The 137,804-nt window shown below is 44.1% G+C and overlaps 3 protein-coding genes across 3 annotated transcripts; 1 reads left to right on the forward strand and 2 right to left on the reverse strand.

Annotated features, from left to right (window-relative positions):
- Positions 1-3,642: 3,642 nt before the first annotated feature.
- LOC107374519 (trace amine-associated receptor 13c-like) lies at positions 3,643-5,540 on the forward strand. Its single transcript, XM_015942672.3, has 2 exons — positions 3,643-4,440; positions 4,651-5,540. The coding sequence occupies exons 1-2, from the start codon at positions 4,262-4,264 to the stop codon at positions 5,447-5,449; spliced, it is 978 nt and encodes a 325-aa protein (XP_015798158.1). The 5' UTR covers positions 3,643-4,261; the 3' UTR covers positions 5,450-5,540.
- Positions 5,541-22,978: 17,438 nt separating this feature from the next.
- Positions 22,979-120,185, reverse strand: frzb (frizzled related protein). The gene is made up of 8 exons (XM_054746550.2): positions 119,877-120,185; positions 73,774-74,022; positions 62,003-62,038; positions 60,280-60,333; positions 55,931-55,996; positions 40,681-40,885; positions 40,436-40,499; positions 22,979-23,323 (listed from the first exon to the last, which is right to left on the reverse strand). The coding sequence occupies exons 1-8, from the start codon at positions 120,067-120,069 to the stop codon at positions 23,270-23,272; spliced, it is 921 nt and encodes a 306-aa protein (XP_054602525.1). The 5' UTR covers positions 120,070-120,185; the 3' UTR covers positions 22,979-23,269.
- Positions 83,493-85,093, reverse strand: LOC129164904 (chloride channel protein 1). Its single transcript, XM_070544110.1, has one exon. The coding sequence runs from the start codon at positions 84,881-84,883 to the stop codon at positions 83,708-83,710; it is 1,176 nt and encodes a 391-aa protein (XP_070400211.1). The 5' UTR covers positions 84,884-85,093; the 3' UTR covers positions 83,493-83,707.
- Positions 120,186-137,804: the final 17,619 nt, after the last annotated feature.

Consider the following 137,804-nt stretch of genomic DNA (forward strand, 5'->3'; position numbering starts at 1 on the left):
ATTAAGTAATCTACGTGAGTTTGTGGATGACTGTCTACCTTTAATGAAACCAGTTTGGTCAGGGTGTATTATGAAGGGGGTTACCTTCTCTAATCTTTTGGCCAGGGCTTTACAAATTATTTTGATCAACATTAATAAGAGAAATTGGGCGATAGCTGGTTGGAAATGCTGGGTCTTTGCCTGGTTTTAACAAGAGACTAATATTGGCTGAATTCATGTTCGGCTGTAATCTGCCGCTCTCTTCGATTTCTCTCACCATTCTGAAAAATGTTGGAGCCAGAATGATCCAGAATTCTTTGTAGAATTCTACTGGGAACCCGTCTGGACCTGGAGCTTTCCTATTAGTCATGGATTTAAGGGCTTCCTGGAGCTCCGCTGATGTTAGTGGCGAGTCCAGGACTGTAACTTGGCTGTCTGATAATTTAGGAAGTGTTATCCTGTCAAGGAACTCATTGATCTCATGATCTGATGGGTTTATCTGTGGTGAGTACAACGTTTGGTAAAAGTCTCTGAAGGTGTTGTTTATTCTTTCAGGGTCATAAACTATATTCCCAGTTGAGTCTTTAACAGCAGATATGGTAGTTTTCTCTTTATTTATTTTTAATTGGCTAGCTAAGAATTTACCTGATTTATTACTATGTTCGAAGTTTTCTATTCGTAGTCTTTGTGCTAAAAATTGTGTCTTTTTGTCAATGATTCCATGAAGTTCTAATTTAGCTTTACGTAATTTGCTCATTGACTCTTCTTCTGTGGATGCCTCTAAAGACTTGATGATTTCCTCTAACTCCTGAATACGTTTGTTTTCTGTTTTTTTCCTATGTGATGAGAAAGAGATTATTTTACCTCTCATCACTGCCTTTCCTTCCTCCCAAAGAATAGGTGCTGATGTTCCAGGCAGGTCATTATGTTCTAAATATAAAGCCCACTCCTTTTTAAAAAAATCAATAAAAGCTTCGTCTTTAAGCAGTGATGTATTAAACCTCCAGTTTTTGCTTGGTGGGATTGTCTTTTTATTTACCAGAGTTAAAGAAACTGGAGCATGGTCGCTGACAACTATGGGGTGTATCTCAGTGTCTGAAATTTCAGCCAACAATGAGCTGCTGACTAGAAAACAATCCAAACGTGAGTGAGAGTGATGGACGTGCGAAAAAAAGATCCATTTCCAGGGATCTGAAGTGGGAGACAAACATCTACTCCATCGTCAAAAAGGCTCAGCAGATGATGTATTTCTTACGGCAACTAAGGAAGTACGGCCTACCACAAGAGCTGCTGATCATCTTCTACACTGCTGCAGTCGAATCCATACTTTGCTCATCCATCACTGTCTGGTTTGGGTCAGCCACAAAAATGGCAAAATGCAGACTACAGCGTATTATTAAAACAGCAGGAAAAATCATAGGTGCCCAACTGCCCTCTGTCCAGGAACTGTACATCAGCAGGACCAGGAAAAAGGCAGTGAATATTGTCCAAGATGCCACACATCCTGCATCTACTCTCTTCCATCTCCTCCCATCTGGCAGACGCTATAGATCACTGTACACAAAAACTACCAGACACAAGAACGGTTTCTTTCCTTCAGCCATTTCTCTCCTGAATCTGTAGATTATTTTACCATCCTTTTATTATACTTTTTTTAAATACTTATTCAGTATGCTTATGGGTGTGTGTGTGTGTGTGTGTGTGTGTGTGTGTGTGTGTGTGTGTGTGTGCGCGTGTGTGTGTGTGTGTGTGTGTGTATACATATGTATATGTGTGTGTACTTGTATGCATATATGTATACATATTGGTGTGTGTAAATGAACATGTGTGTGGGTATCCATGTTCTTATGTGTTTTTAACGTATTTTTATTCTCATTTATTGTAGTTGTTGTATGTTTTAGAGAGCGAACATCTACCGAAGCCAAAATCCTTGTAAATGTAATTTTACTTGGCCAATAAATCTGAAATCTGAATCTGAAGAGCATCGTTGAACCAAAGATGGCCGCATTCTGGGTTTCCCATCAAAGAGCTCCAGCTGGCCCCAAGTCCAAGAACCGGTGTGTGGAATCCTCTAGGCCCCGGTTACAGGGCTGACAGGCGCCCACCGCCTGCCACAATAGCACTTAAAACAATCTTTCACCAAATGTCCAGACCTATGGCAGTAAAAACATTTCGGTTGGCTCACCCTCCTCGGTGGACTACAATATCCAGGAACCGGGGGAGCTGATCTCACCACAGAAGGAAGCTTAGGTTCTCTGATAGGGAGGTTTCCACCCACGTGGTGGGTTAATGCACTCATCGGCAAGAAGAGCTGCTGAAGACAGAGTCGTAACTTTTTGTTCATTCAGGTAAAGCACAGTGCGCTCCAGCAAACATTTCTTAAATTCCTCAAGGAGGATTAACTCTTCTAATTCAGTAAAAGTGGAGACTTTAGAAGCTGATATCCATGTGTCAAATAAAAGAACCTTCTCTGTAGAGAACTTGACAAATTTTTGTTCATTATGGGATACCACTTTAAACTTTTATCAAATATCTATGTCAAAAACTCTAGGACACTGACAGCAAGCCAAAACCTACGAATGGAGATCACAGTAACTAGATACAGAGTCTAAGGCCCTGTCCACACGTAGCCGGGGATCTGCCAAAACGTCGATATTTTTCTACGTTTTGGCCTGTCGTCCACACGAAAACGGAGTTTTTTCACACGAAAACGGATCTTTTTAATAACTCCGGCCAAAGTGAAGATCTGCGTTTTCTCCGTTTTGGGTGTCTGCGTGTGGACAGACAAAACCGGAGTTTTCAGGTCCGCAACGTCACTTTCCGCGACAAAAAAATGCTGACATCACGTGTGCGACCTGTGTTTACTCTAGCCGACAGCATGGATGCCCTCAGAGCTGCGCTCGCTTTATCAATTGTCCAAGCGCTTTTTGCTTGTTTGTTTTAGCAAGCGGAATTACTGCTCCTTGCGGAAGACCACAGACGAAGGACAAGGTTAAGAATGGGGGAAGTACTGCCGCCTACAGGTCTGGCAACGTATTTATCCGGGTACGCGTGGACAGAGTTTTTTTTTAAACGAGGTGGTGTGCATGCCGTTTTTGGAGGGGCGGATATTCGTTTTAAAAAAAACCTGGCTACGTGTGGACTAGGCCTTAGAGAGTTCACAGTTTTAACACTGAGTCTCTTCTGTAGCTGTGTCTCCCTGAATGATGAAATGATTAAAACGGCTTCAGGAACGGCTGATGAGTAATTGGATGCAGCTGCTCCACAACACTCTCTGCTGGCCTCTGGTGGTGTGCGACTGGGTTCGCTGGACTTCGGGCCTGCAGCAGGAGATCTCCAGGATATCAGTGAACAGAACCTCTGGGTTCACCACACAAGGCCACGTCCACCGCCAGAGGTTCCTGGAGGATGACCCCCCTCCCCCCCCCAAGCCCCACCAGTTGAAGTAGTCGGAAACCCCAAGAAAATCTGTTAAAATTGGGCTAATAATTTGGCACACCTTCACAGACCAATCATAGCACTGATTAGGCCACAAGACCTGGAAGAAATTATTCAAAATCCTCGGCAAAGCAGTCTGAAGGTGGAACAACCAATTTATATGTGGAAAAAAAATGCCAACATAAGTGCCAAATTCTACCCGAGCTCAAGAAGTGGTAGCTGGGGAATAATTTGGAACATAGTATAGATGCTGTTTGTATGCATGATCTGAGATTTTCTTATATGTAGGAATATTTTCACGCACAAGTACAAAATGAAGAATACCACACAATGCATATATAAGTTTCTATGCACAAAATATGTACAGATCTGTGCGTAAGTACTTTGATAAATGAGGCCACTGGTCTTACTGTGCTCTCCAGCACCCCCTCCTGAGTTAACGAAATTGTTAATATAAGAGTAGGAATTTTATAAGTTAATACTTCATCCTACTCCGTTTCATACATTATATGTAAATTTAGTATGTAGTTCAAGGGGAGCATGTGACAAGCAAGTAGGTTGTGTACAGTATATCAATAATCATGCATTCATTTTTTTTTCTTTTATAAAATGTATTTGATAATTATTTAATTTTTTTGAAATGCTGTCTTCAGCACCCAAAATGTTATGGTTATATCTGTTTGTATACAAATAACAGTGTTGATGCTGATTACAGTAGTCAGTTGTGGAAAATGAGTGTTGCAAAATAAAATAACAAGGGGGAGGAGTTACAAGCTACAAAGAACCCATTATAAAACTTAAGAGTGAGCACAAAACAGGCAAGGCAGCACATTTGAATCAGTGCATGAAGATGGAGATGCAGGTTGGAACAGATCTCTACTGTCCACAACCCTCCAACACCTCCTGCATCAAGCCTGGCTCTCACTGGAGTGAAGTTGTACTCCTACAAATAATGCCATCGTCAATCTCTCTGCTCACTGCTGCTCTCAACCTCTTTGTTATCATTTCAGTCTCCCACTTCAGGTAGATTAAAACTCATCTTTAATTTACTTAAAATATTTTTTAGTCAATTTTTAGAACTGGACAGAATGCTAAATTAAAATATACTAAACTGATTTAGTGATCTACTGTGGCTCAGGACTAAAGCCTTTCACTTTACACCAGAGATATTTTTTCAATGTTTTAAAGTGTGTTAGATAGTTAATCAGATTGTGTGTTTTTATATCTTTCCAGGCAGCTCCATACACCAACTAATATCCTCCTCCTCTCTCTGGCTGTGTCAGATTTACTCGTTGGTCTCCTGCTGATGCCTTTTGAAATCATTAGAAACACAACCTGCTGGTTTCTTAGTGATCTGTTTTGTTCTTTTTATTTTAAATTATCCTTTATCATTACATTTGCTTCAGTAGTAGACATAGTGCTAATATCAGTCGATCGATATTTGGCGGTTTGTGATCCTCTGCATTACTCCACCAAAGTCACTGAGAAAACTGTTAAAGTCTGTGTTTGTCTCAGTTGGCTCTACTCTGTTTTCTATGGCAGCCTTATTGTAAAAAATGACTTTACAAAGCCAGGGAGACAGAGTTTGGGTCAATGTATAATGATAGTTGACTATGTTTCAGGAACAATTGATCTAGTTGTAAGCTTTGTTGTTCCAGTTTTGGTAATTATAGTTTTGTATATGAGAGTATTCATTGTGGCTGTGTCTCAAGCTCGTATCATGCAAGCTCACATTACAGCCGTCACACTCCAGTTTTCATTGACTCACACATCAAAAAAATCTGAATTGAAAGCAGCCAAGACTCTTGGTGTACTTGTAATAGTTTTTCTCATTTGTTTCTGCCCATATCATTGTGTGTCTTTTGCAGGAAATGGGTCATTTTCCACCTTTTCTCTTTTTCTACTCTATTTTAACTCCACTCTTAACCCAGTGATCTATGCATTATTTTACCCCTGGTTTAGAAAAGCTGTAAAAGTCATAATTACATTTCAAATACTGCAGCCAGACTCACGTGAGGTCAACATGTTGTAAAGGTTAATTCAGAAATGAGGGAAACATGCTTTTCCTGGACATAGAACAAGATAATAATTTGGTATATTTATGTACAATTAAAATGTGTATTTTTCTTTTGAACGATTTATATGTGTTCTCTTTTAATTTTAAATGTGTGTAAGACTAATCCTCAATAAAAGGGGAGTGATATTCAACGTGTTTTTGTACTTGTAGTTTGTGGAGCTACGCACTGGATACAGAAATAATATAACTACAATTTTATCAAAACTCTCATACTCATTTAACAGGATTGAGTGGTTTAATGTTTAGAACAGGAGAATATTATTAATTCTTTGTCCAAAGGCAAGGCAGCTTTATTTATATAGCACATTTCAAACAAAGAGGCAATTCAATGTGCTTTACAATTAGCATGAAATGGCACGACAATAAACAGGAGAACACAAATTAAACATATACACAGATAAAATTATGATTTAGAGCTAAAGGGAAAGGGCAGAATTAAGGTTGAGCAATTACATCACAGATTACAGTGGAGACGATTCAGCATAAGAAAAAATTCATTCAAAGGCTGATGAGTACATTAGGGTTTTAGGTTTTGATTTAAACAACACTAGAGTTGGGGCAGATCTGAGGTCCTGGGGAAGCTGATTCCATATGTGAGAATCATAGTAACTAAAAGCATTGCCACCATGTTTGGTTCTGACCCGAGGTTCTACCAGCTGACTGTTTCCTAAGGATCTCAGAGCCCTGTTGGGTGTATATGCTGGGATGAGATCTGATATGTATTTTGGACCCATGCCATTGAGTGATTTATAAACTAGTAGGAGCACTTTGAAATATATTCTGTAGGTTACTGGTAACCAGTGTAGAGATCTAAGAACAGGAGTGATGTGCTCCATTCTCTTAGTTCTTGTTAAGACTCTAGCAGCAGCATTCTGAACAAGCTGCAGTGGCTTCACAGCTTTTTTGGGAAGACAAGTGAGGAGACCATTGCAGTAGTCCAAATGGCTAGAAATAAAAGCATGAATGAGTTTCTCTAAGTCTGGTCTGGACACGTGTAACATACCAAATGGGTCAATTTTCACCATCGAATTGACCCATTGATTTGAAGACATAAATCCACTATCTATCCGGCCTCCAAATCCAGAAGGTTAGCATACATGTCAGGACCCGGCCCCCAAGGCCAACCCAGATCCCCACACGGGGCCGGCCACCCCCCACCCCCCGAGCCCCCACCCAGACCTGCTCAGGGGCAATGCAGCTGCCAAGCAGCAACCCATGGCCACCACCAAGACCCCCAAGGGGCCTCACTCACAACCCAGTAGTCCACCCCCCAAGGCAACCCAAGCACCTCCAGAGGGGGGCAGCAGCCCCCCAGTCCCAGACGCCCCCAGTGAACCCACCTCCAGGGAAAGTCTGGATACTCGAAACTCAGACCCTCCACCCCATCACCCACATCATCCCACAGGACAATATCAGGATTATTTAATTTATGAGTTGTGTAGCCTCCAGAAATGGTCAGTATTTTATCTATAGTTTGACCTCTCCAGTATCCAGTCAGATAGAGACATAAGTCTGCAGCTCCCGCCTTTAATCTGCAAGAAAGATACTGTTGTTTGCCCAAGGTCCCTCACAAGCTCCCTCTTATCTAAGACTGCTTTGCATCACAGAACAAGAAGGATGAACTTTCATAATTAGATCATTCAATGAATTGAACTTTTATAAGAATATATTATAAATAATGAAGTGTTAATATAATGAACAATATGGTTAAATGGAATACTTAAATAATCACATAATGAATGAACAATGTGGTTAAATGAAATGTTTTGATTAATCTGTGCTTAGATTAATAAGGATGAAATTAAATATATGACCCTATAGGGATGAGTACCGAATTCAGTACTTTTTAAGGTACCGACCGAATTCCATAGTACCGACCGAGCACCGATCCACGTAATTTCAAACGGTGCCTCGTTTCGGTACCCGTCCTTCATAAAGAGAACTTGCCAAGACAGCTGCGCATGCACAAGAGCGTTATGTCGTCGCTCGCTGCGAGCCAGTTGTAAATAGAGCACCATGGTAGAAAGAATGCACGCTAAAACTTGGGTCCACTTCACTAAATGTGATGGGTAACTGGGTGATGATGAAACCAGCGACAACGATCTAAGTGAGACATCCTGATCTGCTCCGGTAGGTAAATAAAATGTTTAAGATAAGGTTAGCTTGATATGTTAGCTTCCGTTTCACTAATGGTGCGTTCACTTTCTCCTCGGAACTCCGAATATCTGACTAGAAGAACATGAACGCGCTCTAAAGTTTGGCTTCACTTTACTAAATGCGACGGGTGATTGGGTGAAGATGAAACCAGTGACAATGATCTAAGTGTGAGGCATCATCGTTTTAATCTGCTCCAGCAGTTAAATAAACTGTTAAAGATAACGTTAGCTTGATCTGTTAGCTTCCATTGCCACCATTGTTATCAGCTAATGGTGTGTTCGCTTTCTCCTCGGAAAGTCTAACTTCCCAGTAGGAAAAATCAAATGAAAAAAGACGGCCAAAGGAATGAAGATACACAGTAAATTTAGTTCACAGTAAAGATGTTTGCTTCAGTTTAATTATCAGCTTATAAAACTACAAGGACGATGTTAAAATACAAACAGTTGAATGTTATTTATCGTGATATTTATCAAATATTGTTATATATTGAGAAAAATATGTATTTAATTATAAAAGAGAATTAAAATAATAAACACTCAAAAGTATCGAAAATTGGTACCGTTAAGTACCGGTATCGATTCCTAGGTACCAGGAATTAGTACCGAATCGATTCAAATGTCAAAGGTACCCATCCCTATGACCCATATATTTAATCAGCGTACGTGACTGGACAAGACTCACTCACCATATCTCCATGACGCAAGTTAAAGTTCACGGCTGTAGCGTTATGAAGATACTAATATCTGCCCTTAACAGCTGCCCCTTCACACAGTAACAGTGTGCAGGAATCGCCAAGGTCGGGTGCTTCTTTCTCATGCTTACATTCCAGGAAAGAAGACGGAAGAAGGACGAAGAACGTTTTTCATTAATTAATCAAAGAACTTTATTTCTAATAAAGCTAATCAAACAACTGTTAGTCAATAATAATCAGGTGATTGATCTGTGAAATCAATGTAATGATTTATGTGTTTATTGAATAACAGGACTAACTATGCCAGACACTCTGATTCCCATAAGGTAAACATCATGACACATTGTTCGCTCATTCCAATCAGAACCTCCGGTCTGTAGTGGGGCAGAGTTCTGTAGTGTTTGTTTAATCTATCCACTCCGATTGGCTAAGAATTATAAACAACTAAGTTAATAAAACAGAGCAACGCCATTTTAATGGCAGTTCCATCTCAGCTCCAACGGAGTTACATCATAGACTCAACGTAGTTTCAACCAGCTCTCAAATCATCATAGCTAAAGGAGATTACAGACTGGCCAGCTGTATTTTTCTACTTTTAAGCTGAGAACTGTCAAGCTGGAAATTCTGTTGTTTGAACAACAAGACGACGGTTCCTTCAAAATAAAAGCTGAACGCGCTGAGACCTGCCACTACTGCCGGGAGCAATCCGTAGACGGGTTTTGTCGTGCTGCAACACTGTTTCATCAGTCCAGTACCAAGGAGGTCCGAGGACCTGACATTCCTGATCTGACCACGGGAGACTCCACACGGTACGTAGACTCGGCAAGATGGCGTTTCATGTCATGAGCTTCTGAAGCCCTCGTGGTTCCTAGTCAAAACATCTGACACCCAGATCCGCCTGCCTCAGCCTGGAGATTCTGAACACACACACACACACACACACACACACACACACACCAACACTTCAACATTCAAATCCATATGCATCCATCATAGAGAGTTAGTCCTGGATGATTGTTTGAATTTATAATTATAGAAATTAAAGATTCTTAAACAATCCCAACTCTCTCTTTTCTTGTCTCTAAGTCAATACAAAGTGTTTAAATAAAACTCCCTGATGTAAAAACAACCTCTTCTGATTATAATATCTGGACCTAATAAAAAGTGTAAGAATATACAACTATATTCCACTACACGGCACTGCACATAGATATTTTCTTATCCACAAAATCAGCATCTTCGTTTCTGAGGGAGGTGTATTTCTGAGGTTTATTGGCAAATCCCATTTACATGTCAAATTCTGATTGGCCATATAATCAAAATATGGCCATCATTAAAACAGAACTCACTTCCTGAGTGAGTCAGTTGAGCCTCACTCTGACTAGCCATCGGAGGAAACCTCTTCTCCCATTGCATCTTTTGACAAGCTGTCAAAACCTGTTGCACGCTACAGCTGACCGCAAACGGTTCCTTCAGAATAAAGCAGAACCAGCTCCGACTCTTCTTCTACGAACTTCGGTACCTTTGGGGTCCCCGGACTTCCTGACATTCCGGATCTACAACGGGGGTCTCCGAAAGGGTATGTAGACTCAACAGATTGCATTTGATGTGGTTTTATAAACCATCAATTGTAGTTTATAGCAGACCAAATTCACTCCCACTCAGAACTCAGTTTCCTCAGAGACGAAGGTTCTGATAGCATCATATTCACACATCATCACATCTCACATTCCATCCACTTAGATTCATTCATCAGATAAAGTGTTTCCTAGTTGTCATGTTTTTAATTGTTTAGAAAATAAATGTCTTACTTTTTATAAACTTGACTCTGTCTGAATTAATACGAAATGTGTTACGATCCCTGAATAAACAAAGAATTCTAATTCTTCTGGTTAAACATTCAAAGACCAATCAGATTGGATTTCCATATTATATAGAAATTCACTTCTTATTGGTAAAATGTAGTGTAGCATATTGAGCTTAAAAAGCACCCAAAATAAATACGTATGCTATTCCTACAGTTGTAAAAGTTCACTATTTATTCAGAGCGTGGAATCCAGCAGTCTGAGATAAGAGGACAGCCTTTTTGGAGACCTAGTTCAACAATCTTGTCTTCATGGACTGTCAACAAGCACTGCAGAATATTATGGGTGTTAGAAGATAGAAAAGAAAATCCACTAGATAGTCGAATTATTTCTGTAGATGACCTGTCACTGAGTATGTTTACATGCAGCCAATTTCCGGGTTATGATCGGGTTAAGGTTGGTATTCGGGTTTCTGAGTTGATCAGAATAACCCCTTTACAAGCATAAATAGAAAGAGTTACCTCTAACTTGCATAACCCAATGTAAATGCGGACGTTGGGGTAGCGTCAGGATGTGTGGACTACGTCCAGACGCAATATGCGTCATTTCCGGTTCTTCTCGTTCCGGTATCCGTGAAAACAACAAAATTTTTCCCAGTTCGGAAGAGATAGCGACCACGTTTGTTTGCACTTTAGTTTCCTCGTCACTCAAAGTGTGGTGCTGTGCCGCGACTCGCCATGTAGCTCCCAACTTGTTGTTTACTTCCGGAGTTCTGGCGCATACAAGACGTCTCGCTACTCAAAAGACCAAGATTCCTTGCGAACAGAGCATGCACAGAACACACGCTTTGATGGGGATAACCTGGTATGCGTTTACACAACCAAACATTCGGGTTAGAAAAAGGTTACCCCAGGTGTAGTAACCGGGTTTTTAAAAACCCGGTTATGAGCATATCCGGATTTCTGGCGGTGTTAACACGGACCTGCGGAACCGGGTTATTGTGAATATTCGGGTTTTAAAAGGGTTACTGGCTGCATGTATACGCACTCATTATGTAGGTCAATATATAGGTCAAAATTGACTCTTTCTGGGCGTTACATACCCCCCTTTCCAAGGACACCGGGTCCTGGCAGAAACCACGAGTCATTGAACATTCCCAGAGGCCCTGAGGACTCAGCAGAGGATGAAAAGGTTAGTTCCCAGGCACAGAAGCATCAGGGGTGAGGAAAACAAACCCCCACACTGAAGAATAATCAATAGATATCACAATCAGGAAATAGTAATCCCACTTAGTGATATTCACAGGCAGGAACCAAGATGATTGGGAAACAGGCCAGATCCCAGCGACCCACAGCGATCCGATGACATCCAGGAAACCATAGCAGGAAAACCATAGGACGTCCAGAACCTGAAGAACCGGAACTCAGAGCAGCAGGCAGCAGAACCAGGTGAAGCAGAGATGTTTTCCCAGGTGGCGAGGACATCTGGCAAAACTCAGCAGAGTAGCAAAACACACACACTGGGCACTTGACTGTAGACACACATAGATGGTGTCTGATGCAAAAGAACAACAAAAAATAAAAAGACACTAGGACGGTGTACCTGTAAGTGTTATGTGTATGGAGATTATGTGAAGAGAGGTCAGCTGAAAGAATTGGATGCAGTAAAGTACGTGTACTGAAAACATGTCGCAAAAAGAACAAAATAAAATATATGCAATATCTACACTCATACACATCATAATAAGATATTATTAATGTTAACATTCACTTCACATAAGTGTTTTTAAAACGTTCATAAAACATTCTCACAAAGAGTTAACCTCTGAGTAGCTGAAGGAAAGCATGACGTTTTGATAAAGCCCTCAAATGTGTCAAATCCTGATTTGTGTCTTTTTTCTGTGTGAGCACGAAGCAGTACAAGTGATGATGCTGCTGGATATCATAATTGTATCCTTCTCAGCAGCAGGTGCTCTCCATGTCCAAAATGTGCGTAAGCCAGGTCCTTAGTCAACTTAAAGTTGCGTACATTGTTCTATGTATTTTTTATTTTTTATAAATCCAAAAATTTGCATGGAAAGTTGCTCACGCAGTTTTCCGACCCCGTTTGGTGCGTAAGCAAGCTTTATAAATGAGACCCCTGGACTGTGGAGTTAGACGGTTCCAGGTGGTTCCCACACACAAACACCGACTCATGACAGTAAGGGCAAGACTTCAGGAAGGCAGGAGAACTTTTGTGTGTTTTATTGATTTAAAAAAAGCATTTGATTGGGTAAATAGAGAGCTTCTGGAGTATAAGTTATTGTCTGCTGGTATTGATGGAAATTTTTTACAATTCTATGAAGGCGTTATATAAATTACCAATAGCCTGTGTGCAGGTGAATCATTTAAGAACAGGTTGAATTCTTTCCCCGTTTGGGGTTAAACAGGGAGATGTTATTTGCCGACATTATTGTTTTAATTACCAAGGATGAGTTAAACTTGCAAAAAAAGTTGGATATTATGAACATTTGGTGCAACAAATGGAGACTTACTATCAACTGTGAAAAAACACAGATTGTCCATTTTCTAAGTATATTTAGGTGTAGAAGTGATCATGTATTTTGGTGAAATACAATTAATGTATTCTGTTACCTACAGTGGGGCAAAAAATATTTAGTCAGCCACTGATTGTGCAAGTTCTCCCACTTAAAATGATGACAGATGTCAGTAATTTACATCATAGGTACACTTCAACTGTGAGAGACAGAATGTGAAAAAAAATCCATGAATTCACATGGCAGGATTTTTAAAGTTACATTCAATTTAAGGACAATTTTGTGAAGAGGCCTATGTTGAAGGTCATTTAAAAAGAAGACATCGATCTCTCTTCTCAACAGCGAGCAGGGACTTTGCCTCTTGCTTTTGAAGTGGGGAGATATAAAGGGTTATTGGAGGAGCAACGTCTGTGTGTTTTATGCCATCTAGATGTTGATGAGGATGAATTTCGTTTTTTGTTTTACTGTCCGTGACATAATGATTTGAGAAGGTCCATGTTTGAAAAGTGTTGATTAAAATCCAAATTAGTTCTGGTTATCAGAAGGTGATATGTTATGTTGGCTTTTTAACAAAGGAATTTTTGTCCAGGCAAAAGTTGTAGAAAGAAAGTGGGTGTGTAGACAATCTGCACTTTATTCTGTTGGGTGAGTTGTTGTTGTTTTGTCAATATATGGCCATCTATTGTTTTATTGCTTGTTAATAGTGTCTTATAAGCCCGTGGAGCTGGGCACATGTTGTACATGACACTTAAATAAAAAAAATGTATTCATTCCTTCATTCAGTTAAATACCTAAATGTGTTTATGGATGTGCATGATTTGAGTCTCAAACCAATCAAATTAAATTAAATTAAAATCATTTTATTTACCTGTTAGAATCGAACATTAATTTAGAGAAAGGGCCAACACAAACTGACTCTTTCTTTTAATGGAAAAACCTCTGAAGGGGGCCCTGGACTTTTTAGATGGGAAACAAAACCTGTTTTTAAATGTTTATTTGGGGCTGAAAAAAGATCAAGTCCAATGAAAAACATGTGATTATGTTTTTAATCTTTGTAAATAACTGGCTCACCCAAACTTTCCATAAAAAAAGACAGAAAAATGTTCAAAATTTGGATGGTCAGAATTATACAAGACATCCAAAAACTTTGGTTTGGTTTTTAATTTGAGACAGAACAAACACAATGTGTACTCATTTTTGTAGTTTTAAAATTACTATCAAAATTAGGCATGAAAATTTCTCCAAGGATCAGTTTGTTCCAAAGTTAATTTAAACTCTAAATAAGTTCTTAAATGTATGTGTAACGTGTGACCCTATAAAAATCAAAACACTCTGAGAAGTCCAGTGAAAGAAAGATGTGTTGTCTGTTTTGTTGACTATCAGCTGCTCTTAAAATCAATTCCCTTCATTGCTTTAGACCAATTGTTTATTCACACCTCCTCACATCAGTGACACAGGATGGCATAGCCTCTGGAGTGTTGCTGCAAACAAAGGTGGTTAACACATAATTCAGCTGATGATTCAGCCTCTACACAAAAACATCTGATGCAATCATAACAACATTTTGCTTAACTTCATTAACACCTCGGTTTTAGTTTCCATCTATTGGTTAGGTATACTTTTGAATTAAAAGTTGTAGTTACAGCAGTTACGTCTTTACAGAAATTTGTAATTGTATTCTTTAGCCTTTTTAGCTTCCCCAGATTCTCAGTCTCTAAACTCTTTATGCAACTTGCTACTTCACTGATTTTGCTTCAGCTGTATCTAGTGGAAACAGCTCAGTAAAGTGTAAAACATTACCATGACATAACTGAGGCTAGAGTCGCCCAAGTGGCTATATGAAATGTATTTATTCGTTATCTAGTGTTGGTGTCGTGTTCTGTGTCCCTTTGGTCCCTAGCCCCCTCCAGGTGTCGCCTCATGTTGTCTTAGTCTCCCCACTGTAGCTTCTATAGAGCTCCGGGAGTTGACGTCACTTCTTCCGGCATGCAACAGTTCAAATCGAAACGGCGCCATATTGGCATGCAGAAGCCCGCAGCTGGACTATTTGTTATTGTCAGAAAACTCAATCAAACGGGAAATATGGTAGATTCCTGTTGTGCCCCAGGATGCCAGAACAGATGCGGACGACATAAGGAATGAGCCATCTACAGGATTCCCCAAGATCCGGAGTGCCGCAAACGTTGGATGATTGTAATAAAACGCGCTAGTGACCGGGCTAAAATGAAACTGTGGGATCCCGAGAGTAAAGGTTTTTGCTTATGCAGCGACCGCTTCATATCAGGTACGTAAACCAACGTTTCCTCAACTGTGTGTGGTATTTATTTTAAATGCTTTTATTACGATTCTTAGTGGGCTTCCTAAACTTATTTTGGCGTGGCTTTTCTGTCTCATTACTCATAGCAACAAGTAAACATCACATAAAACGTTGTCTCGTGTTTCTGCGTGCTGCCGTTTACGTGTTTTATGATCACAGCAATTAACTGGCTAAGCTGTATTTAATTTTTAAGCAATGGTTGATCAATTGTCAGATCACACATAAAAAGCACTTTGGATTGCTATTATCTGTTAGCCTAGTGAACTAGACCAAATTCTTGCTTTGCAAAGTTTGGTCTAGGCACGCTCCATTGGAACCTCAGCAGCTCCTACCAGGACTCTGGCTAGCCAGTCACAGCTCTCTAGAGGGGTTTCAAACACATAAAGAGCTGTGATTGGTCCATAATGGTGGGCCAATCATAGTGCTCTATCTGCTTAGTGAACAAATCACAGAGCTTTATCCACTTTGTGAGCCAATCAGGGCACTCTATATGCCTGGTGGGTGGGATGATGCAACAGAGTGAAACAAGAGTATGTCACATTCATTGTCCAGTGGAATGCGGAGATCATTTGAAAGACAACGGTAGAACCCGCCCCACAACCGAGAGCCGTCAATGGAGCGTGGCCAGACTAAATAATACATTTATTTAGTCTGGCTTGCCAGGCTAATTATCTGTCTCACCGAGACAGATCTCAGACAGATCCTGAGACGCTCCTGCCTGACAAATTTATTTTATTCACGGAAAAAAATCAGACTAGTGATTTCTCTTGGCGTTCAGTTAATACATTCAAACAGCACAGCACTCTATTTAAACTACTTACGTGTAAATCTGTTATTTGTCCATCCATCCATTTTCATCCGCTTATCCGGAGTCGGTTTGCGGGGGCAGTAGCGTCGAGAGGCCCAGACTTCCCTCTCCCCAGCCACTTGGGCCAGCTCCTCTGGGGAAATCCCAAGGGGTTCCCCGGCCAGGTCCGGTAAGAAGCCCGCTCCGACAGCTTCTGGCGTTTTTAAAAAGTATCCCAGGGGCACGGTAAGGGTCGGAGATGTTTAGTCTATTTAATTTCTGACTATATAAAATGATTTCTTCGGTTTTAAAGTGTGAAGTAAACTCCGACAAAGTAAAATCCAAGCTGATCCCGTTCACGTTCATGTTAACGATCCACGCTTGTTTACCTTTTTTCTTGCCAATATGGCGTCTACTAACTGAGAGTCATGTGGGGTCCGGAGCTCTATAGGTTTATTATTTCAGTTCCTTAGTCCCCTTTAGTGTGTGTGTGTGTGTGTGTTCCCTTCCCCAATTAGGTCTGGTTTCCTCCACTGCTCCGTTCTGCTCCTCCTCTCTATTATTGGTTTCACCTGTGCCCTGTTCCCCACACACCTGCTCGTCTCCTATCACCCCAGCCCTGTGTATATAACCCTGTCGTCTCCATTGTTTGTCGGTCCATTGTCTTTTGTCAGCGTTGTTTTTGCCCCCCTTTAATTACTACAGATCCTGGCTCATGTGTGAGCTTTTGTTTTTGACTTTTTGGAACTTTTGAACTTTGGCTTTGAGTCCTGCAGTTTTTGCTTTTTAGTTCTCACGCCTAATAAAAGGATTCTTTAATTAATCTTCAAACTTTGATTAGCTTCAAATATCTCAGTGAAAACCAAAATATTAAAGAAATAAAAACAAATAAACAATGTTCCCCATGGTGCTACGGTCCATGTTGGTGAGGTCTCTCTATATCACTTGGACCCTGGTGAACATAGGTCTGAAGTGGAGTCCTCTCCTTTCTATGATAACATCTCTTTTGCTCTCTCTCAAAGGACGGTGGATCGGGTGACGTTCGGCGGTCCGACCGTGGTTCGCGTGGGTGTGGTGAACAGGGTGCTGCGTGAGCTGAAGTCGGATCCCGATCTTCAGTTTCGACCAGTGTCTTACTCCTGGTCCTCCGCTGACTCGGTGATGATATTCATTATAGGCATAATGTCACGGTGTAGGAGGTGGAGATGATGGACCATGTGTGGTTGAGCTGAGCAGGAGGAAAAATGCAGGCTTCAGTAAAAGTAAAAATGGTTTAATGGCAGGATGGGATGAACAGGAACACCAGCAAACAGCAACAATGAACTGACAAAGGACAGGGGCCAACAGGTGGTTTAAATACAGAGGGCTAATTAGGGAAACATGGGCAGGTAAACGAGGGACAGGTGAGAACAATAAGGGTAATCATGGCAGGAGAGGAACACAGTCAGGCGGGTAGGGGCAGATCGTGACACATAAACATCTGCTTAATTTGGGCTATGTTCCTTTTCCAAACCTGTCGGTTCTCCGCCGAATTGAAAATTCTGGAGACGTCTATCGGTGATGTACATGGACGCCTGGCCCGGACCTTGGCACCGCGTCGTGTAAGACCGGCTGCCCAGGCGACTGCGCCGGAGCCGGTGAGTTCTCCTCCTCCTCCTCCTCCGACATCAGGGACGTAGAAGGTGGAGGATCCCGGTTATCGGACTCGGTGGTCCCACGATTTCTATCTCAGTTTACACAAATTTGATTGTATGTGAGAGTGCATGGTTGTCTTTCATGTTGTACGTCACGTGCAGACTTAGGGTGTGTTGAGACGGACGTGCTGTGGGCTCCTGGAGTCAGGTAAACGGCCAGGTAACAGTAAGTGTTTTTTTTTAATCTTTACTAATCACAATTCCTTATGGGTACATTGACATGAAAGGGATTTCTAACTACTGATTTACATATCTAATTAACCAAGGCTAATATAGATGGGTTGGCTGTACATGCAAATCAAAAACTGTAACAAGGAAGTTGTTTAGAAAGTTATCATGTTCAAAGCGACTTACCTTTGTCTTAATGACAACATACTCGCAGGGTGGAGGCTTAAAGACGGACAAATCTTGCACCCAGCCGTTCGTGAATTGGATGTGGGCCTCCAGGGATTTATAATTCTTAAACTGCTTCGCTGTGTATGCGCTTACTCCACAGACAAGGTATGCGAAGATATCGGGATAGGACAAAGGTGGAAGATCGTCTGGGTTACCACTCCACTTCGTTATTTCATATGGGTCCACATTACCGAAGCAAGCAATTTTTTCAAAGTACCTTCTCTTGGCGTCTGGACACAATCGGTCGCGATACAGCCCCTTTTCTTTTGCGCTGATTTTGAGCATGATTCTATCACTCCCGATTCCAACACTCCAACACTGTGTGCTTGTTTACCTCTCTGGCCAACTGTCATGGCGCCGCGATCCCACAATATACTGCGGCGTGACGTCAACTCCAAAGCCCTATAAGCAGCCATCCACCACGACTCACTGGGGATCGAGAAGACAGAGCAGACACACACACACATCTACACAAAATATATGTTGAGTAATGTTTCATTAATCTGGGAAAAAACCCTGATAATAATTATGTTTTGTTGCCTGCATCATATATTCAACCCTGGTTCTTTAAAGATCATTCAACTCTGCCTCTTTAGATTTTTAATTATTTTCTGTAATCTTAAATGGTTTTACTCCAACTCCCCCTCCAGCAGATTACTAGCCTAGTGAGCTAGACCAAATTCTTGCTTTGCAAAATTCTTGCTCTGCAAAATTTGGTCAAGGAGCGCTCCATTGGAACCTCTGCAGCCCCTAGCAGCATTCTGGCTGGCCAAACACAGCTCTCTAGAGGGGTTTCAAACACAAAGACAGCTGTGACTGGTTCATAATGGTGGGCCAATCACAGCGCTTTATCCACTTTGTGGGCCAATCAGGGCCCTCTATTTGTCTGGTGGGTGGAATGATGCAACAGAGTGGAACAATATGGCAACAGCTCGTTTGAAATGGCTTTTACACCAGTTTTGGATGAGTTGGACTTGGGTTTTATTAGAACCAGGAGCAGAAATATGTATTTAAGTACTTTAAAAAAAAAAGGATGTATTTTTGCCTTCTTCAACAGCAGACTGCCTCATTTACCAACATCCGTCGCGGTGAGTACGTCATGTGGTTCATTGTCCAGTAGCATGTGGATTCTTTGAAAGTCAACGATAGAACCCGCCCCACGACCGAGAGCCGTAAATGGAGCGTTGACTGTCTTACCAGGCTAGCAGATTACAGTAGTTCTAAATTTTGTATCTTCTGAACACTTCTTCTATGAAAGTGAGAGCTAAATTGTATAGAAGTATTATTCTGTTACTTGTTTATGAACATATTTTTATGTAAAATGAAAAAATAGACTGGACAGCATTGAGTTCAGGTCACGTTTGTCTTGTGTTTAATGTTAAAATCAGATCATCAGTTGATGATGTAGCAGTGAACACAAAATGCAGAGAATGAGTGCTGAAGGGATGCGTTGAAACTTTCCTCTGATTCACAGATGGCTTCAGTGTCTTCTACAGCACAGCCAGGTCCCAATCGAAAGTGAGACTCACACAGACATGTTAGCATCAGTAAGCGTCCCAGCTTAACCCATCAGAGAGAAGCAACTGGCAGTTAGTTCTACAGAAGGGAACAAGCCCCAAGTCTGTAGGAGTCTCAGACCATCCAACAGAAATCACAGAACACTAAAACCTTTACTCACATCCTGCAGGTGAAATACAGCCTAAAATATAAAATGACTTATTTTAAATAGCTGATATTCAGATATTTGCATAGTTGGTGTAACAACTAAAGAGCTGAGTAGACTTTAATGTAAAAAGCAGCTCTGGTGAAGTAAACGCTGTCATAACATCAGCAGCTAGAACACAAGTCAATCATTTTGGCTGTGTCAAAAACTAATGAAATAATAATAATAGAACAGTTTATATCTGTTAGAATACAGCTAACACATCCTGTTGTGCCAACCAAGACTTAGAACTGACACTGTCCCACGTGTCCACAAAATCCTTTTTTAATTACTTTTATACAAAACTGTAGTATGAGGTCCAGTCTTCACTCCAACAACTTCCTGTTATCCTTCACAATATGAACCTCAAACATGTACCCCCAAAATAACAAACCATAGTTATCAAACACTTGCTTCATGGGTAATGTAGATAATGTGCTCTGGTGCTTAAAAAATAGTTTTGAAAAAAGTTTTTTCTTTCTAAACACTTCCTCCTTATTTTAAAGTTCAGAGTGGCTTTAAAGCAGTTTTATCTAACCTTTTAAACTAAATGTGTAAATGAGCTGTCTACATTAGTCTTGGATTTTTTTTATTATGAACATGAACTTTTCATTCTTTTGTCCTTTCAACTTTCTTTTGTGTAATTTCGTTCAAGGTTAAATTTTTTTCTGTCCTTATTTGGAGTGATTAAAGCTTTCGGTGGAACAGCATCAAATCTTTTTGTGTTCTAAAAATTAAGAAATGCACCTTCACAGCAAAGCTGTGACCATAAGTTCCTGGGACCAGATTTCAGATCAGTCTTTCTACTGCTGATGTTGGCGCTTCTCTCTTCTGGAACACTGACAGGACACACCTTGGGTGTTTCTCAATGTCAAGGAACCTTGCCTTGATGTCTTAGCCGCCCCGCCCCGGTTGCCTAGGAGATACGTTATCAGGGGCCACCGAGACGTGTTCCAATCGATTCCAATGTTCATGTTCTACCGAGGCATGTGTTCTCCGTTTGTTAGCCATTTAGCTAGCTGAGCAAGGATACACGGGAGGTGTCTTGTAGCCTAGACTTGGCCAAAAATTACCCACAATACACCACTGTATTTTTAAAAGGATGGCGGATCAGAAGCCGGCAGCTACTTCGGGCACAATTTTCAAGTTTTAAAGTAAGTCAGCGAATTTAAAATGGATTTTTTTTAGATCCAAAGAAGTTATCTATTGTTGGTAAGTTGCTTAATAGTTGCAGCTTCGGTGGCTAGTGGGTAGTTACTCACTAATATATTTAGTTTAATAAATATATACACAATTTAAAAAGTAAAAGGCTTGTTATATATTTATATTGAAACTAATATGTATAAAATATAACATTACCTCCCGTGTCATGTGACGTTACGTGACCGTCACGTGATGCAAGTCTGTTCCATTTAACCGTTTTCTTTGACCAAGGAAGGACAGTGTCCTCGTAAGCAAGGCTCCTGGCCTCGCAAGACATCGCCTCGCAAGGTCAGGCACCTTGACATTGAGAAACACCCTTAGGCTTCTTTCAAAGATAACCACAGAGGGAATAAGTGGAGCCAAGAAGGCTGCCAATGAAAAAATTAGTCAAAATAACATCAAGTAACACATTTTCAATAAGACCTCTTGCCTTATTGGAGAACTTAAGCTGCGCGCACGCGCACACACTCACACACACACACACCCGCAGGCACACACATTACTATTTGTGCAATAGGGGAAAAATGAAAAACAAACTCAGTCTGATACATGAAGAGATTAATTACATTAAGCTACAACAGCCTGTGAAAGTGCAATACACACACACACACACACACACACACACACACACACACTTGTCTCTTTATCTTGTGTGGACTCTTCATTGACTTTCATTCATTTTTGGGACTCTACAACTAACCCTTTGCACCAACATCACCTAATCACATGGGTCTACCACATTGGTGGCAAAAGCATGTAAACAGTGAGCGACACGAGTACAAAAAAAGGGAAAAGTAGAGCCTGAAATTGTTTTCGTTGTTGTTTTTGCGATATTTAGCATTCCTCATACTAGTTCAAGCCCATGTTTTGTTATCAGAAGTGGAGCACCTAGGTGGGGCTCATAGAGAGCAGTATGTTAACTAGCGTACGAACGCTAGCTTAAGTTCTCTGCAGATGTTCGCTAATGTAAACAAGTTACAGACTCTGCCAAAACTCACCTCACTGACTTTATAACATCACGGTATAAACAGCGTTTCACTTTACAACGAAGCTGATTTAAAACAAGCCCAGATCCCTGCTAGTTTTTGTTGCTGGTGGTGTCACTGGCTAAGCTGCTGCACTCACGCCGGGATGAGACAAGATATCTCTTAACGGCAGCACTCGCACTAAATAAATAACGTACCTTTAACACACAATCATATATTTAAGCAATAATATTGTACATACGTATCTCACATTTCACTACAGTGGACGGTACCACGCTTCCTCCATCCATCCATCCATCCATTAGGATTATCAGTATAAACACATCACTTTTATCCCTGTCCCTGTCTTTCTCATGAAACATACGAACGTTAATCTTACCCAGTAAAAACATGTTCGCTGCAAATCCAAAGATACTTTGAGGGCTGCTAGTCTGTTTGATCGCTGCAGTTTATCTCCTTCCTCCGTCTCCATCAAAGTTATTCGGAGGAAGAAAAAAAAGAGTTCACTTTACATCCTTGTCTGTTAGTGCAGCCAATCGCGCAACGAGCTGTTACCATTTTACTGTGAAATCTTTTTGCCATCCACCATGGCCAAGGGGGTGGTCCCACGAGTGGTGTGACGTCACGTGCAAAGGGTCAATAGGGAGCCTAAGTCTCCACCCCTTCCAGTCGGCTCATGGGTCCCCGGAAGAACAAAAAAATGAATGCAAGTCAACGGGGCTAAAAGAGCTATTTTCTAATCTGTTTTGCCTTACGCCCTGGATCACACATATGCTGTACTTCAATTTAAATGAAAAGTAATGATGGGTGTTTCGACCACGCCAGTCACGTACTTTGAGATTTATCAGCTTGTAAAAGTTTGTAATTACCACAACTACAAATTTGATATCGGTATGTACCACATGGCCAGATTTATAGTGTTTATTTCCTCCTGAAGGAAGGATTTGAAGTTCTCTGAACTTACAGCCATTTTCCCTCTTCTTTTCTCCGTGTCTGGTTTGATGACGTCACTTTCGTGAAACATATTTGTAGTCCTGGACTTATTTTCACACAAAACCTGAGCTAGCATTTCCCCCCATTCGAAAATAAGTGCTTTCTTGGTATCAAAATGCATCTTTAAAGTTCACAAACATCATATGTCAAATGGCACATAACAAGTATTATTAGCCCCATTGACTTGCATTCATTTTTTCGTTCTTCCCAGATCCACGGTTTGGAAGTAGATGGGCGTGACTTAGGCTCCTTATGCCTAACCCATATCTTAACCCTGACCATAACCAATGCTGTTCTATTTCTAACCATTATTACTAGTATAGTTGTTTCACACTATACCTCTAAATCCATGTTTAAGGATATTTGGTCATTGTGTGGACCAGCCAAATGTCCACACACACTACAGAATAATTGTTAAAATTTGTCCAATTAGGCATATAAAGACAAGTACACACACACACACACACACACACACGCACACGCACACACACACACACACAGTCGGATCTCAGTTGCGACTCCGGCGGTGTCCCGGGGGGTTCTGCAGGATCTGGTCCCATCTCTAAACAGAAAGACAGAAACTAATGTCAGAAATCTTACAGCACAATATCTCAATCAAAAATGACTTCCTATCTCTGGCTCCTTCAAAGGCAGTTCGAAATCTGGGTGTTGTTATTGATGAACACCTGACCTTTAAAGATCATGTTGCCTCTGTTGCTCGTTCATGCCGATTTGCGCTGTATAACATATGAAAGATCAGACCATACCTAACACAACATGCCACCCAGCTCCTGGTGCAATCTACTGTCATCTCCCACCTCGATTACCAGTGTTGAGAACATATTCGTCAGCCCTACCCCCACTCGGATATTCTGACCACAACCTTGTATTACTGATGTCCAAGTATACACTTGTTGTGCAGAAACAGCCGGTAACATTTAAGGCAATGCACATGTGGACAGAGGAGGCATGTGAAACGTTGAGGGGATACTTCGAATTTACGGACTGGTCTGTTTTTACTGATGACAAAGTGACTTGCTATGTTAATTTCTGTACTGATTTGGTGCTGCCTTGTAAACAAGTAAGCGTTTTTGCTAATAATAAACCATGGGTAACTAGAGAGGTTAAGGCTGCAATCAACAGGAAAAAGCTTGCTTTTTACAGTGCAAATTAAGGCGGCACAAAGGAAGCTTAAAACTCTGATCCAACAAAGTAAACTGCATTATAAAGATAAGGTTGAAAGTTCTGTTGATGATTCTAGTTCTAAGTGTCTTTGGAACAGGGTGAAAACCATGACTGGTTATTAAGGTGGGTTTACACAACACGAGGTGGATGTGAATGAGATGAACCAGTTTTTTTTTGCCAGATTTGATGCGCGTGATTTTACACACAACAGACTTATATCGGCACTTGCCTCAGGCCAGGTAGAGAATGCATGTCCAGAGATTAATGTAACCCAGAAGCTAGAACCTTAATGAGGTATTAACTAACTGGCTTACTAATATGATCCATCCTCAATTTAGATAAAATATAAAATATAAATTAAGGAAATTAACAATACTAATTAATAGATATCTAATTAACTAATAGATAATTTCATAATGAATTATTGGAAGGGTGAATAACTAAAATAACGAGTTTAATATTAAACATCGGTTAAAACAAGAATCTTGAACATCACTAACAGAAACAGAAGAGGAAAGCTGTATACTATTGGTCCAGGTGGGAATCTGAAATTTCATTGGCTGAGAGAAATAAGTCCCGCCTCCGCGAAATAAAACCGTGCGACGCAGCTGAGCGAGAGGAGAGACAAACGGCTGTGCAGCACGCAGATACAGAAAGCAAAGACTGAGCGGTTAGAGAGAGAGAGAGAGAGAGAGAGAGATTAAAAAAACAACGGTCGAGGCCGTGAAGAACCCTGATTTGGGTGCCGCATAGATAGAGGGAGAGGCGGACTTGACTCCTTCTAATAAGAGCTAGGAACTTGGAACCAACGCGGTGAGTAAAGAAAAAAGAAGAGAAAAAGCTAACGATGCAACTTAAAAAAAAAAAAGAAACTTAAATAGCTTATCAAATTAATTCCATTCTTATAGATTTGTGTGGAGACGACAGAGTGAACCAATCCTCTGTAGGAGGGAACCGTTGGAGCGCGTTGGCTGGGTTTTTTTTTTTCCTTGGGTTTGATCCCGACTCCTATGATCACTCACTTGGAACGAGAACTGGATTTCTTCCTGACGAGGGAGATGGCGAGCCTTAACCACTGAACGAACCAGGACATCTCAAGTAACTGAAGAGCAGACTGCTCTCTTCTGTGAACAATCTCAACGGTGTGGTAGGAAAAAATCGCACCACCGGACTCTGACTTTCACCCCAAGCGTGGGGATTTGACTTGACGCCGGCTGACTTGTGACTCATATGATCAAATCTCATACCGAGCATTTTACTATTGTCGATTGTTTTCATCTGTTTTGTGTGTTATCTTTATGTGTTATATTTCCCATTATTATTAAAATTTAGTATATAAACCGTTTCATGCTATACCCGTGACTCCAGTCATTCTTAAACAACCTCCAATTCTCCCCGAACCTAATTATTGGCCCATTTGTTTATGTTTTCTTTTAATTATCTTATTGTATCCTGTAATCCGGTTACATAAAACTTGTTTGCACATTTGAATACACTCTAGTTCGTTGTGCCCCTAAGTGTTGTTTCATGCGTGCTGCTTTAGTAGCCTGTTTGTCTTCTTCAGTGCGCAGTTTGAGGAGAAGTGCTGTAAAATGAGGCGGGTTGTCTTTCTTTTGTTCGAGTTGCAGGTTTGAAATCAGCGAGCTGTCCCAACAGCCTCTGCAAAACTGCTTGAGCAGCTGCTGGTCGGCGTCACTGGAGGAAATTCCATTCCTCTGAATAACTAGGTTTAACAAGGTGTATAACCTCTGAAAGTAATCGGAAGGTTTTTCACCACTGTCCTGGTTTGTGTTTAAGAAGCGAGCAAAGAGCTCGTCGCCGTCTTCGACAGCTGCGTAAGCTGAATCGAGATGTTCAAGGTACGTTTCCGGGTCGGATTTTGGACTAAGAGCTTTAACGATGCTCGCTGCTGGGGCTGACAGACTCTCCACGATTCTTCGTACAATTTGGGACTTGGTGAGTGAAGGATCATTTATGCATAACACTATACTACTACGCCAAGTATCATAGTCAGTTTCAAAAGAAGGGTGTGGAACTCGCCCTGAGAACGGTTTTAGTCTGTATTGTGAAGTAGGCGGAGGGATAACCTCACTGCTTTTAACAATGTGTTCCACAATAACTCGCTGAACCTCAGGTGTGTTTAAAAGATTTGGTGGAATGCAAGGGTTTTGTTTTCCAGTCTCTGTAGGTGGACAATTGTCCTTTGAGTTGTTCATATAGTTAACTTCTGGTGTTAAAGGCAGGGAATATGTAACTTGGTCACTATGGAGCATTGGCTCTGGTTCAGTGACTGGTTCAGATGCATGGGTATCCCTTCCTAAAGATTCCCCAATTTTTGCCAGTTCCTCCATTAGAAGGTCTTTAAATGATTGATTGCTACGCGCAGCTATGTCCCTGAGCTCTGACAGATAGGCATCAGTGGCAGATGTGCTAGTTTCTAGACTGTACGCGCTGGCTAGGTCTTGAATATGGAAGAAAACATCTGGGTTCCTAGTACAAGGTTTGTCATAGGGTAAACATTGTTTCTTTAATTCCTTAACAGTGGCTTCATGTTGAAACTCCACAATAATCTGATCACAGTTTGGTAACTTAATGCGCCTGTTAACTGGTCCGAATCCTTCCATAAACCCAAAGACTTCGTTATCAAGGTCTGTATCAGTTAACCCACTGATTAAAACAGCATTTGAAACTTTGACCTTTTCTGTTTTCACAACTTCCATTTTAAAACACTCAAAAGTACCAATAATGCCAAAATGGCAAACCACTGTGACCTCCAGGCACTCTTATGATGTCAGTCAATGGTTAGCTAAGGTAACAACTCTACAATTCTCCTGAGTGGCTCGCCAAGTTTTATGTAACCGGATTACAGGATACAATAAGATAATTAAAAGAAAACATAAACAAATGGGCCAATAATTAGGTTCGGGGAGAATTGGAGGTTGTTTAAGAATGACTGGAGTCACGGGTATAGCATGAAACGGTTTATATACTAAATTTTAATAATAATGGGAAATATAACACATAAAGATAACACACAAAACAGATGAAAACAATCGACAATAGTAAAATGCTCGGTATGAGATTTGATCATATGAGTCACAAGTCAGCCGGCGTCAAGTCAAATCCCCACGCTTGGGGTGAAAGTCAGAGTCCGGTGGTGCGATTTTTTCCTACCGCACCGTTGAGATTGTTCACAGAAGAGAGCAGTCTGCTCTTCAGTTACTTGAGATGTCCTGGTTCGTTCAGTGGTTAAGGCTCGCCATCTCCCTCGTCAGGAAGAAATCCAGTTCTCGTTCCAAGTGAGTGATCATAGGAGTCGGGATCAAACCCAAGGAAAAAAAAAAACCCAGCCTGTAAACAACAGGACTGTTAGCGAGTTGGCATCGACCCTTCTCGTCACATCACAGCATAAAGTCTTACAGACTTAAACAAATGCTTCACTCTATTGGCATAGCCAATCATGTTTGGGTTCACAGTTCAACTAACATAACATCAATTTGATTGTCTATTAAAATAATTCTCAGTAGCTCTGGAAATATAATTACATATGACAACAATTGTTCAGCTCAATAGGCTCAGTTAGATTCTATTACTCTACACTATTCAACAAGAAATACATTCATGACAACAAGGATACATTTAGTTGTGTTTCTATACAGCATTGTGACACCTTGTATATCTGTAACACAATAAATAAATAAATAAATAAATAAATAAATAAATAAATAAATAAAATGTTCTATAACAAAATTCAACAAAATATAAATTCTGGTCCTTTGGTCCACCTTTGTAAAATAATTCCTCCCTAATCAGTTAGCTTTTATTTATTTTTATTTATCTATTTTTTTTATTATTAAATGTTGGTTAAGGGACGCATTGCTAATTCTATGGCGTTAGCTATAACGCCCCTGAGGACCTTGTACATCTAGGCCGTACCACCATTAACTGGCGGTTTGAGCCGTTAACTCCTGGGAATCCCATATGCCCTACCGCCGTTAACTGGCGGTTTGAGCCGTTAACTCCTATATGCCCTACCACCGTTAACTGGTAGTTTGAGATGTTAACTCCTGGGATCTAACGTCTAGCAGCCCACTGCTGTCACCTCGGTTGCTGTAATTAGCTTTTTGAATTTAATAATTTACTGAATTTAATCTCATTCACTCACCAACGCGCTCCAACGGTTCCCTCCTACAGAGGATTGGTTCACTCTGTCGTCTCCACACAAATCTATAAGAATGGAATTAATTTGATAAGCTATTTAAGTTTCTTTTTTTTTTTTAAGTTGCATCGTTAGCTTTTTCTCTTCTTTTTTCTTTACTCACCGCGTTGGTTCCAAGTTCCTAGCTCTTATTAGAAGGAGTCAAGTCCGCCTCTCCCTCTATCTATGCGGCACCCAAATCAGGGTTCTTCACGGCCTCGACCGTTGTTTTTTTAATCTCTCTCTCTCTCTCTCTCTCTCTCTAACCGCTCAGTCTTTGCTTTCTGTATCTGCGTGCTGCACAGCCGTTTGTCTCTCCTCTCGCTCAGCTGCGTCGCACGGTTTTATTTCGCGGAGGCGGGACTTATTTCTCTCAGCCAATGAAATTTCAGATTCCCACCTGGACCAATAGTATACAGCTTTCCTCTTCTGTTTCTGTTAGTGATGTTCAAGATTCTTGTTTTAACCGATGTTTAATATTAAACTCGTTATTTTAGTTATTCACCCTTCCAATAATTCATTATGAAATTATCTATTAGTTAATTAGATATCTATTAATTAGTATTGTTAATTTCCTTAATTTATATTTTATATTTTATCTAAATTGAGGATGGATCATATTAGTAAGCCAGTTAGTTAATACCTCATTAAGGTTCTAGCTTCTGGGTTACATCAACTTTAGTGTTGAAGATGTCCAGCAGCAGTTCAGTCAGCTAAAGCCTAACAAGGCAGCAGGCCCTGACTGTCTATCCATGCACCCTTAAAGTTTGTGCAGGGCAACTTGCAGCCACTTTCACTACATTTCCATGGTGTCCTTGTCTGCTGCTAAAATACCAGTTGTAATGTCCAAAAGGGTAAATTTTCACCTATATATTGATCAACACAATAACCTTTCATCTACAGCATAAATCCACTTTCTATGTGGCCTTCCAGAACCAGAAGGTTCTGTTCAGCATTTGTTGACATTCTATGAAGACAAAACATTCAAACAAGCATTCTCTCCCAAGGTCCGACACTCTCTGCATGAATGCCAGACGTCAACATTCTTCACTCTGAATAAGTGAAGACTCCATGAATTTTGCAACTCATAAGCTTACAATAATCATATGTGATGAATGAACAAGATGTTTAAATGAAATGTTTGAAGAATCTGTGCTTAAACCAATGAATTAGAAATGAATATTGTTCTTACAATGATCCATTTATATCACAAATAAGCAGGTGTTTGATTTAACAAGTTAATCATTTTCTACACTCATACACATCTTTATACGATACAAATTATGGTTAAGGTTCACTTCACATAACGTTTAAAGATTCTTTATTCACAGAATTAGGAATCTTGTAACTGAGGATGCTGCGATGGACTGGCTCTGTCCATGGTGTACCCCGCCTAATTGCCCGGTGTCTGCTGGAGATAGGCACCAGCCCCCCCCCCCCCCCCCCCCCCCCCCCCTGCGTGGACAAAGCGTGTTCAGAAAATGGGTGGATGGATGGATGGTATCTAAGGAAGGCGTGGCTTTCTGAGGGAAATAAATACTCGGAAACTTGTCAAATTCTGATTTGCCAGAATACGCCAGAAATCATAACATTGTGGTTTCAGCTGAACCCCGATTCGGCCAAATCAGGAAAAGCATTTTTGAATCCATCTTCTCCTTTGACCTCCTGTCAAAGTCTCTCTGCAACGCTGCGGCTGATACCAGACAACCGACTCTTCTAAGAACCAAGCAAACATCAACCTTAGATGCAGATAAGCATTCCAGCTTTCGGCCTTCACCTCGAGGATCTCAGACTGGACGGGTCCTATCGGAGCTATCTACCGGTTCCTGATATCAGAGTTCACTCCACCGGCAGTGACCCACAAGACCCCCGGATCGAATGAGAACCTCCACGCCAAGGGTGCATAGACTTGGCACGACAGATTGTGTCTGAGGTTTGTAAATAAACAATTCTCTAGTTTATAACAAACAACAAATTATTTTACACCCAGATTTCACAATTTCTCCCAGATACAAAGAACGGTTGCCACAACATCTAGCTTCCATCACACCACCTCTCATTATTCATATCTTGTCATGTATAAATGATTTGTTTAGGAAAATAATTAAATTGATTTTATAAACTACATACTGACTCTGTCTGAATTAATACGAAGTGTGTTTATGGTCCCTGAAGAAGTAAAGAACCCTAGAATCTTCTGATTAAACATTCAAAGATCAATCAGGTTGATATTTCATATTTATATGGAATCATCACATCTTATTAGTCATAATTAATATGTAATAATTGCTACACAGTCATGTGGAAAACTTCTTGTCTTGTGTCTATCCCTAAGAAATCAGGTGTTAGCTGTACATTGTCTAAACTTAGATTGCGTTGACATCACACACAATAAAATATTTTGAGAGAGTCGTCCTTAATCATCTAAGAGAACAGCTTGTTTCTTTCAAAGACCCCCTTCAGTTTGCCTATAGAAAGGGTGTGAGCATAGATGATGCCCTTCTGTATCTGCTGGACACCATCTATAAACACCTTGAAAAAGCCAGCAGTTCAGCACGACTTGTGTTTATTGACTTTTCTAGTGTTTTTAATACCATTCGGCCCCATATTTTACGAAAAACGTTATTGGATTTTAAGTTGCACAATTCCACCACTGCCTGGGTTTTAGATAATCTGTTAAGATAATGCTCTGAAGTGGTTTATTACAAACTCTGGTGCACCACAGGGGACAGTTTTATCCCCGCTTTTATTACACTGCACACAGCCGACTATGGGCACAATTTACCATCTTGTCATTTAAAAAAGTTCTCCGATGACACTGCCCTACTAGGCTTGAACTCTTAGGGTGACAACCTGGCTTACAGGGAGGAAGTTAACTCCTTTGTTAGATGGTGTGATATAAATTTTCTACAAGTCAATGTTGGCAAAACACAAGAGCTAATTATTAATTTTAGGAAGAAAAAACAAACATTTTCTCCTATGGTCATCAAAGGCCAACTTATTGAAATTGTGGAGACATATAAATATCTAGGGGTGTACCTTGGCAATAAGTTGAACTGGAAAAGGAACAGCGATGATTTTGTTAAAAAGGCCCAGTCCAGACTGTTTTTTTTTTCTCAGAAAGCTAAGATCCTTTGACATAAGTAGGAGGCTCCTGAATGTGTTTTATCAGGGAATTGTGGCTAGTGTGTTGTTTTATGCTGTGTTGTGTTGGGGCGGGGGCCTCACTGCTGAGGACAAAACCAGAATCAACAAAATGATCAAGAAATCCAGCTCAGTGATTGGGCAAAGCTTGGACTCATTTGATATGATCATGAACAAAAGGATGAAGAGTAAACTTAAGTCTGTTCTGTCCCTGGATGATCACCCTGTCCACCGTGTTTTTAAGTATCTCAGGAGCTCTTTTAGTGGACGAATGTTAATGCCCCGTTGTTCCACTGAACATTTTACAACTTTTATTTCTGCTGCCGTGCATTTTTATGAGCATTTTGTACGATCTTGGATGTTTTTATCATGGTTGTGTCAGGAACCGAGTTCAGAAGACCCGTGAAGACGCCAACACAGTAAAAATATATTTAAAAAGTCTTTATTTAAAGCAGAGGTACCTGGAGGGCAAGGCTGAGGCAGGTTCAGAGGCAGGCTAAGGTCAAAGTGGCAGGCAGAGAGCAAGGCAGGGGTCAGGCAAAAAACAAGGTCCAGAGGCAAAGATCAGGCAGGGTGGATGGCTGGAGAACTACTGTTAAGGCTGTAATAATCTGGCATCTGTTGACTGGATGGCTGGTTCTTTTATAGCAGGGGAAGCAGGTGAATGGGATGAGGCTGATTACAGGAGCAGGTGGAATGAATGGAGCTGATTGAAGCTGACAGAGGTTGCTGGGGAAAACAGGGCTTGGCTGGAGCTTGGTGAGAGGACAAGGTGAAATGAATGAAGGTATAATGAGGAAGTGGAGGAGGGTGAAGGACGGGAGTCAAGACAGAACCCCCCCCCCTCAAGGGCGGATACCAGACGCCCACAGGAAACCAGAGCAGGGCGGGAGGAGGGGGACCAGGAAGGAGGGCCAGAGCAGGGCGGGAGGAGGGGGGACCAGGAAGGAGGGCCAGAAGAGTCAGGGGGACTGGCAACGGGGAACCAGGAGCCGGGACTGTTGGAGCCTGGGGGGCCGGCGACGGGGAACCAGGAGCCGGGACTGTGAGAGCCTGGGGGGCCGGCGACGGGGAACCAGGAGCCGGGACTGTGAGAGCCTGGGGGGCCGGCGACGGGGAACCAGGAGCCGGGACTGTGAGAGCCTGGGGGGCCGGCGACGGGGAACCAGGAGCCGGGACTGTGAGAGCCTGGGGGGTCGGCGACGGGGAACCAGGAGCCGGGACTGTGAGAGCCTGGGGGGCCGGCGACGGGGAACCAGGAGACGGGACTGTAGGAGTGTGGTGATAGAGGACACTGGTGGACGAGGACTAAGAGGGGACTCTGGACCAAGACCAAGACTAAGAGGGGACTCTGGACCAAGACCAAGACTAAGAGGGGAAACTGGACTATGACTAAGAGGGGAAACTGGACTATGACTAAGAGGGGAAACTGGACTATGACTAAGAGGGGAAACTGGACTATGACTAAGAGGGGAAACTGGACTACGACTAAGAGGGGAAACTGGACTACGACTAAGAGGGGAAACTGGACTACGACTAAGAGGGGAAACTGGACTACGACTAAGAGGGGAAACTGGACTACGACTAAGAGGGGAAACTGGACTACGACTAAGAGGGGAAACTGGACTACGACTAAGAGGGGAAACTGGACTACGACTAAGAGGGGACACAGGAACTTCAGACTGGGGAACTTCAGACTGGGGAACTTCAGACTGGGGAACTTGAGGGCAGGAGGGGTCCTCTTCAGACCAGGGGCAGGAGGGGTCCTCTTCAGAGCAGGGGCAGGAGGGGTCCTCTTCAGAGCAGGGGCAGGAGGGGTCCTCTTCAGAGCAGGGGCAGGAGGGGTCCTCTTCAGAGCAGGGGCAGGAGGGGTCCTCTTCAGAGCAGGGGCAGGAGGGGTCCTCTTCAGAGCAGGGGCAGGAGAGGTCCTCTTCAGAGCAGGGGCAGGAGAGGTCCTCTTCAGAGCCTGGAGGCGTCGACCCTTGGACTGGAGCCCCTTGGACAGGCTGGACCGGAGCCCCTTGGACAGGCTGGGCCGGGACCGGGGCCTCTTGGACCTCATCCGTCGAAGCCGGATGCGATGCGTCCTCCGAGACCACCGCCGGAGCAGGATGCGATGCGTCCTCCGAGACCACCGCCAGAGCAGGGTGCGATGCGTCCTCCGAGACCACCGCCAGAGCAGGGTGCGATGCGTCCTCCGAGACCACCGCCAGAGCAGGGTGCGATGCGTCCTCCGAGACCACCGCCAGAGCAGGGTGCGATGCGTCCTCCGAGACCACCGCCAGAGCAGGGTGCGATGCGTCCTCCGAGACCACCGCCAGAGCAGGGTGCGATGCGTCCTCCGAGACCACCGCCAGAGCAGGGTGCGATGCGTCCTCCGAGACCACCGCCAGAGCAGGGTGCGATGCGTCCTCCCGGACCACCGCCAGAGCAGGGTGCGATGCGTCCTCCCGGACCACCGCCAGAGCAGGGTGCGATGCGTCCTCCCGGACCACCGCCAGAGCAGGGTGCGATGCGTCCACCGGGACCACCGCCAGAGCAGGGTGCGATGCGTCCACCGGGACCACCGCCGGAGCAGGATGCGATGCGTCCTCCCGGACCACCGCCGGAGCAGGGTGCGATGCGTCCTCCCGGACCACCGTCGGAGCAGGGTGCGATGCGTCCTCCCGGACCACCGCCAGAGCAGGATGCGATGCGTCCACCGGGACCACCGCCGGAGCAGGATGCGATGCGTCCACCGGGACCACCGCCGGAGCAGGATGCGATGCGTCCACCGGGACCACCGCCGGAGTAGGATGCGATGCGTCCACCGGGACCACCGCCGGAGCAGGATGCGATGCGTCCACCGGGATCACCGCCGGAGCAGGATGCGATGCGTCCACCGGGATCACCGCCGGAGCAGGATGCGATGCGTCCTCCGGGACCACCGCCGGAGCAGGATGCGATGCGTCCTCCGGGACCACCGCCGGAGCAGGACAGATGGAGGTGGGACCCCTGCTGGACATGGATGTGGTGCGGACCCTGGGACCACCGCTGGACATGGATGCGATGCGACCCCGGGAACTACCGCTGGACCTGGACAGGCGGAGCCTCTCAGACAGGCGAAGGTGGAATCTCTGCTGGACGAGGATGTGGTGCGACCTCTGGGACCACCGCTGGACGTGGATGCGATGCTCCCCCTGGGACCACCGCTGGACGTGGGTGCGATGCAACCCCTGGAACCACCGATGGACTGGGGCAGGTGGAGCCTCTTCAAAAGGCGGAAGTAGGAACCCCACTGAGCGTGGACGCTGTGAGACTCCTGGGACCACCGCTGGACGTGGATGCGGTGCGCCTCCTGGGACCACCACTGGGTGTGGATGCGGTGCGTCTCCAGGGACCACCGCTGGACGTGGTGCGCCTCCTGGGACCACCGCTGGACGTGAACGGGACAGAGGGACACGAGGCTTGAGCGGCGTAGTTGCAAAACCTGGCGTCTGTGAAGGCCATGAATTAGTAGAAGGTCTCCGGGACTGCCACTGTTGCGTTGTCAGGTACCCGTTGCGCAAGATGGCCGCAGCAGGCCTGGACGGAGGAGTGGAACCTCTGCGAGGCTGTGGCCTGATGGCCAGCTGTGTTCCCCAGAACGGTGACGCCTGCTCCTTCTCTAGTTCCATGAAGTCCAGGAGCGTGAGATACTCCATGACAGGTATGAAGGGAAAAAAAAAATACTCCCAAGTGCTGTGTCGGCGTAGGGTCAGAGTTTGGCCAGATTATTCTGTCAGGAACCGAGTTCAGAAGACCCGTGAAGACGCCAACACAGTAAAAATATATTTAAAAAGTCTTTATTTAAAGCAGAGGTACCTGGAGGGCAAGGCTGAGGCAGGTTCAGAGGCAGGCTAAGGTCAAAGTGGCAGGCAGAGAGCAAGGCAGGGGTCAGGCAAAAAACAAGGTCCAGAGGCAAAGATCAGGCAGGGTGGATGGCTGGAGAACTACTGTTAAGGCTGTAATAATCTGGCATCTGTTGACTGGATGGCTGGTTCTTTTATAGCAGGGGAAGCAGGTGAATGGGATGAGGCTGATTACAGGAGCAGGTGGAATGAATGGAGCTGATTGAAGCTGACAGAGGTTGCTGGGGAAAACAGGGCTTGGCTGGAGCTTGGTGAGAGGACAAGGTGAAATGAATGAAGGTATAATGAGGAAGTGGAGGAGGGTGAAGGACGGGAGTCATGACAGGTTGTGGTTTATAGCAGAAACTAGTGAATGCGATCTTTTTTTGTTTTGTTTTGTTTTGTCTGTTTGTTGTTATTTTTACATGTCCATGGAAACTCAATTTCCCCTTTAGGGACTAATAATGCCAACCTTAGAGTCTAAGCAGGTGTGTAACAGCTGCAGCTTAGACATCTCATGGGGCTTAAATGAGATGTACATCACAAATACAAGCGGCCAAAATGATTTTTTTTCCACAGGGTGCCAGGCTTTCCCTTAGAGATATGGTGAAAAGCTTGGTCATCCAGAAGGGGCTTGGAGTAAATCCTCTGCTCCTCCACATCAAGAGGAGCCAATTGAGGTGGCCCAGGCATCTGATTAGAATGCCTCCTGGATGCTTCCCCGGTGAGATTTTTGAAGTACGTCCAACTGGGAGGAAGCCTAAAGGAAAACCCAGGATATGTTGGAGGGACTATGTTTCTCGGCTGGGCAGGGAATGCCTTAGGATCCCGCCGAAGGAGCTGACCCAGGTGGCTGGCTAGAGGGAAGTCTGGGCCTCAATGCTTATGCTACATTCACACTGCAGGCCTTGATGCTCACTTCTGATTTTTTGAGTAAATCTGATTTTTTTAGTGTGGCTGTACAAACTATGACTGAAATGCAACATCAAACACCGCAGGGCAACACAGAGACACACAGGACAAACAACCATGCACACACACACTCATACCTAAGGACAATTTAGACAGACCAATCAACCTAACAGTCATGTTTATGGACTGTGGGAGGAAGCCGGAGTACCCGGAGAGAACCCACGCATGCACAGAGAGAACATGCAAACTCCAAGCAGAAAGATCCCAGGTCGGTAATGGAACCCAGGACCTTCTCGCTGCAAGGCAACAGCTCTAACCACTGCGCCACTGCACAGCCCCCAATTCAATTCAATTCAATTCAAGTTTATTTATAAAGCGCCAAATCATGACAAGAGTCGTCTCAAGGCACTTCCCATAGTAAACATTCCAATACAGGTCAGTTCATTAAGCCAGTCAGTAAAAAGTTTCCTATATGAGGAACCTAGCAGGGTGCATCGAGTCACTGACTAGTGTCAGCGACTTTACAGCAATCCTCATACTAAGCAAGCATGCAGTAACAGTGGAGAGGAAAACTCCCTTTTAACAGGAAGAAACCTCCAGAGGATCCTGGCTCAATATAAGCAGCCATCCACCATGTAATGTGAGGAAATATGGGTTTTCTGTGCAAAAGGTCATTTGACTCGGCTGGGTCAAAGAGCTGGGTCGCTGAGAACTTTCACCCACAGATTGAGACCTTTGCAGACATGAAGTCTGCAAGAGTCTGCTGGAAACATAACATCTGAACACCTGCAGTACCAGAAGAAGGAGTTCTCATGGACAAGTAGTCATAACATAACAAGTCTTAAAACTTCCTTTCTTGATTTTAATGTTAAAGAATAATCATTATCATTTTGCTCATTATAAATGTGTTTTAATCAAATGAATGATTCTTATGCTTTGGGTAATTATAATGGATTAATGAATCCATACTTAATTAGATAATGTTTGAGGATGTTTGTTACCGACCTTCACACACACACTCAACCACACACACACTCAAACACACCCACACACAGATTCTCACAGTAAACTCCAAAACACATTTGCTGACACACACGTTTGCTTTGAGAAGAGAAAGGCTTTTGGTAAGTTTCAGTCTTATGATTTCAGTTCGTGCTTGACAACGAAAGAGAGAGGACATGTGAACAACCGCTAACGGGGGAACGGAGCCCACCGGCTCAATTCCCCCCCCTCTCACGCTGTTCCTGCCAAGCCAGACAGGACAGCTGAATCGCAACTTCTAACGCAGACTCGTCCAGAGTTTTTGATTTCTGAGTGAATTAAACTTAACAAACGCATCGACAAAACGCTTTATCATCACGTGTACCGAGGTCATCTCCTGGACCGGGTCGCAGCACGCCTTCGTCTTCTCTGCCAGCCGAGGTGTCACCCCTGGATGAAACATCGTCCTTTGACGTCCCGGGTCCAAGAGGAGGGTCCGAATACAGTGAGACAGAACACGAGAGATAGCGTTGATGCATCTTTTCCAACAAAACCTAAGTTTATTCAAACCATCACTTTTCACTCAGACACCTGTTTCTTCCTGAAGCAAAATCAGATGCACACACGCATTCATCTCACCTCATGTTCAATTCTCACTACACTTTGCACACACGCATCCATAATCACATCATATCACTCTCAACCTTCAGCACCTCCAACACAAGGTCTATTTGAGCAAGAACAGCATATCAACTGTTAAAGATTGTCCCACAAAGTTGCCAATGTTGATTGTTATTTCCTGTTTGTCAATTTCAAAATCATTAGTTTAATTTGAAGAATTAAAACTTTTAATTGTGAAATTTGTTTCTTCATTGAACTGAAACACAGACACACGGATATTATCGTCAGTTTATCGATGAAAACAACCTTTGAGTCTTCTTAAAACTATACAATTTGGTTATTAATTTAATAAAATTAATATCACAAATTATCATGTAGAATGGTTCCTCTTTCATAAAAGAGCATAAACCACAACGCTACAACCACGACTCACTGGGGATGGAGAAGACAGAGCAGACACACGTATACACCAACACCAGCCCACCTACATACAAATCCACACACACAACATATAATACCATACATGTACATATACATATATGGTATTATATGGTACATAATACATATTATCCTGTGGATAAACTATCAGTGAAAATTTTCACACCAGTTCATTCTTCTGTTTTTGGCTGAAAACTGTTTTAAAAACTGTAAACTATTTTACTCCTTGTTCCCACCGTCTCCCTGAATTACAATTCACCGAAAATGTACCGGTATTAATGAATTCACGGAGAATCCCCCTCTCACGGAGACGGAGACCGATGATACGCCTCGCACAAGCAGCACCTCCAACTCCTGTTCACATTATTTCTTGTATTTTTAATTCCAAAACCTAAAACAGGATGTCCAGGCAGATACCTGAACACTTCTGTCAGCGCTTCTCTCAGGAACCTCCACACACCACGCTCACCTCCGCTGACTCAGTGACGTAGGAGACGGATTTAATGTGACATGACCAAGCCCCGATAATTAGGGTCTGGATATGAAGCAAAACAGGAAGTGACAAAAATGGCAGTTCCACCCTCACCCACTAGGGGCAGGTGTCAGAAGCGACCTAATCCTCATTGACTCCCATGTTAAAAATACCAATTTCACAGCAGAAATAAACATGTTTACGGCCTGGTAACCAAAACATGTTTTAGGTGTAATAGATCTAGTTTACACTCGTGACAACTCTGAGGGGGGTGAATTTTTGTGTCACTCTTCTGTTTAAGTGTATTAAAAGCCTAAAATTCTATAAATTAATGGGCATCAGACCCACGTGACCACAGAGCTAGCTCCGTGGAAAGGCCTCAGTCGAGCCTCGGTCTCGCCTGAAAACTGTTCCGCTATTTTCAGTCTCTCAAATTAGACCATTAGTTGTAGCATTTGTGCGTTCTTTTTGGATATTTTTTGTGCAATTGTTGGACAAAATGACTTGCTGTGGCATTAATTGCACTAATAGAGCATCCAAGGAGTCTCCACTTCATTTTATTCTGTAAGTAAAATTATATTTATGTATTTTAGGTCACTGCTGAGCTGAGCTAAGATTTTAACATGTACTGTTTAACCATGAAATTTAAATGTAATAGGGTAAAACCCAGTGCATTTAAGATAATGCTGCACTTTAGAAAATGGGTTGAAATATAAAATGTTGGTGGAGCTGGGTTCCGACTATCGGTATGGTCCCCTCCCTTCAGCGGCAGCCCGGTGCATCTCTGATCGCAGCGGTGCCTGTCTGCTGTGCGGCTGCCGGCTTGTGGAGCTCTTGGGATACCTCTGTGTTCCATCCGGTTCTCCCCAGCGGCAGCCCGGCGCATCTCTTGGTGTGTCCGAATCCACGGGCAGGATGCTTATGAGTACGGGTCCTCGCCGGTCTAGCAAGGCCGGGTCCCTGCTCGACCGCTAAGACCGGAACCCAGCGGCTCTGAATTCGGACAGTCTAGCCTTCACCTCTACGGTGACCCGTAGGTCCCGTCACAGCCGTGGCGGCAGCTACACGCAAAGGAAAAATGCTACAGCTAGCGAAAATGGAGCAGGAATATTAAGGAGCTACAGCAGCTTCACGTCCATCAGCAGCGTTTGTTCACAACCGTTTTCAGGGAAAGTAACGTTGTTTATTCTAGAAGCTTTCAGGACTTACATGTTAACTTTAGATGGTTTCATGTATGTAGTAATGTGTTGTGTACATTTAACCAGTTCATTCTGTAGCTTAAAAAAGAGTATTATTGTGTAGGTAATTAATATAAACCAAATGCATTATAAACGTTGAATGCATTAGGATGTTTTCTAATGTAAACTGGACCTTAGAACTTCTTATTTTGCATCAAATGGGGGTAAAACATTTTTAAAAAACTGGCTTTTTAATAAAATAGCATTGAAGTGTTTTCAGTGTGCATTTGTTTATTCAACTTAAGCCTAATAATGATTAGATCTGTCTTAAAAATGTAAATTCTCTGTAGTTTTTATTTAACTATTCCCTGCTGCTTTTCTTTAAACTGAACAGAACCAGTGTTCTGCTGGTTATAGGTTTGCTTTACATTTTTCAATTAAAAAAAAACTCTTTTTTTAATCTATTACAGGTCAGCATGCATGAATGGAACAGAAAAACTGGAAATATTATGTCCACGAAATGAACACTGCTGACCAGATAGAGGAGTTTCTGGTTCTAAAGCCAACAGTTGCCCAGTTCTTCTGAACAGCCTGATTTTAACTTGTGTTTCTTGGGGATAGAAAATGATAAGCTGATCCAAACTCGGATACCGCTGAGAGGGAACTATCTACACACCTTGACCTTCCTGCGCATTCTGTCCTTCCACTTCTGAGCAATGGAGCTGTCAATCAGGAGCAACCTGCAACCACAAACAGGAACACAACATTCACACATTTTAGTAGGAGATAAACTATTTTTTGCAAATAGACAAATATGTTTTGTACAATGAGAGACAGAAACACAAGAAGTTCATAGAGATCAGCTGGACCTGGCTTCTGTGGAAAGGTACCAACAACAACCAAATCTTCAGATGCTCGTACCTGGACCTCTCCTCACTCTCGTAGCCCATGATGAGGTACTCCTCCCCAGGAGCCAGAGGTGGACACAAACAGGAAGATGAATAGTAAAGTGTCTGTGTCTGCTTAGGAATGTTGACCAGAGAAGACTTGAGCACCTCCTTCACCTCCACCACTGCTGTTGGCTCCAGCCCATGATTCCTCACCTCCTTTACTCTTGCTCTGATTACTAATGGAAGGGAACAGTAGCACACTGAATATCCACACTTTGGAAACCATTGAGTTCAGCCACTCACAAGGTTTTAAAAACATTGAATGATGATGAATGAAAGCAGCAGGAGTTTAAATGTTCAATAATCCATGTGAAACATCCTGCTGAGAATGTCAAACCTTCTGTTTGTAAAGTGAGATGACCATCATAGGCGGCTCTGACCTACCGTTTAACAGTTGAAATATAATGTGTATATATGTATATGTATGTATATATATATATATATATATATATATATATATATATATATATATATATATATATATATACACACATATGTATGTATGTATATATATATATATATGTATGTATGTATATATATGTGTATATATACATATGTATATGTGTATATGCCAGTGTGACCTGTTAAATGCCCACTCCATTTCAAATAAATCCTTTATTTTAAATGAGCTGTTCACCAGAGAACGTGTAACGTGAGGAAATATGGGTTTTCTGTCACAATGGGGGTGTTGGACTCAGCTGTGTCAAAGCTGGGTCGCTGAGAACTTTCAACCACAGATTAAGACCTGAATGCCAGCGAGTCTGGGAGGAAACCATAACATCTGCCACCTGCAGTCTACCAGAAGATGTGTTTACATGAGTTGTACCCAGACCAAGTCAAAACATAAAGTTTAAACTTCTTTTTCTTGATTTTAATGTTAAAGTAACCATTATCATTTTGCTCATTATAAATGTGATTAATCAAATGAATGACTATTTAGCTTTGGGGTAATTATAATGGTTTAATGAATCCATTCTTAAATAATGTTGAGAATGTTTGTTACTGACCTTAACACACACACTCAAGCACAAACATTCACACACATCCACACACACCTGCTCACAGTAAACTCCAGACACATTTGATGACGCACGTTTGCTTTGAGAAGAGAAAGGTTTTTGGTAAGTTTTCAGTCTTATGATTCAGTTCGTGTTGGACAACGAGAGAGAACAGACCTGAAAACCAAAGGGGGGGCAGAGCCTGTTGGCTCGTTCTTCCCCCCTTCTCTCACGCTGTTTCTGCCACGCCAGGCAGAATAGCTGAACCGCAACTTCTAACGCAGACTCGTTACCGAGTCTTTTGACTTCTGAGTGAATTAACTTAAGAAAGCGCGTCGACAAAACGCTTTACCATCAACGTGTACCGAGGGGCAACTCTGGACCGGGTCGCAGCGCATCTTTGTCTTCTTTGCCAGCCAAGGTGACCTGGATGAAACATCCTAAGGTGACGTCCCGGGTCCAACAGAGGGTCCGATTTTCGGTGAGGCAAAACACGACAGATAGCGTTTTGATGCATCTTTTCCACTAAACCTAAGTTTATTCAAACCATCACTTCACTCAGACACCTGTTTCTTCCTGAAGCAACATCAGATGCACACATGCATTCATCTCATCTCATGTTCAATTCTCACTACACTTGGCACCCACACGCATCCATAATCACATCATATCACTCTCAATCTTCATTCACCTACAGAAGGTCTATTTGAGCATTAACAGCATATCAACTGTTAAAAAGATTGTCCCACAAAGTTATCAATGTTGATTGTATTTCCTGTTTGTCAATTTCAAAATCATTAGTTTAATTTGAAGAATTAAAACTTTTAAACGTCAAACTGGTTTCCTCATTGAACTGAAACACAGACACTCAGATATTATCGGCAGTTTATGGATGAAAACAACCTTTGAGTCTTCTGAACAATATAACATTTGGTTATTGATTTATTAAAATTAATATTCCGAATTAATACGTAGCATGGTTTCTCTTCAATAAAAGAGCATAAATCCATAACGCTACATTTAATGGCGAGCGTATCCAGTCTTCTATATCTGCGATATGTCTGATTTCTTACATCTAAAAGCTACAAACAACGCTTTTCTCTGTGTTTCACTTTGATGTCTTATTTTGAACTTAACCGGAAATTGTTCCGCTCACTAAATTCTCCGACCTCAGAACCGAGACTAAATTCTCGGACACCTTTCGTCTCAGTGTGTTGACACTGTGGGCGAGCTATTGTGGAAAATATCTCCATTGCATGAGCGACTTATAGAAGCCGAATCTAAACGGAATGCCCGTAGGCACCTGCTGTTGCTTGATTGCACGGTAAACGTCGTAAGCCGGGTTATGGCCGTCACGCGTTACTGCATTCAGATTGCGTGCGCTTTTTAAACGGAATGCTCGGTGACACCTGCCGGAGCTTGACTGCTCGGTAAACGTCGTAAAGCGAGGCACAGCCGTTACGCGTTACTGCATTCAGATTGCGTACGTTTTTTTTAAAGTCCGTATTAAAAGTGGGGCGAGATGCCTACTTGTTAATCGGGGAAATTTCAGTCTGGCCGCTACAGACAAAGAACGCTAGGCCTGGCCGGGGAGCTAAGCTAGCGCCACAGTTAGACAAATAGGGCACGTGTCCCGTTAAATTGTCATCATTTCTGGCACAGTCGGTCTGTGTCCTCACAAAACCCGCATTGGCGGTGATTCTTGTAAATCGCTACGGTGTGTAGAATCTACAGTTTGCTACGTTTGTCCGTCTGATACCAACATGGCAGCGTAGGGTTTGTTATTTTTTTTATTATTTTTATTTTGGACCGGTGAACGGGTCGGCTTTCACAGCCTCCGTTGCTCGGTTCCATGCCTTTTTCTTCCATCTTGTGAAGTAGTGTGTATTCATTTCTCTATCAACAATTCCTTGTTTTACCCTGTGTCATGAAGTTAAGTAGGCTACGGACAGTCCTTGTTGTGTGAGACATATTAAGGAATCTGCCCGGAGTTTTACGTCGGCTCAGAAGGTAAAAACGCGAGTTGCTCTGAACTTAATGGGAGATGGACGAGACACGACAAAATCTTTCTTGCACTGTTACACCTGATGTAAGGTTCTCTGACGTTCTGCTTCCAGAACATGCCAAGACGCAGGAAATTCACCGGCCGAGCATCGCTGGTCCCTCCGCCCGCCCGAACGGGCCCGTTTTAGGCGGGTGCCGCCGGTCGGGAACAGTGGGGACCAGTGGCTGCGGTTCGGTGCCAGCTGCACTGGGTCGGAGGTGGTTCTGGTCTGCACTTCATGTCGTGAATTCGAGCAGCATGCTGTTTACAGTCATAACGCTTTTTCTTTACCTTTGTTTCTTCCAGGGGGTCAAAAACCCACCATCAACATCAAGGTTTGAAATAAACAACACTTTCTCTGCTGCTTTTAAGCTGAATAAATCTCTTGAGCCTATGGTTAACCTCTCTGACAAACAGGTTGTGCTTAACCCTTTGGTTTCTAATGCTTCTCCTCTGTCATCCATGTTAAAGGCTGAACATCTCTCCAGCATGGGTGTGCAATCTTCAGGCTGTGATCCACCGCTTCAGGCAGAGGTCTGCTTTACTCGTCAGTCAGTCTCATGCACAAACCAGCTTCTTTATCGGGGCGTGATGGGAACGTCAGCCGCCGTGAAACACTTGTGGTCTCCGGACGGAGCTACCATGCCATTTAAGGGGTTTGTGCCCGGACATCTTGACCTTTATGTGAATGACCTTGTCACTTTTCAGTTTGTGACCTCTGCTAATACGGTGGCCAATTCCTTTCTCCTTTCACAGGGGTGTGACTTAGTCTCGGGCCTCTGTGCTCTCTTTCCTGTGATTTCTCTTACAGGTGACCACGACGACGCAGAAAACCCTGCGGTTTCCAGCAGTCCTGTGGTCAGTGGCGATATTAAAGGTGGCTCGGTGGTTGCTGCGCACACCTCTCTCACGGGCTCGGGAAGGCAACCCGGCCCGGGAGGTGTAGGTGCGTGCAGTGATGCTCTGCTCGGGGCCCCTCCTGACAAAGGGGGGGTGCTGAGTGGCTCTGAGTTTTCCGTTGCGGACTTCAACCAGTTCGGGGGAACGCCTCCTCCGAGCGGGCGGGTCATTGCAGAACTCGACACTGACCTTCCTCCAATTCAGCTGACAACATTGACCTCCGACCCGGAGTTAGGTGCTGCACCTTCTACGGGGCGGAGTTCTAGTCAGTCTGTAACTACTCTGGTTAAACCGGGTTTTTCTGATTCTGTGTGGGAACCTCCATCATTCTTGGGAATAAAGTATTCTTGGTTTCAGTTTTCAGGACAGACCATGTTCCTAAAGCTAGCGACATGTCTGTATCTGATTCTAAACATGGCTAGGTTTGCTTTGACACCCGTGACACAACCATCCTTGGATCACTCCTTTTCAGAACCTCCAAGTCCAACACCTCCGGGTCTTTGGACATCTGAACACCTACTCTTTCAGCACGATTCAGGTGACAATGTGCATCTTCTTGGTAATAGAGCTTTTAAGAGCTTAAGAACTGTTCTTTGTTATGCTTCTCCTGTCTCACAGACACGGCATACGTTTGAGAAACAAAAGGGGGGTGGGGAGCCTCCTCCCGCTTTGCGAGCATCGGTTTCGCATTTCCAGTTCACTACCATTTCTGATCACAACAAAGTCGCCTCCGTAAAGCTGCAACACAACTTTGAGCAGGTAAAATCAGGTTCTGATCTAACAGCTAAACCATCAGCTTCGCTCCAGTTCCGGACGGAACCCTCAGGTAAATTCAAACAAGTTTCCCTGTGGGTTCGTAACACCAGATACAAACAGGTTGATAACCAAATCGCTTATGAGCCTGCTCCCACAGATACGTCCAAACTCGTGTCTCTGTGGGTCCGCAATACCAGATTCAAAACTCTATTCTGACCGGATTCTTTTCCACTGACTGGTGGACCGTTACAAATTCTCTCGTTTGTGGGATGAATTTTTAACAAATGTGATATCCTTTGGGTTTTTTTTTTCAGGTTACCTGCCTCCAGCCAGGGTCCTGTTACTAACTCACATCTTTAGGGATTACTAACCTACTGATTTACATTTTTAGAACTGATTTACATCTCTATCTTTTTATTAGTGCTTTGTGTAGCATGGTTATATTTGATTACAAATTTAATTTTATTTTGTTACTATTTCCCTTAAAGGGCCAGAAGCCAATTTGCCCTTCATTTTCATGATTATTTCCTTTATATATATGCCTTTAATTAATGCAGCCTGCTGAGTTTCACATATCAGTTAGGATTTACTTTCTTTTATTTGTGTTTTCTCTGCATCACGTTTTTACATGACACGTAGAACAGGGTGCAGTACATTTCTTCTTTAGATAATTCACAAAAGGCACCCACATTTTCCCAGAGGCACCCATAGATAGGTTTTGATTGATTTCTTTGTTTTGCATCAAATGCTATCTATCGTGTGGGCTGTCTCACTTTGTCTCCTTCTCCGAGCTCGTATGGACTACATCCCATCAGAGGGGCCGTCTTCACCATCCTTCAACTGGTTTTCTGTCGCATGGGGCTTCGGTCGTGGTTCGAGATGGGTCGAGGTCGTCACTGGACTTCGCCTGGACTACGCCTGAGGAATACTTCATCTGCCCAGCTCCGTGTGGCACACGAGCTGCTTATCCTTTGCATACCTTTGCATTATTGCTGATGAAATTAACTGCTATTGGCATAGCTCAGCTTTCAAGATTTCCTAAGTGGATTACTTTACAATGATTGCAACAGTTTTGGCCTTAATCATCTGATCAGGATACACTCCCTTCTACACGAGACCTGTGGTGACACTTCATCGTTCCTGCCTTCATCTGGGATGTCTACCTTCACGAGTACATCACGTTATTGTGTTTGTAACGGCAGGTGGCCTGTGCTTGACCACCATGTCGTCACAAAAAGGGGGGGAATGTAACGTGAGGAAATATGGGTTTTCTGTCACAATGGGGGTGTTGGACTCAGCTGTGTCAAAGCTGGGTCGCTGAGAACTTTCAACCACAGATTAAGACCTGAACGCCAGCGAGTCTGGGAGGAAACCATAACATCTGCCACCTGCAGTCTACCAGAAGATGTGTTTACATGAGTTGTACCCAGACCAAGTCAAAACATAAAGTTTAAACTTCTTTTTCTTGATTTTAATGTTAAAGTAACCATTATCATTTTGCTCATTATAAATGTGATTAATCAAATGAATGACTATTTAGCTTTGGGGTAATTATAATGGTTTAATGAATCCATTCTTAAATAATGTTGAGAATGTTTGTTACTGACCTTCACACACACTCAAGCACAAACATTCACACACATCCACACACACCTGCTCACAGTAAACTCCAGACACATTTGATGACGCACGTTTGCTTTGAGAAGAGAAAGGTTTTTGGTAAGTTTTCAGTCTTATGATTCAGTTCGTGTTGGACAACGAGAGAGAACAGACCTGAAAACCAAAGGGGGGGCAGAGCCTGTTGGCTCGTTCTTCCCCCCTTCTCTCACGCTGTTTCTGCCACGCCAGGCAGAATAGCTGAACCGCAACTTCTAACGCAGACTCGTTACCGAGTCTTTTGACTTCTGAGTGAATTAACTTAAGAAAGCGCGTCGACAAAACGCTTTACCATCAACGTGTACCGAGGGGCAACTCTGGACCGGGTCGCAGCGCATCTTTGTCTTCTTTGCCAGCCAAGGTGACCTGGATGAAACATCCTAAGGTGACGTCCCGGGTCCAACAGAGGGTCCGATTTTCGGTGAGGCAAAACACGACAGATAGCGTTTTGATGCATCTTTTCCACTAAACCTAAGTTTATTCAAACCATCACTTCACTCAGACACCTGTTTCTTCCTGAAGCAACATCAGATGCACACATGCATTCATCTCATCTCATGTTCAATTCTCACTACACTTGGCACCCACACGCATCCATAATCACATCATATCACTCTCAATCTTCATTCACCTACAGAAGGTCTATTTGAGCATTAACAGCATATCAACTGTTAAAAAGATTGTCCCACAAAGTTATCAATGTTGATTGTATTTCCTGTTTGTCAATTTCAAAATCATTAGTTTAATTTGAAGAATTAAAACTTTTAAACGTCAAACTGGTTTCCTCATTGAACTGAAACACAGACACTCAGATATTATCGGCAGTTTATGGATGAAAACAACCTTTGAGTCTTCTGAACAATATAACATTTGGTTATTGATTTATTAAAATTAATATTCCGAATTAATACGTAGCATGGTTTCTCTTCAATAAAAGAGCATAAATCCATAACGCTACAATATATATATATATATATATATACACACATATGTATGTATGTATATATATATATGTATGTATGTATATATATGTGTATATATACATATGTATATGTGTATATGCCAGTGTGACCTGTTAAATGCCCACTCCATTTCAAATAAATCCTTTATTTTAAATGAGCTGTTCACCAGAGAAAAGTTGGACTATTTCTTACTGAGACGTGGCAGCAAGATGGATATTTTTTACATTTCAATGAAGTATGTCCACCAAATAGCTCTGTTTACCATACCACGCCTGACCTTTCGTGGTGGTCTTGCTGTGGACAAACATGTCTGTAATCTGGTGAAAAATGGCCCTTTTACAACTTTTGATTGTCAGGTCAACAAAGCAGGGTTACAAAATGTATTTCACTGTATTTTAATCTACTGACCTCCAGCTGGCCCTTTTCTCTCTGAATTAGCAGATTTTTTTTGTCATCAATGGTCAAACTAGAAAAAGTTTTAATTCTTGGTGACTTCAACTTAATGATCCTACTTGTAGCACAGCTGTAGAGTTCAGGGGTGTGCAGGGTTCAGGGGCCACAAAGAGGGGACCCGCGGGCCGCCTATTGAAGACCACTGCTCTAGATCTTGTTTTCTCTTTGGGACTAAACATCAATCATTTACCTGTTGAAGGGGTTCATGTGAGTGACCACAGCTGCATTTTCTTTTATGTCCTATCTAATGTTGAATCTGTCCCTCACAACCTAAAATCAAAGAGACGTATCATTAATCAGTCAGCAGTGGATGGGTTTTCTAGATTGTTTGACAGCAGCTCAGTTCAGGGTGACGATCCAAGCTTGTTCATTCAGTCATTGGATAAACAATGCTGCAGTATCTTAGATAAAGTGACTCCTGTTAGGCAGATTGTTTTGTCTAACAAGAGGAAAAGTCCCTGGATTAATCAAAACATTTACAGTCCTAGAAGGACATGCCGCAGAGCCGAGAGACGTTGGAAGTCAACTAGAATAGAAAGTCACAGGCTGCACTTTAAAGAACTGATAACATCTCTGAATGAGACGGTGAAAACTTCCAGGGCCACTTACTTTGCTCAGCTGATTGCTGTAAACAAAAATAACTTTTTCTTTTTTTAATTTTATTTATTTACTTATTTGTTTTCCCCGTGTCCTGTCTGGCTGTGAAGCAAACAGAATTGATGTCTGAATGCTGGTAACAAGCCTTACAGATTTACTCTCAGGTGGAGCATCAAAGTGACTGCTTTTAATGTCACGCCTGATTTTTAAAACTTTATTGTTATTGTTGTTGAATGCTTTGTAATTCCGACCAGACACGGAGTCAGAGGTGAAAGAGAAAGGAAGAGACAAAAGGTTGGGGGGGGGGGGGGGGGGGGTAGCGGTAAACCCCGGTAAAAAAAAGTTGACATTAATAATAACCGTCTTGTTTTAAAAAATAAACTATATTATCTCGGTGGGGTTACAGTGGCTGCGGTGTAGGCGCGGTGACCCTTACCAGCCACCGTATCATCTGCTGAAGTTGCCGGCGGCACATGCGCGCTTTGTTGTTTACAAACAAAACTTTCTTGAAGCTAAAGCTGAAATAATGGCCAAAGGAGGAGACGGCAGTGCTCAGGAGGACATTTTTCTCCCTCAAAGAAGACAAAGTCGGAAGTACGCGCATCTTTTAGATATTTGAAGAATGCTGAGGGACAGTTGATAGAAGACGGCTATCCTGTTTGCAGCACGTGCAGAAAAAGTGTCTGTGAAAGGCAGCAACGCTTCAAATCTCATGACACATCTGCGTGACCATCACCCACAACTCTACAGTCAACGCAAGGCAAGTTAGCGTTAGCGTTTTAGCTAAAATGCGTGATCCGAGGATTTGGGTTGAGGGAGAATGCAACGAGTCGCTATATAAAGCAGCCGCAGCGCCACTACCTGCATATAAACAGTGTCGCGGACATCCCATGTTGAAATGACGCTATGCATTACGGGGCTCCCAGGGGCAGATAAGAGTTGGTCTTTCTCCGAGAATAATGAATTTAACATTGATTACTGCCTGAAGACATTTTCCCACATCTGCAAAGCTCACTGGAAGGACACAAACCAAGGACAATATTTTCCTGATATAGGGTTTATTACTCAAGTAAGGGTAAAAAAGTATCTGATTAGAAGGCTATTTGAGTACTGAGTATCATCTGATCTAATATTTTTAAAATGATGACATCAAACAGACATAAAATAAGAAGTTATGGGTAAATATTGGTATTTTAAAGACTAAAGGGGGAAAATCTAAACAAATAAACAACATAATTACAAAATAACACATTTTAGGCAAAATTTAGACACAAACTGAGGACAATATTTCCTGACATACAGGGTTTATTTAATTGTGTGAAAATGTAGCACGTTTAAAAAAATACCGCGATAATACCGAAAACCGTGGTAATTTTGGTCACAATAACCGTGAGGTTAAATTTTCACACCGTGACAACCTTAATACAGACCATTTTAGATTAGGTTACATTTCCTTTATTCCCAGATTATGTAGTTTGTAGCACTCATTATAATGTTGTAGAAAATTTCTGGCCAATCCATGTGATAGGTATCGGTGATCGGTATCGGTGATCAGCATTCTTTGATATCGGTATCGTGATCGGCAGCAAAAAACCTGATCGGTGCATCACTAAAAAATGGGACACACAACAATACAACAAAAGCAAGCTATCATTGCATCAACTTGAAAAAATATACAGTCAACATTGTTTAACTGAACAATCACACTATAATAAATCATAGTGCATTTACTGGCAATGACAGCCTTAAGACATGTGTTGAACGTGCCCAAGCCCATCCTCATGAGAGCACCTGTGTGTGTACACGCGCTTGTTTATGTAAGGTTTCTCTATGAAAGCGTCTAATAGAGAGTGTGAGGGGCCACAGATCTTCCCCCCAAAGATGTGTAGGAGACGGAGGGAGCTCCAAGTCCCAGAGATCCAGGCGCTGCCCCAGAACACAGGAACCCCAAGGAGGCTGCAACCAGAAAGGTCCCTGCCCCCCTCGAGAGGCACAGAGGATCGCTCCGGGGGGCCACAACCAGCAGCCAGCAGAGTCCTGGGAGATATCAGCGTCAAGCCCACAGGCCCGCCTGCAGCCTCCCACCCCCTAGCCGGCCGAGCCGGGTACCCAGTGACCCGGGACCCAGGGGCCACCACCCCGCCGGGGACCCAGCAGAGCCCAGGGACCCAGACCCCACCAGGCAGCCACCGGGATTGATCAGGCAGACACCAAAATCTTAAACCCCCTGACCTGGGAGCCACGAACATTCAGACAAACCAAGGCACCGCACTCCACACCAGGTGTGGCAGGGGGAGGAGACGAAGATCTATATCTTCAAAAGAAGTCCCAGAAAAGGGGAGGAGTCAAAGGCCCCACCTGACATATACAGTCATACACAAACACAGTCATACACTCCCTCCCTCATGCTCACACATACTCACACATACACATACAACCAAAGACTTACAAAAATGCACGCTGGACACCCACTCATGCTCCCCATACACACCCTATTCACTCTGGTCTCGGTAATGTTGCACATGGGGTACAACCATTACCGGTTCCCAGAGTTAGCCCCTTTCTGCTGGGGTGCTGATGAGCAGGCTCCCCCGCCCAACGCTAAGCACAGCAGCCCAACACCCCAGACCCCAACCGGACAGCCGGATCTCCCTCCTAGCCTCCAGCCCCAGGAAGCCAAATGACAACAGAGGTGTGCTAAGACCCCTAGTCTCCCTCCGCCTGCTCCAATATAGTGTTAGTGTGTGTTGATGAGGTGTATTCCATGGCTGCGGTGAGCAGGCAGTGCGGGTATTGTCTGGCCTATGCCAGCTAAAGCCACCACACCACCCCACTTGCACCCACAGTCCTCGGTGTCTAAGTGCAGTTTAAAATTGGAAGTGGGCACCGGCACTTGGGAGGAGGCTGAGAAATCCCCCTGCCAATTGCTGTTGAATGTGCTCACTCCCAAGGCCCTAAGTGTGTGTTTGCGTGTAATGTCGTTGGTGGAAGTGTTTACGGTGCAAATAATGCGTAAATGGGGTCCATACACGCATTCCCCGACTTGTTCACCCCCCAAGGTCCCATGTGCATGTTTGTGTGATGATGTGAGGAAGCAGGAGGAGAAAAATATGTGGGGATAGAGAGGAATGGCTGGTTGGGCTTGGCCCTCCAGGGAGCCAGCTCCCCCATTGGCCCCAATAGGCACCTCTGTTGTCAAAATGCCACCCAGGGCATGGAGACCCCAGACCATCTTGCCATGGCCCAAAGCAGCAGCATTGCAGAGCCTCACGGAGTCCGAGGGCACCAAACCAGCCCCACCCCAGCAGAATATCTACACCCATCCCTGTATTTGCACAACTTCCAGAGTATATAAGACATAGGACATCCAGGTAAGGTTGGGTCCTACCCCTCCTGGACCTCCCCCTCCCCTGTGATGGGACAGCAGAGGAGCCAAGGTCTTCCCGAGGCCCCTGAACTCGGGCCAGGCACTGCTGCATGTTCCTGCCTTCTTCCCAGCAACATACATGTCTGGACCCGACCCCCAAGGCCCCGCCCAGATCCCCACACGGGGCCGGCCACCCCGACACCCCAAGGCCCCAGGCCCCGACCCAGACCCGCCCAGGGGCAATGCAGCTGCCAGGCAGCGACCCATGGCCGCCGCCAAGACCTCCAAGGGACCCCACTCACAACCGCCAGCATTCCACCCCCCGAGGCAACCCAAGCAGCTCCAGAGGGGGGCAACAGCCCCCCAGTCCCAGACACCCCCAGTGAACCCACCTCCAGGGAACGTCCGGATACTCCAAACTCAGACCCTCCACTCCCTCACCCACATCATCCCGCAGGACAATATTAATGGTCCCCCATTATCGCTGTGTGATGGAACTGATCAAAGGAGCCCATAGAGATTGATTTGAAGTGGAAGCAGAGGCTATATCAAGTGCAATTGGATCTAACAAAAGATTTCTGTACTGGTTAATGCAGAGAGTATCTCTATTTTTCCAATTCAACAGGATAGTTTTCTTAGAAATGCATATGAACAAGTTTGGGACAAGAACATCTGGTCATAGCTGACTGATAGATCCACCTCCCATTTTTCAATAGGGATTGCTATTCTATCGTCTATTTTGGACAGTGTCTTATATACTTTAGACAGTAGTTTTTTTTTTGGGGGGGGGGGGGGGTGAGATTATAGAAGTCTAATACCCTTGGTGGTGTTTATAATTCTATTTTATTGAGCTTAAATTTTTGTTTGACTACAGATTTAATTTGGTGACATTCTAAAAAGCTATTCTCATCTATTCCAAACTGGTAGCCTATTCTATTAAATGGGATGAAGTCCAGTCCTTCATATGTGTGTTCCAGGTATAGGATTCCTTTATGTTTCCAGTCCGGAAGGTTCATCGTTTTGTGATTTAGCAAAATATCAGGATTATTCCGGATAGGTGTGCGTCTGCATGGTATTAGTGAAGACACTGTCATTTTTAGATACTCCCACCATGCTGTCAGAGGTGCTGATACTAATACTTTTGAAGCCTTCATGTTTTCTCATGCTTGAGCTAATAAATGGTAAGTCTGAAAGCTCTATCATATTGCAAAGTGTCTGTTCTATGTCTAACCAGAACTCATCTAGTGGGTTATCTTGCAACCATCTTGGTATATATTGCAGCCTATTGGCTAAGAAATAATAATAAAAGTTGGGTAGATCCAGTTCTCCTCTATCTTTGGTCTTCTGAAATGTTTTTAAGTTAATTCGTGGAGGTTTATCCTGCCAAAGGAATTTAGTGATTGAGGAGTCCAGAGATCTAAACCAGTCAGCTGGTGGTTTGTTTGGGATCATTGAAAATAAGTAATTTATTCTGGGTAAGACCATCATTTTAATTGTAGCAACCCTCCACATGAGTGATATCAGTAAGGAATTCCATCTCGCAAGATCATCTTCCACTTTCCTTAAAAGTGGGATGTAGTTTAGTTTGGTTAGATCTGCCAACTTGGGAGAGACATTAATTCCCAGGTATGTGACATTCCCTGTCTCCAATTGTGTATTAAGCAAATTGACAAAAGAGAAATTAATTGGTAGAACTGTGGATTTTAACCAGTTTATAGAGTAATCTGAAACTCTTGAAAAATAGTTCATCAGTTCTATTGCTTGGGAGAGAGAGGATTGAGAATTCTGGAGAAAGAGTAAAACATCATCTGCATAAAGACTGACACACCTGAGCATGCGCTGACGGCCGAACACCGGACACACGGCAGTGTTTGAAACAGATGGCAGCTCGTTAACCAACTTCCACAAACAATTAAGACGCATTTTCGCCTAATTTATTCACTGACAACAGAAAAATAAATAAATAAATAAATAAATAAATTAATTAATTAATCCGGTATATATAACACACTCAACCTGGAGGTAAGTGGAGAAATTTTAGAAAATTTGCAAACATATTTTGACGAAGTTTTTGAGGTTTTGTCATGGGACTGTGGGAGAGAGTTCCAGAGTCTGGGGGCCACAGCAGCAAATGATCTGTCACCTTTGACCTTTTGCCTTATGCTGCACAACCAGTCGCCTTTGGTCACTGGACCTAAGGGACCTGCTGGGGGTGTAGGGACTAAGAAGATCACCAATGTAAGATGGTGCTTGTCCATGTAAGGCCCTATAGACCAGAACCAGGATCTTGAAATGAACCCTGAAGTTGACTGGCAGCCAGTGAAGCTGGAGGAGAAGCGGGGTGATGTGGGTTTGTTTGGAGGACTTGGTCAGAAGCCGAGCACAGGCATTCTGAACCACCTGTAGACGGTTCAGGGAGGTTGTACTCAGACACGTGAAAAGAGAGTTACAGTAGTCTAAGCGTGAGGAGATGAAGGTGTGGAGAACTGTCTGAAGTTCAGAGTGGGACAGAATGGGACTCAGCTTAGCAATGTTCCTGAGATGGAAAAAGGAAGAGCGAACAAGAGAACTGACATGAGAATCCAGGGTGAGAGCTGGGTCAAAGGTCATGCCAAGACTCCTGACAGAGAGTTTGGTGTGAGAAGCAAGCTGACCAAGAGAGTCTCTGACTTTGGGAACCAGCTTGTCTGGGGCACAGATGAGGATCTCAGTCTTATCTTCACTGAGCTGTAGAACGCTCCCAGCCATCCATGTTTTAATAGAGTCTAAGCAGGTGTGTAACAGCTGCAGCTTAGACATCTCATGGGGCTTAAAGGAGATGTACAGTTGGATGTCATCTGCATAAAGATGGTAGGAGTAATTATATGTAATTATATTTATAGTTTAATTATCATGCTCTAACATATGTCTGATTTTGCAAAGAAGCAGATTAAAATGTGATTTTTGTAAAGTTGGGTAAAAAAAATTCTCAATAGAAAAAATGCACTGGGGGCAAACAGAGACCCATCAAAGATGGGTGCTGGCCACTGGGGTCCACGGGGCATCTACATATATGATGTCTGTGATGCAGACTGCTGGAGGTGCTTCTTATTCTGGGGAGACTCCAGCAGGCTGTATGCAGGCTACAGTACCCAGCTGCATCCTCTCTGGTGGACTTCGGTACTGCATGTCAGAAAACATCTGGGGCTTGAACCCAGGTAGCTATCCTCTAACCCCTGCCCCTGGTGTCTTTGTGTATGATGTCTGTACCTGTAATAAAGTTCCTGTGGATAAACTAACACCTGCTCTGCTCTTTACCTACAACTAAACTTTACAAGAAAATAAACAGGGGGCTTTATTTGACAATTTTGGCTTCATTCTAAACTTTTTAGGGAAAGAAACTAAACACTAATGTTAGTGTTTGCTATTTGAAAAAGCATCTCATCCAACTGTTACTGGTATCCTCTCATCAGTGTCTCATGGTTCAATAAACACCCAAAATGGCTCACCGTAGTTGTAGTTGTTCTTCAGGTAGGTTTTTTGCCCCATTCTGACCGTCTTACATCTGCAAGGATCTACATAAACACAAAAATTGTGAACTTTACAAAAACAATACTAAGGAAACATTGTTCAGTTCCTTTATTATCACCTCTGTGTTTTTGGATCCTGGTGGATGTCACACCTGTCCTGTCTCCCCACTCTGTTCAATCCTGTGTCTCCTGATTACTCCCACCTGCCTCTTGTTTTCCCCACCACCCAAGCTCCCAGCTCCTCACGTATTTAAACCCTCTCAGTTCTGTGTGTCTTGTCGGTTCATTATTTCATTGTTCTGCGTGTTCCTTATTAAATCCTCGTTTTAAATGTTCCTGTCTGCCTGCCTGCCTGCCTGCTTGCTTCTTCCCCTGCAATTGGATCCTCACCTCCGCTCACAACACCCGCATGTCATAACAGGAGATGTGTGTAACGCATAATATTAGCCAGCGAGCCGTTTCGCCATCATTTAGACGGCCGAATTTTAAAAAATGATGGCCTAAGTAACAAAGTATGGCTTCTAAATTTGATGGCAAGCTGTCCTGTTTTCTGTAAAATCTAATCTTGAAGAAGCAATGTGTTGCAGTAAAATAAAAATCTGATTGTTGCACAACTCTTTCAGCAAATGTGTTCAAGTCTGTACTACTGGAAATATGCAGATTAATTGCGGTCATTACCCCAGCTCAGATTACCGTTACTGTCATCTTTGAAAGCAGCAGCTAAAGCTGGAGAGGTGGCTGCAGATGTGATTGTAAAGAAGACGAGGTGATGTCGGTTAGACAGACCTCGTCTGGGTTTGAGTCTGATGTTGAGCAGAAAACCATTCTGTGTAACAAAGTCCTATCTGCATTAATAGCTCCTTAATGCAAAAGACCTTAAATGTTGTTCATGTTTTAACACACAATGAAATCATTCTTCCGAACTTTGTGGACATCTCCTGTGATTTAGTTTTAACAAATCTCCCTCAACTGTTTCAGCCGACTCTCATGTTTAGTGATAAAACACGAGTCTGAAAGCTCTCTCTCTCTCTCTCTCTCTCGCTCACTCCGAGCTGCACTCATGGATCAGCATTTCACACAAACCCTGAAGAATGTTTAATGCCTCTGCCTGTGAGTTACCAGACTCTTCTCTGTGCAAAATTAGACAGAGGATGAGTCTGGCGGGCCAGGCGACCGGCATGAAGCATCTCAGGAAAAATACCCGAGGAGCGAGGTGAGCGTTCTATGAAACTAGCTTGTTTTGTAGATTCGCCAGAACAGCTTTAAAGGGGCATTATGGAAGTTTGACAGCCAAAACATATATAGAAATAATAAATTTCTTCTTCATACATTCTCCTGCAATGCCCTGGTCCTGTAGAAAGAGCCCTGGCATTTTTACTGTGATTGCCTGTTTTTCTGTAAAATCACGGAAACAGAGATATGCTCGGGTCGAGCAGGCTGCTTCATGCGCGTTCACGCTCAGGCATAGCCCGTAACATTTGCTATCCGTAGCTTTAGCAGCAGAGAGAGAGAGGTAGTGGCACTTTGTCGCTGTTCCTAACGCCTAGTGACAACACTAGCTACATTTCTGAGGACCCTTAGCTACTTTCTGTAGAACTTTCTTCTAGATATTTCCTGCAAATTAGCAACAAAATTGCCATTTTCACTCCAGAACGTTCTTTGAACGCAAGGGCGTCAGTTTGTTTTCAGAATTGCTGGGGACAATAACCATACACTTGAGTGGGGTTTAAAATTTGCTGGGGACAATAAAGTAGGCTAGCACAGGGGTCGGCACCCCGCGGCTCTGGAGCTGCATGCGGCTCTTCCATCCATCTGATGCGGCTCTCTGCTTGTAAAATAATGAATGGATATTTAAATAAAATGCTTTATATTTTACTGCATTAATTTTACATCTGTATGCCAATTCTAAATGTAAAGATTGTCTGCGTAAACCTGAACAGGTCCAACCCGGTCTTACTGTGAGACCGGGTTGGCGCGTCACGCTTGTGCGTAATCATATGCGCTTTATTAGCTGAAGACGATGTGAGATTCTGGGATTCTCCTCAGACGGCTCCTGGATGTGTCGCCACATTGGAGACAGGAACAAGCACTATTCAGCCAAAGTTTCATAATCAGGGAACATTTTCTAAGTGACAAGTATCTCTGAGAGACAGGGTTTGGAAAACACTCGCTTCAGTGGGAGGAACCTTCCACATGCGCTCTGGTTCTCTGGGGTTAATCAAGTTTAATTGTTTCTCTTTGCAACAATCTTCACAGGAAGGCAAAACAGTTAAACGGCAGGTTACAGATATTTCCATTTGACTGTTTATTTTGACAGATGAACTCAAGGATGTTGCTTGGTTTGAAAGAATTACCCCGACGCACACTGATGCACATGGATGAGCTGACATTTTAATCATTAATGCACATCGCGGAGGTAAAATATTCCCATCAGAACATCAGAGCTTTATACTGGACACTGTGTTCAGCGCGGCTCGGAGCGCCCACGGTGGACAGTGAGCTGAAGATCTGGGGTTCGCAGCGCAGTGCAGAACGGCGGATGCGATAAGATTTCCTCCCACTGAAGCGGTCTGGAAACCCGGTCTCTCTGAGGTATGTGTCACTTGGAAACATGTTCTTTTTATGAAATTATGAAACTTTGGCTGAACAGCGCTTGTTCCCGTCTCTAATATGGAGACGCATGATGCGTAGAGACATTTGATCACGCACAAAGTTCATGTGGAGCAGAAGCGGTCGGGCCACGGCAGGTGAAAGGTTTCTAGCCTACATGAAGTGGAACTGTTTAATTGTAACATTAATGTGTTACTGGACACGCTGGTCTGGTTGGTTAGACCAGTGTTTGAAGTGGAAAACACACACACACACACACACACACACACACACACACACACACACACACACACACACCAATTAAAATATATGCTGATAGCATGGACTAGAAGACAGGTGATGGGTTACGTATTTAAATGATGATCAGGCTGCTGTAAAATGTAATCTCCATCCACATCCAGACACAATTATCCTCTATTCTTTCTCTATTTGCTCTGCTCTTGTCTGGGCCGATCAGCTGATGGTGCGCGCGACGCGCCTAACTAGCGGCTGATGCACATTTTACGCATTTGGAGAGGTGGGCTGGATGCTTTGCGTTTACTGGAAGATGGTCCACTTAACGCACGGGTGTAGACTAAATATTAATGACAAATGAATGTAAATTAAATTGTGAGTTTTTACTTCATATTTTATAAATAAAAAGGACGGGGGAAAACATTTATGACGTCTTTTTAAACGAAATTTTCTAGCGCGACCTGCCTGCTTCACTTAAGTCACTGCTTATTAAGGTCCGTCCAAAATTACTGTGGGAAACGGGTAATAATGGCTCTTTGATGGGAATAGGTTGCCCACCCCTGGTATAAGATCTGAGCTGGTAAAACAAAAATCCTCATCAGCAGGCGTTTTTGAAAGTGGGGGGGACACAGCTGCCAATCACAAATTTTGCCGGGGACATGTCCCCGGCGTCCCCGGTTAAAATGACGCCTATGTTTGAACGTTGTTTCAGCTGTCATCAAGGATATAAATGTTACAGATACAAAGGACATCACTGGTGCTTTAGTTCACCTTGTAAGACATCGGACTGCCATGCAGAAGACCTGGGTTTGATTCTAGATGTGAATATAGTTGATTTAGAGTTTCTTTTTTACATTAATGGTATATTTTTTTTACAGTAAGATGCCCAAATTTTTATTTGAGACTTGCCGAACGGCATTCAATTCACAGATAAAAAAGATGTGGCTTCAACTTTCGTTTTGGAACAATTTTTCAAGCAAGGGAAGGGAATGATCTGAGCATGCAGGAGGACTGACCCATCATAAACCTTTGTCGGCTGTGCTGAAGAGAAAGGTACAGAACCTAATTATTTAATTAATTATCTGCGTGTTCTCCTGTCCTCTGTCCTCCGGGCCGCACACACACACACACACACACACACACACACACACACACACACACACACACACACACACACACACACACTGGACTGTCTCAGCTGTTATTTTTGTTAAGGAGTGTGCACATACAGCATGCGCGCCTCATGCACGAGCCTACTATTGAAGCTGCCGTTACGCTTTTGGCCTGAGGGGCAATCGCGAGCATAAAAATTCAAAACTCTGTAAAGTCCCTTTAAGAGTGTTTAACAAAAACAGCCATGAACTGCCTCTGATCTGGTTCTGAAAGGGTTCAGGGGGATATTCATCTGTTCCTCTAATGCCACGACCTTTCCTGGTGGAGAAGCCTGAACTGGATCATCAAAGTGGTAAAAATAGACATCTCACCTGGTCCCCTGCAGTGGAAGTTGTTGGAGTCCATTGGAAAGTCTGGACTGGATTCTGCAATGGAATAAAATCCAGAGAACCAAACAACAGGTTTATCAGTTGTTGTGTATGCACCTTTGTTCAGCAATAAACCTTTCATTATTTAATATTAGCAGTTTTTCATCAACTTATATCATTTGTGTTATTTTACCTAATAAAAATCTGTTAAACAACGTTTCCCTGCTTGATGTTCTTTTATTTTCATAGTCATGCTTTTTCCAGAATGTCTTCCTCTCAATCAATAAAACGGTGTGACATTTAACTGACCAGCTGATTCATTTCACTATCTTCTGCTTTGCAATTTTGATAGGCCCAAACCATGAAGACTGTTCTTATTATCATAGGTGGAAATCTCAGGGGGGGCATGTCCCCCCTTGCATAAAGTTGCCCCCCCCCCCCCCCCCCAAAATGTTGGGCATATGAACATATATAACAGTTATATAGTATTGTCCAACAAAAGCTTAGCACAACCGATAAAGACAATGTGTTTTTAATCATTCAAAGATCATGACCCCCCTCCACTATTTCTCAAATTGGTACGGTCCACAAGCTGTTTCAATCGGGCGGGGTTGCCGCCATTATTGCTCTTGGAGGCGTATTGTAGGATGTCCAACGAAGATACCTCCTTTCTCACTTCCTATTCGCTAGAAGGGCTCTACTACTATTGGCCATTTCGTTATCCCTGCCAAGTGCCGACTCTCGTCCTGGCACCAGCAGAAAGCTGTTTTGGGGAGTTTTGCAAAGGAATTGTGAACTTAGTGCTATTATAACAATTCTGTCCTGTTTTGCAAAACGGTTTCTTATTTTTCTTTAATTAAAAAAACATAAAATGTGAACTTAGAATACATCTTGTTGCAGTTATCACACTGTTGGACTTACTTTATATCTGTTGGCCCTCAAGCATTGAGGTTATCCTATTAAAGCCGAGTATAAAGGTTAAAGATGTGTGCCTTACCTGGGTATGAAATATAACAAAACTGCACTATTTTGCCCAGCTGTGTGCAGCAGGTCTGTTTCTCTTCAAGAATAATGAAAACATGTGAAAAATAGCTCTAAATCATTATCAGATTTGAAGTCAAATTTGATTAAATGATACACATTTAATCAGATGATGAGAGAAGTGTTACGATAACCCCATTAGAGCCAACAGTTAAAACGTCAGTCTAACAGTATGATGAATGCAAGAATATTTATTCCAAGGTCACTTTTGATGTTTTTCAGTTTCTCTTATAAAAGAACCTGAAATGTTTTTTTCATGCCCCCCAAAATCATTACTCTCTGAAACATTACAGTCCCCCCCCCCCCCCACCCACCCACCCACACACACACAAACACACAAACACACACACACACAAAGACAAAGGAAACAGGATTTCCGCCCCTGGTTATTATATTGGAAGTTTGTCTTCTATGAAAGAACTATTTAGTGCACCAGAGACTTATGCTGAACCATTGCTGTTCACCTCTGTTTTGTAGGAAATGAGTCAACTGGTCTGGACTTTAACTTTTACATAATTTTTAATAACTATTCCTTGGCACCAAAATTCTAAATCAACTTCTAATTTTCCTTTTTTGATTTTCAGTTTTAAAAAATGTATAAGAAGTCTTTTCATTGTCTTTAATTTCTGTGGGTAATCTAGCAGGAACGGTTCTATTTGATCTTATGTGCTTAATAAAGTCTCACCTGGATTACATCTGGAAGGGTCCTGGTTGTAAGAGTCTGTAGAGACAGAGACAGTCATTACTAATGGAAACAAACCTTTTATTCATAAACCTACTCAGACTTAAGACAGCACTGATGGGCAGATTAATCATCACTCACAAGACTGGAGGCCTCACTTACAGGCCTTTTACAATAGCACTACTTAGTGTGACTTGGCTGCCTTTTCCTCCTGCATGGTTGGGTTTTTTCCCACTACTTTCCCTCTGCCATAACATACCACACCAATCTCTTTATTTGTATAGCACTTAAAACAACAGCAGGACTAAAGTGCTTTACACAGAGCAAATAAAATAAAGGAAGGAGGTGATGCCGCTGTTAGCAGCTAGCTCTGAAGAAGACGGCAGGAGTGGTCGAAACTGTCAGCAAAAAAGGTAAAACAACCCTTTCCTGTGTTAAAAAAAGAACCAAATGATGCAATCAGAAGAAACATACAGAATGAATACACAAAAGAGGTTATTGAGTTTGTTAAGCTTTTAACTTTAGAAGTGGAGAGGCTTAAATCAGTGTCTCTCAACACTGAGGAGTTCTCTTGTCACTTTGACTTCATCTGCAGGAACATTTGGGATATGGTTGCCGCCATAAGGTCAGGAAACCCATGCTAGGAAGGGAACCTTAGCTCTCTAATACCACTCTGGTATGCATGCAGGAATGTAGATCTACTGAAAGACAGTGGAAGGAGGATTGTCTGCAGGTTTCCCGCATCCTTTCCAGAAAATCTTTGGCTGCATACCAGAAGGCTAGGGTAGCATATTTTGTGACAATATTTCAACAAACCTACACAATCTAAAATTTATCTTCTGTACTCTAAATTCTTTGTAGGAATTTCAAGAGCCTGGCTTAGTTTTTTTATCGATAAAATATCAACCATTAGATTGTCAATGTTAGGCTCTTTTCCGGAATCTGTGTTACTGGCCATGCCTTCCACTTCACTGAACGCTGTTAACCCGATCTCTTTGGTTGAGTTGGGTAGGTTGGTCTCCCTGGAAAGTCCAGCTGGTTCTTTTGATGTCTTGCTCCTTCTAAATTATTGGAAAAGGTTGTTTATCAGCATGTACTCTCGTTTTTAGATGATTCTGAAATGTTTGAGACGTTTCAGTCTGGATATAGGGCTGGACATAGCACTGAGTCTGCACTGTTGATGGTGATGAATTAGATTTTTGTAGCTATGGATCAGGGTGCAGCTGTGATACTGCTGTTATTGGACTTAAAAGCAGCTTTTGAAACGGTTGACCACGACATTCTGTTGGATCGCCAGGAACGATCAGTGGGGATTTCGGGGTTGGCTCTTGAATCCAGCCGTCATACCTCCAGGGAAGGAGGTTTTGTGTTATTGTAGACAACGCTGTGTCCTCTTGGGAATGCCTGCAGTGAGGGGTGGGGGGTACCACAGAGTTCAGTCCTTGGCCCACTTCTTTTTGCTCTTTATTTACTCCCATTGGGAATGATGCTATGAAAGCATGGTGTTAAATTTAATCTGTATGCAGATGACTGCCAGATTTATTTTCCCCTGTGTCCGGGAGGCAGGATGTTCCATTTCCAAGCTCCTGACTTGTGTGGAGAAGGTTTATTTCTGCCTTGCAGCTAACTACCTTCATGCTAATGAGAGCAAAACAGAGCTTAATACATTCCACCCTACTTGCAAAGGGGGCATGAGCTTTGCTCAAGGCATTTGGGGGCCCCAAGCAAGATGACATTTGGGATTCCTCCTCTGTCAAAATGAACCTTGAAACCCCCTCAGGATCGGGGGAGAGAGGTCCAGAGTCTGGGGGCCACAGCAGCAGATGATCTGTCACCTTTGACCTTTAGCCTGGTGCTGCACAACCAGTAGGCTTTGATCACTGGACCTCAGCGACCTGCTGGGGGTGTAGGGACTGAGAAGATCACCAATGTATGATGGTGTTTGACCATGTAAGGCCCTATAGACCAGAACCAGGATCTTGAAATGAACCCTGAAGTTGACTGGCAGCCAGTGAAGCTGGAGGAGAAGCGCGGTGATGTGGGTGTGTTTGGAGGACTTGGTCAGAAGCCGAGCACAGGCATTCTGAACCACCTGTAGACGGTTCAGGGAGGTTCTGCTCAGACACGTGAAAAGAGAGTTACAGTAGTCTAAGCGTGAGGAGATGAAGGTGTGGAGAACTGTCTCAAGTTCAGAGTGGGACAGAATGGGACTCAGCTTAGCAATGTTCCTGAGATGGAAGAAGGAAGAACGAACAAGAGAACTGACATGAGAATCCAGGGTGAGAGCTGGGTCAAAGGTCATGCCAAGATTCCTGACGGAAGGTTTGGTGTGGGAAGCAAGCTGACCAAGACAGTCTCTGACTTTGGGAACCAGCTTGTCTGGGGCACAGATGAGGATCTCAGTCTTATCTTCTTTCAGCTGAAGAAAGCTCCCAGCCATCCAGGTTTTGATAGAGTCTAAGCAGGTGTGTAACAGCTGCAGCTTAGACATCTCATGGGGCTTAAAGGAGATGTACAGTTGGATGTCATCTGGTAAGAGATTCCTTTGAAGGAGCTCAGGATCTGCTGAAGAGGAAGAAGATAGAGGAGGAGGAGCAGAGGCCCCAGCACAGAACCTTGTGGGACACCATGGGTAAGGGAGATGGTGGAGGACCTAAACTTGGAGATGGCCACAGAGAAGGAGCGCTCATAAAGATAAAAGGAGAACCACTCCAGAGCAGTTCCTGATAGGTCTACCCAGTCTCTCAGCCTATCGAGCAGTAGGTGATGGTCCACAGTAGAGGGCTGCATTGGGATTGGGTCCTGCAAGACCCAAAACAAATCTTGCGGAAGCGGGTGGTGTGAATTTTGCTGCGGGTGGGAACGGTAGGCTAAAAGAAACAATGTGGGATTGGGATGAGCATGATGGAGTTGGCAACTGTTGTTGAAAAGAAGCTGAAACAAGGTCCTTATGACACAAAAACCAAGCAAGGCAAGTCAGACATTTGGAGGAGTTTCTCGATTGTTTGTGACAAAGCTGGAAATGAACTGAACTTTGTCAGTTGTGACAAATGTGCAAAAATACTAATCTACAATGGACACAAATCCGGCACCTCTGGGTTGAGGCGGCACACCTGCTCTGTTCTCCCCGGTCAAAGTAAGCTGCTTTTCAAGGATAAACCACTTTTCCCTGCACACATTAAATAAAAAAAACTATTGAGAACTGTGTGGAAGTGTGCTGCGCAGACATACGGCCACATGATTTCGTTGCCGGGAAAGGTTTGCGCCAAACAGCGAGGCCAAGTCCGGCTCCAGTGGAGGAACGGATGTCCAGCCTTGGTCGGAGAAGCCCTCGACTTTGGTAATGGGCGCATATGTGGAAATTGGCGCCTTGAGCTTAGCAGGTTCGGAGAAGGCGGCGGACCAGCAGCTCATGGCAGCAGGGAAGTGCGGCCAGATGGGGTCTGGACAGTGCGTTTGTGTTGCCCCGAAAATTCCCGCCAAATCATCTGCTTCAGGCGGAGCCGGTTCTGGCACGGCTAGCCCCTTGCGGTCCGCAGCTGCGGAGATGAAGGCAGGTAGCTCCTGGAGCAGTGCTCTAATTGCTGGCAGGGAGGAGCGAGAAGTCACTGGAGCGGAAGGACCCACAGAGGGAGGCTCGTTGACCTCCGTGTTGTCCAGGAGGGAAGAAAGGCTATGGCAGCCAGCCTCGTCATACTCCTCACTGTCCATGACATCGTCCAGTTGGTTGGAGCTAGCCGGCTCCTGGCCGACATTGAAGAACTGTAAGGCCTTGTCCAGCGAGTACGTGTCAGCCACTGGAAATTCCTCGGCGGGGGTGAAGTACTTGACCCGGCGGATCTTTTCAACCACGGGCAGAGCGGCACAAAACGGGCACGAGGCCTGGGGGTCAAGGCCAGGCCAGCGTGATGAGCCCCGAGACAGACCTCACACTTGGCGTGCAGGTCCCCGCTGGAGATAAAACCATTCTGGCAGGCCGGGCAGGTCCTGGCGTCGCTGGACATGGTAGGTGAGTAGAATGCTTCTTGGATAATTGGTCTTTAAAGGAATCTCTTGAGCTTGGCTTGAAGAGATAACGGAGGCGAACAGTGGAGTCGCTCCACTTATATACCCACAGGGGTGCCCACCATTGGTGGGCGTACATTTAAGCTCTTCATGATTGGCTGATGCTGAGATCATCCTTCCAATAGCAGCTAGCTTAAGGGCTAAGACTAGACGAAATAGAACTAGCACATATCCATTGGTTTACATGGTGAGGTTTATTTGCTAGTAGCTGTTCAGTTGAACATTTGAAGGGGCTTTAAGTATTTACCCCCAACAAATTTACTTGCGTTGCTCGAGAAGGGGATTCACTGTTTGTGGTTGTACAAACAACGGGAGAAAATAAAATGACAAATTACGGGGACAAACCCCCAAAGAAGAGAAGCGTGGGTAGTTTGACGATTTGACAACCGTCTCACAAGAACAACAGGAATGATTTCGTATGTATAAATTTCTGAATAGTTAGAATGTAACATACGTTTAGACTGCCGTTGTTAACCTAAAAGTTCCAACCTGCAGTTTGATGGGGAAACTAAAACTAAAACCCAGGCTAGAGGGATTTAACACTCTGACTCAGCTCTACATCTGCTTTTAATTAAATAAAACTGAATCCCATCTTTTTCAACAAAACACAACCAACTTTGTCAGCATGTTGGTATCTATGAGCCTCAAAACTATAAAATTGTTTTTTGCCTCGTCGTAGCTACGTAGCTAAACTGCTACTGTATGTTAGCGGTGGTTAGATTTTAAGACCACCTCCTCACCCCTTCTGGTGCAGTAGGCAGAAGGAGTGCAATGGTGTTCCGTTTGAGCTACAGCTGGTGTTTACGCATTTTCCGTTTCTAAAAGCCCAAAAAATGAGGAGTTGTGCGAATACATCATATCGTCCAAATGTTAACAGACGCAAAGCATAATGGGCCATAAGAATAACATGGACAGGTCTGATAATTACGTTGTGTACGTTTTTGTGGGGTTGGTTTTTTTTTTTTTTGTGGCTGAGCTCAAGTTGAGTTTTAGTAAGGATTCTACACAAAATGTTGAAAATGAGGCCACAGGTCTTCTGCTCCAGATTTTCTTTGTCTCATCAGGTTCATAGCAAAACCAGGGATGTCCGATATTATTGGTCTACCGATATTATTGGCCTTAAAATGTAATAACGGAATATATCGGTATTGGTTTTTACTCCTCAGTGACCCAACTTTTACATATCATACACACATCACCCATCTAAATCTTTGGCTTCATCTCCTCTCTCTCAAAATGCCAAAACATCACATATTTGAGGTTTAGTTTCTGAGATATTTTAGTTTTATTTGGCACAACTTGTTAATAAGGAATTTGCCCTGTGCAGAGCAGTTGCTAACATGGGGTGACCAGGCGTACCAGTTTACCCGGGACAGTCCCGATTTTGAGCCATTTGTCCTGTGTCCCCAAGGATTTTTACAAACCAATTATGTTGTCCCGATATCACCCAGCCTTGGTCCTAAGTGTCCCAATTTTGAACCAATTGCTCATAGGTCACAGAACTAATATTCATTGGGTTGTTTGTACATCAATCAAAAAGTTGTCATATTGACATTAATAAACCAATGAAAAAGCTCTACTTTATGTCACGTCTCTGTAACCTAATACTCATTTGTTGGTGCCATCGCCGTTGGCGTGAGACGGCTCTAGAGTCCTGCGTAAAGACGATTCACCAAGTCACTCGTTGTTCAGCATGCCTAAAAGGCGGTCAAGACTAAAAGAGCTACTGGAACGACACAGCTTTCTCAGGAAGTGCCAGGAAATGAATATGCTGCGTTTTGTGTCTTATGTAAGTGTGAATTCTCCATTGCTCATGCTGGAAACGTGGACATGCAGAACCATGGTTAAAACTAGCAAACAACAGGCGGGAATTTCGGTTAGCATGTTTCTTAGTGAAGCTGCTGCTGGTGACAAAGACCTTAAACGCGCTGCTCAGGAAGCAGCATGTGCCTACCACCTTGTTAAGCACAATCACAGCTTTCATTCAATGGACTGTACTGCTGGACTGCTTCGAAAATGTTATGACCAGCATTTTATGTGTGCTCGGACCAAAGCTGAGGCAGTGGTGGCAAGAATAATTGCCCCGCGTGCTATGGATTTGTTAAAAGAAGACACTACGTATACTACTCTGGTCTCTGTTGCAGTTGATACATCAAACCAGTGAAGCTTGTTCCTGTTGTTGTGCACTACTTCAAAATAACCAAGGGGGTCAGAGTTAAGATACTCGACTTTGCATCACTACCAGGTGAGACCTCAACCCTTCTGTGTGATGAGGTTTACAGGTGCCTATCTGCATTCGGCTTGGTGGATAAAGTGGTCGGCTTTTGTGCAGAACACAATACAAATATTGGAGGAAAAACAAGACGAGGACAAAACAATGTTTTTCATTAACTTGATCAGGCCACCCCCAACAGTGTGGTTGGTGTAGGATGTGCAGCACACATTGCACAATGCAGTTCAGTCTGCAGCAGACACTCCCCTGTGACATAGAGAATTTTGTTGTCAAGGTTTTTGGATATTTTTACATCTACACTGTCCGAGCTGAGGAGCTGAAAGACTTCTGTTCATTTGTTGATGGTGAACATGCAACTCGGCTTGGGACCAGCAGAACCCATTGGCTCTCACTGGGACCTGCAGTTGAGAGGGTTCTGAAGCTCCATCCGGCACTTCAGTCCTACTTCAGGTCTCAGGAAAAAGCACCAAATTCAATCATCAAGTTCCTAGAAAACCAAGTGTGTGAGGCCTGGTTGTGGTTTATGCACAACCGTCACTGTTCAATGACACTATCAAAAAGATGGAGAAAGAGAAGAGCACAACTGTCCATGCTCACGGCAGCTGTGTAATCTACAGGAGAAACCTCAGGGGGAAGGCTGCCCTCTTCATGGGATTAAAGGTGAGTTTAAACATATTCAAATTAAAAGTCATGTAAAAACAAGGCTCTGATATTAATGCTTCATGAATTATTATTGGTGTTTTTTCAGGTGGAGCATTCTGGCTACCCAAGAGCGCCCTCAAGTGGAGGTGTTTAAGCAAAGCGTCCACACCTTCTATGAAGGTGGCATCTCATATCTGCAGGAGTGGAGCTCCTCATTTACTGACATGAAGTGCCTCTCTTGGACCCTGCTTGAAGATCCACCAGGTTTGGATGAGGTTGGGAGCTCCCTGAGGTATGTCTCCTCAAAGCTGCTAAACATTCACATCAATGAAACGGAGCTCTTTGACGAAGTTACTTCTCTCAAAACTCACACATCTGACAATATTGGACTGTGGGACAGAGACATTAAACCAGCCGATGAGCGCTGGGCTGAAATGTTTACACATTTTAAGCATCAGAATGTCCCATTTAAAAACGTAGCCGTCATCGGCCAGTTTGCCATGTGCCTACCTGGCACAAACGCCTCTGTGGGACGCATTTTTTCTCTCATGACCAACACTTGGACCAATGAGAGAAATAATTTAGATTGGACACTCTGAAGGCACTGCTCATTACTCGGGTGAACTTTGATGACAGCTGCTCTGAGTTTCATGCCAGACTTGTTGACAACCACAGTCTGCTTAAAAAGATTCACTCAAACATGAAATACTCTTAAAGAGTTACTGTGACATTAAAGGGAACAATAGGGATGTTCATTTTGGGCAATATTTTTGTTTCTAAACAAATTGAAGTCAGTGAAATACTTTTTTTCTGTTAACATTTAATATTGCCCAAACAAATTTGTTTAAAAAAATACAGTATTGTTTTGGAAAATGATTGCACTAAAAATATTAGAAAAACTGTCATTATTTTGAAAATAGATCAAATGTTACTGTTCTTGCACTTTCTACAATCAAAAGCTCTTATTAAGCTCAGTTACATTCTTTGTTTTCTTTTCACAAAAGGGCTACATTTAATATTGCCCAATGTGTTTCACAAATACAGTATTATTTTGAAAAAGAAAATAACATAACGTTGCACTAAAAAAAGAATGTCCTTCTTTTTAATAGGACATTCAAATGTTGTTGCACTTTGTACAATAAAAAGCAGTTATATGTCACCAGCAAGGATTTGTCAGTCTTTTTAATGTAGAGTAAAATTTTAGTGTCCCAGTTTTCTGTTTTTTAAATCTGGTCACCCTGCGCTAACAGCATGTAGCTGTGAGTAACTAGTACATGAATCTAAACCCTAGGTTTGCTTTTCTTAAATGAAGATCTTTATAAATGTTTTATCATCGTAACTACAATTTACAGAAACAGAAAAAATATGTCTCAGCAAATCGCTTAGCAATTAGCCTAGCTTAGCATGCATGCTCACACTGCTTACATTTTATTAACTACATAACTTTTAAACACGCCCAAACAGTCCCTAAACAAATTGATGTTTACAAAGACAAATGTTCTCCATGACGCAAATATGTAAAGCAAAATCGGCGTGTGCACGATTCGTTTATTCTCTGTTTCTGCCTCAATTTAAGTTGTAAACAGTAAACACGGCAGTGACGGAAAACGGGAATTACGTCAGTCATAGGTCTGAAATTGCGTCAAGAGCGCTCTCTGTTTCACACAGTGAGGTCGCACTTTGATCCGTTTTCAAAAACCAAAACATTTTTACCTTTTTATCATTAATTCACATATACTATTTATTATATTATTCATTTAACTTGTTCCCAGCAAGAACGCAACAATTACCTGTAGCCTAAAGGCATGACAGAGCATTAGTCGGGATTATTTGAAGGAGAATGTCATTCAGTAGCTGTCGGAGACAAAGTAAAACATGACTTTTTTTATATTGCTAACTTAAATTGAAGTAGTCGTCATGTTGCACTGTTAAAGTTTAAAGCTTAAGCATTCATGATAGGAGACGTGTAATGTTAGCAACCTAAATGATTTATTTACTTATTTTTTTATTGGGGGGACCCTGCATATATCGGTATCAGAATTAAGAGTTAAGACAATATCGGATCTTGGATATCAGTAAAAAAGCCAATATCGAGCACCCCTAAACAAAACACCATAGGTTATAAGAGTTTAGGTCAACACATAATTCAAAACCCACACATAAATTCTGGTTTTCCATAATCTCATCCCAGCTGTAGCGGAGATAAACAGTTTGGCCTTTTGAGCACAAGACTGTTCATAGGAAGGTAAATATGACATTCCTCTGCTGATGATCGGGTCCTCTGCCAAGAATAATGACATTCTGAAAAACTGCACCTGCTTTGGATTTACTTCCAAGACAGATTCTCGCAGAAAATCACTAAAAGGCCTTAACCAGTCCACCCCAAATGACCCTTAGCAAACCAACAAATCACGCTGAGAGAAACTCCCAAAGCCCTGCAGCGCAGAGCCGAGCCAGGGCGGAGAAGCAGGACACTCAGTGTTTTCTGGCATGTAAACTGAGCTTACTGCTTGTGTCAAGGAGATCTTTGAGAAAGTCCGTGGGAGTGAAATCAGAGGGGAAATGACTCACCATATCAGTTTGAGAGGTAGCAGACAACATGAGGTTTTCATTCTGATAGAGCCTGCAAAGTTCAGTATACAGAGAAAGGCAAAGTTGCTAGGCTGGAAAAAGGTTTTCACGATGTTCGTGAGTTTGCCCGTCTGAAGAGGGGAAGCATTCGGAAGGAAAGCCAACATGCCTGGAAGCAGAATGTGAAGAATGCTGATTTCATTTCGTTTTATGAAAGTTATGAAACAAAATCCAAACTGCAATAGAAAACCGATTAGCTGCACACATTCCCCGCTGGTTAGTCTGAGTGAGCCAGAACGCGTGAAAACTTTGGGAGACATTGGAAACCTAATTTGGAATAAAACATAACTACATTCTGATCACACTGAGACATAAGTGAAGGTGTTTTAACTCTCTCAGGTTCTAAATAAGTTTTGATAAAAGGACGAACAACTAAGTCCTTCAGGAGTACTTCTGGGTTAAAAAATGCTCATGAAACACGTATGTGAAGTAACCAGGTAGGTAGGTGCTAATCTGCAACGCCTGCCTCCAGGTGGTTAAAGTGTTTCATCTCCCTACTCTGTTAGACGATCACACCCGTCCCTCATGTCCACTCACCTCCTCAGTCTGACTGAAACCACAGCTCTGTCATATTCCTTGTTGGTTCCTTGTGTATGCTGTGTGTGTTTATACTGTTCTCCTCATGTTCTCTTGTTACTCATCTGGCTCATCCACTAAAGGTTTTATTTACTTCTTCACCTGGCTGCCTCCTGGTCTCTCTGGGTCCAACATCAGCATCCACAACCCATAGGAAACAGTATGAGGTTTGGTCATTTGGTACAAAGTTTGGCTACGAATCATCGACACTGTAAAGAGCTAAAATAACAGAAATACAATAAAACCCGCCGAAACAGAAATGTTTGAGGAGATTTTATCATGTAGTGGTGAGAAAGTTCACACCTCAGGTTTGGTTAATCCTAACGGCCTTACAACAGTCTCATGAACTAAATCAACTCTGACTTCTACTGCAGTCTGAAACAAAACAGGTAGAGGATGCAGAGACGTAAAAGAGTTTGGTTACAGAAAAAAGATGCAATGGAAGAAAGGTTGTTTCTCATCTGAGACTATGGGGAACGTGAGACTGGTTTAAACAAGATAGATGAGCTGCCATCACTCACCCAGACTCTGCTGAGTCATGTTCCTGTTTCCATCCAGGGCTTCCAGACTGTCTGGAAAGTGCTTGGGGGGGGGGCGCTCCCTGTTATTTATCAGTCACCCCGGGTTTCCACGGGAGCCGTCAGCAGCACGTTACTGCAGCAGCACGTCTAGCTGCTGCTTGGCCCATCCCACGAGACGCGAAGCAGCAGGGCAGCAGCTGTCACCGACAGAGCACGAAGTCACACGAGTAACTTCGTCAGTAAACACAACAACAAGCAGGAGAAATTTACAATATGGTTTGTGTTTTATGTTCTGTCCGTTTGATAATCGCCAATACGGACCTGAAAAACAAAGGAGACCGCTAGCTAGGTGATAACTTCTCACGGGGCCGCACAGTTAGTAACCTTTTTTAAAAGTAAAGCAACCGGAAGGCAGTACGTTCTTTATTCTGAAAATCTCGAGAGCTTCTCTCCATTTCCGCGTCCAATTTCCTGTCTTTCCTACCCCAAAAATGTCGAACTTGACCCGTTTCAGAGGCGTCGCGCGTAGAAAATAGAACCGGCGCGTAAAGGCCGCGACATGCTGCTCCTGAGATGCGGCCGACTCGCGCTGCTGACGGCTGCTGACGGCTCCAGTGGAAAAGGTTCTGTTGACCACAGCGGTTCCTATCAGCAGCTATGACGTGCTGCTGCAGTAACGTGCTGCTGACGGTTCCTGTGGAAAGCCGGGGTCATGAATCACAGAATTAGTGTGAAATCACTGATGGGCTCACTAAACGCTTCTGCAAAGACTGTCACGCGTTACCCAAACAGGGAATCGTGGGTAAAATACACATCAAAGCCCTCCTGAAGCAGAAGAAGAGGGTCTCCAGAGCTGAACACAGGGAAGTGCTGCTAGCCCCGACGATGATTAGTGTCAAAAAAGGCCCTTGTGTGAAATATTTGGTAGTGTAAATACTTGCAGTGTGTCTGAGTTGTCATTCACAAACCACCAAGTGTTTACCCGTACCCGTACTTCCAGTAGGTCAAAGTAAACACACAAAAGCATGTTTAAAAGTTAAAAAGGTCTCTTAAGATTTGTGAAATGTTCTAATTGTCAGCTAAAAATCTATAAAACAAAACTCTACCAGGTCCCTCTGCCTTGACGATGGCTTCAGGTGAGATGCAGACTCCGCGGTCGTACAGCGGCAGCTCGCTGCAGGCCAGGCTGTCAGGCCAGCTGTGGTTGTAACGCTTCATCACTGGCTCACAACCAGACTTCGCCCTCTCACACACCGCCTTGCAGGGCTTGATGGGCTCGTGCTGAAAGTCGATGGTGCAAATGGGAGCATACATGGCACACAGGAAGAAGAGTAAATCTGGACTGCATCCAGTTCCTGAAAATAGAAAAAAAAATGGCTGATTTAAGAATCCATCAATCTTTGTCACAAGTGTTGTTTTTGGCGGACATCTTAGTTTTACTCTTGATGACGAAAACGCATTTTAGTCTTTGTCAGTTTTAGTCGACTAAAATTCAAAAAGGTTTTAGTCGACAAATATTTTTGTTTTTTAATTTTACAAATATTAACCAAAGTGTTATTCTCTAACAAATGCATCTACGGGTCAGACGTGTGCTCTGAGCTACTGGAGTGAGTTTCATACCAACATCATTATTTTATGGCTATGAGACAAAATCTCAGCTGTCCCAGACTGTGCAAAACAATAATCCCCAGACTGGTATCATATTTTTACTTTATTGATAATCACAACAGTGTATATAATTTATTGATGCAGATCTATGCATCATTCTGTAGATTTTCACAAAACAAATGCATTATTTTCTTTCCTTAACAGAATGGACTCAGTGTGCATACGGAGTATTCTACACAATACTTGTACAGAGATAAATAAATGTGTTGGTTTCATTAATTATTTGAGTCATCAGACCTCCATCTTAGTGTCTTTAAATACATATTGTGGCAACATCCACCTACTTAAATGCAGTAATGTGTTTCCAGAGGCTGCAGTGTTGTGAGTTTTAACAGAATTAATATAAATAACCAGTTCTGCTCTTGAGCATCAGCAGAGATGCTCATAAACATTTAGATGGGCTTAAACTGTTATGCTGTTTGGTTAAAATGCAGGAATGTGACCCGTTATTAGGAACCAGAAAGCAGAGACAATAATCCTGACACACTGACTTTAAAACCTTAAACGTGTTCAGATAAAATCTGTTAAAAACCGTAATTTCTTTCATTTATCTGCTCAAAAGCATGACTGTTTCAGGAAGCACACGGATGAGAAATGTGTTAATATCATGGATATATTTTTAAGAAGCAACGTCATCACTCATGCGGCAGGGAAGCGCTGAGCCGAGCTGAGTGAAGTTGGCTTCCAACCCACACCAGAAATCTGCATAAATAAAGTGGTTAGTTCTCTCTGGTGTAGGTGGGGAGCCAGCTTCACTCAGCTGCTGAGGCTGGTCTGATCAGAGGACACAGACAGCAGCAGTGCTGACTAGTGATGGGAATTCCGGCGCTTTTTAGAGAGCTGGTTCTTTTGGCTCAGCTCACCAAAAAGAGCCGGCTCTTTCGGCTCCCAAGTGGCTCCTCAGATTTTCTGTTGCATAGAGTCCATTTGTAACCAAAATAATGCTAAACATATGTAAAATAATTTACTAATGTAAAAAAAGCAATATATCAAAAGTTTATCATTTCTATGGATTTAATAACTGAACACTTAAAGAAATCTCCACTTTCCGACTGCTGGCGCTCATTTTCTCACCGTCTTTGTCGCACTCTCCTTCCTCTCGCTTGCCTTTTTCCTCCTCGTCATTCCCTCTCGTCTCCCTCCACCCGCATGTGCTCTGCTGTGTGTCTGAGTCTGATCCTCTCTCTTCCCCACCCCTACTGCTCTGTGTGTGGACAGTCTGGACACACAGTTACACATGTTGACCTGTTGACATGAGAGCCTGTAGCTTTCACCAAAGCAGGGGGGAGGGGGGAGGGGAGGGGACGGCTCCCAATGACGAGCCGGCTCCCGTTGTTCACTTCAAAGAGCCAGCTCTTAGAGCCGGTTCGTTCGCGACCGACACATCACTAGAGCTGACACAGTTGTAACTGTTGAGAGACAGGCAGAAATGTGCATTTTCAGCACAGTTTTTGTCTCTGCTCGTTAACGAAAATTCCCGTTTGTCTCGTCGTGTTTTAGTCACCAAACAGCTATTTTTAGCTCATCAGCATCTCGTTTTCATTATGAAAAAAAGGGGCATCAACGCAGGATCATCTGTGCCTGTCGTGTGGCAACCCCTGGACTCGCTGGTGGACACCGGCGGTTAGGGATGCAGTAAAGCTGAAGAAAGAGTCCTATCAAGTCTTTTTGGCCTGTGGGACTCCAGAGGCAGCTGACGGGTAGCGGCAGTCCAAGTGGAACGCGGCTCGGGTGGTCGCCAAGGCAAAAACCCGGGCATGGGAGGAGTTCGGTGAGACCATAGAGCAAGACTTCCATACGCTTCGAGGAGATTCTGGTCCACCATCCGGCGCCTCAGGGGGAGAAAACAGTGCGCTACCAACACTATCTATAGTGGGGACTGTGTGCTGCTGACCTCTACTCAGGACGTTGTGGATCGGTGGGCAGAATACTTCGATGACCTCCTCAATCCCACCAACACGTCTTCCAGTGAGGAAAAAAAGTCTGGGGACTTTGGGTTGGCTTCTCAAATCTCAGGTGTTGAGGTCACTGAGGTGGTTAAAAAGCTCCGCTGTGGCAAGGCTCCAGGGGGTGGATGAGATCCGCCCGGAGTTACTTAAGGCTCTGGATGCTGTGGGGCTGTGTTGGCTGATGTGGCTCTCCAATATCGCGTGGACATCGTGGGCAGTCCCACTGGACTGGCAGACCGGGGTGGTGGTCCCCTTATTTAAAAGGGGGGACCGCAGGGTGTGTTCCAACTACAGGGGGATCACACTCCTGAGCCTTCCTGGTAAGGTCTATTCAGAGCTTCTGGAGAGGAGGGTCCGTCGGATTGTTGAACCTTGAACAATATGGTTTTCGTTTTCGTTGGCATTCATTTTTATATTTTGATTTGTAATAAATTTTGTCAGATGGATCTCATGTTGTCCTGGCTTCCTGGCTTTTCCTATTTTTGTGTGTACTTTATTTTTGCGTTGTAATTTCCATAAAATAATGTATGAAAACAAAATAGTTGTTTTTGACTTTGTCTCCCACAAGCCGTCAATCTGACGACTCTATTGTGTACTGGTAAAGTTTTCCGGAGGATGACGGACAGCGTTGTCGTTGCTAAGCAACCTACTTTCCAGCTCCCGTGCGCTCACTCTTTGTTCAAACTCTATGTGAAATAGCTGCTAAAATGGCTTTTAGAAGAATATTCTCAGTGAAACAAGCATGAGAATAGAGCTGCTTCAGGCGGAGGAGGGACAGCTGGTCAGTAGGAAGTGTCCTCTGATAGCAATGCACCCCTCGCCTCCACAGACGGTTACTGGGAGTTCTAGTGAAGTCTGATTTCTGGGAGCTTTAGTGTTAAAAAGCAAGCCACCCCCTACCAGAGTCTTACTTCACCCACACTTCCTATATGAAAAAGGCGCCAAAAGGGAGGGTTACCTGTTGTGCTCTATAAATAATACAAACACTTTTTCCATCTACTCTTTATACTGTAATTTTGACGCACAACTAAAATATGACACTCGTTACATCATGAATAAACCAATAGTAGCTTGGGAGCGTGATCACTTCAGAAGTGTCTGTTGGAACCTGTTGTGCAGCACGTCATTTGGACAACGTTGCTTGTAAATGCTCGCTTATAAGCTCGTTCTGGACGCCACACTTTTGTGAACCTTACTTTCCTTACATAGAACTAAATTACATTGACCTATCAATCGAAAATTTATCATTATCGAAATTTCTGCCTCTTAGCGAGAGAATTTTTCCCATGTCGATAAATTTGATAATAAAAAAATGAAAAGATGTGTATAGGTTGGCAGCATTCATGTCCCTTTAAGGAGCTGTACCACCTAGAGTCACATAAAAATGTGACTTGTGTGGTACATGTGACAGCCCCCTCTAGTGGACAACTTTTGTTTCTGCCCATACCTGTGGTTATCGTCCATTTATCATTGTCGAGGTGAAATCCTCAACATATATTGACTTTAGGCCATATCGCCCAGCCCTACTTTATTCTATTACAATTGTATTCTATTACAATACAATGTATTATTGTATTCTATACAAATTACTCTTTGGAGGCAGACACAAGCAGGACTGTCATGGCAGACTGACCTGTTGCTGGTCTTGGTTTCCCAGTGTGCTTAGTGGCATGCATAGGTGTGGTCTGGCTGAACCATGAGTGAGAGGGAAATGTCTGTTCTTGACCCGACTCGTGAATGCTCATGAAAACGGTTCTGTTGTCATTACTGACGCAATGCATTTAACTGTTCCAGTGTTACACACAAGCACATTCGCATCTCCTGTTTCCTCTCGGTAACTTTGAAATGAGCGTTGGCCCATATCCATCAGGTCAATACCAAAATATCACAACAAATATCAGCCTGCATTTCATAAGCTCACATCTCAGAACTGAAACATACTAGAAAAATCACCAGTTTCTTAAAGAAGAGATCATGCTCAGTCTTGCGTGTAATCAGAATCAGAAGGTTTTATTGCCATATGTGCGAGAATCACAACACTTGGAAATTGCGGCGGTACTGTAAAAGAGCCTTTTACATTCAGTCAAGGGGTGAGAAGGCCTCCAGATGCATGACGAACCTCCAAACTCTCACATGGAAAGGCCCCAGCTCTGAGGAGACAGAGCTAACCACTAGCAGTGAAAATGTTCCTTCTAAAGTGAAGTGAGAGCTAACCCTAATAAATCACAGGTACCTTTACGGTGTACTTTAGGAAACACACACACAGCCTCTACCATTATTTCCTTTGGGGTTCTTAACATTTGTGGTGAAAACATTTACAAGGATGCTTATTCAGTCACAGCTCGGTTCCTCTGAACTTGAGTTGTTGGTTTTTCCCCTCAGCAGGACGCTTTTCTCAGTGAGTGCACATTCTGTTCAGGAACGTCAGGCTGACCACACACTGGATTAATGTGACTTCTATCCTACAGCACGTTCCACACAAGAAAAGGAGACGAAGAGTTCAAATGCGGGCAGAGGAGAAATCTGCATTTTATTGCAGAGCACGACTGAGGTTTGGCTTTGCAGCTTGACTGTGAAGTCACAGCAACATTCTGAACTAGTGACCTGAACTTCAAGTCTTCCATTATGACTACTTCCTGGTGACTGCTTTCTCACTTTCTGTCTCCATTCCTCTAGAGTCAGCTGTGCTTCAAGTTCGATTTTAAGAAATTCAAACATGATGAGCAGAACAAACTCCAGATGAATGTGGCCACAAATCAAATGTCAGAAAATCAGCTAGTATGAATATTCCTAAGAGAGACGAGCTCCAAACCACTAAGACCAAGAATTTATGTGACGTGTAAATCAAAACTGCTTTATTTGTGTCGCAAGTTACTAAAACTGAGGATAGCCAGCTTAAAGCTGAAGTTTTCAAACCGATGACTAAATCTTTACAAAAATTAAAAACTAATTAAATTAAAATATCTCTAGTCAAAATTAACACTGATGGAAGACATTAGATTTAGTTTCCATTTTATCACATTTTAAACAAGTTTAAAGGGGCATTATGGAAGTTTGACAGCCAAAACATGTATAGAAATAATAAATTTCTTCTTCATACATTCTCCTGCAATGCCCTGGTCCTGTAGAATGAGCCCTGGCATTTTTACTGTGATTACCTGTTTTTCTGTAAAATCACAGAAAAAGAGAGACGCTCGGGTCGAGCAGGCTGCTTCATGCGCATTCACACTCAGGCATAGCCCGTAGCATTTGCTATCCGTAGCTTTAGCAGCAGAGAGAGAGGTAGTGCCACTTTGTCGCTGTTCCTAACGCCTAGTGATGAACCTAGCTACATTTCTGAGGACCCTTAGCTACTTTCTGTAGAACTTTCTTCTAGATATTTCCTGCAAATTAGCAACAAAATAGCCACTTTCACTCCAAACCGTTCTTTGGTTTGACGTTGTTTCAGGTGTCATCAAGGATATAAAAGTTACATATACTGTGAATGTTACTAGAGTGTAGCTCACCTTGTAAGACATCTGACTCTCATGCAGAAGACCTGGGTTTGATTTTGGGTGTGAACATAGTTCATTTAAAGTTTTTATTTTTTTTTACATTAATGGTATTTTTTTTACAGTAAGATGCCCAAATTTTTATTTGACACTCGCCGAACGGCATTGAATTCACAGATAAAAAAGATGTGGGTTCAACTTTCATTTTGGAACAAGTTTTCAAGCGAGGGAAGGGAATGATCTGAGCATGCAGGATTACTGAGAGCATAGCTAGCAATTTTTCTGCTGCTTTTGATCCACTCTGTTCTTCTGATAACGACCCAGATTCCTTAACTTCTCAGTTCAACGAGCACTGCCTCTCCATTCTGGACAACGTCTGTCCTGTCAGAACCAGATCAGTTCCTGCAGTGAACCCTACTCCCTGGTTTAATGACAGCCTTCGCAGCCTGACGCGCCAATGCAGAAAAATTGAGCGCTTGTAGAAGAAAACCCATCTCCACGTCCATCTGCTGCACCTAAAGCAGGAGTGTCAAACTCAAACTCACAAGGGGCCGAAATGAAACTCTGGGACGGAGTCGAGGGCCAAACTTAATATTTTTTTAAAAAGTGACGGCAAATTTGCACGTTTTCTTTATCAACATATATGCAATTTTGAACATTTAAATTTGGAAACAAACATATTTCTGCATTAACACTGAATGTGGAATAACCAAATTACACACGAGCAAGTCAGTTACAAATAAAACACATCATTACTTGTGGTATATTCAGCATTTTTTAAATCTATTCAGGATTTATGTTTTCTTGTTTATTCATTTTTCTTATTTTAATTCTCCTTTTTTTCTCCTGTAATAAGTGTCATCGCTGCTGTGACGTCTAGCTTTCCCCACTGAGGAACAATAAAGGGATTTTCTATTCTATTCATCTATCTGCAGCCTTTCCACTTCCTGTTTACTGTAGGTTAAATCTTTTCTCACGTGCCAACAACAAAATAAAAATATAATTTTATCTTAAATGAAAATGCAACATCTCACCTGTTAACTTTCATGTTTTGGAGCAGAAAAAGAGCATAAAACCAACATATTTAGAGCTCAGTTTGTTCCACAGGTTTACTGTGATGCTCACCTGTTCCAGCCAGATACCTGCATCATGGGGTTGATCTGAGCTGAGGAGGAGACTCCTGTTGTTTTGTTCATCTTCATCATAATAATGACAACATTAGATGACAACAGGTGCTCACATAGGTTTGTGCTGATGAACATGTCTGAGCAGCTTGACCACATTGTTGTGTGTCGGGGAGGAAACACAACCACAAAGCCGTGCTGGTTTGAGCGTGTTGCTGCTCGCTGGAGTTATATCAGCTCTGTCTGGAAGTTAGTTTGAAAACTTCCTCTTTAAGTAGTGAACACATTACTGAGCGGCGGGAATCTCCGTTTCTGGGCTTCAACGTCAGAAAACAGCTGAGTGAACTCGGCGCTGAGTGAGAGGAGTGTAGTTTGTCCGAGACAGCGGAGCTGCAGACACCCAACTACCCCTGACTGCCTCGGCGCTGAAAAAACACAAAGGAGGGGGCGCGTCTGCTCCGCGCTGGCGCCGCAAAGCATCATGGGAGTTGTAGTCTTTGCGGTAAAATCGGCCAGCGGGCCAGTTTTAATATATTTTTGATATTTATCTCGCGGGCCACATAAAAATGCTCCGCGGGCCAGATGCGGCCCGCGGGCCTTGACTCTGACATATGTGACCTAAAGGATCTTCTGACATCCTTTAACTCTGCAGTCAGAGACGCAAGGGTTTCCTATTTCTCCAACCTGGTGTCCCAGAGCAAAGGGAACCCCAAGGTGCTGTTTAACACCATCAGCAGCATCGTCTCTCCTGCCTCTCCTACAGCCTCCATCCACTCTGTTACAGACTGTGAGAACTTTCTGTCTTTCTTTGTGGAAAAAGTCAATAAGGTTAGATCTAGCATCTCTCCCTCAGCCTTATCTCTGCCTCTCCTAACTCCACCCTGGCCCGTCATCCTAGATAGCTTTGCTCCTGTTTCTTTGCCTGAGTTAACCAAACTAGTTAACTCTATGAAGACCTCTGCATGCCCCCTCGACATCTTACCCCCATCTTTGTTTAAAAGTGCTTTTCAGTCCATCGGCCCCAGTGTTCTCGCTATAATTAATGCTTCTCTGGCTTCTGGTCAGGTCCCTGCTTACTTTAAGAACGCTGTAATCCTCCCGCTTCTTAAAAACCCGAGTCTTGACCCCTCTCTCCATAGCAGCTTCAGACCCATCTCTAAACTTCCGTTCATCTCCAAGATCTTGGAAAAGGTTGTGGCTAAACAACTCACAGCTGCTCTTGATAAACATAACATCTATGATAGCTTCCAGTCAGGTTTTCGTAGAGCTCATTCTATTGAAACAGCTCTTCTTAGGGTCTCTAATGACCTTCTGACACACAGTGATGCAGGAGACTGTTCTGTTCTGGTCCTGCTGGACCTGACTGCAGCCTTTGACACGGTTGACCATCACCTGCAACTGGAGAGGCTGAGAGACTGGGTAGGCCTATCAGGATCTGCTCTGGAGTGGTTCTCCTCTTATCTTTCTGAGCGCTCCTTTTCTATGGCCGTCTCCAAGTTTAGGTCCTCCACTACCTCTCTTACCCATGGTGTCCCACAAGGTTCTGTGCTGGGGCCTCTACTCTTCCTCCTCTATCTGCTTCCTCTTCAGCACATCCTGAGCTCCTTCAAAGGAATCTCCTACCAACTTTATGCAGATGACATCCAACTGTAAATCTCCTTTAAGCCCCATGAGATGTCTAAGCTGCAGCTGTTACACACCTGCTTAGACTCTATCAAAACCTGGATGGCTAGGAGCTTTCTACAGCTGAATGAAGATAAGACTGAGATCCTCATCTGTGCCCCAGACAAGCTGGTTCCCAAAGTCAGAGACTCTCTTGGTCAGCTTGCTTCCCACACCAAACCTTCCGTCAGGAATCTTGGCGTGACCTTTGACCCAGCTCTCCTCCTGGATTCTCATGTCAGTTCTCTTGTTCACTCTTCCTTCTTCCATCTCAGGAACATTGCTAAGCTGAGTCCCATTCTGTCCCGCTCTGAACTTGAGACAGTTCTCCACACCTTCATCTCCTCACGCTTAGACTACTGTAACTCTCTTTTCAAGTGTCTGAGCAGAACCTCCCTGAACCATCTACAGGTGGTTCAGAATGCCTGTGCTCGGCTTCTGACCAAGTCCTCCAAACACACCCACATCACCCCGCTTCTCCTCCAGCTTCACTGGCTGCCAGTCAACTTCAGGGTTCATTTCAAGATTCTGGTTCTGGTCTATAGGGCCTTACATGGACGAACACCATCTTACATTGGTGATCTTCTTAGTCCCTACACCCCCAGCAGGTCCCTAAGGTCCAGTGATCAAAGCCTACTGGTTGTGCAGCACCAGGCTCAAGACCAAAGTTGACAGATCATCTGCTGCTGTGGCCCCCAGACTCTGGAACTCTCTCCCCCTGAGCATGAGACCAGTGGACTCAGTGGTCTCCTTCAAAAAGCAGCTGAAGACTCACTTGTTCAAGCTGGCATTTGTATGACCTTCTTCAACCACTCTCTCTTTATTCTGCTCTCCCCACCTATTCCACCTTCCTCAGGATCCACTGATTTCCCTCTTTCCTATTCACTCTCTCTCTTTCTTTACATTTTTTCTTTTAAATCGCAATTGCTTATTTTTGCTCATTTGAAATATATTTTTAAACATTTTCTAAATGCTTTTTTATATTTTTTAAATATTTTTAGTTTTTGTTTTTGTGAAGCGCCATGTGATTTTTATCTTGAGAGGCGCTATAGAAATTATATTTTCTTCTTCTTCTTCTTCTCCATGTCAAAAGGCTTGTCCAGCTCCGCCTCCTCTCAGGTTTTGATCTCCTCAGGGCACATGGTGTCAGCGAGCGGAGGAGTCATGGCTTCCTGAGTTTCCGCCTGATCTGTCGAAGACGAGGAGGAGAAGAGTCGCTGAAGAGTCCTCCTGACAGATGGCAGCTTGCGTTTGTCTGTTGTTGGTGGAGGGCTCCTGAGGGGCGGGGGATGGGATGGGCCCATTGCATTCCTCCTGAGCGGGCGTGACGGTCTTGTCAGGAACATTGTCTTCCTCCTCGTCTACAAAGGTGAAGGACTCCCAGCTGGTTTTGGAGCCTTGGTCTGGTGAACACTGACCTCTTTCAAAGACTCGCCTTTCTGGAGAGAGCCACCAGTCCAAGACAGCCTGAAGCTCAGTCCTCTCAATCGAGCCAAGTAGAATCATGCATTCTTTAGAGTCGACGAGCGGGATGGTTTTCAGGGTGGTGGTCTCCAGCAGGTGGTTTAATTGCCGGTAGGTGGACTGAGAAGACAGGAACTTGACTTTGCACACCATGATGTCCTCCACGAAGATGTTGTACTTGCTGATGTGTCCGAGAGCCAGCTCCGGCAGGTAGGGTAGCCTCTTCACCTGGATGATGGAGTCGTAGATAGACGGTTGCAGACCCTGGGCCACCATGTTGGCCAGGATGACCGCCACCATCATGGGTAGGATTTGGGAGATCTGACCCGTCAGCTCGAAGCAGATCACCGCTGTGGAAACTGTGTGTGTGACAGCGCCCCTCATCACCGCCGTGCCAATGACGGCATAGCCTCCTGGTAGTGTTCGGCAAATGATTTCATCAAACAGTATCCCGTTTGAGAAAAGCGTGGCCGTGATCTCCCCGACAAGCCGACCGAACGCACCTTCTAAAATGAACGTGGGCAAAAAGGCACCGGAGGGGATGGGCATGGTGGTGGAAACTGCTGACATCCAGAACTTCATGATGAAGAAGAGGAGGAGGACAAAGAAGACGCTGACACGAGGATGCAGCCATGCGGAAGAGCAACCGAGGCCAGTTGGAGCAGGGGGCCCAGCGATTTTGGTCCAGGTGAAAATATCGAAAAGGGAGTTGATGCATTCTCTGGGCATCAGCTCCCCGGCCATAAACTGTCCAAAACCAGGGGGAAACGTGAAGGTGGCGATGACCAGTGTCACTGCTCCAGGACAGATCAAACAATGTTTGGTTAGAAAGCAAGTGAGAGCCATCGGCCTCCTCATAAACAGAACCACCTGTCTGTTCAGGTAACCAAAGAACGCTCCCAGGAAGCCACACGAGATCCCTATAATTGTAAATGCAGGCAGCTCCTAGAGGTCAAAGGGAACTCCATCCTGAAGTTTGTCTTGAATAAAGCTGTGATTGTGACTGGAAGGGGAAAATAAATATAATAATGTGGCAAAAAAAAATCCCTACAGCTAAGAGTAAAAAGCTGCAGAATGAAGACTAGAAATGAACCTTTTATTAAATACTGCATGGGAGGAAGAAAAACTAAATAACAGAGGACAATGTGAAACAATTCTCAGTCATTACTTAGTCTGCTGAAGGCAGAGAGTTGTATTTATTGAATTTAAAATCAAATCAAATCAAATCAAATATACTTTCATATCATCAAGGACCAATCTCACCCCAGCAATCACGTCTTTCAACTATTACCATCAGGTCGACGGTATAGGTCACATAAAACAAGGTCAAACAGATTCAGGGATAGCTTCTTTCCCAGGGCGATCTCTATAGTGAATAAGCATAAAAACAATTAAAACTGCTTAGCGACTGTCAAGGTCACCGTCAACTACTATACTGCTATTCTAATGCCATTTTTTTTACATGATATGGTAGCTGCTGTTCTGTATATAGTGTGCTAGTCGGCATATATTACTTTCTATTATTTTGTCACTTACTAGTGTTTTTGTTACTTACTATTGTGTTGTTACTGACTATTGTTTTGTTTTAGGGGACCTTTATATTTAGAGGTATTATTGTATTGTGCACCAAGGGAGTGGCACTCCAATTTCGTTGTATCCTGTACAATGGCAATAAAGGCTATTATTATTATTATTATTATTATTATTATTATTATTTATTAATCCCAGAGGGAAATTAGAGTTTCAGTACACACAATTCAGAGATCAGACATACATGGGCAAGACACATGACAAGAATTGGTGACTGTAGTCATTCGCAACCCTGAGTCGCGCTACCTTAATAGAGATGAGGGTTACATGAGGGGTGGTTCAGGTGGAGGGGAAAAAAGGCACTTCAGAGTTACCCTCCACCGGGAGGGCAGCTTTGCTCTGCAAAAAAACACCTCAGACAGATATGCAACAGACTTCAGACAACACAACATAAGTGTCCACTAGGTGGGGTGGTGGGTTGGGACTATTCCCACTTCAGTTCCTGCAGCCACGATAGAAGCAGCACATGTCACCTCAGTGTGGATAGGGGGAGGAGCATTGAGGGTTGGAGGGTTGCAGTGACCCTGGAACGTTTCAGCGGCCTTCCCGCAGTCCCGCCCAGGCTGGGATAGGAGACAGAGTTGAGTTGCCATAGCGACGGCACATTCCACATATCTTCTGAGGGGGTAGTTTTCGTTGGAGCCTTGCAGGCTCAAGGGCGCCAGATTCCGATTAGAAATTGTTTTGGGGCCAGACAGAGATCATTTCCTCTCTGTCTTACCGTTTGTTGGTCCTCAACCTCTCAAAATCCCAATAATGGACATTAATCTATCCCAATCCGTGCTGATTCGTCCACTCTCTCCTTGATGGCATCTATCTTTTGTGCCAATATGAATCTTGGCAAAAGTCCCAAGCGTACGATTCATCTCGACAATTATGTGAGTAAGTGAATTCACAGCGTGGTGCAAACCATCCCTGAGCTCAGGGATCAGGCCAATATTCCTCGACAGCTCGTAAATATTCCGGTAAGCCAGGTAGCCTCCAAGACCAATGAGCAGGAAACATGACACCAACACCACGAATATCCACATGTCTTCAGAGTCCTCCAGAGACAGCTGAGATAAAAAAAATCAAGTTCCACTGTTTCCAGGAGTCCATGATGTGTCCAACTGGGTCTGTCACATAGAGGCATCTGGGAGCCCCTTCTCCCGTTCTCATCATTGAAAATTTTTTATCTATCGCATTGAGTGACCAACTGACGAGATCCATTTTAGTAAATTTCAGTTTCCAGTTTCCAGAAAAAATGCAGAAGCAGCCGTGCACCCAGCACACACAGACAGACAAAGGGCCTTGACGATAAGATTTGGAGGAGAGGAGGAAAAAAGCGTCTGAACCCTCCAAGAGCCGGAAGAAGAAAAGGGGAACTATACTACTTTCTTCAAATTATAAAATAATTTTCTTTCTTTTTTTATTTTTATTTAAATTTTTTAATTTTTTTATTTCTTTTTTTCCTCGTGTCCTGTCTGGATGTGAAGCAAACAGAATTAATGTCTGATTGCAGGTGACAAGCCTTACAGATTTACTCTCAGGTGGAGCATCAAAGCTTCTGCTTTAATGTCATGCCTGCTACTTTAAACTTTATTGTTATTGTTTTTTGAATGCTTTGTCATACCGACCAGACACGGAGAAGGATTTGAAAGAGAAAGGAAGAGACAAAGGGAAGGGGTTTACAAAAATAAACAATCAATGATGAACAAGAGTCTGCTTCTAGACCTGCAGAAAAGGGAAACACAACAATACTACAGGAGCAAACTATCACTGCGTCAACCTGATGAGGAAATATAAAATCAACATTGTTTAACTGAACAATCACGATAATAAATCACAGTGCATTTAGTGCCAACCACAGCCTTGACATGTGTTGAATGTGGCCAAGTCCATACTTATGAGAGCACCATATGAGCACCTGTGTGTGTACACGCGCTTGTTTATGTAAGATTTCTCTACAGGAGCGTCCAATAGAGAGTGTAAGGGGCCACAGATCTGCCCCCCAAAAATGTGTAGGAGACGGGGGGAGCTCCAAGTCCCAGAGATCCAGGTGCTGCCCCAGAACATAGGAACCCCAAGGAGACTGCAACCAGAAAGGCACCCGCCCACCTCGAGAGGCACAGAGGATCGCCCCAGGGGGCCACAACCAGCAGCTGGCAGAGTCCCGGGAGATATCAGCGGCAAGCCCACAGGCCCGCCCGTAGCCTCCCACCCCCTAGCTGGCTGAGCCCGTGACCCAGGGGCGACCACCCCCGCCGGGGACCCAGCAGAGCCCAGGGACCCAGACCCCACCAGGCAGCCACCGGGATTGACCAGGCAGACGCCAAAAATCTTAAACCCCCTGACCTGGGAGCCACAAACACTCAGGCAGACCAAGGCACCACACCCCACCAGGTGTGGCAGAGGGAGGGGAGACGAAGATCTATATCATCAAAAGAAGTCCCAGGAGAGGGGAGGAGTCAAAGGCCCCACCTGACATATACAGTCATACACAAACACAGTAACACACTCCCTCCCTCATGCTCACGCATGCACATACAACCCAAGACTTACAAAAATGTACGCCGGACACCCACTCATGCTCCCCATACACACCCTATTCACTCTGGTCCCGGTACTGCTCACATTGGGTAAAACCATCACCGGTTACCAGATTTTGACCCTTTCTACTGGGGTGCTGATGAGCAGGCTCCCCGGCCCAGCGATGAGCACAGCAACCCACCACCCCAGACCCCAACCAGATGGCCAGAGGTCCCTCCTAGCCTCCAGCCCCAGGAAGCCAAGCAACAACAGAGGTGTGCTAAGACCCCCTAGTCTCCCTCCGCCTGCTCCAATATAGTGTTGTGTGTTCATGCGGTGTATTCCATAGCTGTGGTGAGCGGGCAGTGCGGGCATCGTCTGGCCTATGCCAGCTGATGCCACCGCACCACCCCAATTGCACCCACAGCCCTCGGTGTCTAAATGCAGTTTAAAATTGGAAGTGGGCACCGGCACTCGGGAGGAGGCTGAGAAATCCCCCTGCCAAGTGCCGTTGAATGTGCTCACTCCCAATGCCCTAAGTGTGTGTTTGCGTGGAATGTCATCGGTGGAAGTGTATAAGGTGCAAATAAAATTGGGGGGCAGATTGCCACAGGAATGCGGAAATGGGGTCCATACCCGCACTCCCTGACTTGTCCACCCCCCAAGGTCCTATGTGTATGTTTGTGTGATGATGTGAGGGAGCAGGAGGAGAAATATGCGGGGATGGGGAGGAATGGCTGGTTGGGCACCTCCCATTTTTCAACAGGGATTGCTATTCTATCGTCTATTTTGGACAGTGTCTTATATACTTTAGACAGTAGTTTGGGGGGTTTGAGATTATAGAAGTCCAATACCCTTGGTGGTGTTTGTAATTCTATTTTATTGAGCTTAAATTTTTGTTTGACTATAGATTTAATTTGGTGATATTCTGAAAAGCTATTCTTATCTATTTAAAATTGGGAGACTATTGTATTAAATGGGATGAAGTCCAATCCTTCATATATGTGTTCCAGGTATAGGATTCCTTTATTATTCTAGTCCGGAAGGTTCATCATTTTGTTTGTTTTTTTTACAAAATATCAGGATTATTCCAGATAGGTGTGCGTCTGCATGGTACTAGTGAAGACTCTGTCATTTTAAGATACTCCCACCATGCTGTCAGAGAGGTGCTGATACTAATACTTTTGAAGCCTTCATGTTTTCTTATGCTTGAGCAAATAAATGGTAACTCTGAAAGCTCTATCATATTGCAAAGTGTCTGTTCTATGTCTGACCAGGACTCATCTAGTGGGTTATCTTGCAACCATCTTGGTATATATTGCAGCCTGTTGGCTAAGAAATAATAATAAAAGTTGGGTAGATCCAGTCCTCCTTTGTCTTTGGTCTTCTGAAGTGTTTTTAAGCTAATTCATGGACGTTTATCCTGCCAAAGGAATTTGGTAATTGAGGAGTCGAGAGATCTAAACCAGTCAGCTGGTGACTTGTTTGGGATCATTGAAAATAAGTAGGGCCCGACCGATATATCGGCCGGCCGATATTGTTGGCCGATATAGGGGTCATTAACACTATCGGCTATCGGCCAAAAAGACGGCCTATATGGCCAATATTGCGCTACCTTTTTTTGTGAGGGAGATTTATCGGCCATTATATTGGCTATCGGCCTTTGTTAAAAGTTTTATAACGGTATCGGTCCCAAAAAAAGCATATCGGTCGGGCCCTGAAGATAAGTAATTTATTCTGGGTAAGACCATCATTTTAATTGTAGCAACCCTCCCCATGAGTGATATCAGTAAGGATTTCCATCTTGCAAAATCATCTTCCATTTTCTTTAAAACTGGGATGTAGTTTAGTTTGGTTAGATCTGCCAACTTGGAAGAGACAATTCCCTGGTATGTGATATTCCCTGACTCCATTTGTGTATTAAGTAAATTGACAAATGAGAAATTAATTGGTAGAACAGTGGATTTTAACCAGTTTATTGAGTAATCTGAAACTCTTGAAAAATAGTTCATTAGTTCGATTGCTTGGGAGAGAGAGGATTGAGAGTTCTGGAGAAAGAGTAAAACATCATCTGCATAAAGACTAATCTTATGTTCTATTTTCTTACATTTAATGCCTTTAATACCTGTTGTTTGCCTAATTCCTGCTGCTAGTGGTTCGATAAAGAAAGCAAACAATTAGGAGGAGAGTGGGCATCCCTGCCTGGTCCCCCACTGAAGACAGAAGCTAGCTGATATTTGGTCGTTCGTCCTGACACGTGCTGTTGGTGAACTGTATACTGTTTGTAGCCAGTTTATGAAGAAGTTCCCAAAACCAAATTTATGTAAAGTTGCAAATAAGAACTTCCAGTTAACTCTATCAAAAGCCTTTTCAGCATCTAGAGATAATGTGCAGCAAAGGATAAGAAAATGCATTGGATTTTGTTTAAAGAACAGTTGCATTTACAATGAGTAAAAACACTTTTTTTTAATGAGGTCACGATGTTTTGTCTTTTTCAAAATGTGGGTCATCTGAAAAAAAAGATTGGGAACCACTGCTCTACAGAACACATTGAGGTTCATAGCAGAGCAGAGTGGTAAATAAAAGTCTTCTTTGGGTCTGCTGGAGCACAGAAGGTTTCAGGAGATCCTTCCAGCCAGTAGCCATGCTCCTCTGGGACGTGTCATTACATGTGCATCAATTATTACTAGTTTGCTTTAAAAAACAAACAAAAAAGCAAACCCTGCTACAACTCTGATATTACCTTTTGTGATTACACGTTTTATGACACCATCATACAAGCAACACTAGGAACTTGACAAGAGTTCTCGCTTTTCAAAAAATGTTATATTAATAAACCCCCTAAAAGTAGAAATAAACAAGAACAATCGCTTCATTTCCACTACTGGAACGTCAGGGTGGATTTACAGGAATGTCCCGACATGCGCGTGTCTCCACTTGACTCAACCAACCAACTGGCCTTTTCGTCCTCTAGGATGGTTATCAATATCTGAAAAACAGTAAAGATCCAATCAGACATTGTGGTGCTCTAAAAAGGTTTATTTTCTGTGTTCCAAATAAATGAAGTCCTGACCACAATCACCTATTTTCAACCCAGTTTTTTCCCCACATGCGTATGAGAGGTGATTTAGAATATTGTCTCTGGTGGTCCCTCATAACCTTACCTCTGGGAGCATCACGTGGAGTCCAGAGGCCTCATGTGGAGTCCAGAGGCCTCATGTCCCCTTTAGTCTCCTCTCTTTAGTCGCCCCTAGTGGCTCACAGATCTGATGAAATGAGTAAAATAAACAGCTTTTACAAGGTGTGTGTGTGTGTGTGTATGTGTGTGTGTGTGTGTGTGTGTGTGTGTGTGTGTGTGTGTGTGTGTGTGTGTGTGTGTACTTGTCTTTAAATGTTTAATTGGACACTTTGGCTTTAACTAGTACTGTGCAAAACTTGGTTTTAGAGGTATGGTGTGAGTTATCTTTTAGTTTAGGTTAGGAATAGAGCCCCATTCATTAAGGTTAGGGGATGTCAGCCAAATGCCTAGCCCATATCCTTATCTTAGCTGGTCTGTCTCAACTGATCTCAGCCCATCATGTTTTTTCCATGGGGGGGGGGGGGGGGGGGGGGGGGGGGGGGCATGTGTGTGTGTGTGTGTGTGTGTGTGTGTGTGCGTGTGTGTGTTCCGGAGGAAGAGTGTTGTGAAGGGGCTTTTATTGTCAGACTGTTTTTAAAATTCTGGGGATGGAAGGGAATGTGGGTATGCGGGCCTTTTAAATTTATTAAGCACCCTGGCACACTGACTCAGGTAGTTCAGGCATGCGCAGAGGCTTAATGTGCGCTATTGGCAGTACAAACAGTTCTTGACCACAAATTCTGCTTTCTGATCCATGTTGGGGAACCAAATCTTCGATCTTAGCAGTGTCTTTGTTTTTACAATGCCTTGATTTTCTTTGTGGGCTAACTGTAGCACCCTGCCTTCTAAAACGGAGGGGTTGATGAGACTTGTGCCACGAAGCAGTATGTCTCCAGTGAGTGATATTGTCAGTTTGTAGAGGATTTGTTTGTACTTGCTTAGCACAGTACCATCCCACATGTCAATGTCGATGGTGTTCCATGTGTTGCCCAATATGCACGTCTTAACCATTTGCAGTATTTGGTCCGAGACGTCGATTAAAGACATGAGATTAAAGAGGCTGGTTGCCTCTTTAATCTCACCTAGAGTCATTGCACTTGGTGTGGCATGTTGTGCTATGAAGTTGACATATTCTTCCGTTTTTGTTGCCCTGGTGTGTGCTCCAGGCTCAGCGGAGATTGGGTGTTGGGATATGCAATCTCATAGGTTTTCCATTCCTTTTTTGTAGACCACTTGGAGGTAGTATGGTTGTAGTCGCAGGCCCCATCGCTCAATCCTTGCAGGTGGCTTTGAGCGAGGATTTTTCCATATTGCCTCCAGTGCTTTGTGGTTGGTGGCTAACATAAATGATGTCCATACAGTTAAGAGATGAAAATGTTTGCAACTCCACACTATGGATAGAGCTTCTCGTTCTGTCTGAGTAGCACCTTTCCACATCACTGTAGCGTACCAAATGGCCAAGTATTCTATCAAAATTTTCAGAAGTGAACTTTTGACTTACAGGCCAAACTTCTTCATACCGGTCAATCTGACACCTTGATGCTGATATGACATCTTTGAACTTGGCCCGATATTCTTAACTTATCCTGTGGCCAGAAGATCATCAAGACTGCAAGAGAGGCAGGACTTCTTATCTATCCTCTTTGAATAAAGCTACTCTTCACGGCCTCATAAATGACTTTATAATTTCATAAGTGTTGATTAATCATATTTTGTTGAATGAACAATATGTTTTAATCCAAAGCATTTTAATAATGTGTCCAACACTCTACATTAATGAGTGATGGGTTCAAATTAATATATTTCAGATCTTAAATGACACTAGATTAGTATTTGTTGATTTTAATAAAGTTAATCTATCAGTATGAACACAGTAATATTACTATATTATCATTACTGGTTAAAACATTTTTGCTTTATATAACTATTTAACATTTTTAACTTCATATTAAGAAATAACCTCTCTAAGTATCTGGGTGAAGGTGTGATTACCTGAGGTATTTTGGTATCGCCTTTAAACTTGTCATATTCTGATTTGTCTAAATTTGTAAACAGTTGCTAATAAAAATAGAGTTCGGTTAGGCCGACTGGGTAAGCAAGCACTTGGGACCATCCTCCCTTTTGACCTCAAGGTCAAAGACTCTCTGCAACAGTTGCGAGCTGTGTCAGATGCTACAGCTCCTCAGACATGGAACATCTAACTAGTAGACCCTGGAACCATATTATGGCTGGTGATAACTGAATCCAAAGGGAGCTGTGACTCTTTGAGTTTCCAGGAGCTACTGTGTCCAGTGACCTCACCACCCTGGCCGCCCCTCCTCCGGACCACCCAGAGCTTCCAACACGGGTATCATAGACCTGCACACTTGTGTCGGATGATTTTATGAACAATTCATAGCTTGTTAAATCATACAGTCAAACTGATTTTACAAACCCAGACATCACAAGTGCTCTCTTTTACACGATGTTTTGCTACAAACATCTTACTTACATTCCATCATTTCATTCATATTTCAAGCTTTGTTTTCACATTAGCGTATTTGTCTGTGCTCGCTGCTAACGTGTCATAAATGTCATGTACACATTCACTGGCTAGGTGTAGGAATAACGCTTTCAAAGATACTTTACTAATCCCAGACATCCATCTCTGGAAAATACTTGGCTTAAGACGACTTAAGAGCAAGAAGGCTGCAGGTCCTGATGAGATCAGCCCCAGACTGCTCAAAGACTGTGTTGTCCAGCTTTGTGAAGTGGTCACGAACATGGTCAACCTGACCCTTCGGTTGGAGCAGGTCCGCATTCTGTGGAAGACCTTTGTGATTCCAGTTTTCAAAACATCACATCCCAGGGAACCAGACCACTGCAGACCAGTCACCTTGACCTACCATCTGATGAAGACTATGGAGAGAATCATCCTCATCCATCTACGATGTCATAGAGCTGTGTTGGCTGATGTGGCTCTGCAATGTCGCGTGGATATCGGGGGCAGTTCCACTGGACTGGCAGACCATGATGATGGTCCATCCTGGAGGGTGCGTGGGAGTTCGCCCAACCAATCTACATGTGTTTTGTGGATTTGGAGAAGGTGTTCGACTGCTTCCCTCGGAAGGCCCTTTAGGGGGTACTCCAGAGCAGAGCTGTCAGCTGACCACTACCTGGTGGTGAGTTGGCTCCAACGGTGGGGGAGGATGCTGGTCAGACCTGGCAGGCCCAAACATATTGTGAGGATCTGCTGCAAACTTCTAGCAGAGTGTCCTTTCAGAAGGAGCTTCAATTTCCACCTCTGGGAGCAAGACTTCCGCACAGCTTCAAGGAGATTCTGGTTCACCATCAGGAGCCTCAGGAGGGGAAAGTAATGTGCTACCAACACTGGTTATAATGAGGACAGTGTGCTGCTGACCTCTTATAATGAGGACGGTGAGCTCATTGGTGGGTGGAAAACTTAGGAGACCTCCTCAATCCCACCAGCATGCCTTCCAGTGAGGAAGCAGAACCTGGGGACTTTGGTTTGTACTCTCCTATCTCTGCGGCTGAGGACACTGAGATTGGCAAAAGCTCCTTGGTGGCAAGGCTCTGGGGGTGGATGAGATCTGCCCAGATTTCCTTAAGGCTCTGGATGTCATAGAGCTGTGTTGGCTGACGTGGTTCTGCAATATCGCGTGGATATTGGGGGCAGTTCCACTGGACTGGCAGACCAGGATGATGGTACCCCATTTTAAAATGGGGGACCGCAGGAGGTCTGTCCTGGAGGGCGCGTGGGAGTTCGCCCAACCAATCTACATGTGTTTTGTGGATTTGGAGAAGGCGTTCGACTGCTTCCCTTGGAGGGCCCTTCAGGGGGGACTCCAGGAGTATGAGATACCAGGTCCTCTGATACAGGATGTTAGGTCCCTGTATGTCCGGTGTCATAACTAGGTCCGTATTGCTGGCAGTAATTTGGGCTTGTTTCCAATGAGAGTTGGACTACGCCAAGGCTGCCCTATGTCACCGATTCTGTTCATAACTTTTATGGACAGGATTTCTAGGCGCAGCCAAGTTGTTGAAGGGATCCGTTTTGGTGGCCGGAGGATCGAGTCTCTGCTTTTTGCCGATGATGTGGTCCTGTTGGCTTCGTTAGAACGTGATCTCCGACTTTCGCTGGAGCGGTTCGCAGCTGAGTGTGAAGCAGCTTGGATGAGAATCAGTTCCTCTAAATCTGAGACCATGGTCTTGAGTCGGAAAAGGGTAGAATGCCTTCTCCAGGTCAGGGATGAGGTCCTGCCTCATGTGGAGGAGTTTAAGTATCTCAGGGTCTTGTTCACGAGTGAGGGAAAGCTGGAGCGTGAGATCGATAGGTGGATTGGTGCTGCATTTGCAGTGATGCAGGCGTTGTACCAAACTGTCACGGTGAAGAGGGAGCTGAGCCAGAAGGCGAAGCTCTTGATTTATCGGTCGATCTACGTTCCTACCCTCACCTATGGTCACGAGCTTTGGGTAGTGACCAATAGAACGGGATGGTGGATACAAGCGGCTAAAATGAGTTTTCTCCGCAGGATGGCTGGGCTCTCCATTAAAGATAGGGTGAGAAGCTTAGTCGTTTGTGGGGGCTTGGAGTAGACTCGCTGCTCCTCCACGTCAGGAGGAACCCGTTGAGGTGGCTTGGGCATCTGGTCAGGATGCCTCCTCGACGCTAACCTGTTGAGGTTTTCTGGGCACATCCAACGGGGAGGAGACCTAAAGGGTGACCCAGGACACGGTGGAGGGACTATGTTTCATGCCTGGCCAGGGAATGCCTTGGGATTCCCCCGGATAAGCTGGCCCAAGTGACTGGGGAGAGGGAAGTCTGGGTCTCTTGACTTAAGCTGTTGCCCCCGCGACCCAACTATGGATAAGCGAAAGAAAATGGATGGATGGGAAATGGCATAGAATTAGCCTCATTCCTATTGTTGAGGATGCTTGGTTAAAATTCAAAAACTCCTTTAACTTGATTTTAGAGACATGCTCCTTTAAAAAAAGTCAGAGTTAAAATTAGGCCTAGTCCACACGTAGCCGGGTTTAAAAAAAAAAAACGAATATCCGCCCCTCCAAAAACTTGCATCCACACCACCTCGTTTAAAAAAAAAACTGTCCACACGTACCCGGATAAATACGTTGTTAAGGACATGCCAGACCTGTAGGCGGCAGTACTTGGAGAAGTCAGGTGCCGGGCAATAGCCATTCTTAACCTCGTCCTTCGTCTGTGGTCTTCCGCAAGGAGCAGTAATTCCGCTTGCAAAAACAAACAAGTAAAAAGCGCTTGGACAATTGATAAAACGAGCACAGCTCTGAGGGCATCCATGCTGTCGGCTAGTGTAAACACAGGTCCCACACGTGATGTCAGCTTTTTTTTGTCGCGGAAAGTGACCTTAAAACTCCGGTTTTGTCTGTCCACACGCAGACACCCAAAACCGAGAAAACGCAGATCTTCATTTTGGCCGGAGTTTTTAAAAAGATCTGTTTTCGTGTGAAAAAACTCCGTTTTCGTATGGATGACGGGCCAAAACGTAGAAAAATATCTACGTTTTGGCAGATCCCCGGCTACGTGTGGACAGGGCCTTAGTTTCAGTCCCTGGATCAACACTGAACATTCAGATCCGATTCATGAAAAACATCAACCTTGGCAAAAGGGAAAGACATTCAACAATATCTGTGACTGGCAATGCTTCAGATCTATAAGGAACAAATGTACCCAGTCAATCAGAAAAGCTAAATCTGAGTATTATAAGAACCAGTTTCTGATGAGTAGTTCTGTCTCCCAAAAGTTCTGTCAAACAGTCAAGACTATAGAAAATACCAATAAGTACTCGCATTTGCCAAATGCAATCAAATCTCAGGTCATTATTGACTCATAATTAACCTCTTCAACCCGGTACCGGGTCCAGAAATACTTCTGGTTTTAAAGTCATTCCAAAACCATGCTTACTGTTCACCAATATAAACAAACTACACATGTACATAACGGGAAGAAGCTAGTCTAAACAATAAAATCATCATTTTCCACCTCAGCAACACCTAATTCACACACTGAGCCTTTAAATCAACCGGAAGTAAAAAAAAAAAAAAAGCCTAAGGGAAACACACAATGGCCACAATAAAATATGACCCTATCCAGAAAGCCAGCCACTCAAAATAAAGACACGATTCTCTTCTTTCAAACAATATAAGTCTCATTTCTGTACCATAAAAACCAACAAAGCCAGCTGCAATCAAACAGAGAAAACACAGCTCTTTACGGGCAGTCAGCAGCATAACGTCTGTCTTACCTTTACTGATTTGTGATCATAATCCATGTTCCGGTAAAAAAAAATCCACTCTAATCATGCAATCCATTTTCCCAATGTCAAAACAAACTAATTCCTGACTATTTTTTCTGTGTTTTGCTCCCTACAGGCGAGTAAGAAGTCCGCAACGCCATCTTACCCAGAAGATTGGCTCACACCTAGGGAGCTCGTGGTCTTTTTGTTTCAGTCTGGACGCAATGAAACACAGCACCACACGATTCTATTGGCTCAGAGCTTTAAGGTGTGATTCGAACCACGCAAATCGTCCAATGGGATCCTGAGATATCCTCGCGCATATCATGTCTTTGCCATGTCGCATAGTTGTCACGTTTTACTCACGAGCGCAGGACGCACAAGGGAGTGTTTACCTGCAGCGCTCTCTCTCTCTCGCTAGCGTTTATTGACGAAAGGAGCTTTTTAGATAGTTATCTGCTTTTTTCGACATCTTATTTTTAAAATGGCTGGAGAAAACAAGAAGTTTTTCATCACTAAAGAGGTCCTGGCTATATTTGCTGATGATGGCGGTGCAAACGTGTGTCTGGTTGATTCATCATTTCATGAAAGGTATGCAACCCATTTCCCTCAACCCGTTTCTTTGATTTGGTGTAAAATTACTGATACATTTACCAAATAATATATATATATATATATTGTTATTTATGTACATAATCTTGTCCAAATAAGCATATTCTCAGTGTTGTTGTGAATGGATACATTTTTACATCATGTTTTTTTATTCATGTGACTTTACTGTGAATAGTGATGAAATGGATGAGGAGTACCAACCACCATCACCTGGACAGGTATCCTTCGCTCAGCCACAAGCATGGCCAGGCCCATCTTCTTCTGCTCCAAAACCAAGGAAAGGAAAAGCCTCAAGCCCATCTTTCCTAACTAAATGGTAACCTCAAATCTGTTGGTGGAGCTCTGACAGTGAGTGATTTTTACATTTTCATGGCCAACCTGATTTTTTATGTAAGATAATTGTTCAGTTTTCTCTGGTTTCTTGTTGTGAAATTCTATTTTACATTTTGTTGTTAATAAATTTGCTCAATTAGGAGTGAAATTAATTCCTCTGTATGATTTTCCCTTATTTTGAATGGATAAATATATTTTGGGGGGATTTTTCCCAAAACCCCTCAAAAACACAGGCATTTTTCAGGGATTAGTGGACTTGGTGGCATCTTATGATGAGGTGTTTGAGGAGCACCTGGAAAAAGCAACTGAAAACTGTTCAGAACGAGCTGCTGGACAGTATGCTGGTGGTCGTCAGAAAAAGCATTACTGAGGATGTCATAGCGGCTAGATTTGTTGCCATCCAAGCTGACGAGACCACCGATGTGTCAACACAGACGCAGCTCGTGCTTGTGATTAGATACATCGACGCACAGCATGCAGTGCAGGAGTGTTTTTTTGAGTTTCTCCCTATTGTGGATTCGACGGCCAACTCGATCGCCAACGTGCTTTTGGACAGACTAAACAGCCTCTGTCATGATGCTCACAAGGAGAAGCTCATCGCCCAGGCTTATGATGAAGCCAGTGTGATGAGAGGAGAGCAGGCCGGGGTCTAGCAAAAGGTGCGCGAGCATTTCCAAAATGCTCATTATGTGCATTGCTACGCACATCAGCTCAATCTGATAATGCAGCAATTAACCTCAACCATCCCTGCTGTGATTTTTTTTCTGGTCTGAGCGGTATTGCCGTTCACCTAAACGCACCAGCATACTGGACGAGGTGGTCGCTAGAAGGCTGCCCAGAGCTTCAGCCACAAGATGGAACTTTAACAGCAGAACTGTCAACACTGTGCATGAGCACCTGGAAGACCTCATTCAGTGTTATGAGACCATCAACTCATCTGGTTCTTTTGATGGCAACACAATAAGAGAGGCCTATGGTTTTCTCAGGATGCTGCAGGACGAGGATTCCAGTTTTTTCTGCAGCTGTTTAGTAAAATTATGCCTCACATGGACATCCTGTACAAGAAACTGCAGAAGGACATCAAAACAGTCTTCATCAGGCATGCCCTCCAGATCGTCATGAGCAGTGTTGAGGCAATAAGGTAATTTATTTATTTATTTATTATCTGTTATGACACAGTTGTCCAAAAAATTATCCATTTACCTTTCACATTATAACTGGGATTTCAAGTGCTTCATACAATAGATCTGTGGATAAGACTAATTTCTCATGGAACTATAGCCGATTTCTGATCCCCTCAAATTAATTAGATCGAAGCCGATAAAACAGGTGCACCCATAAGTAGTTTACAAACTTGGCTTTCTACCGTTTGAGAGCTGGTCAAATTTTACTTAATCAGAATCAGAATCAGAATGAATTTTATTGCCAGCGCTCAGATCAGATCAGAGCATAGGAACTTGACTCCATAGTACAACCTGACTAAGGTTACACACACACATATAGACAGGACAGATACAGGCAGACCATGGGAGCAGCCATGACAGTGCTCCTTTGTAGATGAATGAGGGAATACATGAGGAAAGTTCAGGGGAGGGAGAAAAAAGGCATTAACAGGGTTACACCAGCAGGGTGTAGCACTCTAATGCAAAAAACACCCGACATGTAAGCACAAACGTCACAGTTCACAACATGAGACCCGGTAGGTGGGGGTGGGGGGGTGGGGGGGTGGGGGTGGGGGGTCCTGGTTTCCTCAGCGGGGGCTGCCTGTGGCGCTCAACCAGCTGGCTCCGCAGGTGGGAGGGAGGCCATGGGGAAGCACAGAGAGCAGTGAGTCCTTTAGCTTAATGACCTCGGTAGAGACCACAATCTGAAGGCGGGGGGGGGGGGGGGGGGGGGGGGGGGGGGGGGATAGAGTTTCACAGCATTTGTCTGCATTCCTTCCATCATGGGGGTTTTTGCATGCAACTCCAAGGCTGCTTATGGCGTCAGATTCGATAACAGAACTTTGTTTGGGTCAGGCAGAGATAATTTTTCCTCTCTGCCTTAAAGTCTGTATTGATCATTCAAATCCTCCAGTGAAGCCAATTAGGTGATTAAACATCTCCACACCGTCCGGTGACCCTTTCCGAGATGTTATCAATCTTGCGCGCTAACACCGGTAACGCAGCTAAGACATTGTCCAGCTTGGAATAGCCCTTTAAACTAACCAGAATTATAACCAAAGCACACAAAAAAATCTGCATTTTACCTGTTACTTTATTGTCATATCAGACAACCATGTGACATTTACAAAACACTTCAATGTAATTAAGCAAACTTTCCATGCTTCTGTTTCACATTCAAGTCAGAGAAATTTTATTTTTGATGCATAAAACTTCTTAGTGTTGTCAAATGACCCACACATTCTTATGTCTGTCTAATTTTTAGTGTGCTCTGACATTTGGATTTACTAACAGGCATTGTTGGTCTCCCCTCAGGCAGTCATCTCAACAGCAGCGGCAGGAGGCCACAGAAACCACCACTAGAAGGAGAACGGCCTCGGAAGAGGACGAGAAGCAGAGGCTGTGGGAGAAGATCTGTGACACCATCCTGACTCACACCAGAGAGAGGTTCTCCTTCACCAGCCACCTGGTCAGTGCCACAAAATGTTTGAGCAGCACTGCCACACATTTGCCACGGGTGCTCTGAATGCCACGGTGGAGGCATACGCCATGCTCAATAAAAACAAACTGAAGACAGAACTATCTCTGGTCTATGAGAACCCTGAGTTCAGGAGCTGCTGCGGTGCGCTGGCGCTACATCAGCTTCTCATGAGATACAACCTCCAGGACACGTTTTCTAAGACGGTCGCTTTGATAAACATCCACATCACAACCCCGATGACGACAGCTGAGGCTGAGAGGTGCTTCTCAACTCTCAAAAGAATAAAGACATTTCTGAGAAATTCAGTGGGCCAGGAACTCCTTAATGCGCTGGCCATGCTGTCCATAGAGAGGGAGCTAGTCTGGTCCAGGCCTGACTTCAATGAGAAGGTCATCGATCACTTTGCTGCTTTGAAAGACAGATGGGCAAAGTTTGATTACAAATGAGAAGGTTGCATATCTTTGCTTGTGGTATTTTGTTTATTTTGTTCAACTTGTTGATAGATGTTTTATGATGGCCATACATTTTTTACATACAGGCCTCTATCCATGAGGAAGCAGGTTTACTTTAGTAAAAATGTACAAATAGCTGATTTATTGCTGATTATTTTTTTTATTATACTTTCTCTATTCTGTTATTTTGTTCAACTTGGTCATTGATGTTTGTTCTAATGGTCATACATTTTATACTTACTGGCCTGTGTTCAAGAGAAATTGTACATTGGTTTTCATATTTGATGTAAATATGACTACTGCATCACAGCATTAAACATTTTTTCCCTGGAAATTGGTTTCTGTTTTGCACTTAGGGTGATACTTTCTGATTTACTTACTTTACTGTAATATTGGACTAAACCCTTGCTGAAGGGCCAAAATAATCCCATTGCTTAAAAAACTATGGGCTGACTCAGATAACAGGTTTGTAGAGCAATAAATCACAATATAGTTAAACAAGTAGACTTTGGGAAAAAAGGTGGACTTTGTCGTTATGTATCGCCCCCTCTGAGACTTTTCTCAGGAGCCACCACTGTAGTCCATATATATAGTCCATATATAGTCCAGACCTGTCTACAGGTTTTTGGATGCTCTACCAATATCACCAAGTTGTTTTCCAAACTCAAACCCACAGCTACACAAAACACACATAATTAGTTTAAGTAGTCTAAAGACAGAATTCTCCTTATTTCATGACTCTAACCAATATCTCAAACTCACTTGAGGCTCTGCGTCTCTGCTTGACTGGCTCCATCTCTTTGTGTACAGCTCTGTACTGTGTGCCTAATGATACCATTATTAATAATAATAAAAATAATGCATTGAACTTATATAGCGCTTTTCTAGACACCCAAAGACGCTTCCCACACAATCTCACATTCACACACTGCTAGTGATGGTAAGCTACTTGTAGCCACAGCCGCCCTGGGAAGGTCTGACAGAGGCGAGGCTGCCATTTGGCGCCGTTGGCCCCTCTGACCACCACTAACACAGGCAAGTTGGGTGAAGTGTCTTGCCCAAGGACACAACAGCAGGATACTCCTGGCAGGAGCTGGAATCTAACCCATGACCCTCCGATCATGAGGCAACCCGCTCTACCACCTGAGCTACTGCTGCCCCAAACATATCCAAAACATATCATTCATTCATATGGCCAATAATAACAAATTGCCCTAATATTATTCAAATCTTTCTACTTACTTGGCACTTTGGTGAACTGAAAAAATGACCTAATGTCTTTCATTTGTCGTTTCTCTGCCATTTTGACCTGACTAGAAGCTGCCAGACAATTGGTCAATAACAAGATCACAGCTTAGGTGTGTTCGTGCTGTGTCGTGGTTCTAATTCCATGCTGTCGTTCTTTTTAAAACACAGAAACAGTTTTGTTACCTGTTTTCCCGCTACGTTTCGTCTGCGGCTGCAGACTTCCTCAGGCTGACGCTGGGCAGCAGAGGACGTTGTCGCCCTCTGCTGCCCGCAGCAAAAAGCCATAGCCACTGCCCCAACAAACTGCAAAATAAAACTATGGAAACGCTACGTGGATGACATACTGGAAATCATACCAAAAGGACAAACAGAAACACTAACACAACACTTGAATAACATTGACGACACAGGCAGCATAAAGTTCACTTATGAGTCAGAAACAGAAGGCAGCATAGCATTTATGGACATGAAAATAAGCAGGCAGACCGACGGGACCCTAAACATAAACACATACAGGAAACCAACACACACAGACCAATATCTATTATGGACATCAGAACACCCCACCATGCACAAAATGTCAGTAATCAGAGCATTATATCACCGAGCAAACATAATAACAGAAGAAAGAGACTGTAAACAGGAGGACAAACACATACAACACGCTTTAAAGACCCGCGGAGACCCGACATGGGCAATAAACAAAGGAAAACAACAAACAACAACAGAAAGAAAAGAACAACCAAAGCAAAGAACCAGAAACCCAGAAAGACAAGAACCAAAACCAGTGATAACCCTACCATACATCAAAGGCATAACAGAAAAAATAAGAGCAACAATGAAAAAATACAACATAAACACACCAACAAAACCATACACAACAGTTAGAAACAGACTAGTACACCCAAAAGACAAGATACCAGCTGGACTTAAATGTGGAGTCATTTAGGAAATCCCATGCAAACTCTGCAATAAAACATACATAGGAGAAACCGGACGCAAACTCAACACACAAACAATAGAACCTAGAAAGGAGTGTGAGAGAGAAACAAGTCAAAAACACACAAGAGCAGCAAAACAAGAAGCAGAAAGCACAATAAAGAAGTCAGCCGTAACAGATCACTGCATAAGAGAAAACCATATAATGGACTGGGACAACACAAGGATCATAAACACCAAACAACAAAAATACAAAAGATGGATTAAAGAAGCTATAGAGATAATGAGACGTGGATGTGGGACCATGAACAGAGACGATGGGGTCTACACATTGGATTGTGCATGGGACTGCATCATCGGAGAGGGGAGAGCGGGCAGCAGAGGGCGACAACGTCCCCTGCTGCCCGCGGATAAATGGAGTAGGAAGTGACGCCACCACCAGCGTCAGCTCTGAGGAAGTCTGCAGCCGCAGACGAAACGTAGCGGGAAAACAGGTAACGAAACTGTTTCTGTGTTTTAAAAAGAACGACAGCATGGAACAAGAACACGGTTTTAGATTTAGAGGAGGTTCAATACCCAGCTGATAATATGTTTATTTGGCCTACATTTACACTCAATAAGTGTAAATCTTTCACTTCTTATAACTCTCAGTGTGTTTTCAAGTAGCACAACTTGAATTGCGTGTTAAACAAAAGTGAATATATTGTTAAAACAAAAAACATTCTGTGTTTTATGGAGTTTTGGGGGTGACACATTTATGTCAGACATGTCCCCTCTGCCGCCCCCCCCCCCCCCCAGGATTTTCGCCTATGTGCGTAACATAACTTTAACTGTTGAATATTCAAGCCGAAATCTGCGTGAAAAAAAGAGAAAGAGGCAGCTCTGTGTGTGTGTGTGTGTGTGTGTGTGTGTGTGTGTGTGTGTGTGTGTGTGTGTGTGTGTGTGTGTGTGTGTGTGTGTGTGTGTGTGTGTGTGTGTGTGTGTGTGTGTGAAATTTTCCATCCAGTGAAAGGGGAGATTACAGTGTGAAAAGTAATGGAGTTGAAAAAGTCCGTGAAAAAACGCCGCACAAGTGGTACTCAAAACATTTTGACAAGGTTGGCAGGTCTGGGGCAGCAAGGGCACGAGCAAAATACTGTATCTGTAATCTCCCGCTTTATATTAAACAAACTGTCCACCCGGGCTTTTGCGCTGCACAGATGCTTCGCTGCCTATGACTTTGAACGTCAGTTGAGAGCGGTTGAGAGTCAGTCTCATGCAGACTGACCAATAAAGAGAGATCTTGTTCTATTTTAAAACAAGTTAAAATGAGCTTAGGATCAAAATGTTAATGAGCAGATAATAAGTGATACTGCATTTTATTTCTTTTTTCCTTGAGGTGCCAGCTTTATGAAAATGGTGTAAATTGTATTGGAAGGATAACTGGCAGATTTAAATAGTTTGTGTTGAACTAATAACTTGACTGCCTTGTTGAATTCTGAGGAGACAGGGTCACCATGTCAGCGTGATTTCTGCTTAAAATGAGCTGAGGACCATAATGTTCCTTGATGTGTTGTCTGTGGTCTTCTGTGATAGCTCTATCAATTCAATACATTTATATTGGGAATAAGTGTTGTTAAATAAACGATGGTTTCAAAGTTATTCATTAATTTTGACCCAATGTAATGGGTCAATTTTACCAGATTATACAGATGCTGATGTGTTTTGTTTTCATAGCATCACATGTGAGTGGGTGTCTTTGATAGGGGACATAGTAGTGCATTTGTAGTTCTATGAGCATTTAAATATTTGTAAATCAAAATACACCTGATGACAGTTAGAATTTCATGTACTGAATATATTTACTGCATATTACAGTAAAACATTCTGCATGACCATATTATGGTGATTCTTGGGTCGTGATGATGGGGCCCTTGAATATTGTTGCCCAGTGTACAACAAAGTGTTAATCTGGCCCTGGTTATTCCCAAAACCCGCACCTCCTTTGGCCGCTCCTCATTCCAGTTCACTGCTTCCAATGACTGGAATGAGCTGCAAAAACCACTAAAGCTCACTACCTACATTCCATTATTTACCTTAAATAATTCATTGCAATCAATAGTTTCTGATCAATGTGCTTCTGAGTACATAAAGAGAAAATTGCAGGTTAAATTGTTTTTCTAATTCATATAAAATGATGTCCCAAAAATACTATTTGAAAAGCTTATTGTGGATATTTCATTTTAAAATACATAACAGCAGAGTTTTCTAGTAAAAAGTGACCTTTCTCAGCAAAGCTTCTAAAAAGGCTCTTGTTTCTAAATCTGAACTTCTGATGTAACCAAAGGGAGTCAGAAGCTAGGCGCTGCCTCAGCTCAGTGTGAAGAGTGGCTAGCTTTAGGGTAGAGAGGTCATGTTATCCAGTCAGCGTGTTTACTAGTGTTGGGTTGTGTTCATGTTAGTAAACTAGTGTGTAAAGAATGTACCAACTCCAGCCTGTCTGGACATTGAGTCCACAGGTTTCCAGATAAGAGAAACAACGCCTCTATCTTCGTGCCTGAGGGCGTTTTGTGCAGCTGAAAATACGGACTTCTGTAGCCTGCATCAGTCCGTACCGGGTCAGGGAGGTCCGCACTGGGCTCCGGAGGTCCGTGGTGGGGTTCAAAAAAATTAAATGTGGATTTCTGGAACTCAGATCACCATCAGAACCAGGTCAGAACCGACCACCAGAAGAGACACGCGGCTCAGCCTGGTGGCTGGGCTTTCGCCCATGGGGCCCGGCCGGGCCCAGCCTGAACCGGATACATGGGCTCATCCAACTGTGGACCCACCACCCGCAGGAGGAACATGAAGGGTCCGGTGCAGTGTGGATCGGGTGGCAGACCGAGGTGGGAGTCTTGGCAGTCAGATCCCCGGCCAAGGAAACTGGTTTTTGGGACATGGAACGTCACCTCGCTGGCGGGGTAGGAGCAGAAGCTTGTGGCAGAGGTTGAGCGGTACCGGCCAGATATAGTCGGACTCACCTTGACACATAGCGTTGGCTCTGGAATCCAAGTCCTTGAGAGGGGTTGGACACTCTCCTTTGCTGGAGTTGCTCTGGGTGAGAGGCAGAGGGCTGGGGTTGGCTTTTTGTTAGCCCCAAGACTCTCTGCCTGTGTGTTGGGGTTTACCCCGGGGGACGAGAGGGTAGCTTCCCTGCGCCTTCAGGTCGGGGAACGGGTCCTGACAGTTGTTTGTGCTTGTGGGCCAAATATCAGTTCAGAATACCCACCCTTTCTGGAGTCCCTGGGATGAGTGCTAGATAGTGCTCCATCAGGGGACTCCATTGTCCTGCTGGGGTCTTCAATGTTCACATGGGCAATGACAGCTTGACCTGGAGGGGTGTGATTGGGAGGAACGGCCCGCCTGATCTGAACTCGAGTGGTGTTTCGTTATTGGACTCCTGTGCAAGCCGCAGTTTGGCCATAACGAACACCATGTTCAAACATAAGGATGCCCATCAGTACACTTGGTACCAGGGCAGCCTAGGTCGCAGGTCGATGATAGAGTTTGTAGTCATATCATTTGACCTGCGGCCTTATGTTTTGGACACCCGAGTGAAGAGACGAGCGGAGCTGTCAACTGATCACCACCTGGTGGTGAGTTGGATCAGATGGCAGGGGAAGATGCCACGTAGACCTGGCAGACCCAAACGCATAGTGAGGGTCTGCTGGGAACGCCTGGCAGAAGAACCTGTCAAGACGGTCTTCAACTCCCACCTCCGGCAGAGCTTTGACCGCGTCCCGAGAGCAGTGGGGGACATTGACTCTGAGTGGGTCTTGTTCCACTCTGCGATTGTTGAGGCGGCTGTTGCTAGCTGTGATCGCAAGGTGGCCGGTGCCAGTCATGGTGGCAACCCCCGTACCCGCTAATGGACACCAGAGGTTCGGGGAGCCGTCAAACTGAAGAAAGAGGCCTACAGGGCGTGGCTGGTCTGTGGGTCTCCGGAGGCAGCAGACAGGTACCGGATAGCCAAGCGGGGTACAGCAGTGGCAGTTGCCGAGGCAAAATCCCGAGTGTGGGAGGAGTTTGGTGAGGCCATGGAGAAAGACTATTGATCGGCTCCAAAGAGGTTCTGGCAAACTGTCCGGCGCCTCAGGAGAGGAAGGCAGCAACTCGCTCACACTGTTTACAGTGGGGATGGGGAGCTGCTAATGTCAACTGGGTCTATAGTAGGACGGTGTAAGGAATACTTTGATGAGCTCCTCAATCCCACCTACGCGCATTCCGAGGAGGAACCAGAGCCGGGAGACCTAGGGATGGACTGTCCAATCTCGGGGGCAGAAGTTGCTGAGGTAGTCAAACAACTATACAGCGGCGGAGCACCGGGGACAGATGAGATTCGTCCTGGGTATCTCAAGGCTATGGATGTTGTAGGGTTGTCGTAGTTGACACGTCTCTGCAATATTGCGTGGTCATCGGGGGCAGTTCCTGTGGAGTGGTAGACCGGGGTGGTGGTCAGTATCTTTAAGAAGGGTGACCCGAGGGTGTGTTCCAACTATAGGGGGATCACACTCCTCAGCCTCCCTGGAAAGGTCTACTCCAAGGTACTGGAGAGGAGGGTCAGATCGATAGTTGAATCTCAGATTGAGGAGGAGCAATGTGGTTTTTGTCCTGGCCGTGGAACTATGGATCAGCTCTATACCCTTGCAAGGGTGATGGAGGGGGCATGGGAGTTTGCCCAACCAATCCACATGTGTTTTGTGGATTTGGAGAAGGCTTATGACCGTGTCCCCAGGGGCACCCTGTGGGGGACGCTCCAGGAGTATGGGGTGGGTGGCTTTCTGTTAAGGGCCATTCAGTTCCTTTACCAGAGGAGCGTGAGTTTGGTCCGCATAGCCGGTAGTAAGTCGGACCTGTCTGCCAGGGCTGCCCTTTGTCACCGGTTCTGTTCATTACTTTATGGACAGCCGTGGTCTGGAGCGTGTCGAGTTTATTGGCAGGAGAATCTCGTCTCTGCTTTTTGTGGATGATGTGGTCCTCCTAGCTTCATTCAGCTCTGACCTTCAGCTCTTGCTGGGTAGGTTCGCGGCGGAGTGTGAAGCGGCTGGGATGAGGATCAGCACTTACAAATCTGAGACCATGGTTCTCGACCGGAAAAGGGTGGCTTGCCAACTGCGGGTCGAGAGAGAGGTCCTACCTCAAGTGGAGGAGTTAAAGTATCTTGGGGTCTTGTTCACGTGGTGAAGAGGGAGCTGAGCCAGAAAGCCAGGCTCTCGATTTACCAGTCCATCTACGTCCCAATCCTCACCTATGGTCATGAGCTTTGGGTAATGACCGAAAGAACAAGATCGCGGATACAAGCGGCCGAAATAAGTTTCCTCCGTAGGGTGGCCGGGCTCAGCCTTAGAGATAGGGTGAGGAGCTCGGACATTCGGGAGGGACTCGGAGTAGAACCGCTGCACCTCCGGATCGGAGTCAGTTGAGGTGGTTTGGGCATCTGGTCAGGATGCCTCCTGGACGCCTCCCTGGGGAGGTGTTTCGGGCATGTCCTGCAGGCAGGATGCCCCCGGGTCGACCCAGGACACGTTGGAGAGGTTACATCTCCAATCTGGTCCGGGAATGCCTTGGGGTCCTGCCGGAGTAGCTGGTGGAGGTGGCCGGGGAGAGGACGGTCTGGAGCTCCCTAGTTGGGATGCTTCCCCCGTGACCCGGACCTGGATAATCGGAGGAAGATGACGACGACGAGTATGGATTCAATGACTGCGGTGTAGAACTGCCTCATCGACTGTACTGGCAAGTTAAATTTCTTCAGTTGCCTCAGGAAGTACATCCTCTGCTGGGTCCACTATCGAGATGGGTTTGTCAGACAGAGTTATGGGGGGAGTGGGGCTGTATGCTTCCTAAAGTTCACAATAACCTTTGCTGTTTTCTGAGTGTTTAGCACCAGATTGTTGTGGCTGCACCAGGACAGCGGCCTTTCGACCTTCATTCTGTAAGCAGACTCATTCCTGCCTGAAATGACAGTGGTGTCGCTTGAACATTTGATTAGCTTGACATTGACATGGAGGTGCAGCCACTGGTGTACAGGGAGAAGAGTATGGGGAGAGGACACAACCCTGAGGGGAACCAGTGCTGATCAAACTACCTGTTAAATAAATAATTGTTGTGGTTAAAATGTTCCCAGGCTGAAATGTTCTCACACAAAAATAAAGGAGGGCAGGTTTAAGATGAGCATACACTGTGTGACTTTTAAATGGTAATATTGGGAGACCTAAAAATGTGCTAAAATAGTAGTTTTTAACGCAACACATTGAACCTTCTGTTATTGATGTTGTTGTCCTACAGACTTTCTGTAGTTGTCGGCATGACACACAGGGGTTTATGGGGCTTTAAGGAGGAAAAATAAAAGGAAGTAACAGAGTAACAATGGGATCCATTGTTACTTAACCTAACTACAGCGAACATGCCTTCTTGACAATTTGTTCCACTTCCATTATTTTGTTCTGTTCTGCACACAACATAATATAGATTTGGTTTTACCTTTTTGCTTATAAATGAAGACAGAAGTGACACCACCAACAATATGGACTGTGGAAGGCTACAGAGTTACCTGACACTTGAGAGTTAAAAAGGTAAAAACGAGAGCCCAGCCACCCTGCGGAGAAACCTCATTTTGGCCGCTTGTGTCCGCAGTCTCATTCTTTCGGTCACTACCCAAAGCTCGTGACCATAAGCAAAAGTTGGAACATAGATCAACCAGTATTGGGAGCTTTGCCTTCTGGCTCAGCTCTCTCTTCACCATGACAGATTGGTACAACGCCCGCATTGCTGCAGATGCAGCACCAATCCACCTGTCAATCTTTCCCTCACTTGTAAACAACCCCGAGATACTTAAATTCCTCCAATTAGGGCAGGACCTCATCCCTGACCTGGAGAAGGCATTCTACCCTTTTGACTCAAGACCCTGGTTTCAGATTTAGAGGAGCTGATTCTCATCCCAGCTGTTTCACACTCAGCTGCAAACCGCTCCATTGAGAGCTGGAGATCACGTTCTGATAAAGCCAACAGGACCACATCATCTGCAAAAGCAGACTCAATCCTTAGCCCACCACAATGGATCTCCTCAACACCTTGGCTGCACCAAGAAATCCTGTGTATAAAAGTTATCAACAGAATCAGTGACAAAGGGAAGCCTTGGTGGAGTCCAACTTTCACCGGAAACTGGCCTGAAATACTGCTAGCAATGCAAACCAAACTATGACACTGGTCATACAGGTACCTCACACTCTCGAAGTACCCCCCCAAATGGCCCCCTGGAGGGACGCGGTCGAACACCTTCTCCAAATCCACAAAACACATGTAGATTTGTTGGGCAAACTCCCACACAACCTCCAGAAGCCCCTAAGGGTATAGAGCGGGTCCAGTGTTCCACAGCCAGTACAAAAACCACTGGATCTGAGGTTAGACAATTTACCTAACTCTCCTTTTCATAGCCCTTGAATAGACTTTACCAGGGAGGCTCAGGAATGTGATTCCCCTATAGTTGGAACACATCTCTTTTTAAATAGGGGGACTACCACCCTGGTCTGCCAATCCAGTGGAACTGCCCCCAATGTCCACATGATTTTGCAGAGCCCCGTCAGCCAACACAACCCTACAACATCCAGAGCCTTAACCCTTCAACCCCAGGTGTCCCCTATTTGGGGGAAAGCAACTGCAGCAGCAATGCCTAGGGCCAAGCCCTGGAGCTATGCGAAGGACCCTCCTCTCCAGAACCCCTAAATAGACCTTACCAGGGCCGCTCAGGTGCAAATCCCATCCACAACCAGAGCCCTGCCACCGAAGAGCTTTTTGACAACCTCCGTGATCTCAGCCCCATAGGTTGGAGAGTCCAAGCCAAAGTCCCCAGGCTCCACTTCCTCATTGAAAGACCCGGAATAGTTGTGCACTTTTTGCAGCAGTACCAAGACCCGAGTGAGTAGGGTGTGTATGGGGAGCGTGAGTGGGTGTATGGTGTACATTTTTGTGTGTCTTTAGGTTGAATGTGTTTATGTGTGAGCATGAGGGTAGGAGTGTGTGACTGTGTTTGTGTGTGACTGTATCTGGATTGGGAAGCTGTGGGTGGGCTCGAGGACTTGCCATTATATCTCCTGGGCCTCTGGCACGGCTGCTTGTTAGCCCCCGAGGGTGATCCTCCAAGCCTCTCGGGAGGGGGGTTGGGGTTTCTCCGGCGGCAGTCTCCCTGGGGTCTTCATGCTCTGGGGGAGACTTCTGAATCTTTGTGGCTTGGAACTCCTCCATCTTCTGCAACCATTCCAGACACTCCACATCCGAGAACATCATTCTAACCAGAGAAAGTTACATGTTAATATTCTGAGCTTTAGAAGAAAAAAACAACACACAAAATCACTATTACAAATTTTGTCCTTGATCCATCATATTAAAACAACTCTTTTACCTCATTATGTTACATGGCCAACAACAGGATGATTATGTACAAGAATAAAATATTTGTTTGAAAACTAATATAATCTTAGTCAGTTATTTCCACCTGATAGCTATTAGCACAGCTATTTTTTTCATGCTTATTGTAGGCTTGTTTTTCCTTAAGAGTAGTAATTAAAAAGCCTTAAAGACCTCAAAATTATGTGAAAAATACCATGTAATTCAATAATAATGTTTTATTTTCTTAAAATATATTGTGCTTTTGTCTATGTGCATTTATCATTGTGTGGTCATTATGGTTTTCTTTTATTTGAATAGCCCCATGTCAGTTATAGGGGACCTGTAGTTTATTTATATGAAGAAAAAACATAAAGAAAACGATCCTTACCAAGTTTCTGACTGAAAGGGTAACTTCTTAGCTTAGCCCTGACTTTTGAAACTGAGAAACTTCAATTGATGTCACCTCTTAGATATGCCATGGTCATACAATGCATCTTTGAAAATATGAGTTATAAATTTGAAAATAATAAAAAAAATAAAACTCGTCACTTACCATTTTAGCCATCACAACTAGCGCTGACTCGTGACAAATGGAACTTCTGGTTAATGCCATACGCGTAGCTTTAGGTCGTGTGACTTCCGTGGTCAAACAATTACTTCTGATAAAGGCAATGGAGATTGGGGATGGAGCTCCAGTTGCCATTTTGCTGCAGCCCTCAAAATGACGAGGAACAGAACTGGAAGTGAAGGCATCAGGATTCTTGAGTTGTTAAAATGTTTGAGAACTTTACGAAAGACAAACATCTCATTGTCTATTCTTTACTGAATGAAAGTGGGTTAATGGCTGATCATAGAGGTTAATTCATAGAAGATACCCCTCTGGGTGTTAGAGAGCATAACAGTGTCGTTGCCATATTGGAGGGGTCTCTTTACTCTCCAAAGTCAAGGTAGATTGGGTAACTATGCCTGTAATTTGTGCAGCCTATGTTACAACAACTGACGTAGTATTAAAAACAGATCACAAACAGCTGACGCAGCATCCCAGAGTGTCGTTATCTGATGTCGCTGGTGAGACGGACATTAGAACTACTTGTGAACTACTTAACCTTCCCCTCACCCAAATCCTAACCTTAAGGTCACAGTTTATGGACCTTAAGGTTAGGATTGGGGTGAGAGGAAGGTTAAATAGTTGAATAGTGTCCGTGTGACCGCGCGCGCATCAAACAGTGATGCCAGCGGAGCCACGTGACCCAGCGTGTCCCTGATCGTCGTCTCCTGACGCGCTGGGGCGTCCCGAATCGTCATATATTGAGGCTTGGTCACACGCGCCATATTTTGACGCCTTGGGTGTGAGAATGTGTTGGCATGCAATGTTTGGTGCCTCTGCTGAATTGACTACCATCATCATAAAATTAGCATCACAACTCTGCCTTGTTAGGTAGCTTGTTAACTTGCCCCACTTTCAGTCCACTCTGCTATTGACCTCTCGTCTCCATTTTTTCTCATGTTGAGAACGTACAGCCTGGTGCCCTCTGCTGTTACAGGGCGTGTAAGGCCCCAGACGAATGTCAGCATGTGTGAATGCTAATTCACACCCCGATTATAAGGCGACCCCACATTTTAAGATTATTTTCAATGAAAAAAAACTCCTTCTGTATTTGGGTTAATACGGTATTTATATTTTAATTGTCATGCCATACCATGTGTCTGATTTTGTGAAAAGGCATTGTAGCGCCAATGCCCTATACACTGGCACTACTGGTTACTGATGCGGGTGGTGGTCTTTACGTGTGTGTTTAAAGGATTTGCAGCTTGTGTTTATTTCCGATGATGTTTATTATTTCGTCTTCTTCCAAAATGTCCATGATCCATTTACTTGCAATTAAAGTGGTTTACAATGAATGTGTTACCTGCCCCAATGGCCGTCCGCAGAGTCCTTTACACCCAGCCACAGTCCTCGCCACACAGTAAAAAACTTTTTTTTCCCATTTCAACAACACCTGAGTCTAATCTGCATTGGCTTAAGTAGGCTAGTGCTTCCACAATCAAATCAACCAATCAGCTGAGGCCAAGCCTCCTCTCAGGTATGCAGACAGAAAATAAGACATTTGGCTCCTACAAGCATGTGTTTTTTAGTTGTGAAAAACCCTTCCTCAGTAGAAATGAATGCACTTGGTGCAAATGGACACCCATCTAAGATGCAGTGGTGTGAGGTGAGGTTCATGACTGGGGACGCACTGACTGCTCTTAAGTCAGATTAACAAATACATGATCATGAAATAGAAGTTAGTTTGTTTTGACCTTGAATGAAATATTTTGTTGATTTAAAACTTCTTGGTTATGATTTAATAAATGACATACTATTCAAAAATACACTAGCAAGAAAAGTAAAATAATATTTAATATTGGGGGAAAAGTGACTAAATGTATTTATTGTTCTTGATATAGCTCAGTTGAAAACACTGTATTATCTTACCTTTATGTGTTCATGAAGTCCAGGAACCTGACATCTCCATGAATTAAAATCCACTTAAAAAAAATTCTTCAGTTTTGAGCCATAAATCTTCCATTTAGTCGGAGCAAATTTTAAGAGCAAATTGCAGTTTAAATTTTTTTTCTAATTCATATAAAATGCTGTCCCAAAAATACTATTTGAAATGCTTATTGTGGATATTTGGTTTTAAAATACACAACAGCAGAGTTTTCTAGTAAAAAGTGACCTTTCTCAGCAAAGCTTCTAAAAAGGCTCTTGCTTCTAAATGTGAACCTCTGACGTAACCAAAGGGAGTTAGAAGCTAGGCTGCCTCAGCTCAGTGTGGAGAGTGGCTAGTTTAGGGTAGAGGTCATGTTACTAGTGTTGAGTTGTGTTCATGTTGATAAACTATAGTGTGTGAAGGCTTTACCAACTCCAGCCTGTCTGGATATCGAGTCCACAGGTTTCCAGATATGAGAAATAACGCCTCTATCTCCGTGCCTGAGGGCGTTTTGTGCAGCTGAAAAGACGGACTTCTGCAGCCCACATCGAACTTTACCGGGTCAGGGAGGTCCACGCTGGGCTCTGGAGACCAGTGGTGGGGTTTAAATGCGGATTTCTGGAGCTCAGATCACCATCAGAACCAGGTCAGAACCGACCACCAGAAGAGACACGCGGCTCAGCAGGCCAGCTGGTTTCTGGGTCGGAACCAGATCAGAACTGCTGCCTGGACCACCAGGAGAGGATGTGCAGCTTTTAAAAATACCAGCTGGTCTGGCTCGCTGGTGTTTGGGTCGGATCCAGCTCACAGAAGCCCGCATGAGCTCCAGAACCGGATGGCAGGTGTCTCTCTAAGCTAAACTAGGTTAGGTGAACGGATTTAACGAGTATGAGACTGCTGACAGACGCTCATTAGTATTAATATTATACTAACTGACCGATACTGCTTAAACTGTCTGGTACATGATAGTAATCTGTACTATATTGTGATGCTAGCACACAAGTTTAAGCTAACATGGTTAACTCAGCTGCCCAACCCCCCCCCCCCCCCCCCCCCCATGATAAAATCACACATCAAACTAATGTATAGACCAGTGAACAGATACACTGACTTTTTAGTCAGTCAATGTTAGCATTTAACTTGTCACAATGACAAGGGAGGTAGTGCCTCCCCTGCCTCATCTGTCCGCATGTCACTGCTAACATGGTGGCCGGAGACTATGGCAGCTCCACTAGGCAGTGCCGGTCCACAGGGCGTATAAATGTCTGTGGACCTAATGGCCATGCTAAACCCACTCACTGGTAAGATTACACTGAGATGAATAATAACTTAATATCTAATAAAAATACTAGTCCTGTGCTTTGAACTATAAATGTGGTTCAGAAAAAATTCATACAAATACACAGATCTGAAGAAATCCTTTAGTTCTGAGTGGATCAATGAATTAACAGCTATTCGGATTAATCAAGCAAGTCTGGATTTCATCAACCTTTTACACCATCATTTCTCTCAGTTAGTCCAGTAGGAAAATCCTGGTATTCCTGCAGGAATCCTCCTGCAGCTCCAGACAGGTGCTGTCTGAGCTGCTAAAAACTCAGGTAAACTCTGATGTGGATGAGAGCTTTAAAAGTTGTTTCATAGTATTCTACTTGACCTCTTTACTGCCAGCTGAGTCAGCTCTGAACAAAACTGATCTAACCCAAATGCCACAGCTTCTTTATCTTGTTTCATTACAAATTCAGGCAAAGCAACTACCTCGTATTTACCTTTCTGTACAGAAATAAGAGCCATTCACACAGACTCAGCTGGTTTGTGTGCAGAACATGCTTACTTACAGAGCTGCACTGTTAGCTCAAATAATCCAGATTGTGATGTTTGGTGTCAGGTCGGGACACCGAGTCCTGATCCCACACTTCTCAGAAAAGCATTAAAATAAGAAGAAAATCCTTTAACTTTTGCTTTCATTTTTTAGGAAGTACACCAATTAAAAACTTGTTTATATTGTGAATATACTTAAGTAGCAGCGTTGCTCTTATTTCATATTGTTTACTCACTCAGTATGCGGCTGTGAGCCGTGTTCCCGTGACGGAGCAGGTAGGCGGAGCCTTCTGGGTGTCTGAGTCCTTGCTGCCATAAACCGTGTGATGTTACAGTTTTGTTTTTGCACAATAAACAAATATTATTGATGTAGAGGGACTTAATGAAATTAAAGCCAAGCCATTTTATTCAATTTGAAATTGAACCCTAACCCTAACCGATCCTTTCAAAAACAGTGATCGGATCGGAGCATCCCTAGTGGGCAGGTGGAGGAGAACAGATCAGCGTGATACAGCAGTACAGGAACTGAATGTTGGGAATAATCCTCATGGCTGACATGGTAGCACTGCACAAAACCCACAGATGTCGAGGACAGACCTAGGAATATTTTACCAGTGGTAATGGTGTCCCAGCAGGGGGTAGGTCAGGCAGCAGTAGCTCAAGAGGTAGTTGTCCAGCAATCGGAGGGTTGCCGAATCGATCCTGGCTCCGGCAGATAATTCTGCTGTTGTGTCCTTGGGCAAGTCACCTAACCCACCTTGACTGCTGGTGGTGGTCGGAGGGACTGGTGGTGCCGGAGCTCGGCAGCCTGCACTCTGTCAGTGAGCTTAAGGCAGCTGTGGTTGCAGTGTAGCCCATCACCACCAGGGTGTGACTGGGTGAGTGAGTGCTTGTGCTGTAAAGCCCCTTGGGGGGCTGTAGGACTCTAGAATGTGCTGTATCAAACACAGGCCATTTACCATAAAGGAAAGAAATTATAATATTTGAGATGAAAATGTAATCAAAATATGACCCTAGAGTACGAACGGATGATAAAGCCCAAAAATAAAGTCTTGATGTTTCTGCAAATTCTGATAATAACAATAAATCCAACGACATGACAAGTACAAAAAGACATTTGTAATATTGTGTTCATTCATTATTTGGCAGTAATACTAGAGCATTATGAAATCTACTAGTTCTACTACGAGGGAGGCCGTGAGAGAAGACAGGAGAGGGTTCAGAGGTCAAACATGGGCCCTGTCTGCCTATAGAGTGTTATGGCTGAAATGATGATGGACGAGAAACATGACACATCAGACCGCCACCATATCTGTTGGTGTTAATGGACACATGGGGAACAAAATCAAACAATCGGGTCAGTTTGTCCTGCAGCTGGCTGTGAGTGGAGATGCTCAGCTCCTGGTTAGTTACAAAGATGTGTTAGACATTAACAAGTATGTTTTGTTTTGTAAAAGGCTACCAAGGAAAGGTGAAGGAGCTGTTTGGACACGTGAAAAAGGTAAATCATGACATTAAATGGAGGCACTGGCTAGTAAGTGGGTGTGTCCTGGTGCTGCTATGGATGATGCTGTGAAGATGAAAAGCTCCACTGATTCACACACATGAGAACGGTGCAGAGCACCAACAGCTGGCTCCTCTGGCTGTCACCGGGGAAAACACTCCTCAGACTTTATGAACTTCACAGTGGTTTTTATGTTCTCGGAGGAACATCGGCATCCTCTTGCTGTGGTGGTTGAGGATGCCGAGTGGATGGCAAGCCTGGCCTATCTCAATGATGTGTTCACCAAACGTATGAAGCTCGACTTCAGGAAAAGGAGTCACACGTTCTGGAAATGTATGATACCGTGAAAGGATTCACTAAAGAGCTCAAACTGTGGGAGAGGAAATGTGATGAGAGACATGCGAGCCGTTTCTCATTTTTTGATTCCCATTTTGCCACCACTGGTGTTCTCCTGGGATTGGTGGTGAAACAGGTGAAGCACATCTGTTCAAACTTAGCACTGACTTTTCAGCATTTTCAGGACATTAAAGAAAAAAAGCATTTCATGACGGCATGAGTCTGTGGTCTCCGAGTCTGCAGCTATGGACTGTGGTTGGGGTGTGTGTGTGTGTGTGTGTGTGTGTGGGGGGGGGGGGGGCGGGGGGGGGGCTTGATCCAATCCAAGCTCTTATTTCTGGTTTAAAGTAATGTTATCTCAATAGTGCCACAGTGCTAATCTCCATGATTTTCCTGTATAAATCGTTATAACATATCATATAGGAGACACAGTGATATCTGAGAAGGTGCTAGGATTTACAGAGTCTGCAGTAATCGTTCTAGGCATGGGTGAAACCAGTGGTGGTTTTACCATTAGGCATAGATCGGCGGCCGCCTGGGGCCGCCTTATGTTGCCCCCCCAGCCCTGACTGCTGGCACCCCTCTGTTAATGCCACAATGGACTATTCCTTTGAGAAGTCCGATGCACAAACAGGAAGTGATTGGTAGTCATTCCAGTCCTATCCAGTTGGTGGCAGTAATGCACCAATTTGTTGTTTGCCAAGTGTCATAAGACCACAAATAAGAAGAAGAGAAAGCAGAAAAAGAAGAAGAGAGGCGGGAGCGTTCGTAACAAACGTGAAGTGATAGTCAAATCATTAAGCATGAAATGGAGTTATCCTAGTGGCTCCAATAAGAGAAAGAAGCAGCTTGCTTCATAAAACCTTATTTTCACGTCTGACAGTGACGTTGTTTTTCGATGTAAACGTCAAAGGAAGCAGAAAAGGAAAGACAATGGAAAATGTTTAAAGGGAGGAAAACAGAGACCAAAATGGAAAATAGAAGAAAAAAAAAGAAAGGTAAAAGCACAGGAGCACTGACAGGAAGAATAAAGCACTCAATGGGAGAGAAAGACAGGAAAAAAGAGGAGAACTAATAAAAAGTGAAAATAACTCGTGTCAGAAGAAGGGAAAGTTTCGCAAATCCAGTTAAAGATAAGACTGTCGAAAATTTTGTGTAAGGGGGCCCATGTCTGTGTTCGCCTTGGGCCCCCAAATTGCTAAATCCGCCACTGGGTGAAACAGCTGGGTGAAACAGCTGGATACAGAACATTTAATGTTTAGTCTAACTATGTCAAGTTTTATCAGAGCAAAGGGAGATTATTTGAAAATTTGTATTTAGGTTTCATTTGAAGTGAAAAAAATCCAATGTTCAATTAAGACGTTTAATAAAGTTATTGTCATTTAATAATCATTTGTTCTTTTGGACATGGGGGGGGGGGGGGGGGGGGGCATCTGATGAAGGTGCTGTGTCCTGTCTCTGCTCAGCATCATTATGGTGAAGTTTCACACAGAGTTTAGAAATAATGTTCTGTAATAATCTGTCCTACAGACAGGCTGGCCCAATAATAGAAAAACCAACACCGGAACCGAACTTTGTCCGTCCCCAGCAGAACTTACCCAGCAGCCCCTCGAACTGCTCGATGGCCAGGACAGCGTTGTCCTGCGTGCTGTGGTGGAGGTGGTTCGGCATCTTGGTCATGTTCCAGGGCATGGACCGGCACAGCGGGATCCGGACCGGTTCGCAGGAAGCCGCACGGACTGGGGGCGGCCACAGCGCGCAGATCGCGGCCAGCAGCACCACGGAGAGCATGGTGGTTTCGAGACCCACGGAAGGATCTGAAGATCTGCCCTAAGGTTCGGTCAGTCCAGTTCCATCCGAATCAGAACACTTCTGGTTGTTTCTGCTGTGCTGCTACTGGGTGGAGCTGCCTTATGTGGACACCCCCCACCTCCTACTCCTCCTCCCACCCCCCACCCCCACCTGTCTACCACCCAGATTCCTTCTAGATGAAAAGTCAATAGACTCAAGCTCAGAAAGCTGCTGGAGGTGAGGGTCCAGGGCCCACTGCCTTTCAGAGGGTCCTGCTGGGGCTGAAGGGAGTCTATCTTCTCAGAGGAACAGTTTTCTGACCAGAACACCAGTGGCAACTGGGCAGAACTGGACTTTGGTGGACATTCTGGACTTTGAGCTTTGTCCATTAAAGGTTCTTGCTGAAGGAACTTAAAAGCTGCTCACCCTCTCCACCATGGACCTGGCTGGTCCTCATCCTGTCTTGAAATGAGACTTTTCTCCTGACACTAGAAGTGAGACTGAAGACATGTCAGGCTGTAGGCTGGTGAAATAATAATAATAATAATTATTATTATTATTATTATTATTATTATTTTGGTGGGACTTAATTTAACGGGTGTTGTGCCGAAAAGAGCATGCCAGCCGAAATTTGCATGACCAGTTATGGGAAGGTGCATGTGAATTACGAGGTTTTTACTGTTATCATGTTTCTTATTTGCTTCCTTATAAGGTGATGATTTATGGGCAGATACATTAAAAAAATGACGATTTATTTCCAAAATCAAATAAATTTGTAATTTCGAGTCACATTCCTGTTTTTTTTTTTAACCAACAACAAAATACAGTGACAGCTGGTGAAATTTTTCTTGGTGAAGAGAGGGTCGGAGCTGTCAACTGACCACTACCTGGTGGTGAGTTGGCTTTGATGGTGGGGAGGAAGCCGATCAGACCTGGCAGGACCAAACGTATTGTGAGGGTCTGCTGGGAAGGCCTGGAGGAGTCTCCTGTCAGAAGCAGCTTCAATTCCCACCTCCAACAGAACTTCGAACACGTCCCGAGGGAAGCGAGGGGCATTGAGTCCGAGTGGGCCATGTTCTGTGCCTCTATTGTTGAGGCGGCTGACCAAAGCTGCGGCCGCAGGGTTGTCAGTGTCTGTCGTGGTGGCAACCCCCGAACCTGCTGGTGGACACTCATGGTTAAGGATTCTGTGAAGCTGAAGAGAGAGTCCTATCAGGTCTTTCTGGCCTGTGGGACTCCAGAGGCAGCTGATGGATACCAGCAGTCCAAGCTGAATGTGGAGGCAAAAATGTGGGTGTGAGAGGAGTTTGGTGAGACCATGGAGCAGGACTTTCGTATGGCTTCGAGGAGATTCTGGTCAACCATCCGGCATCTCAAAAGGGGAAAGCAGTGTTCTACCATCACTGTTTACAGTAGTGATGGTGTGCTGCTGACCTCTACTCAGAATGTTGTGGATCGGTGGGCGGAGGTTTCCGAAGACCTCCTCAATCCCACCGGCACGTCTTCCAGTGAGGAAGCAGAGTCTGGGGACTTTGAGTTGGACTCTCCAATCTCTGGGGCTGAGGTCACTGAGGTGGTTCAAAAACTCCTCAGTGGCAAGGCCCCTGGGGTGGATGAGATCCGCCCGGAGTTCCTTAAGGCTCTGGATGTTATTGGGCTGTGTTGGTTAATGCGGCTTTGCAGTGTCACATGGACATCGGGGGAAAGTCCACTGGATTGGCAGACTGGGGTGGTGGTCCTCCTATTTAAAAAGAGGGACCACAGACTGTGTTCCAACTATAGGGAATCATGCTCCTGAGCCTCCCTGGTAAGGTCTATTCAGGGGTTCGGGAGAGAAGGGTCCATCGGATTGTCGAACCTTGAACAATATGGTTTTCGTCCTGGCCGTGGAACACTGGACCAGCTCTATGCCCATAGGGGGGATCTTGTAGGATGTGTGGGAGTTTGCCCAACCAATCTACGTGTGTTGTGGATTTGGAGAAGACCACATCCCCCGGGGGGCCCTGTGGGGGGTAGTCTGAGAGTATGGGGTACCAGGCCCTTTGATAAGGGCTGTTAGGGCCCTGTATGACCAGTGTCAGAGCTTGGTCTGCATTGACGGCAGTAAGTCAAGTTCATTTCTGGTAAGAGTTGGACTCCGCCAAGGTTGCCCTTTGTCACCGATTCTGTAGATAACTTTTATGAACAGGTTTTCTAGGCACAGTGAAGGTGTTGAAGGGATCTGTTTTGGTGGCCTAAGGATCAGGGGTCTCATTTATAAAACAATGCATAGAATCCTTACTAAAACAGTACTTAAGGTCATCCAAAAGATGTACTTACACCAAGTGGTACTGCTGCTAGAAGTCATAATTGTATCCTTCTCAGCAGCAGCACTGCAGGTGCTCTCCATGTCCAAAATTTGCATAAGTCAGGTCCTTTGTCAACTCAAAGTTGCGCACATTTTTCCACTACGTTTTCTTTTATAAATCCCAAAGTTTGTGTGGAAAGTTGCTTATGCAGTTTTCGGACCCCATTTTGTGCGTAAGCAAGCTTTTTGCAGATTAGGTGGTCTTGTTGGCTTCATCGGACAATGATCTCAAGCTTTCACTTGAGCAGTTCACAGCTGAGTGGGATGCGACTGGGATGAGAATCAGCTCCTCTAAATCTGAGACCATGTTCTTAAATCGGAAAAGGGTTAGAATGCCTTCTCCAGGTCAGGGACGAGGTCCTGACTCAAGTGGAGGAGTTTAAGTGTATAAGGGTCTTGTTCACTAGTGAGGGAAAAATGGAGTGTAAGATCGATAGGCGGATTGGTGCTGCATCTGCAGTGATGCGGACGTTGTACGGGTGTGTCGTGGTGAAGAGAGAGCTGAGTCAGAGAGTGATGCTCTCGATTGACCCGTCGATCTACGTTCCTACCCTCACCTAGGGTCACGAGCTTTGGGTAGTGACTGAAAGAAAGAGATAGCAGATACAAGCGGCTGAAAAGAGTTTTCTCCGTAGGGTGTCTTGGCTCTTCCTTAGAGATAGGGTGAGAAGCTCGGTCATCCGGGAGGGCCTCTGAGTAGACCTGCTGCTCCTCCACGTCGAGAAGATCCAGTTGAGGTGGCTCGGGCATCTGGTTAGGATGCCTCCTGGACGCCTCCCTAGTGAGGTTTTCCGGGCATGTCCAAGTGGGAGGAGACCCAAGGGAAGACCCAGGACACGCTGGAGGGACTATGTCTCTCGGCTGGCCAGGGAACGCCTTGGTATTCCCACAGAATGTGTCTCCTAAACAACATGGAGTAAGATTTTGATTATTTAAAAGCAGTTTATTAGAGGCTAGCCAGTATTGAACGCTGTTGAAATTATGCTGAAGAAACTCCTGGATTCCCTTTATGCTGGGTCTTTTGCAGTATAAGATGGTGTCATCAGCATATAAATGAACAGAACATGAGGAACAGCACAGAGGCATATCATTAATAAAAAATGAAAATAAGAGAGTCTCCAGGGAAGAGCCTTGAGGAACACCTCTCACAACTCCCAGCTGTCTTGACTGGCACTCGTTAAAAACTGTAATTTGAGAACGATTATGAAAAAAAGAGGTCCTGTATAAGCCAAAGGAATGCAATTTGTCAAGGAGCAAATAATGATCAACCAAATCAAATGCCTTAGTTAGATCTAGAAAAATAGCTCCTGTAGCCTGGCTCTTGTTAAAACCTCAGCATTATCATTGGTAAGTTTCAACAAAGCAGTAGTGGTAGAGAAATGTTTTCTGAATCCTTACTGATAGGGGATAATAGGTTATTTTCATCAATATAACTAGAAAGCTGATTAAATGCTAACTTTTCAAAGATTTTAACAACAACATTGATTATTGCAATATGTCTGTAATAGTTTGGCTCACATGAGTCACTACCCTTAATCTTGGTGCATTTCCACTCCTTTGGGACTAAACAAGTATCGAATGATAAATTAAATAGAATGTAGAGGATGAGCTAGAACATCAGAGGCTAATTTAATAAAACTAGGCTCTATACCATCTTGACCTGAAACAGTAGAGGGGGAGAGTGTTTTAATAGTCTGCAGGACATCATTTAGGGGGGCTTAAAAAATGCAGGGAAATTTTGAGGCAAATCATAAGTACCCATAAAAGATGAAGAAGCCAGCTGCGAAATGTTGGCTGAAATCTTCATCAGCAGGATTATTACTAATAGTATTATCTGTTTTTTAATTAGTTGCTGTAATATCCAAAGGGCCCGGTCATTTGCTCCGCTAGTGCTGGTTTGAGATGTCTCCTGCTTGTCATCCTCTGGAGGAGTTCTGGACACCACCATGAGAGACCTGCTCACACCTGGGCCAGTCTCCTCACCCCACCTCCACTCTGAGCACCTACCTGTTACTGGTGACTGTGGATCCTGTCTCACCTGGATATTCTGACAGACCTGCATGTGACCACCACTGGGAGAACTGGCAGGGTCTGTCTCAGGAGCTGTGGTGACCTTTGACCCCTGCTGGCTTGTTGCCTTAACAGCTCTGTTATTGGTCCATTAAACCAAAATATGACGCAGCAAACTTCAACACAGCGTGTGTGTGTGTGTGTGTGTGTGTGTGTGTGTGTGTGTGTGTGTGTGTGTGTGTGTGTGTGTGTGTGTGTGTGTGTGTGTGTGTGTGTGTGTGTGTGTGTGTATTAATGGTTGTCAGATGTTGGGGGAGTTTCCCAAGTAAGGGTTGAGTTACAGCCAACACACACACACAACACACACACGCACACACACACACAGGGTTTTTCTGACTCATGGATCAACATGCAGAGGACTGAATAAGCAGTTTGATTTCCATCCCTTCTCCCCTTTCTCTCATGATTTCATCTCTAAGTGTTTTTTCTGACGTAAAAGCATCTCAAAGTTGGCAGGAAAATCTTATCAGAGAAGCAAACACACAGATTTACTTAGGTAAACACACACAAATTGAAAACACATTCCAATGAACTTCTTGCCTATCCTTCTTCCCTATTCAGTGCATCTCCTCTTCCTTTCCTCCTTCCATATTTCCTCGTGCCATTGTCCAGTGTATATTCTGCTCATCTTGCTTCCTTGTTTCCTACATGTCATCACCTTATTTCCACTTGTTTTTCCCATTTCTGTTGGCATACAGATGTGACCTGGTGGGAAGTGTCCTTGAAGGCATCATGTCACTGATGGTCTTCACAAAGACGGACAAACACACGAGCTGATGGAATGAAAAGATTAAATTTCAATCAGAGAGAAAAACGTTTCTTGCAGTGTTTGGAAATATTCCTGGAAACCACCAGAATTTCATCCAAGACCACAGTTGCACACACACACACACACACACACACACACACACACACACACACACACACACACACACACACACACACACACACACACACACACACACACACACACACACACACACACACACACACACACACACACACACACACACACACACACACTCTTTTGGACATTACTGACTGGTGCACATTTAGCTCAACCTTCAAGAGAGACATTGCTGAGTCTTTGTTTAGTGTCTGCTTGTTCTTTATTGGATTTTCAGGGTTTTTTTTGCTAACAAGTTTTTAAATCAACAATTTTATGTCATGCGGGGGTAGCTTTCTGATGCACGACATGCAGAATCGCACTCGGACACATACTAAGATAAAAAAATTTAACATTTTATTAAGATAAACTAAAGGTGCTGCTCAGGAAAATCTGGCAGGTTGGTCAAGGAGGTGTCTGTAAAACTGAACTGGATAAGACTGGGGATGAATATAGGAAGTTGCAGCTGTATAGTGTCTTACTGTTTCCATGAGTGCACGGGTTTGGAGTTGGGGGATGTCAGGTTTGAATGAGCGGGGAGGTCCAGGTGAACACAGTAGGGCCAGAAGGAAGCTGAGCACGAGATCGTTCCGGTGCTTCCAGAGGGGAGTAGGTGAGCGGCAGAGAGCGGCCGACCAAAGGAGAAGAGAGACCCAGGGAGTTATGGTTGATGGAGGAGATGTTGATGGTGAATCTGAGGGAGCAAGGGGGGAGTTTAGTTGGGTGACACTGAGGCAGAGAACAGCATATCTGGCAGTTCTAGCAGATCTGGAGTTTTGGCTCATGAAGGCCAAAACTCTGGGAATCCAAAAAAAAAATCCAGAAATCACAAAAACTTCAACCATTAAAATCACCAAACACTAGAAAAAGTTACACACAGGAGCATAAATATTAGAAAATAACTGAAGAGACAGTGTGGTAAGAGCCACCCTAACAGGAGTAATCACATGTCACACCACTCCTTAAATCTTCTGACAGGCTGATGATCAACAGGCTGCAGTAGGAACCGCTGTCGGACATGCCCACCTACAAGAGAGCTCATAGAAAACAAACTCAGGCTGCTCACTCAGACCATGATTGTACCCCTCCCTCAAGGGATGCCACCTGGCAGCCGAGCAGAGGAGGAGGCAGCCCGCGAGGCCTCAAAACCCCTGGTCCTCAGTGTAGCATTATGAATATGCCATTTCTGTCCTTAACAGCTGCCCTTTGACACAGTGACAATGTGCATAAATTGCCATGGTCGTGCGCTTGCTTCTGATGTTTACATTCCAGCCAAGAAGACAGAAGAAGGACGAAGAATGCTTTTCATTAGTTAATCAAAGAACTTTATTTCTAATAAAGCTAATCAAAACAACTGTTGGTCAATTATAATCAGGTGACCGATCTGTGAAATCACAATGTTATGATTTATGTGTTTAATGAATAACAGGACTTGGGCTAACTGAGCTAGACATCCTGATCCACAAAAGGTAAACACATGACACATTGTTCACTCATCCAATCAGAACTTCCTTTCTGATGCGTGGCAGAGTCCTGTGGTGTTTAGTTAATCTGTCCACTCCGATTCGCTAAGAATCATAAACAACTAAGCTAATAAAACAGAACAACGCCTTTTTAATTCAGTTCCACCGCAAGTTTCAACGTAGTTCCAACGTGAGTTCAACCAGCTCTCAAATCCATCTGATGTCCATCATCGCTAAGTGAAGTACAGACTGGCCAGCTGTATTTTCTACTTTTAAGCTGAGAACTGTCAAGCTGGAAAACTCTGTCGTTTTATCAACAAGACGACGGTTCCTTCAGAATAAAAGCTGAACTCTATGACCCAATAAAGGGGGGGTCTCTACGTGACGCTGAAATCTGCCGTTGTACCGGGAGATCATCCATAGACTGGTTTGTCGTGCTGCCGACGCTGTTTCACCAGTTCCACCATCAAGGAGGGTCGAGGACCTGGCATCTGGATCTAACACGGGGGTCTCCGCACGGTACGTAGATCGGCATAGATTGCGTCTCATGTCTTCCTCCTGAAGTCCCTCGTTGGTCAGTTAGGGCAACAACACCTCACACTCAGACTCGCCTCCACCAGATGGAGGTTCTGAACTGACACACACACCAACACTTCAGCATCACATCCATCTGCATCCATCATTAGAGAGTTAGTCCTGGTGATTGTTTCGAATAATTATAAAATAAATATTCTTAAACGCCCCATCTCTCTCTCTTCTTGTCTCTAATTCAATACAAGGTGTTTGAATAAAATTCCCTGTGGTAAAAACAACCTCTTTTGATTCTAAAGGCCCGGTCCAAAGATTAATGATCCAGCCCATATTTAGATCAGTGATATCTCTGGACCTTAATAAAAGTGTAAGAATATACCAACTATATTCCGCTACATCAGTGAAGGCCTGAGGCTCCCAGGGGCAGTTGTCAGGCCCGTAACCCTTCCAGTCAACAAAGTACTGGAATCCACGGTGGCAGAGGAGAAGGAGGTGCAGGAGGAGGACACAGAGGGCTGGAGGTAACAGGCTTAAGTAGAGACACGTGAAAAAACAGGTGTATTTTCATTGGGGGAGGCAGGGATAGACGTACAGCAGATGGGTTGAATATTGCCGTGATCTTGTATGGATCACAGAACCTAGGTGACAGCTTCCTACAGGTATCCTTGAGCTTGATATTTTGTGTAGATAACCAGAATTGTTGACTGGGGGGAATAGGCTGGAGCCAGCTTCCTACACCGGTCAGCCAGGTGACGGTTGCGATCCGAGCTGCTCGAGACCAAGTGCACTTTGCATGGTGGATAAAAAGAGGAACGGAGGTGGGTGAAGCAGTCTCAGAAGGAAACAAGGGGGGCTGATACCCAAGAGAAACCTCAAACGGGGACTGACCATTGGAAGATGATGTGTGTGCATTGTGGGCATACTCAATCCATAGCAACTGGGAGCTCCAGCCAGAGCAATTGGATGAGAACACACATCCCAGCATAGCTTTGAGTTCTTGGTTTAACCTCTCGCATTACCCATTAGTTTGGGGTTTAAAGCCCGAACTGAGGGCAACTTGGGCAACTGGGCTTTTGGCAAACTCTTTCCAGACAAGTGACACAAATTGAGGACTGTGGTCTGAGAACATTTCAGTGGGGATGCCAAGTAGGCAAAACACATGCTTTACGAACAGAGTGGTGGACGATGGGAGTGTTTTGAAGGGAACTAGGTGTCGGGTCGTAGAAAATCGGTCAATGATATTGAGAATGACAGTGAAGCAACGGGAAGGGGGAATGCCAGAGACTAAATCTAAGACTACATGGGACCATGGACCCGGAGAGGATTGAGGAGACCAAACGGGGATTGATTACTGTTCTTGTTGTGGGCACAAACATGACATGCACTAATGTATTCCTTATTATCCTTGTACAGAGACGGCTTCCAGAATTTTCTTGCTTATTAGGGATAAGGTTCTGCTCACACCCAGGTGAATGGAAAATTAGATCCGTTATCAGTTACATTCACATATTAATATCAGTATATTAACAAATGAACGTTTAACAGATTTACTTTGCATTCGGTGGAATAAGCCTGATCTGAGTGCCTGAGGGTCTGGTTAAACGCCTGTACAAATTTCTCAGATCTAGTTAGTCACAGTTAATAAACAAACACTTCTTAAAAGTGAATTAATTTCCTATTTTCCCAGTTCCAGCCAGAGCTCAGACCTCATGCTAAATGACCGTTCTATGAGGAATCAACCAGATTTTTCAGTGGAATCATTTTAGCGGCTTAAAGAACCATCCATTTTGAAACCGTCAATTATTATTTGCTCAACCCATCATCCACTCATCAGACGTGAAACTTTCTGCCAGAAGCCGCCTTGGAAGTATCTTTTTACCAGTTGTGTGTATTCTGAGGGCACCTACGACCTTCAGATACATCAGAAGTCCCCGCTTCACTTGCAGACTGGATCTCCAAGAACTTCCACAAACTTCCATAACTTGCTGGTAGGTAGACTAATCAATGGCGTCAGAGTGGTTGACATTAATGTGATAACTTTGTAGCCTTGGAAATGTCCAAAGTCATTTATTTGTCCACTGTAATGTCAGAGGTCACCAGACATTGATTTCTCCACAGCCTGCTTCATCAGTTACCTGTAACCTTCTCACCTCAAGACACAGGCCCAGAAGGTAGCCATAATAAATTCCTACTCCTGACTCCCTTATCTGAGCTGCAACTCCAAGGTCCACGCACAAGTCGAGACTTTTACCCTCTTAATAAAATCATTCTTATTTTGGTCTCATAAAATTATTTATTTCAATCTGTGACTGTGGGGGCCGTTGTAGTACAGTGAACTCATCATCATGTTCAAGAAACCAATTAGAAATGATTGGAGCTTTATGACATGGTGCATTATCCTGCTGGAAGTAGCCATCAGAGGATGGGTACATGGTGGTCATGAAGGGATGGACATGGTCAGAAACATTGGGCATTTAAACCATGCCCAGTTGGCACCAAGGGGCCTAAAGTGTGCCAAGAAAACATCCCCCACACCATTACAACTCCACCACCAGCTGCACAGTGGTAACAAGGCTTGATGGATCTAGAGTGAACAGATGTCCCGCTTTGTGCGGGACAGTCCCGCATTTTCCCGCATGAGCTACACAGACATGTTATTTACAAAATTACAGAAGGCAGTTACAACACAGGAAATCTGTCTCAAGGACTCTCAGTCTGGTTTTAAATTGTCCTTATATTTTACTACATCCTTATGAGCTGTCTTTAGTGAGCACAAAGTCAGCTTTGTTGTACACCTGTGCAATGAAACAATCTTTTATCTTGAATTTCTGAAAATATCAGATATGTAAATAACAGGTTCATTCCATTAGGTATTTTATTCATTTTATTCCTAACAAATAAAAACACACTTAGAAAAATCCACCCGTGGCTTTTGGCTTATGTGTGGGTGCCCCCTAGTGTTGAATACATGTAACTGATACAAGTCTGATTCCAAACATCACACAAATCCGTGTTTTAATATTATTGAATTATTTAATAGGGACAGATCGTGTCAGTGTCTTCATTTAATTAATACCAATGCAAGTAGCAGCAATAAAGTCATGTTTAACATGAACTAATGCAACAATCAGTACTATATATGAGGTCATTTTGGTGAATTTAAGCATAAAATAGCATCTTCAGGAAACCAGGAAATAGCATCTAGGATTAACTAGTACTGTCTGTATTTTCTCATCGTGGATTGGGCGATCAAAGTTTTAAATAAGTGGCTGAGAAAACCTTTGGGAGTGGCCTGCAAAACGCAGTCTTTTACGCCTCACAGAACGCTGTAAAAGATGGCGTTTTGTGTTGTCACAACTATGTAATCCATGTATGTAATTCCATAGTATGGAAAGCCAAAACCGCCAAAATACGCCACTTTTCCAACCCGTCTAGTTAAGAGATGGCGAAAAAAACGCAGTTTGATGTGTCAAGACGTCGTAAAATACGGTGAAAACTCTCCCAGAACGCTGTATTTGACGCCAGCCAGAGCCGTTCTTAACATGGCTATGGCAGCCAGCCTCGTTGTACTCCTCACTGTCGATGACATCGTCCAGTCAGTTGAAGCCAGCCGGCTCCTGGCCGACGTTGAAGAACTGTAAGGCCTTGTCCAGCGAGTACATGTCAGCCACCGGAAATTCCTCGTCGGCGGCGGGGGTGAAGTACTCGACCCAGCGGATCTTTTCAGCCACGGGCAGAGCGGCACAAAATGGGCATGAGGCCTGGGAGGTCAAGGCCAGGCCAGCGTGATGAGCCCCGAGACAGACCTCACACTTGGCGTGCAGGTCGCCACTGGAGATGGAGCTTGTCTGGCAGGCCGGGCAGGTCCTGGCATCGCTGGACATGGTAGGTGAGTAGATTAATGCTCTTGGATAATTTCTCTTTAAAGGAAGCTCTTAAGCTTGGCTTGAAGAGATAACGGAGGCGAACAGTGGAGTCGCTCCACTTATATACCCACAGAGGTGCCCACCATTGGTGGGTGTACATTTAAGCTCTTCATGATTGGCTGATGCTGAGATCATCCTTCCAATAGCAGCTAGCTTAAGGGCTAAGACTAGACGAAATAGAACAAAGGTGACAGATCGTTTGCTGCTGTGGCCCCCAGACCCTGGACCTCTCTCCCCCTGAGCCTGAGACCAGTGGACTCCTTTAAACTCACCTGTTCATGTTTTGGTGTGACCTTCGTCACCCTCTCCTTGTTCTGCTCTCCCCACCTATTCCACCTAACTCAGGATCCACTGGTTTCCCTCTTTCCTGTTCACTCTCTCTCTTCCTTGACCTTTTTCAATCACAACCGTCTATTTTTTTCTCATTTAAAATATATTTTTAATAATTTTCTAAATTATTTTTTATATTTATTTTTTGTTTTTGTGAAGCGCCTCGTGATTTTCATTTTGAGAGGCGCTATAGAAATGATACTTTCTTTTTCTTCTACCCACTTCAGAGGGCTAGGTACACTGTAAAATGTTGATTTCTCCCTAACATCTTAAGACCTAAAATATGTGCTGTAGGTGTGCACACACAGCACAAGTTTTATGATTCATCTGAACAAAGTTTGTTCAGTAGGTTGAAAATGGTTTGGGCTGACTGAAAAGTGTCTGTTCTTTAGATTGTACACCCTACAGGAACAGAGCTCCAGCCTGCTGATTAACAACGGCTTGTTGTCTGACACACATTTATGTTACACTTACTTTCTACTCTAATAATGAACATTTCTTTACCATAAGGCCATGTTGTTGTTTCTCACTGTCTTTCTGGATAATGTTGATGTGAATTATAACTCAAATCAAGCTTTATTACAACACTAAAACATAAAAACCTATCAGAATAATTACAATGGTAAACCCAGAAAGTAATTACAACATATTAATAATAACTTTATACAGCATTGTACACGTGTTAATAGTCCTGGTTAGCCCATGAGCGTCGGGGAATTTCAGTTTGATCTGGGTAACAACAACTGGGTATTACCCTTGTTGCCTGGCCCAGAGAGCCGTGTTACCAGAAAGTAAAACGTCTAACCGGTACTTCCTGTTATTATCACCTGGCTGAACAGTTTGTCCAAGATGTGTGACATCCTCCCCGTACTGCTGACGACGTCGGAGGTGGCCTTCATCATCTGAAGTCAAGTGTGGTAGGTTGGTGAGGCAATTGGAACGATCTTGACCGCAACATTGATTCTCCACGTCACTGGCCTTTTCCTGGCAGTTGCCACAGAAACACCAAGGCAATTGCTGGTTGGGGTGCTCCTTGTCTCGCTCTGTGTAGATCCAAGAGGTCAAACATCGGTCCAGGTCACCTCTCGACCACTGACATTGCCCTTGACAGCTCCTCTACGGGCATCTCTCTTACTTCTTTCTGAAATTACAAGTAGATGAAAAGATGAATGATTTGAAATAAATATAACAACTGACTAGGAGGTCCAGGAAGAAGTAACAGGATACAAGGTGTGGTCAGAAATAAAAGGATTCTGAATAACTATTTAAAGAAAGTTTCAATCAAATGATCCTTTTAAAGCAAAAGGTGGGTATTGACATGAAGACAAAGGGTGCCCCTCTATTAACATGAAAGGGGCTGTGGGTGCAAGTGGGGTGGTGCGGTGGCATCAGCTGGCATAGGCCAGACAATGCCCGCACTGCCCGCTCACCACAGCCATGGAATACACCTCATGTACACACAACACTATATTGGAGCAGGCGGAGGGAGACTAGGGGTCTTAGCCCACCTCTGTTGTTGCTTGAATTCCTGGGGCTGGAGGCTAGGAGGGAGATCTGGCCGTCTGGTTGGGGTCTGGGGTGGTGGGTTGCTGTGCTCAGCGTTGGGCGGGGGAGCCTGCTCATCAGCACCCCAGCAGAAAGGGTCAAAGTCTGGTAACCGGTGGTGGTTGTACCCAATGTGCAGCAGTAACGGGACCAGAGTGAATAGGGTGTGTATGGGGAGCATGAGTGGGTGTCCGGCGCGCATTTTTGTAAGTCTTGGGTTGTATGTGTATGTGTGAGAAGAAGAAGAAGAAGAAAAAATCATTTCTATAGCGCCTCTCAAGATAAAAATCACAAGGCGCTTCACAAAATCAAAAACAAAAATAAAAAGAAAATGTAAAAATATAAAAAAGCATTTAGAAAATGTTTAAAAATATATTTAAAATGAGCAAAAATAAGCAATTGCGATTTAAAAAAAAATGTTAAGAAAGAGAGAGAGCGAATAGGAAAGAGGGAAATCAGTGGATCCTGAGGAAGGTGGAATAGGTGGGGAGAGCAGAATAAAGAGAGAGTGGTTGAAGAAGGTCATACAAAACCAGCTTGAACAAGTGAGTCTTCAGCTGCTTTTTGAAGGAGACCACTGAGTCCACTGATCTCAGGCTCAGGGGGAGAGAGTTCCAGAGTCTGGGGGCCACAGCAGCAAATGATCTGTCACATTTGGTCTTTAGCCTGGTGCTGCACAACCAGTAGGCTTTGATCACTGGACCTCAGGGACCTGCTGGGGGTGTAGGGACTAAGACGATAAACGATAAACCACAGCACAGTAGAACGGGTCCTTACACCCAACTTTAATCAGCTGCAGTTCAAAGGAAGCAAAGTGACCAGAGGTTGTAGAGCTACATGGAAGATGGTCTCTGAAAACAACAGCTAGGCCTCCACCACGACCAGAACCCCAGGGCTGGCTAAGAAAAGAATAACCACTCAGGCAGAGTTCAATCAGACCAGAATAATCAGATGTTTGCTGCCAAACTTCAGTCAGAAACAGAAAATCCAGGTTTTTAGAGAGAATTAGGTCATTGAGCAGGAAGCACTTATTGTTAACAGAGCGGGTGTTTAATAGAGCCATGCTGAGTGAGGTGGAGGAATCAGAAACTACAGAAACAGCTGGAGTTAGTGGACGTAAATTAGCGGGGTTAGATCCACGGTGTTTATAAAAACCACTTATGGAGGGAACAGGAGGAGAAACCGCTGAGGAATGAGGATAAACCGACTTTAAAAAACTTGGACGGATGAACCGCGTCCCAATGCGGCCTGGCGGGAATGCGGAAGTGGCGCTCAGGTCACCAAACAAAGGACAAGAAGCTAGAAGATCGCGCCGATGTTTACCAGATAAACCACTCTTTAAGAGAATTCATTCTCACATGGATTCCTGCTCGTTTGCCTCTTTTCCTCCGACGTTTTCCAGGGACCAGACAAACATCGCTAGAGGTGCGCAGCTCTGGATAATTTTTTGGTTCCGGGCCAGTGCGCCGCTCAGGTAAACAAATAGGAAGGTAAATCCTCAGTGCATTTTGGGCGATCATGAACAAACGGAAGGACAAAAGAGTCTGGCGATCATAGGAGATGGTAGCAAGGACACTACTGAAGAGGATCGCAGACAGGAGCAAGGTGGAAAAGAGGAGGTTAGTGGAGAAAATTTTGAAAAAGTGGCCGGTGACCGCGGCTAAGCCAAGCACAGGCGCCATCGTGTTGCCGACTGGAAGTGGAATCTAAAGTTCTCTAAAGTTCACTCTCCTCATCACTGATGAGGACAAAGACGCAGAACATGAGGGAGGGAGTGTGTGGCTGTGTTTGTGTATGACTGTATATGTCAGGTGGGGCCATTGACTCCTCCCCTCTCCTGGAACATCTTTTGATGATATAGATCTTCGTCCCCCTGCCACACATGGTGTGGGTTGTGGTGCCTTGGTCTGCCTGAGTGTTCGTGGCTCCCGGGTCAGGGGGTTTAAGGTTTTTGGCGTCTGCCTGTTCTATCCCGGTGGCTGCCTGGTGGGGTCTGGGTCCCTGGGCTCTGCTGGGTCCCTGGCGGGGGTGGTCCTCCCTGGGTCACGGGTCGCTGGGTCCCGGGCTCGGCCGGCTAGGGGATGGGAGGCTGCGGGCAGACCTGTGGGCTTGCCGCTGATATCTCCTGGGACTCTGCCGGCTGCTGGTTGTGGCCCCCCGGGGCGATCCTTTGTGCCTCTCGAGGGTAGCGGCGGCCTTTCTGGTTGCAGTCTCCTTGGGGTTCCTGTGTTCTGGGGCAGCGCCTGGATCTCTGGGACTTGGAGCTCCCCCTCGTCTCCTACACATCTTTGGGGGGCAGATCTGTGGTCCCTTGCACTCTCCATTGGACGCTCCTATAGAGAAACATTCAATAAACAAGCACGTGTACACACACAGGTGCTCACATGGTGCTCTCAAAAGTATGGGCTTGGGCACGTTAAACACAGGTCTTAAGGCTGTGGTGGGCACTTAATGCACTGTGATTTATTATCGTGATTCTTCAGTTAAGCAATGTTGATTATAAGTTTCTTCATCAAGTTGACGCAGTGATAGCTTGATCTTGTTGTATTGTTGTTGTGTCCCATTTTTTTTGTTCTTTTGCTTTTTTTCTTGTCTCTTTCTGCAGGTCTAGAAGCAGACTCTTGTTCATTATGGTTTACTTTTGTGGAACCCCCCACCCCCTTCCCCCCTCTCTCCCCACCTTTGTCTTTACCTTTCTCTTTCACCTCTGACTCCGTGTCTGGTAGGAATTACAAAGCATTCAAAAACAATAACGATAAAGTTTTAAGTATCAGGTGTGACATTAAAAGCAGACGCTTTGATGCTCCACCTGAGAGTAAATCTGTAAGGCTTGTCACCAGCATTCAGACATCAATTCTGTTTGCTTCACAGCCAGACAGGACACAGGAAAATAAATAAATTTATTTATTTCACTTGAGCTGAAAGTTCTCAGTCTTCAAGTGCCTTCATTCGAATCTCTTTAGATATTTCACTTGAGCTAAAACTGTGAGTGTTCTGCTGTGACAAGTCAAAGGACAAAGAGACACATGAGCCCAGTACAAATCTCTGTCAGAGGTTCTCCAACAGAAAGAGAGTCCAGCCATGCCAGACATCTTTGAGGCTCCTACCACTGGAGCTGCTGTCTGGAGTCTGTAAACAGAAATAAAAGCTATAATATGTGCATAACTTAAGGTTGTGAACATGTTTGATTGGGTGATTATAGCAGGAGTGTGAATGTGGTCCCAAGAGCACTCTGTTCACCAGTAGCTAGTAAAATGGCTGCTCCTTTTGAAACCTAAAAACCTTTACAAAGAAAGAAAACAAAAACGTGTCATCACAGAACGTCCCGCTGATATCAGGTACGGACACTAGAAAGGCCTGGCTGAGTCTTCATTTCCACAAATGTTGGTGACGCATCATCTTCAGCAGTGTTAGTAACTTTGTGGTAGGATGGTCCGCACTTGGAGAAGTATTTCTGATGTGAAACTATATCAGTTATGTCAACAACAGGTTCATTCCATGAGGATTTAATAGTTTATTTTATGTTGTATTAAAAAAAACAGGAGATCGCAAAAAAAAACACTGAAAATGCCCGCTGTTGACCCCTAGTGGCAAATATATGTTAGAGAATATTTTAGGGGAACACAATTTTTCACAACACCGGACCTCCCGGCTGACGTCACCCCTCCTCCGTGTGTGAATCGTGACATTCTCAGGATCTAACAGAACTAGCTTGCTTCCTACAGGACTTGTAGGCTGACAAAAAAAGTCATAATTATAAATGCTTTTTAACTGGTAGAGTAGCTATAAGCTTTGGAGTTTTGAAATACCATTTATCTGATAATATGTGTGACCATGTACAATATTTGGTCCTCGTTCTGACGATTCATCCACATTCACACACAGGTTCGTGTCTGGAACGTTATGTTTCAGTTCCAAGTCACGTTGCAGCTATCTTACCACACCACATCATTGTAATGTGTGGCCAGGCCCATGTGTTCCTGTGCTTAATAAATGCTAACCGTGCAGGGAGAACTTAGGAGTTGTGCAGAGACACGACTGTATCCTGTTTACCATTCTCTAGTGCTCACTGGTGAGCTGAAAAAGACAATAGTCGTTCCGGTGTGATTATTACGTTAGGCAGGAAAACCCTAACAATGTGTTTTGTGTGGGCCACCGTAGCTGCAGTACTTCCTCTGAACTGCATGGCGCTAAAGAGTCACATTTTGTATCATGTATTGAATATATTTCCCACACGGGAATGGTGCACTGAATAGCTTCTCATTTCTTAAACAACCATGTACAGAAACACGTGCAGTGGTCGTGGAAAAGACCTTACTCTGTGTGGGAAGGATCAGATCAACGGCATCAAGCAGAGAAAACATCTAAGGAGACGCAGAGACGACTAAAAGTGGGTTCAGAACTGTCCAGCACTTTATTAAAACTGGTCTGATGAGTCCAGATGGACCCTGATCCAGAGTGATGGCACATCAGGGTAAGAAGAGAGGCAAATGAAGTGATGCACCCATCATGCCTAGCACCTACTGTACAAGCCTGTGGGGGCAGAGTTATGATCTGGGCTTGCTGCAGGTGGTCAGGTCTAGGTTCAGCAACAGGATGTGTTCCAAGAATGAGGTCAGCTGACTACCTGAACATCC

This window comes from Nothobranchius furzeri, chromosome 14, assembly GCF_043380555.1.
Source record: "Nothobranchius furzeri strain GRZ-AD chromosome 14, NfurGRZ-RIMD1, whole genome shotgun sequence".
Classification (NCBI taxonomy): domain Eukaryota; kingdom Metazoa; phylum Chordata; class Actinopteri; order Cyprinodontiformes; family Nothobranchiidae; genus Nothobranchius; species Nothobranchius furzeri.

Excerpts from the sequence above, each read along its gene's own strand:
- LOC107374519 (XM_015942672.3), top strand. The coding sequence starts at position 4,262 with ATGAAGATGGAGATGCAGGTTGGAACAGATCTCTACTGTCCACAACCC. Across the intron at positions 4,441-4,650 it reads ATTTCAGTCTCCCACTTCAG|GCAGCTCCATACACCAACTA; the intron begins GTAGATTAAAAC and ends ATATCTTTCCAG.
- frzb (XM_054746550.2), bottom strand. The coding sequence starts at position 120,069 with ATGCTCTCCGTGGTGCTGCTGGCCGCGATCTGCGCGCTGTGGCCGCCC. Across the intron at positions 55,997-60,279 it reads CTTCCACTGCAGGGGACCAG|ATCCTTGCAGATGTAAGACG; the intron begins GTGAGATGTCTA and ends GTGTTTATGTAG. Across the intron at positions 40,886-55,930 it reads GAAGAACAACTACAACTACG|TAATCAGAGCAAGAGTAAAG; the intron begins GTGAGCCATTTT and ends CCCTTCCATTAG.
- LOC129164904 (XM_070544110.1), bottom strand. The coding sequence starts at position 84,883 with ATGAGGAGGCCGATGGCTCTCACTTGCTTTCTAACCAAACATTGTTTG.